Genomic DNA, 138,627 nt, shown 5'->3' on the forward strand with positions numbered 1-138,627 from the left:
TCTGCAGAGCCTGAAGCATGTGGGGGATTTGGGTTTTATGTTTTTTATATTTCTGACCTCAGCTCAGCGGGAAAGGTCCTCATGATCTCATCTTACAAAAATGGGCTGGACAGGCTTGGCTTCTCAAGATGCTGGAGTCCTGTCCATGAGCATCCATATTCCACAGTCAGAACACAGTAGCCATGAAATCCAGGCATGTGGTCACATCACATTCCCAGATTGCTTTCTCCTGGCTGATCTGAGGCTGTTTGCTATATTCATTACTTGCATTAAAGACAGCTACAGAGCACAGTCCTCTGCATGATGACACATATAAAAGTCTTCAGTCCATTCAGTGGAGATGGAAAGAATTAATTTACCAGCATGCAGCTTTCAAAAGCCAAGGGATGTTTTTGCAGAAGATTCCACAAGTATCTCTCAGTGCAGCATTTCATGCACAGCACAAGTTATCGGTAATAAATGTCCTCTCTTGCTATTTACTTTGCACTTTGCTATCTGAGAAAGATGCAGATGTGCTACAAAATCTCATTCATTTTGGAGAAACTCAGACTCCACACTGTCTGCACCTTGGCAGCCTCAGCCTGGATGCACCTCCTGTGACCCCCGGCAGGATTTAGAAGCAGCTTTTTGCACCTGGTTCTACCTCTCCCCCTTCCAATTTCTTACAGCCACACAGTGAAAGCCGGAGCCTGAAGCAATATCAAAGTGGTCACCAGAAACAAAATGAAAGAAATTCAGTTGCCATCGAGCAAGATAACCATCTCCCTCAGAGAAAATAATTAAAGTGGCTGTACCTTTGTTAAAAACTCAGAAAGATCCTCAAAAAGATTTTCCTTCTGGAGCTGTCACCATAACAACGAATGTTTGCAAAGGATGTGATGGGGAGGCAGGGGGAAGAGCTGTGCCCTCAGTGAGCACAGGGTGTCATGACCAACCACGCAGCTGATGGCCACAGGAGATGCCAAGCATGAGGGGCAGGCTAGCCCAGGAGGAGGAATGCAGGGCCACGAAGAAGGCTGCTGGTGACAGGGAGGAGTCCTTTAGCCCTGAGGAGGGCGAAGGATGGATGATCAAACCAGTATGGTCCTGGGAATACTGCACAAACTTTCTGAGATATTCCTGGTGTCTGTACTGGTTGTCTGTACTGGTGAGGTTGTGGCAGTGCTTGGTTGGACAGCTTGCTGCCATCCAAACCCTGTGCCTGAGCTGCCCTGAATAGCCCTGGGGCCAGGACTGCCATGGAAGGCAGCCAGGCTGAAACCAAGGCCAGGGGCACGTGGTGGCCTTCAGGAGGCTGCAGCTCCTACCTCCAGTTTTGAAAGTACAGTAAATGCTGAGAGTGATGATCTTACCACGGGGAGTAATTGATCTTTTTCAGAGCCCTGCCCTTTGCTCCCCATCCAAAGCTCACAAACTGATTTATTTGTAATAGGAGCCGGGAAGGCTCCTTCTCTCTACTTTTTCAGGGGGATAAGCCAGAGCATTGCCTTGCCCAGGATAGCTGTCAAAAGAGGGAATAACCCATCCTGGACACGCAGTGTCAGGGCCCCTGCCACCTTTCCCCATTCTCTGGCTACCTGGGCTGGCTCCTCTGCTCCACCCTGCAAAATGACAATGCACACCCTCTGGTCCTGGAATAAGAGTGTTGTGGAAAGCTGAACATCTTCTGCCCAGAGTGAATGTCACCCTGAAGGAATGTGGATTTCCCCATGGGAAGCTGAGCACCATAAGCTGCAGCATTCAGAAGCCCTGAGCCCTCCCAGAGGTAACAAAGCCATATTTCCCCTGGTACCTTAAATACTTTAAATACCTGGGGAGAAATAAGTCTCTTTTCCCTCCGGCACGAAATAGCTTTCAAAGTGGATTTGCAGGCTCCAGACTCACCTCCCTCATGTGTCTGGTCTGAGCTCTTCAGCGAAGGCAGAGAGGAAACTGCTCATCAAATAATAGATTGCAGGCACGCGCTCCCCTGAGCAGTTGTTTGGAAAGTGTCCCATACACCTTGTGCCAAATTTGCTGGCCAGGGAGGCTCAGTGGTATTAGCATGTTCCAGTTAATTAGGGCTGTGAGTCGTCCTTTTCATCGCCTGGAAGAGCTGAGAGAAGGACAAACCTGGAGCACTGCCTTTATAAGGCTTTGTGCTTTCCAGCACCGTCTCTGCTCAGCTTGTGCGTGCTCTGCTTGTACCCTGGGGGTGCTGCTCTCTCCCATGGGGCACTCGGCATCATACCTATCTCTTGGTGTCAGACAGAGGCTTGTGAGTCATGTCTCTAGGGAACACAGAGCCAAACAGATTCCCAGCCAAATCCCTGGATTTGTATCAGGAGTGTATCTGACCCTCCTGCTCTGGTGTGAAGAGCCACCAGCAGTGCTGGTGTGCTCGGACACTGCTGCTGGCCTGTCACCACAGAGCTGAGCGTGGCTAGGGCAAACTGCTCCCTGCTGACAGCTGATGGGGGTCCCCACAGGACTAGGAAATACGGAGTGAGGTAGTGAAGTAGCAAACACAATCCTGCTGCTGCTGAGGTGGTGCTGAGCACTGGATCTCAGCTCCTGGAAACCCGGTGCCTTTTGGCAGCACCAAGCCCACAGGAGACACATCATGCCCTGAATTTTCCAGTAAATTGCATCATCTTCAGTCATGACACTTTTAGGCTGGGGCTGCCATCAACCCATCCAGCTCTGCCTGTTCCCATCACACAATCCAGCATTTTATAGCACTGTTTGTCATCTTGTGAGTGACAGACTGGGCACAGATTTGTAACTTCATTGTGGGACTATGAAACAGGAGTATCCAGCCTGGGAGAGCAAGACCCTGATTGCAGAACACGCTGCCTAAATGAGATGGGCAACTTAGAAAGAAATCTCACGGGGCAAAATGGGAAAACAGCTGCCACTGCTGCACCAGGTCCCTCGTAGTGCATGTAGGCCACTGATCCAGGGGTGAGTTTGCCAGAGTTAAGCATTTTTATCACTTTTTTTATGTGCAGAGAATTGAGACACATCAAGTGATTTGCCCAAAGGTAGATAGGGAATCTGTGATAGATGGGGAAACAGGCCTGGACCCAAAAATTCATCCATGTTTCTAGTTTATCCAGACAACTGCTGGTCCACAACATATCGTATTTTTGCAATCCTGGCTCTGAAGCGCTTATCTGACTGCAATTATCCTCTTCTGCAGAAGCTGTTTTCTACCTGGCTCGGTACACAAACAACAAGCAACAACCCTCTAATAAATTAGCAAAGCTCTGAGTGCCGTGACTTGCAGAAACAGCAGCTAAATCCAGGGGCCAGTTCTGGGCTCAGTGGCACTGATGTCTGCCCAGAGGAACCCTGCTGAGCTGCCTGGAGTCCTTCTGCCCTGATGTGAGGATGATCAAGGGGATTTTGTGTGTCAGAGGAAGATCCAGGGGTGGGAGGGGGATGGAAGGAGTAAACCCTCCTCGGCATTAATCAACTTAATCAAATGAGCCCTGTGGGTTTGACCCCAGTGGGGCAGGAGCTGAAGTGCGGTGATGTGTGTCCTCTTTAGCAGGACACAAACCCTATTAGTCTTTTTCCATATGATCTCCTCCTTCCTGGCTCACTGACCCTCATCCTGCAGACACACTCAGCATCCCTGACTTCTTCCTACCCTGAAGGAGAGCAGAGCTGTGGCAGGCCCAGGACAACCCTGAAGAGTTCATCTCTCCTCCTGCTTCTGCAGTGCCTCTCATTGTGGTGACAGATCATTCAGGTATTTTAGCAAAACCTCGTCCCTGATGCTGTCTCTGCTCTTTCACTAATTCCAGAAATGTTCACGTGGGGACAAAAAGCTGTTGCGAAATGAGAACCTGCTTTTAAATTCAGAGAGGGTGAAGACAGCTTTCTATCCGCCCTCCCACCCCTGAGTTTCTTTGTGGCTAATTTAGTTCCAAAATGCATCAGACTCTCAAATCCACTGCATCCGTGAACTCCAGGGCTCAAATGGAAAAGGGGCTTTTGTGTTACCACAACTTGCTGATGCTTTGGAGGCTGCTCAGGAAAACACAGGCTTGACACCGCAGGAAGGAGAAGTGGAAATATTTTGGTTACATGCAGGTGGAATTAAACAGATGCTTAAAAAATGAAAAGCTGCTTTCTAAAGTATGTCAGTGTTGCTGCTCCAGATGAAGCAGGATGAACCAGAGCATCTGGAAGCCTTGGTAACAGTTTTCTTAGAGATTGCTCCCAGGGAGTGAACAGATAATCTGCCTTCCTTTTCTGAAAGAAGTTGAGCTACAGTGGATGGTTTACAGCTGCAAGGTGATCAGATTGAGGACCTGCCTGCTCACTGAGGCAGAGCAGATCATGGGCCTAAAGGCAGACATTTCCTCTGCCCCATTTCTCAGCCTTTTGACATAATTTTTGCTCCCTGGAGCACAACATTCATTGTTGTACTCTCAGAAGCACGGGTGAGCAGACTCGCTTTTGCCTAATCAAAGCCCAGCCACCGGGAAAGGCAAGGTCCTTTGAACAATCCCATGTTTGAAAGGACACGAGACTCCTGGGACACCCGTGCAGGCATTTGTGCATATCCAGCCTGTGTGTGCAAATGCCCCAGGGTCTGAGGTTACAACAGTGCATTCAGTGGGCCCTGGCACCTCTGCTCGGGGCTGCGCAGCCTTCCAAGCCCCAGGACAATGCAAGGCACCAGCTTTGTATTTCTCCATCCGCCTCCTTCGGGGTGTAGTTGCCATTTGAAGCTTAGAAAACCCTTCAGCTCCTTTGGGATCTGTCAGCTGTGGGGGGAGCTTGTTTTGCACTTTGGTGTTCAGGTTGCCACAGTTTGTGCCGTGGCTGCTCCTCTCGACCCACCAGCAGTGTGAGGGTTCTGGCACCACAGGCCCTGGGTGTCCCTTCCCTGGGGATAAGCCAAGGGCCAGGCAGCACCAGGGCTGTGCTGCTCTCATTGCTGGCAGTAATTATGTTGTAGCTGGGTGAGATTAGGCAGACTGGCAGGCAGCCCGTGTCTGCAGTGCCGTGAGAGGAGCCTGGCTCCGGGGAGAGGGATGGGGAGTGTGGAGGGAGTGGGGACAAACCCCAGCTTGGTGGCTGCCAGTTGGGGTGACAGCTGAGGGCTCAACTGTACCTCACTGCACTACTCTGGTAGAAAAGGTGAGCTGATGTTTTGAAGCACAGCAAGTTTTGGTGCTAATCCCTCCACTGGACCGCTGAGACTGTGGGAGAGGATGTCTTGGGGACTTGCACTGACTAATCCATGATTTAAGAGTTTGCATTTGCTGTCATCCAGCAAGCACCACGTGCCAAAAATGACTGGAATTCACCCCATGGTCCTGATGAAGATTCACAGCTTCACAAATTTCTCTCCTGTCAATCACTGCCTTCTCCTCAGGCATCTTATTCCAGCCCCGGGAAGAGAAGAGTAGGGAGCTGTAGCAAAGGAATCTGGGGAATGGGCAAAAAAAGTCTTACAAAGAAGAGAAGGAGGAAAAAAATCTCACTTGAGCAGAAATCAACCATCCACTGATGAGGATCCTGGGGAGGAGGAATATCCATTTACCAGGAATGGGGGGAATAGCATGTACCACTCACTTCCCATTAGCTGCTCTTTGCCTCTCTCTGCAGACCACTGGGAGACAACAATGGCTCCTTCCAAGCAGCTTTGTCTTGTCCTGCTTCCCTCCACTCTCAGCTTTCCTTAGCAGCTAAATCAACAGCCTCAGGGAAAACGAAGGGGCAGAAGACACAAAACTCCCACAAAAATCCAGATAGCACAGCTGGTGGATTTTATGCAGAGTTCTTTCCTCTCTGAAGGGGAAACGGTGAGAGCAGGGGGGAGGATGGGACTCATGAGGCCCCTTGTCCAAGTCTTGGGTTCAAGTGTCACTTTCTATGTGATTTCAGGAATGTTCTAATTCACCTTTTTCTGCTGAGCCATTGGAGTGTTTTCTTTTTCTTGGTGTATTGTGACTTCTGTGGCATAAAACATTGGTTGAAAAGCCTCCCTGCTTCCGTTCTCACAAAGACAAGGACACCAAAGTCCACTGTGGGGGTAAAGAGCAAAACTTCTCTGATAAAATTCTAACTGTAGGTACTTGAAGCCGAGGAGAGGTGTCCTTCTCCCCAGGCTTTGGGAACATTTCCTAGCCCAGGTGAGCTGCAAACTCACACGTTGCCTGAGGTGGAAATCCTATGCTAAGAACACACATGACTTCTCTTTGAAGGCAAAGCCTTTGGACAGGTAGGAAGCTGTGCTTGTCTGCATCCATGTGTTGATCTTAGGGTGCTTTCCTGGGCTCCAGTGAGTTTGTATTTTGCAGATTTGGACATGATGCTGCTGCTTTTGTGCCTCTCCCTCTTTCTTGCTCCAAGTGTGTGGACAGCACCCTAAAATTGGAATTCACTCAAGCTCCATGTTCATACTGAATCTGGCTCTGGAGCAGACTGAGCCATTGCCAAGTGGCTAAAACTTTTCAGCATTACTTTTGTTTGCATCTCAGGAGTACCTGAAGGCCTGTCCCGCAGCAGCAGATCTCTCTGTGCAGGGTATGCTCCAAACACTGAGGCAGAGGAGGATGGAGAGAGGTCTGTGAAGGCTCTGCTGAGCTGCAGGACCTGCAGACCTCCTGCTGCAGGGGAGATCCATCTCCGGACAGGACTATGCCAGTCCCAACAAAGTTAAAGTCTGAGGAGATGGGACAGCTACGGAGTGAGGGCGGATGAACACTTGCCCAGGTCAGTGGCGTGGACGAGGAGCCTGCAGATCTCCAGCTCCCACCACTTCTCCCTAGAGAGGAAACTGGATGTGGTGGAAAAGCTTCTCTCTGCTCGATGCAAGAAGCCCCTCAGTGGCTGAACACTGTATAAACAGCAGCAGCAGGCTCCCTCCCCCTTTCCATTCGTGTTTGTTAAACACACGCTCTCTGCCTTTCTCTCCTTCAGGAGCGAACACAGCATCCAGCTTTGTGAGACAGGGGCTGTCAGTCACCCTGCGAGAGGGGGCTCTCCAGATGCCCATGGTGGGGTTCCAAAGCAACCCCTGGCAATGAAGCACCCTCTGGCAACCCAGATCCTCTCCTGACTTCCACGCTTCTCCGAGGACAGTTGCAGAAAAGTGCCTTTCACCTCTTTGCCACAGGTTGACTTCCAGAGAGTGGAGAGGACCAAGTGCTCCGTCCTGGCCAGTGATGAGACAGTAACTGGTGGTGAGCAGCTCAGTTCCTGAAGGAGGAGGACACTCTGGCCTTTGCAGGTAGGTCGGGGAGGGTTTATCTGAGCAGCAGGGCTGAGATGGGGCCAGGACTTGGCCATGCCACATGGTTCAGGCAAAAAAAGCTCCGAGCATCTTTGGGAAAGTGGATTTGGGGACTGACAGCCCTGAGAGCTGGAATAGAGAAAGTGAACAAGAAATACTGGCAGGAGAGCTTCGAAAGGTCTGCGAGCAGAAGCAGGGAACCTGGGAAGCAGGATGCTGAGTGAGAACAGTCAGGAGAGCAGGTTGCTCCAGGGGGCTGCAGAACCCAGGCACGTACAGCTTCGGAGCAGTGCACTGCAGGTGTGGGGCTGAGTGTGTGGCTGTCTGAGAAATCCTGATCTCTCCCGCAATTTGCCTCCTCGTGGCTTGGTACAAACCTCCTGTAGCTGCTCTGTGCTGGGACTGCACACACTGCTGGCACTCAGTGCTGCCACAGATCAGTGCCCTCAGAGAGAGAGATGCAAAGGGAGATAGGGGGACTGCAGGAGGAAAATCGGTGCATGCTTTCTCTTCGCACTCATTGATGTTAATTGTTGAACAGAGAAATCCTCTTATAGTCCCATTGCAGCTGCATTTCACCTACAGAGTTTCTGGTCTGTCCCAAAGCAGGATACTGGGTTTTCTCTGTGTTAATGAGATGTTATTTCCCTCTGCTCCCTTGTCTCATCCAAATTTCAGGAGTTAACAGGCTCCCCAGGTTAACCAGGATCCATCCACCAAGGTGTCTCTGCCTTTCTGCATCCACAACAACCAGTGTGTCTCCATCACAGTGTCACCTGCTGAGCCTTGTTTCCCAGCCAGCCTTGTTCTGCTCCTGTGGCACGTCCCACAGGGCAGAGGGCCCTGCACTGTTCCCCCCTGCTTTCTGTAGGACAAATTCCCATGAGAAAGCATGCATCCCTGCCAAACAGATCTCTTCTCACCCCCTTCTTTTTCATCCTGTCCTGAGCTGGGTCTTTGCCTCGTCTCCTTCAGAGTCTTCCATGGCTCCAGCCTAGGCAGGGATGCGAAAATATTTAGTGTGAGGAACCACAAGAAATCCCTGGTGCTTCTCCTCCTCCTTGCACTTTGTCTCCCAGTGCCAGTTCTATGCAGGGACTCTCCGGGAGCAGTTCTGGGTGGCAATCAGTGTCTGATGCCATGAGGTTTCTGTGCCAGTGGGCCTGAGCTGGATAGATAATTTGCAAAGCTGGAAGAGAGGATGGGCAGATCAGAGGGTCTTGCCTTCTGCCATAGTGTCATAACAGGACAATCACCCCTTTACTGGAGATGGAAGGATCTGGGACGATTTCTCTTTGGCTACAGGAAATCATCCCAGAGCTGCTGTTTGTCCTGAAACCTGCCCACACAGAGAAGGCAAAACCCACTCCCCTTCCTCAGTCACATATTCCATTTTTACATAGTTCCTGAAATCTCTGCTCAGGTTTTATGCTGAGAGATGCAGAGTCTTCTCTGGTGGTAAATGCAGGAGGTTGGAGTTAGAAAACTTGGGCTCTGTTCCCAGCCCTATCGTGGATGTGCTGTGTGGTCTCTGGCAGGCTGGTTAACCTCCATATCTCAGTTTGTTGTGTTCTCTTCCCTTAAGTGCTGTGGGGTGCAGGGCTGAACTTTGCTGCCTCTCAAATGCTGGAGGGGAATGTGAAGGTGGTAGAAGGTGGCTTGTCCTAGGGTGACTACCAGGTTCTTGTGGTGAGGGATGGTCTCAGACCTCCTTGCCAGGGACACCTGTCTGAATATGGGTCTGGGGATGAGATGAGTCAGTGCTCCTGGCTGGGATGGTGGAGGTGAAGGGATTTCATGAAGTTGAGCCGCTTTGGAGGAAGGACACAGCATGGAAGAAACCAGTGAGCCAAGTGATAGAAGTATCCACCAGCCTCAGCCCTCACACACTCCAGCTCTGCTGTAGAAGAAGGTTGTAGCTGTCATTAGCCAGCGAGCAGAGGCTGGCCCAAGTCCCTCCACTACCTCCTTTCAAATCAAACCAATCAGTCTTGCTATTTGGACAAAAAGAGAAAGTCTAATTAACAAGCTGTGTTTTCTCCAGCCCTCTGCCCACCCCTCCAGCCCTGCTTTCTGAACCGTGCCAGGCTTTGAAAGTGGCTCTTCCAGGCCTGGATGTGCCCTGATGGACCTGCACCAGGCTGGCTGTGTGCCTGGGGCTGCAGCAGGGACATGGAGGGAGCTGGGGCATCCCAGGAAGCAGAAGTGCATGAGTCCCAGGGCACCTACTGTAGGCCCCCTGTAGGAATGGATTTTGGACCTGTCACACTGGTCACTGTCCCTCTCAGTCATTGACAGCAGAGTGCTGAGTGAATGGCTCCTCTGTGCTTCTCCCCTTCCCAAATGCTGAAGCCTGCTGGCACAGCCCCCTGCCTCATTGGGAGCCATCCTGGAGCCTCAGTCCTGTCTCAGGCTGAACCTCAGCTGGAGGACAGGGTGAGGATTATGGTTATCCTGATACAGGCAGCGCCCTGTTTCTGCATCCCTTCATGGCAGCTCAGCACAGAGGAAAGGGCTTAGGGTAGTATTTCTGCCTCCTCATGGTCTGTCCTGCTGCTTTGTTGTCCCAAAAGTAGTTGGCTCTCAGCTCCAAGGATTTTTCCATCTAGCCTGGCAGGCCTGTTAGGCAGGGGAGTGTGTGCCTGACAGCAGCCTACACATATGCCAGGACTTCCATTACTTGCTGGAACAGACCTCAGTCCAGTCCTAGCAGCATCCCAGCGACCTCCAGGCAGCCCCTGGAGTGGGAACGTTTATTATGACCATTTTGTCTCTTAATTAAAATGTCTTAATTGATTTGCAATAGTTCCCCTTTGGAAAAAAAAACAACAAACAAAACAAACCAAATCAAATAGTAACTCCATTAAGGCCATTTTGTTAGGAAGCAAAACAGCTCCAATAGTCATGATGTTCCTGGCTCCTCTCAGATGGTGTGTAGCTGCCAGTCTCCAGTGAAAGGAAATAGGCAGTGGTGGGTGAGATGGGAAAAAAAGGAAGGGAGTGCCCACTGTGTTGTGCCAGGACTTGGGTACTGAAGACAAATGGGATGGGCAAGCCACAGAAAAGGGGATAACAAGCGATAAAGTAATGCTGGGCAATCTGGAAGGTATAAAACCCAGACAGAGAGCAAGCAGGGAAAGCACAGCCACTGAAAGTGTGCCCAGCACTTGCTCTGTTTCCTTCCCCGATTTTGCTCTCCTGGCAGTAGGGTTTGCTCTGCTCAGCTGCAGCACAGGTGGCTGAGGGCTGCTGCTGCTGGGGGTTAGGCTCTGAGGAAAAGGCTGTGGCTGTGCCACCTTCCCAGCCTGTTCCCTGGCCCCCCTTTCCACTGCATCCACTGCATGGCATGGCTCTGAACTCCTCAGTCCCTTCTTAGAAGTCGGGACCTCTCTTTGGTCTTTAGGGTTCCCTTTCCAGGGTTGTTGCAGTGATGTTGTGGAGGTCTGAGGTCACCCTTTAAGCAAACCCTCACCCCAGAAGATCCACCCATTTCCCCCCCCAGCTTTCTACTTCCCTAGTGGTCTCCAGTCTTGTGGTATCTGAGCCCAACAACCTCATTTAGAGGAACCACTGACATAAATTGGTCTGCAGAGTGAGATGTTAGGTAAGCAATCAGACACTGAGGGGGGCAGGAGAAAGGGTGCAAGCAGGAGTGGTTTTACTGCAGGCAGCTCTTCTTCTGGGCCTCTGCAGGGTCTCAGCTTTGCAACTGGCTGGGCAGATTTCTGGAAGCAGGTCCTGAGGGGGAAGCACAACCCATGCTCTGAGGAGCAAAGACAGAACGAGCAGCCATTTATTTTTTATTGCAATGTAATTGCTGTCACCCCCAGTACCTCAACACCATTATTTTAAGCAATTTGTTTAAGTAACCAGCTGAAATGCAGGTGTTCTGCACGGAAAGTGTTCTCCCTTCCCAAGGACAGGCTGTCCTTAAAATTTTGGCTTGCAGGGCACAAGACTTGCGGGAAGGCCACCAGCACCCAGTCAGCAGTGCTCCTGCCCCTCCTGGTACAAACCCAGACCAGTTCTTCCTCAAGGAGGCTGAGAAGGTATCGAGCAGTCTGCCTCCAATTCCCACTTGATTTAAGCTCTTTGCCTTCCTCCCTTAGTGGAAGGGCATTTTCTTCCCTCTCTGCAAACACATGATGCTCTGCAAACCTCCCTGTTTTGGGCAGAGTGATGACTTTTGCTCACTTTTGTTCAAGTCTGCAGTGGGAACGGGGGCCCCACTCACAGTGCTAGGGACAAAGGATATGTGAGGGGCCATTTCCACCCCCTCCACATATCCCGGCAGCAGCTCTGAGCCACAGAGGCTGAGGAGGAGCCAGTAACAAAGCTGGCTTTTCTCCTGCTGTGTTTGGATTCGATGGAAACCCAGCCGTGACAACATTCTGCTGTTCCAATGGCACCGAACGCCAGCCAGGGGTTCCAGGCAGAGTCAGTTCTGGCTCTCAGGCTCCTGCTCCCAAAGCCATCTCATGCAGGCATTTGAGCACCAGGATGATGATGGATGTTGGGGCTCTGGGTCTCGGGCCTATCTGTGCCTGGATGCTCAGCACCAGCTCCACTGGAGGCTTGTTCACAGCTTCAGTGGTTTGTGCCCTGCACGTGCACGTCCTCGCAGAAGCTCCCTCCTCTTAAAAGCCAGCAGATGCCTGGGTGTGACCAACAACGAGGGGACAGAGAGGTTCTTTTAGGGATCTTTGGCACAGTGCTGATGGCACTAAATTGTGGTTACAACTAAAGCTTTATTTCCTTATCAGGCTATTAGGATTAGTATAGAATAGAATTCATGATTGGAGCAGCACAAGATTTCTACAAGCAGAATCAGCATAGTACAGTCTATAAGTAGCAAAATACAGAATTTATAAACAACTTAACTTATGATTTCTAATCGCCTAAGTAATACAGAATTTATAATACAACTTATTATTTATAATCACCTGGACCCTCTTCAGATTGGGCCAAATCCTAGTACATGGCCTGTTGTATCAATCTAGACTCAAAAATCCTATAAAAGAAATGAGTCACTCACTGAATCCTCGAAAGAAGCAGAGGACAGTGGAGGTGTCCTTGGCCACAGGGTTCATGGGTCTCACTGTCCAGTAGTTCCCTACTTAGGCCTTGTAACTGTGCTCTGTGTGCTCTCACACTTCCCTGTTCTGTGATGGGGACATCAACACCACCTGCCTGGCCGGGTGCCTGTGACCTTCAAGGTCAGCAAAGAAGGGAATAATTGCCTGGTGCTCAGGAACCTTGAGATTGGCAGGGGAAGGAAAAAGAAAACTGGTGTGTCTACTTGGTTCACAGGACCTTGAGAGCCTGATAATGAGGGTCAGAGAATGAGTATGTGACACCTTTGGTCGCAGAGGGAGGCTGATAAAATGGTGTTAGCTATGCTACCCATATTATCAGGAGAGCAGGCAGTACTGGGTTGATTGGGTGGCAGCATTACTATCAGGAGCAGTGGCAGAGACTCATGCAGAGACAGGGAAACAGATATTTTCACCTTGAGAGATGAGAAATAAGAGACTGAAAAAAACTGGTGCACAATCTGGAAACAAATTGTTATGGGGAGATGGAGAAGAACATCTTGAATTTGAGAGCATCTTGTTGTTTTTCTCCTTCCTTAGTTCTTAAGGAGTTAGAACTCAGGGCATTTTTTTTTGGCAAGTAAATCTCACCAAAGATGAGTGACACCATCATTAAGTTTTTCTATCAGCCCCAAGAGGTTCCAAATGTTTGGCCTGTTTTGCAAAGCCTGGCTTGAAGAACAGAAAAGGCAGTGTGCAAAGAGGCTCCACGCAGGCAATCCTCTCAGGACCTTCCAGTTTGGCTCTGGCTGGTTGAGGGTTTTTTCCCTGTCCAATTCAAACAAACAGAATCTCAGAAACTTGTGTGAAAAGTTGCATTTTTTGCTGACTTTTCCTTGGGGAACTGGCATTCAGCTGATCATAGACTCTAACAGGAGGTGTAAGAGAAGTGAGGGGCCCATTCAGTGTGAAGGGAGAAGGAGGGAGGATGCCACTGCTGCTGCTGTTTAGCCCAAAATGCCATGTGGGACACGCCCTTTGAGCCTCAGTTCTTGCAGATTCTCTCCTATCTCCCATGCTCTCAATTCTGCTGTGTTTGTGTTCCAGACCTCCTTCTCCTCCTGATGAAAAGTCTCAGGCCAGGCATGGGACCATTTGAGGGAGCCAACAGCACTTTCACCTTGGAGAAGACAGCATTAGATGAGAAGCTGCCAGAGGGCTGGCATGACAAGGACTTTGTCACTCCTACCCAGGATCTCTCTGGGTCCCGCAGTGTTATGATGGACAGCACCAAGATCCTGGGGGTCCAGGTTGTCCTGATTGCTGCCTACTCCCTCATCATTCTGCTGGGGTTCATCGGCAACTCCCTGGTCATCTACATCATAGTCAAGTACAAGACCATGAGGACTGTCACCAACTTCTTCATAGCTAACCTGGCCCTGGCAGACCTGATGGTGGACACACTCTGTCTGCCCTTCACCCTGGTGTACACCCTGCTGGACGAGTGGAAGTTTGGAGCTGTTCTTTGTCACCTGGTCCCTTATGCTCAAGCTCTGAGTGTCCACGTGTCCACTCTCACCCTAACTGTGATTGCCCTGGACAGGTATCGGTGTATCGTGTTCCACCTGGACAGCAGGATTTCCAAGAGGCTCAGCTTCACCATCATAGCTGTCATGTGGCTGGCAGCAGCTGTCCTGGCAGGCCCTCTGGCCATCTTCAGAGAGTACCGATATGAGGAAATCCCCTCCATCAACCTCAAGATGGCTGTCTGCTCAGAGAAATGGCCCTCTGGTAACAACAGAGATGCCACCATCTACAGTCTGTCCATGCTCCTCCTGCAGTATGTTCTTCCTCTTGCAATTATTTGTTATGCCTACACCAGGATCTGGTTCAAGCTGAAAAACCATGTCAGTCCCACTTCTAGGAATGAAAACCAGTGCCGGAGGAGGAAGACCACCAAAATGCTAGTGATGGTAGTTGTGGTATTTGCAGTCTGCTGGCTCCCCTTCCACATATTCCAGCTTGCCATTGATCTTGATCTGGTTCTTATCTTCCACGAGTACAAACTCCTGTACACTGTCTTCCATGTTGGGGCCATGTGCTCTACATTTGTCAACCCCCTGCTCTATGGATGGATGAACAAGAACTACCGGAATGGCTTCCTGATGTTCTTCCGTTGCCAGGACAAGCCAGAAAGCTTCCACACTGAAGGCTCAGTTAGAGGGAGGTCGTACATCTTCAGAGCCAATACCCTAAATGGGAGCATCAAACAGACTCCTGGCAATGGATCACTGCCCACAGAGGTTTAGGGATGGGTCATCCCCCTCCAGGACTGAGGCTCCGGGACTGAGCCCAGAGACATTCTTGGGTGAATGCCTTTTTTTTTGACAGAATATTGTGCTGCCAATTATACCTACCACAACCACATAGAAATACCCCCTGTACCTCTCAGAACAATAAATCTGGTGTACTTCTGCCTGAACAAACAAATGAATTTTTCCTTTCTGTGCGTTCAAGTTATGCACACCGACGCATGAAAAAAAATAACACGGAGAAAAGGCTTTCATTTAGCCAGAAAAATACGCCCTTTTCACTATTTCCTCTTGCCAAAGTGGGTTGCTCAACCTTTCACCCCCTGACACATTACACGTTATAAATGTGGAATTGTTATTGTGTGTGATTGTTCATCTGTACCTCTCCTACCCAAAAGCCTTAATGACCCATCTTTAGCTAATGCCTCCAGGGGGAGGGAGATCTGCAAACACAGATCACTCTGCTGGCCTGGGAAGGGGGGGGCTGGCACAGGTTGAAGCTGGGCAATCCATGATCTATCTCTTGCCCAGCATTGGCATGAATCTGCATTTGCAACTCACAGGATGAGCTCTAGTCCTCAGAAAGCCCAGGAGGTGGCAGTGGCACTACTTACCACTGTCTCCTTTACAAATGCTGAAGCAGGGCTTTGGGAATATCTCATTAGCCAGGGCTTGTGAGCCGGGGCCCTGGATTTAGCGAGGAGGAGAGCAGGCAGAGAAGCAGATAGGAAAGGAAAGAGATGGGGCAGCTGATCAAGAGGACTGAAACTGAACCTTAGGGATTGGCAAAGGCAATCTGTTCCAGGCCCTAAGATGTGGCTCCTTCCATGCAATAACTTGACAGGTGCCAACATGACCAGAGAGGCAAAACTGCCAACGACACCATTCTCCAAGGCACTCAGAGGGTTTACAGCTTTCCTCTTGCTGAGGCTGGAGGTTGTATGGGTCTGTATATGGGTGCTGCAGTTCAGAACACAGATGTAACCTGCTTGCATGGTGGCCACAGATGTGGTGTCCTCTGGCAGAAGAAGACATGGAGACGAAGATGTTTCCTTTCAAACCAAACTATATGTTCTCCTCCTGAAGGCTGTGTCAGCTGGGGAGCGTATTTTTAGCTCTGCCATCAAAGGAGCCTTGATTGCTACTGTGATCTCGGCAGCCAGTCATTGGTGTTGTCTCTAAAAGTCAGTGTTCATCAGATTGGAAAGTAACTCCCAGATGCAGGAAAGAAACTCAACAGACATGCTCATTAAAAATAAAAAGAAAAGAAAAACTTTGATTTGTGGGTCTTCACTGGAGCAAGGAGAAGAGGTAAGAGGACCTCCAGTACTGAGTACATCAGCCTGGATCAGGCTGCTGGGCTGTCACATCTGTATCCTCAAGAGATCAACTGCCAAAGGGTTTATTTGAAAATCTCTCTCCTGCCTCCTCCCAAGCTTGACCTGCCTCTGGCCCTTGTTCTCCAGCTCATCTTCCAACTGCCACACTAGATTTTAATCTCTCTGTTTATTTCTGCTCTCTGATCCTCTGCTCCATTTTCCCAAATAGGTACAAGAAAGTGGTTTCTGGTTCCTTCCTGAAAGACATCAATGCCAAGTGGAGGCTGCAGACCCCACTCCACACAGATTACTAATAACACAGTGGGTACACTGATTACTAATAACCTCCTCAGCATCTGATCCTGCAGATCACAGCCTGTCTTTCTTCTCAGGGAGCTTCAGGATCTACGAAGATCCTGTCAGGAAGTCATTGATGTTCCAGTAAAAGGGTGATCTGCTTCCTGATGGGAGAACCAAGACACAAGTTAACCTTTCTCGTGTGAGTGCTGTGGAGTGGAAGTGGGAGTTTACTGTTTCATCCTGGTGGAAGGAGGAGGATATTCTCCTCCACAGCACTGGTAAATTCTGTCCCTACTTAATGAGCTGGTCATTTCTACAATCCATCCTCCTGAAGAACTTTCCCCACCTTTCCATCAAACTCCAAGATACAAGGAAATGTTTGTGTTTCAAAAGCAGCTTAAATGGGTGGAAAGAATTCAACTATTACCAATAAACACTTCAGAAAATGATTTAACACTCAATAATGTCAGAGTAAAATAACAAATTTAGCAGTGCAAGCTTGGAAGCCAATCATGCTGCCAGCCAAGATGGATGAGGAGCTAAATTGCTCTTCTAGTGCCCTTGCCAAAGGTTTTGTCCTGTGACACCACACACAGTATCTGACTGCAGAACATGGCAGATAATGACATAATGAATGACTGTTTAATTTTGAGCCCAGACTTTTAAACTAAATATGGATAAGTAAATAAACAGATCCAAGCTCTTTACAAATAAATACTGGCAGTGGCATTTACAGGGCAGAGGGGTTTTTATCCTGGAGCAAACTGAGAAGGAGAAACTATTTACTTGAAGTATAGCAGCGAAGTTCTTGTTTGCTCTGTTTAATACACTTGTGCAGCTTCACTGATAGATGTGCCTGTGAGCTTGCTGTCTTTTCCTTGCCATTGGAAAAAGTTACAACCTTCCACAGCCACTTTGAGCAAGGAAACCAGCTCTCAGCTGTGTATACATGTCCCTGTGGAAAACCACGATGGTTATTGAGGGAGAGTGGCCATAGTGTCCAGTGCCAAACAGAATAAGAGAAGGTGGAGAGCAAGGAAGCAAAGCTTCATACCAAAGGATGATCAGAGCAAATAAATAGTATGATATGGATTTTTGTGACTGCATAGAGGACAGGAATGAATTTGTTGCCATGAAACAGAAATCTGTTGGAGATGATGGTTCCTTGAATATTTACACCCCACTAAAGATGGCCTTGCTGCCATGATCAGCCTCATGAAACCAAAGACCAGCAGCATTTTAAGTTTTTGAACTCTTTAGAGCTCAGGACAGGGTATGACCCTGGTCTATGGGTGTCAAAGGCAGATCCTTTAGTAGTTACAGATAATCTTGGAGTCATCTTCCCACTGCCTGCTCCTTGCCAGTGGTGCATCAGGGAATGCCCACCAGGCTGGGCTCTTCTCTGCAGAGATGAGCGACTTCTGTCACTGCCACAACAGCTGACAGGGATAGGTTATTTCATTACAGTTAGAAACACAGTGACAGAAATGAAAATGAACAAGTGTTTCATTAAAGCTGGTCTGACAGACAGTTTTTTTGTTCCTGGTGGCCAAATGAGTTTCTTCTAAGGGCTCTTCCTGATTCTTCCTGACATCCTTCTCAAAATGCTGCTTCTCTGAACTGACCTGATGATATTTCGCAGCATTTAGGAGAGAGATTCTGAGTTCCCTTTCTTATGCTAGGACACTCCTTCTGGTCATATCATACAAATCTTGTATTATGAAATGTACCACTGAACAGTTCTTAATTACCAAATGACCCCTAGTAAATTATTAACTTGGAGTAGACACCACAGGTGGTGATGCCTCTAGCTATTCCATGCAGCCATTCCTCACATGCCACTCAAATACAAGAACTGCTGAGATGTGGCAACTTTGTAGTTTAAAACCAGCAGCTTCAATAACTGTTGTTCCCTATGACAGGCTGCTCTGAGAGCTCTCAAGACTGAGAGTATCTTATCAAGCTTCCAGACTTGACAAAACACGTGGAAACTTGCAGGGCACAGCTGTGCTTTGGACACAGGAGCCTCTCTGAGCACTAGAAACGTTGCCTCAAAAACACTTAGTTTGCTCTGAAAAGCCCTCCCCATTTCATTTCCAAAGCATACTCGTCTGTAACAAGCTAATGCGTGCACAGAGAGCAAAGGTTTGGGCTTTTTAGTTTTGCTTGTCTTAAGGCAATAAATACAGCTGGCACTTAGATGAATGCGGGGTGAGCTGGGTCCTTCATTCAGGGCTCAGTCAGAAACAAAGACGTGACACATTCCTGTGTTTGCCTGTGCTGCATCCTGTTCCTAGGAAGGCTAGATCCAGCCCCTCGTGGCTCTCTGCCCTGCAGTAACAGGTGCCCTCTCCCATTATCCATGGTAGCCCAGGCAAACAATGTCAAATGGCACATGTTTTATTCAAAATACCCACAGACGTATTGGCAGAAACACTGCTCTGAGCTTTGCACAAAGGCTCTGCAGGGAAATACATACTAGACCAGGAAAGAAGCTGTTCCTCTAACATATGCTAATATGCCAGAGGGGCTGGAGTTCTATTCTGTTCTTCTGAAGGAGGTCACAGACAGCTCAGCCTTTCCCTTGGTATCAGGTGTTAATCTTATCATCGTTACAGCTAAATGGTCCGAAACCAAATCAGCCTTTGGGCAGGAGCTGGGGAGTTGGTGCTGTCTGTGCATGCCTTTGTCTTTCAGCTCTGTTATTGTGTGATTTCAGCAGGGTCTCTTAATGTGCTGGATTTTAAATAAGGCCCTGTAACCAGCTACTCTGGTGAACATCAGGAATTACTGCAATAATCCAGAAAAATAGAAAGGATTCTGGGTTCATATGGGCGAGCAGAATTTGGACTGTTGCATCTGAAAAAATCAGAGCTTTGTATTCCTTTCAGTTTTCCCTTATCTAGCTTGAGATTCTTTGAGTGCCAAAAATAATATTGCGTATTACTGCCAGAACATTTATCTTCTGTCTGAGCTCATTTCAGAGATGGGATTTGCTCAGGAGGGCCTGGGAGGGGATGAAGGCTAGGGTTCTAAAGCACATCCTTATCTCTAGCCTCAGTGTTTTGTAAGTTAAAAGACAAATCAGAAAAAGACAAAGTCACTCACGCCAAGGGAGGTACCAATTTATCTTCAGACAACACAACCTCTATTTAATTTTCCATTCAGACACCCCAGCACCCTTTGCCAAAGTGTTGTATGTATACAAGGCTGGATGAGGTCGGGGGAGGAAGGCATTTTTCTGCTGCTAATAGCAATACCTTAGTGTCACTCATGATTTATAGCCAGCAAAGAATGCTTTTTTCTGGTCTATGTTCTGCTCAGTGTAATGAGTGCAGAAGGAATAGTGCAGATGCCTCATGGAGCTCACAGGAGGAGATCTTCATTAGTCCAATCCTCTCCAGTGTGGTAGCAAAGACTGGGAACATTAGAACAGAATCCCTCTTGTTTATAACTAGCTTATTGAAGTGCACAAGCATGGAGTTGTCACTGTGTCACCTGCTGATGTGTCACCAACTTTCAGACACTGTTCATCTTCAAGATTCACAAGCAGTTCAGCTACAAGATGCTTCTTGCTGCTGCATGGAAGGAAGAAGGAAAGTAGGACACAGAATAAGATTTCAAGATATTCAGGAGAGGATGAGCCTCTAGATGAAATTTGAGGTTAATATAGTTCTTTATGGAACCTAGGGTAGTTTCTTGGCTCTACTGGGACCAGGATGAGTCACATCGAAAGGGGAATGAACTCTGCCATGGTGCAGGAAGAACAGATCCTCTATCAAACTAGAGACAAGTAAGAAATAACATCAAACCTGGATCTATCATGTCCAGTATTCTGTCGTAGATCCAGGCAATAAAAAATGCTATTTAGGGAAAGCACACTTGCTTGGTCACTTTAGTGGTCCATTCCCCTCATACTTCTCACAGCAGCCACGACTGTGGTATTAGAGATGTCAGAGGGGACATGCTTGCCCGGGACATTTAGTGTCCCTCTCTAGACTTTTTGCTTGTGATTTTGTCTAATTGTTCCCTGACTTTGACAATTCCGTCTGCTTCCTGTGGCAGCCAGTTCTAGAAGTTCACTCCCTACAGTGTAAAAAAGCACTTTCTTTTAACTGTTAAAACCAAACCCCTATTAGATTCAGCAAATGCCCACTGCTTCCAGTACTACGGGACTTCCTGAACAGCAGCTGAACCAGAGCTTACCAAGGGCCTTCTTCACATTGTAAATCTTGATGCTGTCCTCCTTTGCCAGCTTTCTCCTCTCCTGGTTCAAGTCACATCTCCAAAGGCAGCTTTGTCATCCCTCATCATCTTGTTTGTCCTTCTGTGGACCTCCTTTAGTTCCACATATAGCACAGTGAGCTGAATTTTGCTCATAATTCCTGTGAAGGAGTGGGATCTATCAGTTTTGTTCTGGCCTTGCTTGAGATCAACCATGAGGGGGAAGGACACCTCTTGAAAAAATGTCAGGCTGCCTCTCCCTGGCTGCAGCATCGCTGCATTCCTAATGAAATCTCATTACACTGGTCACTGAGTCAGTTCAGTGAATCATGAAATGCATCCCCAGTTTTGTTTTTGAAGACAGGAGACAAAAGGGCAGTCAGATCCCTTCCTCACCTTGAACTCTGTATCCAATAGATTTATCCAGGGGCAAGACAGGAATCTAAATGATCCTGATCCCGGAAAAGTGTCCTAAATCACAGCTTCATCTGTCCATTCCATGAAGCAGAAAAATGAGGAATTATGCATTTCAGGAAAAGAGTGATGAGGTTTTGTTACTTGGCAACTGTAGCTCCCACATATTTTGGAAAACTGTGAGAACATCCTGTACCTCGGAGAAATGAACCGGCTTAGGTGAGGAGGAAGAGAACTGGCAGCAGATAACCAAAACTTTGAGCTGGGAAGATTTCTTGTGGCTTATGGAAGCAAAAACTGCTTTATGTCTGCATGCTCCTCAGCTTGTCTCCTCAACGTGACTGTCTGCATCAGTTTCTGGGCTCTTCATGGTGAAATAATCCATTGTTCTGCCATTTCTGTCTCGCAGAGGCATTTCACAGCCATCTGAATGGCCTCTAATCCACCTGCCAGCTGCAATCAGCACACAGCATGGCTGCACTCCTGTCAGCCAAGATCTGAGCACCAGAAACGAAAATTCCTTCAAAAGAGGAATCAGCAAGAGATCTGCATGTGAAAACTGGGGAGGGGGCAGTCAAACCTGGGGGCTTGGTGGGTGTACTCACAGGGACAACAAACCCACATGATGAGGCCACAGTAAAGTCTGACTTGCCTTGTGCAGTGGCAGTTGACTTCAGACAAGAATTCAGACATGACTATTAAAATAATAACTTAGGGCTTCAGTTGCTGGGAGCCAGTCTCCAAGGCTGAACTCAGGAGATGGTTGTGTCAGTGGACCCCAGCTAATGCATTTATGCAGTGGTTCAGCATTTTTGCTCCAGTTTTGTTACTGACAACTTTGCTGTGTGAAATCCCATTTCTCTTTCCTTGGTTGGATATAAGAATCTAGTGGTTTCAAAGCGCAGATCTGAACTGTCCGAGACAACCCTGCAGTAACCAATTAAGTAGAACTAAGATAGCAAAACTAGCATGGCAAGAACTGATTGAAACTGTCTGTTGCTTCAAGGAGTGCAATAACACGAGATTGCTACAGAGGCAAAGATGTCTTATTAAAGCTCAGGGTTCATCAGTCTTTGTAAGGTCTGCCTGGCACTGCAGTCTGTTGTGTGAAATTCCAATTGGCTTCATGTAAAATCAGTGAGATTTGGGTTGTTAATGCCCAATAGTTTCTTTGGAATCCTGGTTTTTCTAACTATGTCATTAAAAGGACATCAGTTAATCTCCCCATGATATCCCCACCTCCCTCTGCAGCCCCCACAGCCCTTGGCAGCCCCCCAGGAGCGGCCCCACTGCCAAAGAAGAGGATGCTGGTGCTCAGGTACAGAAACTCGTGTGGCTTGAAATGAAGAGAAGCAGAAGCCTGATGCCCCCAGTGATGTGATGTGCTGCAGTGACCAAAATAACAACCTGGAAGTGAAGCCCCATTCCTACTTGGGAGCCATTTGGAGCGGACTGGAAGATCCAGTGGCTGGAAGTTCCTATGGTGATGGGGAGCAGCCGTGTCCGTATGCAGGAGCGTGGCTCTTTGGAGAGCACTGCCTGGACCTCCACAGGGACATGTGTGAGATATATGGGCTGCAAGTGCTTCAGTCTTTCAGCCAAGAACAGAGGAAGGCTCATGAGATGATGTGCACTTGAGCATGACATGAAGAAGGCCTTCACCTTCCAGGCCAGTCAGGACAAGGTGTGCAGCATCTGCATGGAAGTTGTGTAAGAGAAACCATCAGCCTCGGAGAGGAGGTTTGGGACATGTGCTCCTTGCCCTGCATTTGGTAATGGAGATGTGCCAAGCAGTTCAGGAAACCCATCATCAAGTCCTGCCCAGAGTGCCATGTTTGTCATTCAAATTATATCCAGCTTTGTAATTCCCAGTGTGTACTGGGTAGAAGAGGAGGAGAAATAAAACGAGCAGACTAACACATTTAAGCAGAGAGTGGGGAAAAAGCCCTGCAAGTACTTTGAACAAGGGAAAGGAAAGGAAGTGTCTTTGGAAGGAAGTTTTGCAGGGAACAAAAGGGCTGAAGGAGGTAACAAGGCTCTGCAGAAATGTTAGGTTCTCTGAGCAATCACTCTGTATACTGAAATGCATAATTGGAACTGCTCTTTTCCAAACACAGTGACTGACTCTACACTATGGCAGGAGACCAGGGTCTTTGTTTCACTGTCAGTGGAGCTATTTCCATGTTCTGACTCATCCAGGGCTGTTGCTGCATGGGTAAAAGCAGCAGCACTTTGCAGCATTGTTCAAGCCCTCACAGGTGAAAACAGTTATGAGGTAAAAGTTGCATCAGTCACATGGGGGTTTTCACCTTGTGGGTGTTGCCTCGTGTGTGCAGCTCTGGGTATGACCACAGTATGACCATGCCTGTCATTCTGTTCTCCAGGACAGAGGGACACAAGTGACAGGAGGCCACAATCATCATGTCCAAACTTGCCTTTCCCCAGGAATCTGGTGCCTCGCAAATTGTCTCTGAGTCAACCTCAGGACTATTTCTTTTGCTGCCCAGCACCTTTCTGCCCTCCTCATCCCTGTTGTGAGTGCAACAGTCACTTGCTTACCCCTTTTCATTTACAAACAAGCCCAAGAAACCTTCAGGCTGTGGCTGGACCTCTGCTCTTGGATCCAGTGGCACCGTTGGTCTCCAGAGGTCTCGGTCCACAGCCCCACTGAGGTGCCTGAGCAAACAGCTCTGCCAGCAGACCAGCAACACAGGGGCAGTGCTCACTTCTCACTGTCCCTCAGGAAAACTTTAATTGCTACTTCTTCCACTTTGCCTTGAAGAACAGCACTTATACCATATTTCCTTGTGGATAGAAAGTATAGCTCTTTTTAGCTAGTTCTTTGTTCCAGCTTTGTCAAATCCTGGTTGAGTTGATCTTAAACTGCTGAGCCTTGCTTTCCTCTTCTGTGACACAGAACAAGTGCAGCACCCAGAGGCTTGTAAAACATGTCCTCTGTGCCAGCTGAACAGTGCTGCTGCAGCAAAAAGCATTGTCATTGAACACATGTTACAGTAATTGTGTTGTCATCAGTTGTGTATTGAGGAGGCAGACTTTACTTGGAAAGTGCTGCTAAATACTCAGTGAAAAGCAAATTTTGAATTCTCACGGATAAATATTTATTCCAGACTCTCAAAATTTAAGTAATGATTTCTGAATCCAGGTGTGGGAGGGTTTTTAATGGTGACAGTGCCTGTAATTCTCTGGCTGCATCTACTGCTTTCAATGTGGAGTATGAGTATTGACTGCAGAACGACCACAGGCTTTGCTCCACTGCATTTCTGAGTTGTTTGGACAAGAATGATTCTAAAGAAATATCAACATGGTTGTTTTCTGTTCCAAGGAAGCTAATTAAAAATAAGCAGTATTTAGCTAGTTTTTATTGTTGTCTTGTGCTTCCCTCCCTGATGATCGCTAAGATGTGCAAGGAAGGAGCTTCCTCTGCTGAAACCACTTTGGAAGAGGACAAGCTCTGGGCTGCAGCATCTGTGAACAGCCTGGAGAGGAGGACGGTGCACTCTGGGTGCAGGGCAAATTTACATCGTTGTGCACATACCTGGCAAGCAGCAAGGTAGAAAAGTAAATTTAGGAGCAGAGCAGAGGTGACCTCCTAGGCAGAAGAGCCATCACAGCCAGATTAAGAAGCTAGAAAGCAACCTTTTGTCATGGCTTTTATGATCAGGTCATGTCTTCAGTAATTTGTGATCCACAAATATTAGTGGAGACATTTATTTTTCTTTTTTTAAACAAAATTCTTCCTCCACACACTTGTGACTCCTGTATTCAAGGGTCTCAAAGCGGCTCATGTTCCTCAGAGATTCGAGTTTTTCCTGGGAAGTGTTTGAACTGCTCCTTTTGGAAGGTGATCTGCAACCCATAGCAAATATATTTGCAAGTAGTTCAGTGGGCCACAGGATGAGGAAAGCCAGTTTTCCTCATGGCCTTATGCCTGCTGCCTGTCTCTCTGGTGTCTAACAATTTGGCAGCTCACACAACTCTCTACCTGCTGGGTTCTTGCACAAAACTTTTCAAACACAACATCATGGAGACCTTGACCCCTCTGATGAATTTTGTTGAGATTCATCAAGTGGTTTAAAAGCTCAGTGGGGCTTTCTACCCCCACTGGCACTTTGTGGATTTTGGAGCCAGGGGGCAAGAGGGTAATTGGTTTTCTAGGAAACTGTATCTTAAAGTTACCTTTCACCACAGGACAGCCCAAAAGATGTCCCCTTTTCCTTAGATGCCCCTATGCTCGTGTGTCCCCCCCCCCGAATTTTTAACCCACTTCTTCACTATTAAAGACAAATCACAAGTCTGAGCTCTTGTTGAGACTTATCATTAACAAGCAGTAACTCTCATGCCATCAGCCACACGGGTGTCCCGTCAAATGGAAGGGCTGGGGCAGAATCTCCTTGTTCCCACCAGTGCACTCGTTACTGTTTTGTCTCTTCAAGTTCTATTTCAAGTCACGGATTCCCCTTGGATCCTTATGGGGCCATTCCACACATGAATGAGCAGCTGCTCTCTGTTTCTTAGCACATATTTCCCCTTTGTTACAGTGTTCTCACAAGGTCTGGTCATGCCCCCATGTGTTCTGATATTTCTGGTATCCTGCACGGTTTTAGGAGAAATAAATGAATAATTTGATGTTTTCAATCCAGAGTTGCAAGGGTGTGCACTCTTTCATCAGTCTATTTTGATTTTAAAATCCTTATGTCTGCTGTACTGCAGGCATTGGGATAGCTCAACCTGCTGGGTTAATAAACTGGCTCTTGGGTGTCTGTAGTGCCCTTGTAACATCCAGGACTTCTTGGGTTTCATGGTTAGCACAATGCTATTTTGGGTCATTGTGCTAATAAATAGAAGTTAGATACTTTTGGCATTAACAAACAGGTGCAGCCCTACCATGTGCAAGGAAACAAATTGGGCTGGGACTTTCCAGCAGTATATTATCAGAGGGGACTGTAGAAACAAGTCAGCACTTGTTAGAAGGAAGCATAGGGATGTGACTTCATTTCTGGTTGTCATCCTACTTTACATTCCACAAAACCTCTCTAAGACAGTGGAGCTCTGAAGGCTGGAGGCAGCTTGACTGTGCATGCAAACTGTGCTGCTACAGGTCTGTTTCAGGGACCCTCCAGAGTGATGAATATGCCAAGTCACTCTGAGGTATTGTATGAAAAGAGACCCTGGCACCGAGTTCTGCTTGCCAGAGACATGCAGACATTTAGAAATGCTGTTGTACAAACTGAGACACAGCTCCAAGTCCTTTTAATTCTTGCAGTCAAGAGACAACTGCTGAATGTGATAAGGCAAGGATTTCAGCTCAAAATGGACTAGGGAACAGGGCGGAAGAGTAGAGAAACAGTAGATAGATACCAGGTAGGAGGTGCAAATGTTAAAGCTTTGATGTTTTCCCCTTCAGAGGAAAGAGCAGAGACGAGATTAGCAGCATTGTGCTCAGTAATGGCATTATGCTGCTCAAAACACAAGGAGATGCAGTTGTTCTGAATGTCACTGAAAAACAGGAACTGTCGGGGTACTTAATTCTCCACTCAGTTGCTCTGTTTGAAACGAGATTAACATCCGAGACCAGGATTGCACCTTTTATACTTGACAAGTGGAGCTGGATTTTGTTTTCAGGTAAAGTGCCTCCTTGCTGGGGTGGCATTTCACACTTATCCCAGAGCAGCAGTGTGGTGTAAGCCAGCAGCTCCCACTGCAAGGGAAGCTGGAGGATTTCAGCAGTCCAGCAGTGATGCAATGCTGTCAGCATCCCAGACATACTCAGGCATGACATGGGACAGCACACCTGAGCCTCCTTAGTTTTCACATACACTGCAGAGCAGGAGAATGAACAAAACTCTGGAGGGACTCGTGTATTCTATATATCCCAGGACAGCTATAGTGGTATCTGAGCTCTTTCCAATGTAGCACTGAGTGATTCACATTTCTCCTGTTGCTCATTGTATCTCCAGGGGAAGATGTGAGTGCAAGGAGTGGTTTGTTCTGGTGGCTATCTCCTAAAAAATATGTATTTAATTATCTTGTCGGAGACAAGATTGAAAAACCAGTCTCAGTGCTTTGGGACCAGAAATTAATGGAATTTATCATGGATCCCAGGTCCTGAGGGAGCTCATTTTGCATTCCCACCTCAGCTTTGAGAAGACTCTGCTGTTTCCCACCCATTTTATTAAGGTGACCAGCTGTGCTGGACCAGGAGAGAAGCTGTTGGCTCTTGCTCTCACTCCTGACACTGTGCTGCTCTTTGCTGCTTGTCCATGCTGGAGTGAAAAGTGCCTCCATAACTTCTGTCAGCCTTTCTGAGGAAGCTTTAATCAGGCAGGGGTGAGGACCAGCACTGCTGGGAGATGGTGAGGCTCAGTCTTCCTGAGGAATCTTACCCCCTCCCCAGCCCCAAGCTGACAGAGATGGGATCAGATTTCATCTGTGTAGAACAGTGACTCCACTGGGTTTGTGAGATATCCATCTTCAGGTATTCTTTTTAATCTCTTCACTTCAGTTTTTTCATCATTCAAACAGGGAGTGAGAAGCAGTGGTTTCAGAAAAATGTCATGAGTGTGCCATAGACAGACCATGCAGCATCTCAGGGCTCCACTGGGGTTTGTGCAAGCAAATAGTGAACACAGCTTACAGACACTGGGAGAAAACTCAGAATCTGTTTCTTGAGGCATTTTTCTGGCTCACTGGGGAGAGGTCCAGCTAAACTAGGGACAATGCCACATTATTCCTGATGTTCCTGGGGAAAGAAATGAGTAGGACAGAAATGTTTAGTTAAAGAAAATATATTCAGGACCCTATAAAATGTCAGACTTTGCCAAGGCTTCACGTTTAATGGCCACCAGCACTGTATTCAATCCTCTCTAATAGACTCTTACAGTGATATAGGGCCTCGGGGAACTTTTCCTACTCCTCTAGACAGTGGTGAGTTTATTCTTTAAACATAAGATATTTAGCTCCTTTTTTTTTTTTTTATCCTGACACAATTTTCTAGATGGGTGCATTATCCACTGGAAGTTCTAGTGGGTTTTGGATACTTGCTGACATCCTATGCTGCTCTGTGATCAACTGTCAGTAAAGCTGGAGGTATTTCTTCCTGTGAGCTTTGAATGGTTAAGTTTCCATTTCCAAATCTGAACGAAATTAGAATTTTCAGTTTCAAAAGCTCTCCCCTTTCCTTTATCAGCAGTAAAGAAGAAATGGGAACGCTTGCCTAGCCTGTTCTGTACTGTTCATTATTTTACACAAATGTATCACTAGGTTTCTCTTCTCCTTCGTGAAGTCTCTACAGATAGGCTTTTTAACTATGCCTCTTCTCATAGCTTTCATTATTTTCAGTACCTAACATATAATACTTTTATGACTCGTTTAGTAGAAAACTGCATAAAGACCAAATTTCAGCTTAAAATACGAAGGTCACCTCTAAGCCTTGTTAACAATTTTATTGAAATAACCAGAATAGAGAGGTAATATGAGTCATTGTTCCTCTTTTATTATTTAGGAAAAAAATGAATAAATGTCTAGAAAATGTTTTCTGTAACCTTTTAAAAAGAAATGTATTTCACTGGCTGTAAAAGACGTGCTTGTTTGACTGCTGTGGAACAGATTGCTTGGATAGCAGCTCAGGAGCCAAAGCAATTTCAAAGAGAGATGGGCTCTGTTTTATAAACACAGAAATCCCAAGTGCTGTGTATGGCTAGAACAGCCTCACAGAGAAATTGAAATTTTTATGCTCCTAGAAGATTAAATGAGAGGTTGGTGGAATAACTAACTATTGGTTTAACAATGCTTTGTTTTGGATAAAACAAGAAGAGACCCTTTGCTGCCCAAATTAAATGTATCACTTTTGGTCCCTTTTCTTATTGATTCTATGCTGTGAGTTACCTGCTCAATAAAGTCAGCCACATTTAAGAGCCCAAGTTTTGTTTTGTAACTCCCACCCCTCCAAAACCCGTGTATATAACTAGAAACACTAAAAATGTTAACATTTCTGAGATTCCTGATGTTTGTTCTTGCAAACAGTTCCCAAACAGACCAGAATTCATCAGAAATACAAGAAGTTCATTTTTGCTTTTCCCCTGGTGCCATTTTAAAAATAGTAACATCTTTATTCCAACATCTCTGAGGGAAAGGGGCTCCTTTACCCTTCGACAGACAGACAGACGCTCCTTCTCTGTCTCCAGCCCTCCAGCTGCTGCAGTTACTGTCAGCACCAAGCCCCCCCGGGCAGAGTGACCTGAAAGCTGGAGCTGATGGTGCAGAGCCACAGGGCTGTTCCCCAGCGTGGTTTTACTCTCAGAGGAAAGCAAGACCCCCTCGCTGTAGTGTCTGAGCAAATCTCTGGGAGGCCTAAATTGACTTGGAAGGACCAATGGAAACTGTCCCTGGTGACTATTTGTGACAGCAGGTCCACCTGCACACCTCCCTCACCAGAGTAGGTCCCATGGGGGTTTAAGCCCTCCACCTCCACGGTGAACATGACCCACCAAAACCCTTGGCAGTGTGTTCCTCCTTGCTGACTTAATCTCACGTGGCTTTTGTTTCAGAGGATGGGGTCATGAAACCTCCTGGAAGCTGATGCTGTTTGAGGGCTGACACGGAGAGGATGTCAAATTGCTCTCTGAAATGATGGCACAGCTCCATAGCACTCACACAGCAACATTGTGTTGATTGAATAGGAGCAGAGATGAAGCCTTGGAAGGCTTTGCAGATGAGGGAGTTGGAGCTGGATAAAACTAACAATAATCTGTTAGTTTCTCATCTATTTAAGCAGGCTCTGAAGTCAGCTCTTCAGAAGTAAAGGCTGGTACCTGCTGCAGTTCTGTGTGCCTGCCTTTTGAACTCCTTCAAAGAGGCTCTTGTACTTTATCAGGGAAATGAAGAGGGAGATCCCTGTGTAATCTCCATCATTACTTTTCATTTCCTGATGTAATGATGCATAAAGTGTCCTGTGGGGAGAGTACCTTTCTCCCCTGTCACAGCAGGGGCTCCTTTGTAACCCTCCTCAGGCTTACAATAGACACCCCTACGCAGCAGCTTCCCCTGATCCTCAAAGTGCTATTACAGCATAGTTAAAATAATTTACATGCTGTTAATATAATTTTTTTTTCTGAGATAAAGCCATATATATGTCCATGGAAGAGTCGAATTGCCCAATTTAGGAAAGAGTTTGAGTTTCTAATGCCACTGAGAGCATGCACGTCTTCATGAATGATGAGGGAAACATGACTGCTTTCCTTCAAGATTTTTTCTCTTATTATTTTCAGTTGCTCATTAGTCTTGCAAAGCCAATCAGCCATTTTGACCCAAATATTTGGCTATGTGTTAATTCCAACAAAATTCTAGTGGTTGTGTATTGATCTGAATAAAAGCATGGAGCTTCAGAAAAGTGCAGGAGTTGGATGGAGTTGTGCAGTGTTTGATGAAGAACAGACAGTTTGCCACCAATTATCACACATAAACACTAACAGAGCCCAGAAAAGGCTGCAGGACTTCAGCAGAATAAATAACCACTTGCAGATTTAATGCTGCCTGTCGTATCTCTGCTTTGTGGGGTTTATTAATGACTTACTCAGCAAGAGGAGCCCTTGTTCTGCTCCTCTGCCATCAGAGAAGGCACAGAATAGATGTGGTTTACATTTCTCTAAACTTAGAAGTCATGATGTAAAACTCAGAAATAGACATGAATACAGAAAAAAAAAAAGCCAAAATGTGTAATTTGAAAAACGTGTTCAAGCAAGAACTGCACAATATCCCACCTCCCGGAAGGTCCAAAGGAAGAGGGTTATGGGTAGAGAGCCCAGTGGGGCTGTTTGTTCCCTGGGGAGCAAAACACTTAAGTTTTAGTGTTCATGAAAACAGAAAACAATTACTTTGTTGCCTATGGAAACTTTATCAGCATTTCCCTCAGAGTTTTGAAGGCTAAAAGTCGCCATAGGCGACAGAGGGCCAACACAGCTGATGAAGAGTCTGGAGCACAAGTGTGATGAGGAGCAGCTGAGGGAGCTGAAGTTATTCAGCCTGGAGGAGGCTCAGGGGTGACCTTATCGCTCTTTGCAACTCCGTGACAGGAGGCTGTAGCCAGGTGGGGCTCTTCTCCCAGGCAACCAGCGACAGGACGAGAATGCCATGGTCTGGGTGACACAGTGGTGCTTGGTCACTGGTCGGACTCGATGACCTCAGAGGTGTTTCCCAACCTGTGACTCTGACTGTTGGGACATCACTGGAGCCTGGAGCAGAGCTTCGCCCCCCCCATGAGGGGAAGAGGCAGGCTGGCACGTGCTGTGAAGGAAGAAACGCTGCGAGAACTCGGTGTACACGCCCGCCAGGTACCACCGACAGACTTTCGCTAATTAAGCACTAACTGCGCTGCGCCCTCTCGGGAAACGGCGCAGGCGCAGGAATCATGACCCCTCCCGGACGCCGTCCCTGCCCGCCCTGCCACCGGACGCCGTCCCGGCAGCCACTTAATCCGAGCGGCCGGCCCCGGCGCGGAGTCCCCGGCGGTGCCGAGACTCCGCACGGGCCGGGCCGCAGCCGGCGCAGCAAACTGCCCGGGGCTGCCCGACCCGCCGCACACCCACAGCCGTCGCCCCCCCGCCCACACACGGCCTGCCCACGCGGCCCTGCCTTGGCCTCCTCCGCCGCCGTCCGCGCCCACCGGCGGCGGACAAAGTGAAGCGGCAGCACTCGCCCACGCCCGCGCGGCCCCGGGGCTGCCCGGTTGAGTGCGGGCAAGCTGAGGAGGGGGCCGGTTAATGCTTCGGGCAGGGCCGGAGGGGCTCCATTTGGCCGTGGGCCGCGAGGGGGGACCGGGCTCGGGTACTGGGCTGCGGCTCTGCCGGGGTCAGCGGGGCCGAGGTGCAGGTCACGCCAGGGCTTCGCCTGGCACGGTGCGTGGGGCCTTTATTCACAGAATCATAGAATTAGCCGGGTTGGAAAAGACCTCTGAGATCATCAAGTCCAACCCTTGAGCCACTAACACCGTGGTTACCAGACCGTGGCACTGAGTGCTACATCCAGTCTCACCTTAAAACCTACAGAGACGGAGAATCCACCACCTCCCTGGGCAGCCAGTTCCACTGTCTGATTACCCTCTCTGTAAAGAACTTCTTTTTAATATCCAACCTAAACCTCCCCTGGCAGAGCTTAAGACCATGCCCTGTTATTTACTGATAGTTGCCTGAGAGAAGAGACCAACCCCCACCTGGCTCCCCCCTCCTGTCAGGGAGCTGTAGAGAGTGAGGAGGTCTCCCCTGAGCCTCCTCTTCTCCAGGCTAAACAACCCCAGCTCCCTCAGCCTCTCCTCATAGGACTTGTGTTCAAGCCCCTTCCCCAGCCTCGTTGCTCTTCTCTGAACCTGCTCCACCACCTCAATGTCCTTTCTGAACTGAGGGGCCCAGAACTTCCCATGTCCTCCCCACGCCCCAGTGGCTGCAGCTACTGTTGCTGTCAAGGGAGGAGCCCCGGGGATGTGCCGGTGGGTGAGAGGGTTGTGAGGCTTCCTGCCTGTCCAGCCTCTGGCCCTGGTGTGACATTTGTAGCCAGGCAGGTGCTTGTTGCGTGCACGGCTTGTCCTGGGTCACCAAACTTACCCCAGAGTTCCCTGTGGAACTGCAGCTTTGGAAGTGCAGGTGCAGTGTGTTTGCACTGAGCTGATGGTGTTGAGGTTATAGAAAAGGAGGTGTTTTCTTCTAGAAGTAGGTAAATAGGTGACACACAGTTACCTTGGCTTAATTAAAGTCAAAATTAGGTGCCAGTGATGCTGCCAGTTTGCTAAGGTGATGAAAAAAGTCTGTGTTGGTAGAAATGTTGTGTAACTTGTCAAGAGCATAACACAGAGTGTGTTTTAGCCATGGAGGCTCCCTATGATGGCGCTGAAGTGACTGTGGTGATGGAGGAGATAGAGAGCACTTACACTTATGCATCACCAGTGCCATGCAAGAAGAAGAAGAAACATAAAAGTGCTGGTGATCATGGAGAAAAAGCCAAGAAGCCTCGGTAAGTCCTTTCTGCCTTCATTCAGCTCCCGAGTAGGGTATTGCACCAGTTTTCCTTGTTTCTGATATGAGTGAACTTTGCAGGGCACTTGGAACGCTTCACAGTGTAAAACATCATATGTGAAACATCAACTTGACACTTTGGGCCTGCTCTGATGTTCTTTACAGGTGCCACTGTTGCTCAGTCTAGAGTTTATGTACCCCAGAACATTTTGCCTGAGGCTCTCTCTCGGAGGTTCCTCTTTTTTCCTTCAGAGGTTCTCCCCAGAGTCTTACTTTTCATTTAGTTAAAAAATGGATTTACAAGTAGAATTGAATGAAAAATTACCTCAAGACAAACATAGACCTTGTGGATTTATTTTTTCCTAAGGAATTTATGTTTCAATTTCTGGTTGTGTTCCAGATCTGCTTACCTTCTCTACTATTATGACATTTACTTGAAAGTCCAGCAAGAGCTCCCGCACCTCCCTCAGTCTGAAATCAACAAAAAGATCAGTGAGAGCTGGAGGCTGCTCAGCGTGGCTGAAAAAAGCTATTACTTGGAGAAAGCCAAGCTAGAGAAAGAGGGATTGGACCCGGTAAGTCGTCTTTGTGGCAGCTGAAGACCTTCACTGCTTACACAGCACTGTGTGTCATTTAACTGCAGATCCCAGTTTGTATTCCTGCCTGTAAAGAGTCTGTGTGAGGCCACTGCCTCTTGCCTTTGCCTTCTGTTCAGTCAAGGGAGAATGTTTGGAAATTCAAGATGGATATGTCTAGTACCCGCTCATGGTAGTTATTTTTGTGTTGTATCATCAGAGTGAGTGATGGGAAAGTGGGTGATAAAACCAGGACTGAGAGGGATTCTGCAGGCTCTGTCGTGCGGAGAAATTCCCAGCAAACTGCTTCAGGAAAACATGTGAACTTTAGGCACTAAAATAGCAGGATTGAGAGCTGAATCTCTTCCTCTTCTCATATTCATTTATTCCATCCTCTGGTTTTCCCAACAGAACTCCAAGGCGTCCACACGAACAGCAGTAGTCCCAGACATTCCAGGCTTCCGCAAGATTCTCCCTCGCTCTGACTATATAATTATTCCCAAAACCACTCTTCAGGAGGACAGGAGCAGGCAGTCAGTGGAACTATGTGTGGCACAGAGCCCAGCAGCCCCCGAGGGGTTAACAGCTCCCAGGAACATCTCCGGTGTGTCCCGTGAGGCTGTGCAGAACATCCTCTCCGTGGACTCGGGCCAGGCCGGTGTCTCGGAGCAGTGCATTGCCATCGAGGGGCTGGCAGAGGAGGCTGCAGCCTTTGCCCAGCCCGAGCCTGCTGAGGAAGCCGTTGCCTCGGAGGTTCTCTCTCACTACGTTGGCCCTGTGACAGAAAAAGTGGCCGGAGATATCCTCTTGGATGAGGCTTCTTTGGAAATAGAAGGACAGCCGTATCAGACGGCCCGGGTGGTTATTGAGGAGACTCTTGTTAGCAGCTCCACGGACATCTCCAATGGGAGCATCGCTGTGGCCCGTCCCCAGGTGCCCGATGGGGTGTCTGTGGTGACCGTGGTGACAGGGAGGGTAAGTTTTTCTAGTGACACTCAGACTCCTGCCAGAGTCTCACCTGAAATGTCCGAGGCCTCTTTGTCTGTGCACATTGTCACATGTTACATTAAGATCCTTGGCGGGTGCAGGAGATCTTCTGTTGGCCAGCAGGGTGGGGATGCTCAGTGCTGAGGAAAACAGCAACTTTTGTAATCAGTGATACAAAAGTAACTTGGTGACCACAGTGTCTCTGCTTCCGGGTTGAATCAGCCATGTGCTGGTATCACTTGTGCCTCAAGATGACTCCTTGAGTTTTTTTTTATTGTTTCTTATAACAATAGTTGTGGTATTGCAGTGCCAGTAATTGAGTTCTGCAGTTGGACTACAAGATTTTGGGGAGAAAAAAATGGCTGTCTCTCTGGTCCTGATAGGTGTTTTCTTGGTTGCAGAGATGTAGAAGGGAGTCCTTTTAAGCAAAGGTGATAGGGATCAGTTATAGAAAACCTTAGTCAGTGAAAAGTTGGATTCACTGTTTTCAATTTCAAGGTGTGAAGAGTTTGGTAGTTTCCAGAATGAACCTGGCAAGGCCGTTGCTTTTGAAATGGTCACTGCTCTGTCCTGCCTTCTGGTCTCATCAGTCCTTAGGACTTGTGTTTATTGGTAATGTTAATGAGAGGGAGGGATATGGGTCACCATGTCTGTTTTTTTCTGCATGTATTTTCCCTTTTACTTCATTTTAGGATACTGAAGAGAATAGCTCCTCCACACCTGCAACACAGTTCATCATGTTACCTTTGCCAGCTCATTCTGTTGTGGAGAACCCAGCATCAATTAAATTGGTAAGAAGTTCAGAGTCTTGTGGTATTTTAAGGTTTGGATGTATTGCATAGGTTTGTCTTGAAGATGTTGGAATGGGAGGGCTTTGATCCTGAATCAGTTCTTAAAGATAATCCAGTTTGGAGTCATCATATCAGTTGATATATTCCTTTGTCCCTGGTTTTATGTCTTGCATAAGCTAATGGGGGTCTGTGACTTCCTAGAGTGTCTCATAGGGGCCTGGTTTTGCTGCCTTTTTCTTCAAGGAACTTCTTGGAAACAGGTGGAGTAGATAAAGCTGTCACAAAACATCTGGTCAACAGCAGTTTGTATGTAGCCATCTACATGCTCTACTTGAGTGCATATTTGTTTTCATCCCTTCATCCCAGCTGGTGTCCATCCCTTTAAGGGCAAGATTGTGCTCTTGTGACAGGAAAACATGAACTCCTCAGTCTCGTGGATGGCTGTCACTTGGGCCTTGTGACAGGAGAGGAGCAGTGACCTGAGGTTTTAAAGACATGTAAAAGACTGTGTGGCCTGAGGAAGAATAGTATTACTTCTCTAATCAAACCACTCCAGCCACTTGTGTTTCTGTAGTCATTTTGGGACTTCATTGTACAGTCAGCACTGCAGCTCCTTGTGTTGTATAAGCTAGCATCAAATGCTGTTTTCCAGTTTCTCTATGCTTCTCTATACTGCAGGTATTTATAGTGGTACATAGCATGATGCTCTTCCAGGTGTCTTGGGGAGAATGGAAGTACCTCAGGTTTTTGTTCCTGAGAAGTGTCAGGCTAAAATTGGCTCATTTCTTTGACAGCAACTCTTGCATTTCTAGAAAAATCCGTACCTAGTTAAGGAGTTACAGTACAACAGCTCGCTCGGGAGTGTTGAGAACAGGATATTGGGAAGTGCTGTGCTGACAAAAACTCCCACGTGTTGGTGCAGTTGTCCTGGCAAAGATGACAGGTTCTGCTTTGGTTGTTTTTATAAATACTGCCTGGTGGTGCTGCTGGTGTTTCAGTAGTTCATAGCAGGTTGGTGAAGCACCAGGGAGTACTCGACCACTGCATACAACAACCCCGTTGTCATGAGTACTAATCACATCTCGTCTCACTGTGGACTGCTGTTTGAATCATTTTTATATCATCTTATTATGACTTTTCCATGTTCAAAGAGAACTTGCATCACTGTAAATGCAAGAGTAGCTTCTCCAGAGGTTATGTGCATTGCTCATCTCTGCTCTGCAGGTTGATCTTAATTCTGGTTATACCAAAGGCTCTTGTGTAGACTGAGAGTTTAGACTTGGAGTAGTTATGGTGCTGACTCACCCTGATCCAGCTGTGTGGTGGTTGTTCAGTAAAAGGAATAATAGTGCAAAGCTGGTGTTTTGCTGAATAACGTTTGTAAAGTGCTTAGGAGGAAAAAGGGAGTGATGAGCACAGCTTTGTGTTTTTCAGATCTGTAGAGAAATTCTTTACAATTCTTGTTTCAGACAACCACCTATACTCGCAGGGGACATGGAAATTGCACCAATCCTGGCTGTTCCTTCACTTATGTCACCAGGCATAAGCCACCAAAATGCCCAACATGTGGGAACTTCCTGGGAGGGAAATGGATCCCAAAGGTAAATTTATCTTTCCTTTCCTAACTTTCAGACAAAAAGTGCTGATTTTGTGAGTGCCTGTGGTATTTCTAGACCTGTAGATCTAGCATAGGAGGTCAGATATACCAGAACTGATTCTTTAGGTTTCCTGGGGTTTTTCAGCATTGTTTTTTCAACAGAAAGGAAGAACAGCTCTCAGCTATAGTAGATGTATGACCCTTTGGGAGTTTGTTAATAAAGTTGATGTAGTGGAAGCTGAAGTGCTGTTGAGTATTGTTGTCTCATGGCAATGTGTCTGATCATTCACGATGTTCTGACCTTTGGCTGGAAGGAAATTCCCAGATGTACGTGGAGTTCGGAAGCTTGTCTGAGTGGACATGATACCTATTCTGCTTAAGTTTTTGGCATCTCTATTAACTATGCACAGCAAAACCCACTTGCTGCTTAAACCTTGGCACTGTCATGGTAATTAGTCAGCTCTGAAAAGATGTGTGTTCATTAAATAAATTTCTGTCTGAAACAAGGCTCCTCAGGCACAATTTAAAGGATGTTCTTAGTGTGAAAATTGGCATTGAAATTCAGTGGGTTTGTGTGGATTTGTTCTGGACCTCCTTTGTTTTGTGTCTGGATCCATTAAACATGGAGGTGCAAGAATTCTTTTAGGCAGCTTACAAACTCTGCGGTGTCTGAGCTGATGGCTGGGCTTCCTGTGTGGTAGGATACAAATAGTGATGGGGGTGTCTTCACTTTTGTTTGGTAAAGCTTTTGTTTGCTGAAGTAGAGAGATGGCTGACTGCAAAAAGTGTTTCTGGATTCTGCCTGAATGTAACATGTCTGCTCCTGTTCAATCCTACATTGATTAGAACTGAAACATTTCAGAGGGAGTTTTCTTTCTGTAGTTCAGGCTTACTCTGTTTTGCTGGGAACACGTTTGCATAAACAGGTCCACTGGTTTTTATGGTGTCATGCCTTTGGAAAAATATGCATTAGCAATTTCTTTTTAACTAATAATAGTATCAGTAGAACTGAAACTAAATATATACAAAGCTTCCTGTTCCTTAGAAAGGTTCTAAGATACCTTTTCTGAAAAAACTAGGTTATCCTTCTGAATATGAACTCTGTAGTGAGCTTAGAATTAATGTGTTTGTCATGCCAAAAACTCTGGATTCCATTTCTGATGTGTTTTTGCATATTAGCAATTCAGTGTTCATTGTACCTTCGTTGTCCCCAGTACAATGACTTCTGTAGCCTTAGTTGTGGAAGTAACATTTTTCTTAAAGTCAAAAAAACCTTCCTAAGTAGTCCTGTTTCCTGAGTTGCTTAAATGTTTGCTTTTCTGAATGCACATATCCAAAAGTTGCAAATTCTCTGTCCAACTTCCTCTTGTTTCTCAATAATATGGAAGAACAGACAGCATCAGAGAGCTGAAGCCATGAAAGAGGAGCGTAGGAGGTGGGGCCTTGGTAGGGAAGGTGGTGGGTGACTTTGTGATGTTGATGCTAATGGTGATATTTGAGGGAGTTTAAGGAAGATTGATTCTCTGAAGTAAACAGTGCCTAAAAATAATACATGAAGGGCCAAGAGGCCAGATAAAGTGTTACCAGGACCTATGCTGTTGTAGGAGGTGCTGTCTGTCTGCTCTGGTACAATTCACAGCTTAAACACTTGGGATTTTGCTGTTTTGATCCAGCATTAAATAGGCCATGGGAAACATGGCATATGTGCAGGGAACTTACTTATCTGCGAAAGCCTAAAGCTCTGAAATGCGACTTTCTCTTTGTTTCCAGGAAAAGCAACCAAAAACCAAATCTGAGCCAAATTCAGGCACCTCTCTTAAAACTCCAGCAACTAAAAGAGGTCAGCAGTCAGTCCTCACGGAGCCGACAGCCGTCAGCGAGAGTCCCTCCAAGTGTGCCTTGGAGAGCTCTGAAGCCGTCAGCCAGCTGCTGAACGCTGTGCCCACGGGAGGGCAGATGCCAGAGATGGAGTGGGAGGAAGTGATCATCTCTGAGGCTCACTTTCTTCCAAACAACGTGCTTGCTGAAGACAGGCAGGGTGCTGTTGGAGTGGTGCTGGGTCAGGAGAGCCAGCGGCAAGGAGATGCTTCCTCGGAGCAGGCGGAGAAAGAGAGCGTGGGGCTGGGGGTGCCACCATCCTCTGAGGTGCCAAGTGCAGGTGTGAAAAAGCCAGTGGGGTGAGTCAGTTTTTCATGTTATGGGTGTGTATGATGTCTATTGTGTGCTGATGGAATCAGTGCAAGAAATTGAAGGCAGTTGGCAGTGCTTCCTGTAAGACCTGTTCTGTTCTGTTTGCTGTGTGCTTTGTGCCAGTCCAGAGTTGTTCCTTTGAGACTTTGTCCGTGAGAGCTAATGTTTTTTAAAGTGACAACTAAATTATAGTCACAGGACAGATGTATCCTTAGCAGTCTCTCTCCTTTTATTGCAATAGCTGTGATCAGTGTGCTAATAAAGCACAATTCAGGGAAAAGAAGAAAACTGAAGCTGAGGAGGAATCGATAGAATTTTTTTCCACTTGTAGCTCTTGTCTTTCAGAATTGATGCACCAACTGCTACACACAAAGGACAAGAAGTAAAGAGTAAACCAAGACCCAAGCCCTCCTTGCTGGCTGCAGCCAGACCCATGAGAGCCATTCTGCCTGCACCAGCCAGCGTGGGGAGAGAGGCCAGCACTGAGCAGCCGAGCAGCAGGCAGGCCTTTGCCAGTACTGGTAAAAGCAGCATTCTCTGGTGTACTTTGGGAGCTGTTGTCTTTCCTCACCACACTGAACTCATCTCTGTCAAATAATAAGATAGGTCTGAAGGGAGGTGGTGACCTATACTAGAAAAAAAAACCCCCACTTTCATTCTGCCTGAGAGTGCAGTAAATGGGCCATGAAACACCTGCTTGGGTCATTTCAAGTTCAGAGGAAAGATCTCACATGACTATGGTGGCATTTACGAAATATGTCAGAATGAAACTGTGCCTTTTTTATCACATTTAACCTACTGCATCCCTTTCCTCCTTCTAGACAAGCATTCCCCTGTGAGAACATCAGGCTTGAAGCCCAGTACACTGAAACAGTTGGGCCAGTCAGTTCTGCAGCCACCAAGTGCTGACGAGCGAAAGGTACCTAATGGGTTGTTCTTCAAATGCAAATTATTTTCCTGGTTTTTTTGGGGGGAGGGTTTTGTCCATATTGGGTCTTTTTCTCTCCCAGGTGAGTGATACGACCTGAGTAAGAAATAGAGCATAAAAAGGTAGCAGCCTTATGATGATGAGATCTGTGACTTGCAGTTTTTATGGTACGGCTGAGAAGCAGCATAAATGCTTGGTGGGTGAGAGATGCTGTTGAACAGTCCTGCTGTTGGCTGCTTTAAGAACCTCCCAGCTACTTCCAGAAGATGTTTTCAGGATCTGCTGGTGCTTTGATAATCTGGCATGCAGTATTGAATACTGAGCTCTTCACCTGTAAAATATGACCGAGTATGCCAAGATGCTGGAATAAATCTGTGTGAATTTTGATGCCTTAACCTGCAAAACACAGTGTCTTACTTTGATGTTAAATGAACATTATTTAATTTCTTGTGAGCAGGAATGCTAATAGATATTGATTACAGGATGTATACATGTATTCAGCAGTAGGTGTCTCATGGGTGTTTTTTCTGCTTTCAATCTCTAGCTCCACAGTGCTGTGGCCAGCAGGGCATCTCAGGTTAAAGTAGTGGAGGTCAAACCAGACATATTCCCTTCCTGCAAGTACAGCTGCACCGTAACTTTGGTGAGAATTTTTCAAACAGTGTGACTTTGTGGGGAGTGTCCTCTCTGGGATGAGAACATTCCGTGACTTTTGTTTTACTAACTTGCAGAAATATATCTCATTTTTAACATGAAACAGTCCGTATTTTGTGTGTCATCTCTGGACCTAATCCCAGGTGACTGTGCTCTGTTTTGCAGTCATGTTTGGGACCTTGTTAAGAGCTAGGTTTTCATTCGTGTCCTAGCATAATACCCGTCCCCTCCTCGAGTTCCTCCAGGGAGGATCAGGGATTTCTGAATGAATTTAATGTGCTTGTGGTCTCTGGAACTGACCAAAAAATATTTAAGTACCAGTTGAAGTACTCTGTGCAAAGTGACAGGGCTTGCTGTTCGACCTTTGAACAAGATGCTATGAAGTGGGGAAAAAATGTATGATAATCTGTTTTAGACTTTGTCTAGAATCTTCTTGGCATAAAATCATAGAATCATTTAGGTTTAAGATCATCGAGTCCAACTGTTGAAAGTCAAGGTCAGCAAACATCTTTCTTGTGTCATTCAGGATTTGGGACTGGCGACATCACGTGGCAGAGGAAAATGCAAGAACCCCTCTTGCAGTTACGTGTATACAAACAGGCACAAGCCACGTATCTGTCCAAGCTGTGGATACAACCTTGCCAAAGACAGGACTGAGAAAACAGCAAAATCCCTGGTAAGGTTCAGGCTGGTTTGTTCTATCAAATGTCTCTCGTGGGCTGGGCAGGGAAGTACTTTAGTTTGCAAGTGCCCATGGGAACATGGTTTGGGTTTTTTTTCATTGTGGTAATCTTTTCTAACAGAATAATGTCCAATTTAAAATACTTGTGATAACATCTGAACTGTCAGATTCCTGTAGCAGTGGTGCTTCAGGCTGAGAATGAGTCTGAGCACACTCAATGCTACCACTGGGTGTCTCCTTAGCTTGTAAATGCTTCTGGTATGTTGGTACGTGCTGGGGAAATCACCCCTGAAGTCACACTTGTTGTGTCAGCTTTGTTGAACTTCAGACTTCATCAAAAAACTCCCAAGTATGCTGTGCTTTGTGATCAGTTTGGGGCTAGTGTCAGTTAAGTTAGTACATTTTGTATTAGAGCTTCCTATTTTTAAGGGTTTGTAGTGCAACTTTGCTTCCTGCCTGAATTTATTTCTGTATGTAGGTTGTGTTTCTCTCTGATGAAGAAATATGTTTGTCAGTTGTCTGTTTTTCTGCATGGGTGTAAATAATTAATTCCGAGTTTATTTTATTTTCCTTTGAAGTTTCAGGGGTTAGCTTTTCTCATACAGAATTGTCACGTTTTAAGAAAATAAATGAAAAAAAGGAGCTGTCCTGTTCTAAGCTGAAATGCCCACTCAGCATAGAGACAGAATTTTAGTCTATATGGTAATATGACTCTTCCACTTGCCTTTTTTATTCTGAAGAACATAATTTTGTTTAGTGGTTTTGGTTTTTCTTTAAAAACACAAACAAACTGAGATGGCCTGTGTGAGCACAGAACAGCTGTGTAAGGAACAGCAGTGTGCTTAGCTCAGCTTGCATTTTGAGAGGCATGTGGCTTGTCTCTTCCTCATTTAGTTTTTTTCTTATTTTCTGGTTCTAGATGTGTTCAGCATTCCTGTCACACATGTTGTTGTTGTCTCTGGGCTTTGGACTGATCATTTACCTCATTGTTAGACTAGTCAGAAAACCAGGTTGAAATGCTGGCAGGAGAGTTTCAGTGATTAAACAGGTCAGCCTGTTTGTGTTCTCACTGTTCTCCTGGGACACCTGGAATTTGGTTCTCCTGTGCTCGTGTATTTTGTCTTGATAGCGTTTGTGTGTTGGAGAGGAAAGTGTTGAAGGACTGTAGGTGATCAATTGTAATTGATAAGTGTGTTCTGTATATCACAGCCCTCAGTTCTCATTTAATACTTGTCTTCCAGCTTTTAAAGAGGTGTGCAGGCTGCCATGGCTGGCTGAGCCTGTTATACAGGACACTGTGCCTGATAACCTATGGAGAATGGCAGTGATGATTGCCAGGATTGTTAAAGTGTTTATATACCTGTTGGTGGTTATCCTCACCCTATCCCCAATCCCTGCACTAACACTCCAATTTGATGGCAAATCTGTGATGGTCTAGCAGAGTAGGAGTTCCCAAAAGGCTGGGGTGTAATAATGTGTTTTTGGTGAAGTATCTTGGCTTGAAGCTCTTGTCTAGAGTCAGTGATTGAGCAGTAGAGTGCAAAGGTTACTGTGTTTTTACTACCTTTTGTGACTTCTTTGGTCTTCTTAGTATTTCATCCCTGTGCTTGCTGAGTTGAATATCTGTTTTGCTTGCTTTCTAGGAGGTCAGCCCAGGTCAGAATGACGTGCTGAACACCAGCAAGCCCCTAACTCCATCCCAAAAAGAGATCCAGCGTCAGTCCACCCTGCAGCTGCTGCGCAAGGTGATGCAGATCCCCGAGAACGAGTCGGAGCTGGCCGAGATCTTCACGCTCATCCACGAGCTCAACAGCTCACGGCTCATCCTGTCCAACGTGAGCGAGGAGACAGTCACCATTGAGCAGACATCCTGGTCAAACTACTACGAGTCTCCATCTGCACAGTGCCTCCTCTGTAACAGCCCCTTGTTCAAAGGGGGACAGAAGTAAGATTCTGTTTTTCTCTTGTGACTCTTTCCACCTCGTGCTGATTTTCTGTGTTACAAGTGTGCCTGAAATATTTGCTTTAGCCCCTGCACTGAGGATGGTGAAGGTAACACTGACTGACCTACACGTGCATGGAAAGGGTTTAGCAGGTTCAAAGAGTGGCTGCTAAGTCTAGGTGTAACTTTTTTTTTTTAAATTGAAACAGAGTATTTTCGTTAGTCATCCCCTCTTTGTTTTCCATTCTGATGTTTTGAGACTGACAGAGGAAAACGTGTGGGTTTACAGGTTATTACAGTGCATTATGTAATTTCCCTTTTCTCTCTTCCTGATCTGAATATTTCCTGTGTGGATCTTTTTGCTTATGATGTTTTCATTCTTTTCATGACTTAGTGTGTGCTTGAGTGAATCCTTTTTTGTAACAAGTATCCAAATGGAAACCTGAAGGATTTTCAGAAACTCCCAGTGCATTGGCTAGATTACCTTAACTAGGTTTTTATAAAAGCCTGTAGGGTATCTCCTCTCTGAGTCTGCCAGACATCCTCCTGTTCCCACTGCAAAATGTTGGGGAGTTTAAGGTGGTTTCTTTCTTCCATAAAAAATACTTTCCTGATACAAATGATGGATGTTTGCTTTGGTCAGGCTAGAACTAATTGAGATATTTCCAGCAGAGATAGTTTTTACGCTCAGTAATTTTTTCAGAACAGAGCTGTCTTGCACCCTGTCCTTCACCTTGTGACTTACCAGCCTGTGCATTGTAAATCCTTGTCTATGCTGGGCTGCTTTGCAGTGCTCTTGCATGTGGGACTCTCACATGTGCCTGCTCAGGCTCTAATTGAACCTCTGCCAGTGGGAGGGAGGTGGATATGATTTCGATTCCTGTTTCCTCAGGTGGACAGGTGTATTTCTGCCACTGGCATTCTCCTGTCTGAACTTCCCCCTCAGCAGCTGCACTGCAGAGGAGCAGACCTTTCAGAAGCTCTGTGTGTGCAGGGACAGGCTGTCGGGTGGAATGTGTTAGTGATCACCATTTGTTGTCCCACAGCAATGGGACAGACACTTCTCCCAGGGCAGCTGAGATTTTCTCCACCTCTCAAATACTGTGTGCCCAGCATATGGAGCTGGAGGGATGCTGTAGTGCTCTTAAAAGAATTTGAGCAGTGACCCAACTTTGCCAGGGGAATCTGTTTTAAAATATAACTTTTTTTTTTCTGGTGTAAATGATGTGAACTGGCTTAGACTGACATACTAATGAACTCATCTCAACAAGAATTCTTTAAGTTACTGCAGGGCTGGACTGAAAAACCCATTGACTTGACTCAGAGTGGTCTTCTGTTGTCTGTTACAGTTCCCTTGCTGGTCCTCAGGAGTGCTGGCTGCTGACAGCTAACCGCTTGCAGGTGGTTACAGCTCAGGTCAAAGTGTGCTTGAACCTGCAGTGTCTGGCCCTCCACAGCTTCACTGATATTTACACAGGTAGGAAAGATGTGAGCCTGCCAACCTACAGCATGACTACAGTCTGAAGCCTTGAGACTGTATCAGGGCACTGTCTTTGCACAGAAGGGCTTGTTCCCATCCCCAGTGTACTGAACTCGAATTATTTTTTACTTGCACTATTCTTCCATTTCTTCTGCAAGTAAATCTGTATTTGTGAGGAAAAACACATATGAATGCTCTGATGAGGAAGATGGTGCCTTGGTTCACTTGTCTCCTCCGTGTGCATGGTGAATGTCGAGTTCTGCAAGGCAATCCCTGAGGTCATAGTCAGAGATATCCTTGGAGAGTGCTGTTTCTCAGCATTGGCTAGTGAGGAGATGGATTGGCTGCTGTTCCTTGTAGCTTTTTAAATTCAAAGGCAAGTCCATGAAAGGAGTTAATCTTTTAGCAGGAAATTCTGCACTTCAGAAGTACAGAAGTACTATCTGTGTTTCCGTTATCCTCTGAACAGTACTTGTATGAGTCTTTTGTGTATCAGTAAGGAATGTATTTCTTTGTGAGAAAGATCTGGAACCCTACAGACAATAACTGTCTTGTTTTAACTGCAGGCCTTTTTAATGTGGGCAACAAGTTGCTAGTGAGTTTGGATCTTCTGTTTGCAATCCGAAACCACATTAAACTTGGAGAGGATCCCAGAGTGGCCATTTCCAATATTCTCGACTCTGTTCAGGAGCAAACTGGTGGGTTTTCCTTCTGTTTTTTTTACCATAAGACACCAAATTATGACCTGCTGATGATTGTTAGGTTATAAAAAGGCAAACCTCACCTATTCTATTGTGGTATGTTTCTATGAAATCACTTCCTAAATCCAGCAGTACCTCCATGACCAGTTCTTTGTAACAATTCTCTGGAGGACAGATTTGGTTTTATTCTGCACAGGAGTCCTACTACCTCTCCACTGACTTTAGGAAGTGAAAGCAGTAACAGTGGCATGTTTCCTTTTCAGAAAAAAAACTGAGCCCTGATGAGCAGGTTCAGCTCCAGGAACTGCTGTGCAATGGCTACTGGGCCTTTGAATGCCTTACAGTCCGGGATTACAATGATATGATCTGTGGAATCTGTGGCATAACCCCTAAGGTGGAAATAGCCCAGAGGAATGTGGAAAATGTCCTGGCACTGAAAAACATAGAGGTAGGCTTTTCCCACACTTCACATCCTGTTTGTGTTCAAAGCTGATCATGACTTTTGCTGACTCTGGTCTTCGTGGTGCACGATAAGTACATGAGACCTTTGTGAGTGGTTTTCTGCTGATGCCTGACAAGAGGATGTGGCTGGAGTGTGATGCCTGAGCTTCTTTTTGTAGGTGTTGATGTATAGCTTGGGGAAAAGGAGATCCTCTCTCCCTGGGCCACAGCTTTTGTCCAGCAGCCTCAGACAGTAGGGACCTTGGATTAAAGTGGTTGAACTTGGCCTTCTTCCTTTGACATGAAGGCATTCTTTTTTTTCCCCAATAACAGTTGCCTTGAGGTGCTGTCTTCTCTAATGGGGAAAAAAGCCCTAGTAGGAGTATGCAGCATGTCTGGCTTTTCCAACAAAAAGTGATTGTAGGGAACTTTAGGAGACTGAAATCATCTTGTTACATTTGGGCTGAGCACTCTCCTGAGTTGTCTTCATGCCTTGAATTGAGGCTGACACAGAACTGTCAAATGAACTGTGGTTATTTGTATTTGACCACTGTATTCCTTGCTCTTTCTAGTTTACTTGGCCAGAATACTTGCCATCAAGTGAAGTGAATGTAGAAGACTTCTGGTCCACGATGGAGACGGAGGTGATTGAGCAGGTGGCTTTTCCTTCTAGCATCCCCATCACAAAGTTTGATGCCTCTATTGTTGCTCCTTTCTTCCCTCCACTAATGAGAGGAGCAGTGGTGATCAATACAGAGAAGGACAAGAACCTGGATGCACAGCCAGTGCCAGGTAACAGCTCGGGTTGTGCTTGTTAAAGGAGTGCTTCATGTGTTGGTGACTTCAGTCTTTTGGTCATGTTGAATTGAGAATTGATGATTGCATGTCTCTTTAAAAGTTATGGCTGCTGAGAAAAGGCAAGAATGCTGGGGTGGTTTTGGCTGTTCTCAGGCTACTTTGCTGCTTGAGCTTTGGCTTGTCCTGTGAAGCTTGAATTCACTGATGTGATTTGATGCATTTGAGACATGGGGGACATCAGAACACTGTACCCTAAATGAGATAGGGTCTGACTGCACAGGGATATGTGCACGTCTTGAATGCCAGTCAGGATTTGTTTCATGTTGTTTCATGATACTCACATGTGAAAATTACAGGTAGTGCTTGGTATCTCAATGTCACAATCTCAGTAAAGGCTAAATAAGTTTTTACAGAACTTGAGAAAAGAGTAGGAGAGGGATGTGCTAGTCCTTGTCAGTGTTGTCAACATTCAGTATATCTGCTGCATATTGACTGCATATAACCAGAAACCATGAAAGGAACAAGCTCAGATGTATGAGAGCTAAGTTTAGTTCCCTTAAAAATTTAGGTATGAGGTATAAGAAGGAAAACAGGCTTTGCAAGCTTAACAAGTGTATGAGTTGGTTTTGCAGGCAGGGCTGCAGCTGTTCTAGAGAGTTTAGCTGCAGAAGGGCTACATGAGCTTTCGTGGAAGTGAAGCTCCAGAGAAGGAACCAGGGAGGAAATGTGAAGGGTAAGCCTGGAGCTGCTCAGTCCGAAGGCTGAAGTCACATTTCTCTGTGCTCTTCTGTGAGTCACCTAAAGGTTACAAAGTACAAGATAGGCAAGTGCTTGTGGAGTCTGCAGCTCTACTGGGCTCAGTCTGCTGGCCTCAGCAATGAAGGGCTCGAGACAAGTGTGGGCTGTGATGTGCTTTGGAAGTAGGATTGTTCACAGCTTTCTCATGCTGGCAGTGGCTTGTACAATCTCTGCTTCTGTAGTCTTCATAAGAAATTATTTTGGTGACTTCCCTTCCTGAGAATGAGTGCTGAGACTTGTTTCCTGCCTTTGCAGGTAATGGGAGTGCCTTGGTGAGGCTCCTTCAGGACGAAGTCTTCAGGCCTGAGCTGATAAACTCTTACAGTGAGGAAGAGCTGCAGAGCTTTCTGACACAGTGTGGCATCCCCTGGGAGGCTTCAAATACAAAGGTAATGGTTTGTTTGCCCACACACAAGCCTGCAGGAGTGGAGCTGTTCTTCACTGTCTTTCCCTCATCCACTCTTGCCATCTTAGGTAATTAACTTCTCATCTGACTGCACTAAGGGCAGGGGTGGGTGCCAGCAAATTATAGGATAATTTACACATGGTGAAGTAAATTGAACCTTTGTGGGCTAGAAGAAAGGAAGGCTGTAATTACCTTGTCACTGGCTCAGTGTTGTGTAATTGCTTGTCATCCTCATGGTGCTCAGTGTGGGATTAGGAAGTTATTGGGTGAAGTGCAATTAGGATTTGGGAGACCTTGCCTGCAGCCTTCTCCCTCTCTGGAGGAGTCCATTAATGTTAGGCACATACAGACTTTTTCTGGGGCCTGTCTTTTCTAGGACCAACTCTGCTACTCCCTCCTTGCTCTCTATGAGTTTGTACAGAATGGGACAAGCATCACACCACCCTCTGCTCATCACACAGGAGGGAAAATCTACAAAATGTGTCCACATCAGGTAAGGAAGGCTGGAGTCAGCAATGTTATTTTCTTACCTTGCTGTTCACTATTTGACTTGCCAGCATGGAACTTCCTCATTAAATAGAAGCAATGGAATTGGCTTCTCTGAGCCTCAGGAATGAAACACACTGCCTTGTGGCTTGGAGTATGAGCAGTCCTGCAGGAGATCTCACGATCTGAAGCCTGGTCTTTATGTTGCTACTGAAGTGGAATTTAAAACCATCTCTTCCTGAACAAGATAAAGTGAATGTATATGAGGAAGAAACAGAATATCTTTAGAGAAAGTGACTGTCTGGTTACTGTGTAGTCTGGAATATCTGAAAGGAAGCCTAGTTTTTTTAAGTCTAAATTTTTTTCTGTAAATTTTCAGTTTTATTGGGCTGATGCTATTAATCCTTTTCTTTCCAGGTTGTGTGTGGCTCAAAGTACATAGTAAGAGGAGAAAGTGCCCGGGATCATGTGGACTTGCTGGTTTCCTCACGTCACTGGCCTCCAGTGTATGTTGTTGATACAGCCTCTTCAGTGGCACTGTGTGCAGACCTCTGCTGGCCTGGCCTGACTTCCCAGATGTGGGGGAAAAACCAGGGCTGCTTCTCTGACCCCATGGATCCTCCAACGGTTAGTTATGTCTTACCCTTGCTCTCTGCTATGCCAGTCCAGTATGGAAAAGTTTGAAGCGAGATTTAAAAAATTTAAAAAAAAAAGCATATATAACCTGCATGTTGCCTCAAGATCATTTCATAGAGTCACAGAATGGTTTGGGTTGGAAGGGCCTTTAAAAATCATCCAGTTCCACCCCCCTGCCATGGACACCTTCCACTAGACCTGATTGCTCAGAGCCCTGTCCAACCTGGCCTTGAACACTGCCAGGGATGAATTTGACTTGATAAGTGTCTCCTGACTTAAGCTTTGCCAGTGCATCACTTTTGAGCATAGCAGAACACGTTACCTGTTGCTTGGGGCGCTGTGTTAAGTTAATGGTCCTTAACAGGAAGAGCTGTGCTGGGAGTGCATTTTAATAGTTCAGGTCATGAACTGTGGAGCACATCACTTATTTTGACACAGCAACTCACTTCTCTCAAACTACTGCTATTTCTTGAGAAATGGGAGAGGAAGAGGGTTGCTAGTGCCTTGGGATTGTCTCTGAGGGCGTACAAGTGAGGAGGGAGTGTACAGACCACCTTTGTGGCACTTAGGGTCAGCCTGGATTGTTTAGCCATGCCTCTGTCCTGAATCATAGTGCTGGTTGAATTCAGCCAACCAGTATTGTCCTCTTAGCTGTGAGCAAATTGCTTCTTGTTCTACCTGGAGCGTGTCTCTCCCGCAGTACGTGTCCTGCCCTGAGCTGCTAGACCAGCACTACAGTGTGGACATGACGGTGGCTGAGCACTCCGTTCAGCACCCCATCACCAAGTCGTCGGCGCGTCGCATCGTGCACACGGGGTCGGAGCAGAACAGTTCCCGGGATCCCACGGCGCGGCATCACTGCATCTCCCTGTGCCGGGAGCTGGAGCCTTACGGCACCGTCATCGCCGCCATCAGCGACAGCAAAACGAGCAACATCCGCCAAAGGCCCATCACCTTTGAGAACCCCACGCACTATTACCTCTACAACCGCCTCATGGACTTCCTGACCAGCAGGGAAATCGTGAACCGGCAGATCCAGGAGGTGGTGCAGAGCTGCCAGCCGGGGGAGGTGGTGATCCGCGACGCGCTCTACCGGCTTGGGGTGGCCCAGATCAAAACTGAGACGGAAGAGGATGAAGAGGGGAAGCAGGAGGATGATAGAGGTTGCTGAGTAACAAAACGGCCTGTTGGTTTCTCTCTCTGGTCGCGTGGATGGGTGGGCTGAGCCAGCTTCTGCAGCTGTCTGGCTTGAGAGTTTATTTTTACAGGTTGGAGATGTGACGCCGGTGGCTTTGACTGCTGTTACTGACCAAAGAGCTCTGTGCTTCCGTAGTGTTGTGGTGGCTGCTGTGAGTGTGGGTCTGTCACCCCCCTTGCTGAAGGCTGCAACTGCCTCTGAGGCGTGGGATGGACCTGCTGTTCAGGGGTGTGGGATGCTGCCCTCCCTGCAGCTGGAGGAGGGAGAGGTGTTGCTGGTAGCAGGGAGTGTGTGTGGTCAAGCACACAGGATTTTTTAGTTCTGAATCTTGCTTGCTGACTTCTTTGTGCATATTGGTGGCAGGGCTGGGGGTGTGGGAGCAGGCATGAAAAGCAGATGGCTGCAAAGATTTTTTTCCCCCCAAAACATTCTGAACAGATGAATTTAGGACACTGACTCCTGCTTGGAAATCTTGCATAGCTCTCATATGCATTGGCTGCCAGGAGTCTTGAGGTGAGGAGGAGAAGGAGCCGTGCTGCTTTAACACGCTGTGTCTGGGGAGCCTCCCTGGAGGCTGCTCTCTTGGGTCCCAGACTGTGGGTGTTTCAGCTGCAGAAAGTTTTGAGAATTGTTTGTCCCTTCCCATGAGCACTGATAATTTAGAAGCCAAAACATACAATGAATGAAGTGTGTTCTGCATGGTAAGGTAAGAACTGACCAGGTGAGCCCCAGGGGAGCTGTGCTGGTTGGGGGACAGTATGAGTGCTGTGCCAAAGGGATGGCTGTGGAAGGGGAAGGACACTCGAAGACTCTCTTTAGGATCAAGGAGGAACAATGAAAGCAGTATCACCAGAGCAAGCAGGGTTCCATATTCCACCCTCATGGATGCACTGGGAGAGCTGCACACACGTGTGCAATCTTGGCACTGTCAGGTGTCAAACCTGCCCTGCCCATGTCCTCCCAGCACTCTGAGGGTTAGAGGAGTCTCCTGCTGCCCAGGTTGCCTTGTCAGCTCCTTGAGAGGAGTCAGGCTGAGACCTCTGCTGCTGTAGCACAAACCTGAAGAACACCTTGGCCTGCAGTTACAAATCTGTGCATGTCACCTGCTGCAGCTCCCTTTGGCCGTTGCTGGTGGTGAAGGCTGGTGGATGTTTGCTGTGACCCTCAGAGGAGAGAAGCAGGATGCCAGACTGCTGAGTTGCCATCTTGGGAGTTTGTTTTGCCTGAGTGAGCAGTGGGGAAGATTCCAAGGCTTGCGGTGTAGATGAAAACTCCCTTCTGTGAAGGGGAACCAATCGAGTACCGTACTGTTAAAGTAAATGTTAAAGTCTGAGCAAATGCAGTAATCACGGCTTGGGGTTTTTCTGTTAAGAACATTAACTTATTATAAGAGACGTTAGTGACTTTTTTCAGTCAGTGATAAAGTTTAATAAATTATCTCCAATTTTTGGGGTGAAACTGTGGCTAAGTGACTTGTTGTTTTTGTGTACAGGACCTCTAGAGGGCTGCAGTGGGAATGGGCACAAACACTGTCAGAGTTTCTGCTGCATTTACCCTGCCCTCTGTGTTGCACTTTCCCACAGTGACCATTGTCAGATGTCTCGTCATCACAATTGAAATTACATCCATGCACAGGGACTACTTCAGAGCAAAGTGCTTTAAAACCTTGCTTTTAATAAGTTTTTTCATTACACAAGAATGAGTGATTTTGAAAACTGGTAATGAGGAGCTGGAGCAGAATTGCAGGGTGAGTGGGTAGGTCAGTGCATCACCCATGCCCTGAGCCATTCCCCTCTGAGAACAGTCCTTAGAGCCCTGGAAGGGACTCATTTTGTTAAGTATTTTATTTTTTTTATAATGCTGACAGATAGAGTTACATTAGCTTTTCATTTAGTAAGGAGGAATGAATCACTTGGTGTTAGCATAAAACCAGGTTTAATATAATCAGAAATGGTCCACAGTATAATTGCTCACAGTGTGACAAAGGCCACCTGCAATGCAGTTGTTGTAGTTTGCCTGAGCCCTGTCAGTGCTTGTACCTGGAATACGGATCCTTTACCCACCGAGCAGGTGAAGCTGAGAAGGTTCTTTAGCTACTTCTGGTAGCTACACCAGACTGGGTGGATGGGGCCGTAGTAACCCTGAGCAAGAGCTAGCTGAGAAGTAAGTTGAAGGGCATTAGGCCCTAGCTTATGAAGAAAAATCACCTCAGCTGTTCTATTAAAAATACATTTAGGAAATTACATACAAGAGTGTGTCTGTAATCGTAACAAAGGCAGTGATTGCTACATGTTCAGTAACTCAGAAGTTCTGTAGGATATGTGTTATGTTGATAATTTTCAGACCTGTTTCAGCTGCCATTCTTTCCTGGATTGGGATTGTGTTCAGTGCTCACATGAAAGAGCACTGGTTTCTTGCTGTATTTTACCTGAGAAAGAGCTGCCCCTCTGTCCTGTTACTGGGGCACAAGTTCACATAACCCTGGGATTGGCTCCATGGTTCACTTCACCCAAACACTCCCTGCAGAAGCATCAGCTGTAGAGAGGTCGATTTCATGAGGAAGTGTGGGGGTTAATGCATATTTAATGCTATGTAAAAGCTTCACCTATATCTAAACACTCACTCTGCATCATCCAGGGTCAGACGGACAAAAGGAAGAGAGCAGGACCACCAAGAAAGAGGGTTTGTGGAGCAGTTCCAGTGTCAGGACTTACTTCAAGATGTGCTTATAAAACACAAGGGGTCAGTGATTTACTTGGCTGCAACTGGTATTTAAAAAAACCCTACACAACCCAAACTCCCACAGCCTCCTCTGGGGAGGGGTGAGGCATGTGATGGGGACCTCTGTGTACCTTGTAGAGCCTGTTACCATCCTACCTATGCTATGGGTAGGGTAAGATAAGACCTTAGGGACCCCATGGTGAGTTGTGGTTTTTAGTCACTTCTTCACTCTCCTTTTGGTGAGGGAGTCGATAACACTCACACTTCAGAAAGCACAGAGAGGGCCAAAGCAGAAGGCATCTGGGTCCTAGGGCAGAGCAGAACCATGAGCTCTGCAGAGCCAGGACAAGGATCAACCCCAGGGTCATGGTCCCAGCTAACAGAACTGGTAGTTGTTGCTCTTGAGGAGGGGCTGCCCACTCTCCTCTTGCTCGCAGGACTCCTCGCAGCAGCCAGAGGTATCGCAGCCACTGTCTTCCTCAGCAGTGGAGGGGAGGTTGGTGTAGTCCTTGAAAGAAAAGAAAAAAACACATCACTCCAAGTTGTTCTGGTCCCTTTGATGGTGTTTCCATGCGGGTGACCAGCTGGGGATGCTCACTCCACACTGCCCCTCTCTGCAGTGCCCACAGGGCAGGGCAGGCGTGTGCCTGTGCTTTTATGGACAGCCAGTCCCGAGGGAGTGCACAGCAAAGCCAGGGGAGTGGGGCAGGGTGCTGTGCTGGCAGTGTATCACTGCCCTGGTGAGGTTTCTGCCAAGCAGCCGCATTTCTTTGTCTAGCTCTCTTTGATCATGGTGGGGAGTGACTTAGCAAGGGGAAATCTGGACGATTCTTTGCACTTCCCACCAGCACTACACTGCTCCCATCAGCTAACAGTAAGAGACATCACAAAAGTTGTCCAGGAGCTGTGTTCATGTAGAGGGAAGGCACATCTTCCCCCTTCTCTTCTCCAAAGGTCCTCACCTGCTCCTTATGCTCCTCCAGTTCTTTCTGGATGAAGCAACTGATCTGGTCGAAGGTTGGTCTCCGTGTGGGCTCCAGGCTCCAGCAGGCCTGCATGATGCTGTACCTGCAGGGCCAGACAGGGATAGAGCAGGTTCATGGTGCTGCTGGAGAGCCTGATCCCCAGGCTCTTCCCTGCAGCCCTCTATGTGTCAGGGCCCAGTAGTGAGCAGGCCCTTGTCCACTCACATTTCCAAGGGAGCGAAGTCAGGCCTGGCCATCTGGTATCCCTGCTTCACCATGCTGTAGAACTTGCTGTTCACCACCATGCCAGGATATGGGCTTTTCCCTGTGGCAGTAACACAAGCAGAGGTGGCTCTCAGACACAGGCTTTAACACTCCAGGCTTGAGGGGTGGGAAGAGGAAGCCTGGAGCATCACTTGAGCAGGTGCTACTTGGTTATAAGTTAGAGCAGATGATCCAGAATCCATTGTTTCTAATGGTCCCTCTGGAAGCATAACACAGTGTTTTATAGCCCTGATAAACCTAGATTTTTGTCAACCTTCCTCCTTTTTTTGGAAATTTTTTTGCAGAGACATTAGGGCAGTAGTGAGCCGTGGAAAACAAAATAGGTTTGCAAGCTTGCTTCTTTCTTACCAAGGGAGAAGATCTCCCAGAGCAGGATGCCGTAAGACCACACATCGCTCTGCACTGTGTAAATGCAGTCAAAGATGCTCTCTGGGGCCATCCATTTCACGGGCAGGCGGGCCTGGAAGAGCAGAGAGTCCTGCAGGCTAGGACAAGCTGGCAGCTTATGCTATACCCTGTCTTTCATGTTCCAGCCCCACCCTGCCATTGTACCTTCTCTTGTGCCCGTTTCAATCACTTACATTGCCTTTTACAACGTAATTCGAGTCATTCATGATGTCCCGGGCCAGGCCGAAGTCGCAGATCTTGGCTACCCGTCCATCTGATATGAGCACGTTCCTGGCTGCTAAGTCACGGTGGATGCACTGGGGAGAAAAAACCACAACTGAGACCCAGGCAGCAGCCACCAGCCATCCCAAATAACTCCCTGCAGTCCAGGCCTGTCACCAAAACTTGTAGGAGCAAGGAGAACACTTGGCAGTACTGCTTGAAAAGCCCCTGTCAGAGGCACCGTGTCACGTACAGAATATATGGGCTCTCTTGCAAGCACTTCATTTGCAATGTTAAGACACTGACATTTCATGCCATGTCCTTTAATCACTCATGGGGCTGTTGAGGAGGCTCAGAACCAGGGGCTGCTGACACTGTGTCCTCATCTCTGAAACAGTCACACAGTGACTCTCTGAGCCAGCTCTGGCAGACAGCTCAACGGCCACTTTCAGTTCCTTGTCCCTGGGGCAGCAGGGACGCTGCCAAAGCAAGAAAGCTTCACAACAAAATTCCTGACCTCATGTAAAAGCAGGGGAGAAAATGTTGAGATTAGCATGATGCACAGCCCTGGGTTCCCCCTGTAACACCGCCCTTCTGTGATGGCTGGGGGAGACAAAGGCTCTGGAGGGAACACCAGTCACCATGGCCCAGGCTGTTTGAACCCAACAAACAGAGCAGAGAGGCCCATTTCCAGCAGCAGCTTGCTTGAGCTTGGCCACCCCATCCAAAGACATCCCAAGCTTTCTGCAGACAGGGTGGCTGGCTCCTGCTTGGCTGGACTGGTGTTTCCCAGTTGGGGCATTGAGGCAGTTGTCCTCTTGGCACTCACGTTCTTTGATGCAAGGAATGCCATGCCCTGGGCCACCTGGCTGGAGAACTGTAGCAGGTCAGAGAGATTGAGGGGACGGAGATCCTCCCTGGCTTCATCTTCCTCCTCCAAGCTTCTCCCTGAAATTCAAAGCAGAGATTTAGACTTGCTGCAAACCTGGCAAGCAACACAAGCTGTGGTGTGTTGTGGTTCCCAGAGCTAAACCAAACAGGATGGCCAAAAGCAAGGAACCATGAAATCTCAGGAATGAGGCTTTGACTCACCCCTGACTTGCGCAGAATCTGATGCTACTGAAGATGATGATGACGACACAGGCCTCATTTCAACATATGTTTCCAAACCCTGGCTGGAAAAGCCACTGTCGCTGAATGAGAAACAACAGAGATGGGGGCAGGCTGTTAGCACCCTCCAGCAGTACCTTCTGCCTGCTCCACATCCAGTGAGAGGAAAAACCACATCCCTGATTGCAGCAGGTGACTTAGCCAGAGGATCAAGGGCAAAGGGAAAGTTTTGGAGCTGATTCAGAAAGGGGAGAAAAACCTGGCCCTGGTGCCCTGTGTTATGGGGCTCCAAGTACTGCTCCTCATTTTTAAGCTCTTGGCTGATGGGGAGCATCATCCTACAAAACCCATGTGCCCAACAGTGCAGGAAGCCCAAAAGTTTTGGTTCTAGATTGTGAGAGGACAGACTGGACAAAAACCTGGATTTATTGTGGGATGTTCAATGACTGCTGTCAAAATCTTTGAAAAATTCAGAACTATAACCAGGTCTAAACACATGCAACCCCAGTGACTTTTACATCCTGGTATCCTGCCAGTCCCCAGACCTTGATCTGTCCCCAGCACAGTGCTCTGCACACTTCTACCCAGGCCCTGTGTTGCTCAGCCCTGTGGCCCCCCGAGCTCTGCTCTTACCTGCGGATGTATTTTTTCTCTAGGTCAATGTTTTTGTAATCAGCAGCGCTGTCTAAAGAGGTATCCAGGGCAGAATCCTGGATAATTATGGATTCAGCCTTCTTCCTCAGGAAATTCAGCAGATCTCCATAGCGACAGTACTCGGTGATGACAAGGATGGGGCCTGGGAGAGCAGCAGAAAGGGTTCATTAAGAAATGGTGTTACTGTGACCTATCCTGAGGATTTCTGTCCCTGGGTGGGCAGCAGAACCCAGAGAGCTCATCAGCTTGCTCTGTGGTGTGACAGGTGAGGACAGGTAAGAGCCTCAGAGGAGCAGGCCATGGTAGGGGGCCATGGGGGAAGCAGGGCTGTCGGATCCTACCTCCATAGGTACATGCTCCCAGCAGGTTAACAATGTTCTTGTGGTGTCCCAAGTGACTCATGATCTTCAGCTCAGACATGAGAGCCTCCTGCTCATCTGTGTCTGCTGATGCTGCAAGGGGAGAGAAGGTCTTTGTGAAGGAGTGAGGGAGGGACAAGCAAGACATAACGGGGAAGGATGGAAAAAGGTGTAGACAGATATTTGGAATAAAAGGAGGAGACACTCAGAGAGGAAACTTTGTCTTCTGTTCCTCTGACCTCTCATGTCCACAAAAATGACAGTAATGTGATTCCAGCACCTGGTACTTGTCACAGAAACATCTTTAAAAAGTAGATGTTGCAGACTGGGGGCACCAACACATGGTGAACACACAATACATCCTGTCCAAAGGGGCTTGGGGGATTTCAACCTTCACAAATTGCTCTGTGCTTACACTTCAGCATCTTCACAGCCACTTTGAGGACCGAATCTTCTTTGCCCAGCCCAATAGCAGTGGCTTCTACCACTTTTCCAAAGGCTCCTGCTCCAAGAGTTTTTCCTGTAGAGAGAAAAAAAGGTACCTTTAAGATGCTTTATAGAAAAAGATTGAGCAGTTGTCCTGCACACAGCCTTGAGAAGGATGCCTGGTGGGTGGGGATTCCTGCTGGGCCCAGAGAAGATGACACATCCCTTAGTCAGGAGCTGGCTAACATCCATGGGGAACTCTGCTGTGAACAAAAATGGTGGGAAAAAGGCCATTTCCAAACATGCCTCACCAGATCTATGCCTTGGGAATGACCCCATATGCAAAAGAAGGGATAGGACCCTGACAACCTTCCTTGGAGCAATGGAAGATGGAAGGAGGTTGGACCCTACCATTTGCCACCCTGTGGGGAAGAAGGCAGCCAGGCCTGATTAAGGATGTTGCTCTAATGCCTGCATGCAGCTCTGGGTATTGCCCAGAGCTTTGGCTCTGACCCTTGGAGCATTTCAGCTCTGTGATGAGCTTCACACCCCCAGGCAAGCAGCACAGAAGGTTTCTTACCAAACTGGAGGTTATTCCTGGGAAACTCCCATTTTTCATTGTATGGCAGCTGAGTGGGATCAATAAATATGTAGTTATTCCCTTCACAGGCCTCAATGATCTTCCACCGCACCTGGTACTTGGGTTTCTGTAAGGAAGAGGCTCCAGTTACTCAGTGTTCCTCGAGTTCTGAGGGTTCCCCAGCCCCAGCACCCCCTCTAGCTCTCACTCTGCAGGCACAGAGGGAAGATAGATTTCAGCCCAGCAAATAGTTCTTGCTTTGAACCTGGACTGAATGAGAGAGCCTTCGTCTGGACAGGCTGGTCCCTTTGCTGTTACAAAGTTCCCCCAGGTCATCACTCACAACTGGGGGAGGTTCTCTTGCCTCTTTCACTGAAAGCATTCCATTTGGAATGGCAGAGCTGGGAGAGCCAGCACATCCCACCAGAGCAGTGGCTGCCAGTGCCCAGCTGGTGCTGGGAGGAGATGTCCCCACTGTGTCTCCTTCCTTGGTACCCTGGTTGCTGAGCACAGCAGAACAGTGGAGCTGGCCCAGCCCCACTTCCCTTCCAGGGGAAAAAAAAAAAGAAATGGAGAAAGAGAAGTAAAAATTTCTTCTCTTTTCTAAGAATCTCGTGGCAGAAGTAAGCAGGCAAGGCAGTGCTGGAGCAGAGAAGCTTCTTGAGCCCATGGCTGAGATAGGTAACCATGTTATTTATAACCCTGTCCTGCTTCTCTTGGGCTTGCAAGCCCTTCCTAAAAGCTATTTTTTTCAGATATGTGCTTATACACTGATTGACTGTTCTCCCTCTGTCTCTGGACCACTGGCCAAAGGCAGCTCTCCCTGCAAAGCTGCAGATGCTTGTCTGAGAGAGGGATCTGATGGATTGTCTGACAACCAGCACCAGAACTTTGCTGCAAAATTTGCAGCCTTGTTAGGCTGTCAAAGGAAGGGTGCCAAAAGGGAGAGCTGAAAACCAGGTGACTTTCACCCACTGATGAAGCAGAGGTGGCTACTGATTGGTTCAGTTTATGGAAACAACAGAGAAGGAATCCAAATTCTGAAAATGAGTCTTGCAGAGAAAATGGGCCAAGTTCTTATATAAAAATAGTGACCAAGTCTTCCTGGAGACAAACTCCTCCTAACATCATCCTGTTTCCCCATAAAGACAGTTTTTATAAAGCAGTGAGGAGAATAAAAAGTGAATGCAAACTGCAAACCACTTTTTTTACTTCCTTAGTTCACTCCATGGATTTATGGTGACCAAAGCAAAACCAGCTGCAACTGACAGCACAGAATGAGCACCTTCGTCTGACACCAAACAATAACCACACTGACCTCTGGGCTACAGGACTGAGGGACCAGGGCAGGAGAGGTGTTAACACACTGGTTTTGGTGCATGAGCTTTGTCCTGCAGCCCGAAACTCCTGGGGGAAGCTGGGAGGCAGTGGAGGTGTGGGAGGTAGCTTGCCTGGTACCTCCAAGCTGAATGATTCCTGCCAGTGCAGGCTGTGTGGCCTCTGAGGCTGGACAGCCCTTGCAGCCCTTGCTATGCAACAGGGAATCTGACCTGGTTGTACTTGTAGAGGAGGAAGAGGAGTAGGAGGAGCAGCAGCACCAGTGCACCTATGCAGGTGGAGAGAATGGGGCTGAAGAGCTTGTTTGGAGGGGCCATGATGCTTCCTGGAAGAGGGAGAAAAGAAGAATGAGTAAAACAGTCCCATTTCAATCCCATCTCTGGGAACATCTTGCCCACTAATCACTTCAGCTTCCCCTGTATGCAACACACCCCAGCACTGGCTTCAGAGACACCCTTTTGGGAGCTACTGGGAACTGAGGGAAGTTCTTGATGCCAAACTCAAGGCCGCAATTGTTCCCCCAATGCACCCCAATTTCCACACAAACAGCACCAGGTGCAGGTCAGATGGTCTGGGGGCCAAGATTTGTGCAATAAGAACAGTCCTATCAAAAGATGCAACCCCAACACTGGCAGGCTGAGCAACTGCTGGCTGCACCGTGCCCTGGAGCCGAGCCCTGCAGTAATAAGATGTTCATGGCATGGCTGAGCCTTTGGTCCCAGGCTACAGCCCAGCCAGAAATTCCCACTTGGCTCCTAAGACTGGCAAACGCCAAAGCCTCCCACAACTTGTGAGGGTACAGGGCTTGTGGAATCTATTCCACCTCTCTTGCAAGACAGTGGGGATATATGTATAGGATGACGGGCCCTCAAAGCCCCCACATTCTCCCCCACTGTGCCAAGTTACCAGTTTGTATCTTACTGGTGATGGTGAGTGAGTGAAACATGTCAGAAGTGTTGCCTTCTCCGTTAATGGCCACACAGCAGAAGGTGAAATTGGCATCCAGCTCCTGGAAGGGGATGCTGCTCTCCACCTCCAACTCTTGGAAGGGCAGCATGCTCACCACCTGGGGTCTGGAGTCATTCCGTAGCAATCTATAGTCCTCATTGTATCTGCAGAGACAGTGAGCAGGAGAGAATGAGTGCTCCCCTGCAGCACAGCAGCTCACAGACACTGCCTGTGGCAGATCAGAGAGGAGACATGGGCAATTAGGGTTGCCAGCTCTAAGATACATTGCTCTCTCCCCAGCTAAATTCCTCTCCCTGAACACCACAGCCCTGTACAGACAGAGCCTTAGCTGCGTTCTGCCAGCAGTCCCTTCAGTGGGGCTGGTACTGAGACACGACAGCTGTGTCCAGGCAGCTTCCCATGATGCTGTAGCTCAGTGAACCTGTGCTCTGCAGAGCCTCAGAGCTCTGGAGGTCCCAGAAAGATGACTGGACCAGTCAGGATGTAGCTCTACGGCAACGTACGCCAGGGCACTTCTCTAAGGAATCCACATGTTCCTCAGAAAACCATGGGAAGAACACGAATCACTGGTGACCAATCTCTTCAAGCTCAAGACATTCAGGAGTGGAATGTGCCCCCTCTACTCAGGCAGTCCCTGAGAACCTCTTCTTTTAGCAGAGCAACATCCCTACTGCTGTTACACGTGGTGGTGCTCAGCAAATACCAGCATGGCAAGGGCAAGTGCCCACCTTGGAGCTGCTCAGTCTCCTGGGCATTTCTTACCTGTCAGAGTGCACGGGGCACTGGTACCACTCAATGCGTGGGGCAGGGTAGCCAAGGGCCAAGCACTGAAGGATGCTGGAGTCATTGGCTGGCACCTTGATTTTGCAGACCGATGGAGAAGCTGTTGGGGAAGTCACATAAGCAGTGAATGCTGTGACCAGAGGAAGAGCACATCCCCCATGCTCTGGTTCACTTTCCACGTGTGCAACAATAAAACAGCAGCAACCCCTGTGCTACTCATTGTCAGGTTTGGGCTGGGGCTGTGTGTCCCGTGGGTGCTGAGCTGGAAGCACCCTGGTACCTCGCTCAATTTGCTTCCAGCTGGGAAGCAGCCCCGGGGGAGAGCAGGGTAAAAGAATGGGCAAGCACTTACATTTCAGAGAGATACTGAAGGTAACTGACGCACTGGTCTCATTGTTGAGGGCATGAAATGTGTAGAGCCCTCCCTCTCCCTCCTGCAGGCGGTTCAGGAAGAGTGTGTTGTTGTACCTGCTCACCAAAAGAGAGCAAAAACAGTGAAGAATACACAGGCTGTGCTCACTGAGATGCTGCTGCTTCCTGTGTTCTGGAGCAGTGAACACTTCCAGCACTAACCCCAGCCCATGAGGGAGCCTGCTGTTTCCTTCTTCAGGGGAAGCAGGGAGGGACTGACCTTCCTTAGAGGAAATTTTTTTTGCCATCGAGTGCACTTCAGCACTTCTGAAAGGCTACAGGTGGGTGAATGCTCAGAAATAATTTGACATCCAAATCATTGCTTTTGAAGGGGCAGGGGACGCCTGTCCTCCTGCCTTTGGCAGAATGAGTTATTCCATGAAGTCGTGCTCCCTTAGTGCCCGCTCCCCTCTGCTCTCAGCCCATTTCTCAGCCCCCCATGCGAGTGTTCACCCTAAAGCTATCACCCTTGCTAAGTGGCACACTTCCTCTTGTGGATTATTTTTGGTTTCTAAGAAAATGAAAGGGGAATTGCCCAAACGCCCCAACAAATGGAATGATTTTCTCTCAGTCTCCTTTTGGTCTCAGTTGGCTGTAGGCTTTGAAAAAGCCAGGCCTGTGCCCTCTGTTAGATCACATCCACATAGTGATGCTTCTGGCTTCTCTAGACATGGGCATACAGTGTCACTCAGTACACACTCTCCAGACCCCAGAGCATGGGACAGGTCCAAGGAGCAGTGAGGGAATTAAAGTTTTCTGTACTGATCATCCACCTCTGCAATTTCTTCCTGCAAGGAGAGTGCAGACTTGAACAACCGGATCACAAATGTGATACTGAATTCCACAAGGTTTTCTAAAGAGAAGGCTGCCAAGTTAGAGAAGGGTGGTGTCCTCCTTGACCTGATCATACCTCCTCAGTGTGGTTTGCTAATGATACTGAAAAGAGAAGACAGAAATGTAGAACAGTTCCCCTCTTCAAAACTTGATAGTTTTCTGTAGAATGGGGCCTGCCTGTCTCAAGGAAAGCACTGTTAGAAACATGCCATAGCCAGTGTAGAAGACAAGGAGCACATACCAGTTGTTTCCAGAGATCATTTGGCCCTTGAATATGGTGCTCCCAGAGTTCTTCAGGGGGTTTGTGTGTTCCCAGCCCCAGTGGAGAAGTTTTGGATAAGCTTTAATGTGGACCTGCAGATTCAGACTCTCTCCCAAAGCAACCTCCTGGCTGGTGGTGTCCCCTGGGGTCAGGAACACATAACCTCTCTCTGCAGGGTGGAGAAGAGCATGAACATCAGCAGGCACATCCAGAGACCTGGAACAAGCTTATACCAGCTTCATAAACAGATCTCTATTGGAAAGGGCAGCCTCAGCTAAGAGACTGCAGGAGGGAATGAGACACTACACAGGTTATGTTGCCAATGGAGTACTTTTAAACTGCTTCTTTGTCATGGCAGCCTAGTTTACACTGCCTGAGGAGAGCTAGAAAACCTTAGTGAACTCTCATGGGGAAAGAGGTTTTACATGCTGTATCCTAAGAAGTGATGAGGCTAAAACGGTATCTCCTAATTGTTCATAAAAGACAGGCCCTTTTAGCTAAAATCCTGGCTTCCCACTTGGAAACTACTCATTCCAAGCCCTCTTTCTGAGCCATGGTATGCAGCAGCTTTGGATCAGCAAACCCCAGCCTGCAAACTGTGAGGATGAATTTTCCGTCTTGAGATACAAACAAGTGTATAACAGACCTGAATCCTCTTATGTGGATCTGTGACTGGAAGTGACAAAGATCCATACTTTGCTCATATGGTTTGCCCTTCCTTCTAAGCCTTTCCTGGTCTTCAGCACAACCTTGCCTCATTCTCTGTTTATTGTTTTAAAGCTTTTTATAAACTCACAGAGACTGAAAAGAGCACTTTAATTTTTCATCCAGAACCCAAAATATGTCCTCCTGCTCCTCAAGATGTGAAAGGAGCACCATTTCCTTTCCTAGCAATTCCATGCTTGTCACATGAGCCTTCAGGCACAAGTGAGAATTATGTTTCCAACAACAAAACTAGGAACAGGATGGAGGCAGAAGCAGCAAATACTCAAGGCTAGGTGTGATTCAGTGTCCCTGGTCTTTTGGGGAAACACTCACCTACCACCTGAAGCACTGCTGAGGCATTCCTGAATCCTACTGAATTGTTAGCTATACAGATGTATTTCCCAGCATCTTCCATGGTCACGGCTGGAACAGACAGGGTGTCGTTGATGAAGTAGTTACCATTTCCAAAGTCAAGGTTTTTACTCCTCACAACCTGTCAGGCAGAGAGGGAACATCAGACATTGGAAGGGCAGAGGACGAACTGAACATTTAAGACAAGCATGCACACCCACTCTTGTTCTGGGCTAGAGAGTACATCACTCAGAGCAAACTCTGTGGAGATCCAGAGGTATATTAAACCTAAGTATCCAGGGCAGATATTCCACAGCAGTTAGGCTATAGCTATTGTCAGCCCTCTGACTGCAACTTGGCCTTACACTCTGTGATCCAAACAGTCCTTGCGTGTTATTTCAACTCCTTAATAAAGACATCAGACACAATAAGGACTTCTGGCAAACCTTATCTAACCATCTAGCAGTTAAAAGTCAGCAGAGATTTTGAAATGCATTCCCTTTTTTCACCCGTGTCTTTTCTCTGGAGAATTGTGTGTCCTGAACACGTTTGCTGGTTTATAAGCCCTGGCAAGGCTAGGTGGGGAAATGTTGCCTTAAAAGGTACTGTGGCTCCTGTCCAATGAACTCAGCTGAAACAACATATTCTCCTCCTCTCTTGCAGCAAGATCCTGACAATGTCATCCCAAGGAAAGGATATTCAGATTTCTACAGCTTGGGTAGTTCATGGCTTTGCTGCAGGTGACATGGATCTGGGCAGTTCTTACCACCCTATGTCCCCCAGTTTCCAGAAAAGCCCCACACCCCATTGAAGCTGCCCAACTTACCCTCTTTGCTGCTGTCACCCATCTGATGTTATACTTGTAGGAAGGAGCAGTTACTCTGCAAGTGACCTGGAAAGGTTCGCCCACGATTCGCACATGGTCTGTAGGGTCCATCACCACCAACACAGGCTTCTTCAGTGCTACAGAAAGGCAAGCAGGGAAAGATTCAACATCAGCTGGTCCAGTGATTCCACGTACTTTGGACACTCCCCAGGACCTGGCTACCTTGGATGGTGAGGCACTGGTACAGGTTGCCCAGAGAAATTGTGGATGTCCCACCCCTGGAAGTGTTCAAGGCCAGGTTGGATGGGGCCCTGAGCAACCTGATCTACTGTGTGGCATCACTGCCCATGGCAGTGAGTTTGGGATGAGATGATTTTTAAGGTCTCTTCCCACCCAAACTATTCTATTATTCTACTTTATGATTCTACCTTCTCCTTTCCATTCTCTTTAATCTCTTTACCCCCAACCTTCTCCCTCCCCAGTGATCCCCTTTGTGCTTGTGTCTGTGGGGAGCAGTACAGGTGGGGGGGAACACAGCAGTCAGCACTGTGGGTTGGAAGGGAAGGGGAAGCTTCTGCCGTGGTTACAGATGGAACATCAAGGCCTGAGGACTTGCAGAACACCGGAGAGATTGGTGGACATTTTTCTCTGGTCTGTGATAGTGCCTGCAAAGATTTGAAGACTGCTGAACCCATGGAAACTCAACTGAAGGAAACAATTTGCCAGAGGCTGATGGAATTTGGCCTCCATTAAACACTTTAAAAACTGCAGGTTCAGAAGGTCTTTCCTGCCACCAGTAAGGAGCTTTTCTTTAACTATCTACTGTGGCCAGCTTAGCTATTGGTGGCCCTGAGGACAGCAACAACCCCAATCCTTTACCTTCTTCCATAACCAGTCTTATTCTTGGTGATTTCTTTATTTTTCCATTTATCTCTGCTTGGCATCGGTAATAACCTTTATGCTTGTTTTGTACATTATATAGTCTTATTCCTCTCTCAGCACTGAAAGAGTAGTTGGTCCCAGGTGGGAGATGAGAGGCATCATCCATTATCAGAGTCACATTGGATCCATACTCAGGGGCCGTGATGAGACAGGGGAGATCGACATCGCCGCCTTCAGCCCCAAGGACCCGGAATTCCGGGGTGTACCACACATTATCAGGATCTGCAGGGGAGACAAGATAGGCTTGAGAACAGGATCAGAAAATGCATTGAAGCTCAGAAACACATTCCAGACAAGGCAGGTCTCCAGCATTGCTTCCCAGTGGGAGTTTGATGCTGGGGCAGCCCTGTTCAACGCCTGCCTGACTCAGCCTCCAAACACTCACACGACAAGCCCAATTCCAGCTAAGCCATTTGAGGAGGTCACAGCAATCAGCTCACAAATGTACATAGACAGGAGAGGCTGAGAAGTATGCTTACCTCTAATTAAACTTTTCACCATGGTGTTAGTTTTATTTATCAGACCTCCAGCTTCCCTGCCCAGGACAGAACCTCTGGTACAAGGGAAGGGATGAAGTCAAGTGGTGGAGCCACCACAGCATAAAATTCTTCTGGGATAAAATAATATTTTCAGTTTGGGTCATGTTGTGAGGATGTGATCCATGTGACTCTCTCCCTGAGAGTCTGGCTCTGAGGTGCTGGCTACATAGTTCTCTGATTTGCAGATCTCACAGCTCATTACAACACTGAACAGACTTTTATCCCTGTTTTTTCAGGAAGGGAAGCCACAGTAGATAGAGGGAGAGACCCAGGACATTCCCAAATATGAATGAGATGCAGCTCAACCCAGTGCTTCAGCCATGGGCCCCATTTTGTGTGGACTTACATGGTTGTGGGTGAGCCACTGCCCCACCAGGAGCCTGCACTGCTCCCCAAACACACACACAGTCAGAAGCTGTGGAAAGGACCTATGTAATGGCTGTGCTCCCTGGAAGGAGGCTGTTCTGGATGTGGGAAGAGAGAAGCATGGTTACCTCTCACAAACAGGTGGACAGTTGCAATGCCCTTGTCACTGCTGTTGACATGAGCACAACTATAGGTGCCAGTGTTCTTGTAAGTGGCCTTGGGAATACTGAGTGTGCTGATGGTGTGGTTACTGAATGCATTCCTTTGGTTAATCCATTCAACTTCAGACTCTCCTGAGCAGAGCAGGATGACTGGATCACCCGTGTTGACAACCAGAGCAGAGAGGTCAGGGTTGATCACTGGGGATGCTGAGCCTGCAAGGGAAAGAGAGAGTGAGGATGCAAAAATGATCCCTAAAGAGGAGTTTACACTGCTGAGCACAGAGTATCTCAGCATGAGGAAAAGGCTAAGCTTGGCATTCAGACTGGCTTTTTGGCTCACATCACTCCACCCATTCTCTCTCCCACCTGACCAGTATGGCCTGATACTCCAAGGAACGAATTTCAGGGAAGAAACGCCACCCCTCTGCCCTTCCCCCTTTCCCGCCATGTGAACATTTAGAGCTCTGGGACAGGAAAAATAATCATCTGGAGCTGATTAGGGCAGATGTTAGCTTGGAAATTGTTCTTGTTGGGGTTTGCCTCTTCTTGCAACAGTTTTCCTTTTGTGGTAGAGCTGGAGCTGCCCTATGAACTGGCTTAGCCCATAGCACCATTTGCTGGAGTTTAAGTCAAGTTTGGTGGATGGGGGTCTCTGTTGCAGTGGTGTTGTGATGAGCCAGAGCAGATCTGCAGAGTGGGAGATCAGTGCATGTCCTTTGGGAAGACTGGCTTTTTGTCACCAAGTGCTGGATTTTGAAGGTCGTCTCCTTATGTGTGTCATGGAGTCACACACAGCATTCTCCTCACAGATACCATCAAAACATTATGAAGTGAGTCAGCATTATTATTCATATTGGGGAGAGGAAACTGAGGCACAGGAAAGCTAAACAGTTGAGGAAAGCCCATGGCTGCAGTTGTTCATGGAGCACACCAGTCCTGCGGACACCAGCGTCACAACCAGCTGGATTTCTGATGCCAACTCCACTTTGAAGATGGTTTCTCTGCTGGCTGAATAAAGCGGAACCAGAGTCCTAATCCAGCCCTCAGTGTCAGAAGGAAATATTTTTCCTTGTTTTGCCATGTCAGCGAGTTCTTTGAGTCACCACCTATATTTAGGGTGGGGGGAAGCACGAAATGAATCAGTGTCGTGGGGCCAGGGAAGAAGTGGTGCTGCCACCCCCACGCCAGGCCTTCAGGGAGGACAGGAAACACATTGCAAATGGCTATCTGTGCTCAGGGGGCTCTGCACCCTCCTCCAGCCCCTATCCAGGGCTATTCTCCCACTTCTGCTTTCCTTCCCAGTTGCTAACCCGTCCTCACATCTTAAAGGGACATACACTCTGGTTCAAATTACACTAAGCATAAAGGTAGCTGTGGAATTTATCAACTCATTGCTCTTTGTAGAGGTCACTGCAGGCAATGATCCTCCTGCCATGGACACTGCCCCTGTAACAGCCAGCAGAAGCACACCCCTATCCTCCTCCATCCCTGCTCACAGCTCATTTGGTGAGGAAGACTATGATAGCCAAGGTACAAAAGTGTGTCCTGTGCTACCAGCTGTGTTCAGGGCTGTAACACCCAGAGCTCACACATCAGAGCTCCAAAAACATCATTTAAGCTGCCTGGGGCTGATGCCTCTCTCCACGCAACAAAGGGTTGGAAATATAAGACTTAAGGCCCTGGAGAGCATTGCTGGTGTGTGACAGTGACACAGCTGTCACGGGGAAACTCAGACAAGGTCTGGATCAAACTCACTGGCCCTCTGGGAAGAAGTAGAGGACAAGGATCTTCAGAGGATGGAATATTTGACATTTTATCTCCCTCCCCCTCCTTTTTTTTTTTTTTATGTTTTTATCTACCTGTGGAAAGAGGAAAAGCCTCATTTATTCCCAGAGTGGAGGAAAACATATCCCAGAATCATTTGCAAAGCCACATTTTCCACATATCTGCGGCACAACATTCCTCCCCTTTTTGCTAAGCTGTGATTTCTACTGGGACTCGACATTTCTGTTGCTTTGATTCTCTGTCAGTGGATCCTTTTCCCTCACCTACTCTCCACTTTGGCTATCCCTCCGCATCCAGGGCTTCAGCACCATTTAATGGGGAGCCAAGCTCTTTGACTCACGGCTGCTTTCAAAGTAGTTCAGGGAAAGACTATGTTGTAACTGATCCTTGGTTTGCCCACAGCAGGAAAACCCAAAACAAACAAGAGTCATATCACTCTGCATCCTTGTTGTCATCAACTTACACTTACTACTGAGATGCTGTGGCCAGAAGAGGCTCTGGGTAGGTGCTCTCCTGAATACTGAGGATGAAACCTTCAGGCTGTCACTGGAGACTCCCATCAAAAACACGACCACCAGCACAGGTGGAGTGAGGACAGACAAAGCAGAGACAGAAATGCAGGACAAGGTGAGGTGAACATCATCCAAGCACCCACTCCTTTGTGTGTGCTGGGGGATGAGTCAGACCAGCAGGACCTTTTCCAGAATGGGGAAGCAGGGCTGCTGGGGAGGCTCTCTCCCTGCTGACCAGTGTGCAATCTTGCACGAAGCCCAGGGATGTCTCTCTGCTGCTCTCCAGCAGCTTCCGCAGCACTGCCAGTAACTGCTGGCCAGAGGTTTTGCCACACTCGGGTTGTGTAACCCTGACCTCTCCTTACAGCCACAGGCTCTGTCCCTGCCTCTCCCATGTCAGCCAAAACATTGCTTCCCTCTGCTGAGGGTTTGGTGAGGAAGGAGAAGTGAAGGCTGGTAAGACAGAAATGCTCAAGATCTTTACCAAGAAATCCAGTCATCAGGATCTTGAGTTGGTCCTGAGGAATCACTGGCCTAAGGTCTGGCCCTGAGAGGGACCCATACGAGAGCTGAGCTCCCCCTGTCCCACCCTCAAAGATGGCGAGGAAAAGTTTGGTTTTTAAGGACCCCTTCGCCAGACTGAGCTACAGTATCTGGGGGGCCAGGGGAGAAGGAAAGTGTGCTCATCACAGCTCTGCTTGGGTTTTCTACCTCAGAGGTTTAGATCATCAAAGAAAACAAAAAGAAACCAAAAACCACGGGAAGACCTCTCGAGATGACCAATAACACAGATGTGAGATGATCAGGTGCAAAATCTTTTCTCTGCTTGATCTGAATCCAGGATTTCAGCCCCTTACACTTGCTCAGCAAGAGCCCAGATCACAATAGTCACACCACATCAGCCCTGGGTACTTTCAGAAGATGCATTTGCAATCCAAGGGGTAGGAGAAGGAAGTCAGGCTCTGACTCCAGCTTGAGGCTATTACCGTGGAGAACCTTGGAATGATGCAGCTTTGTGCTGCAGATGGCCAGCAGTGCTGGTACTCACAGAGATGTGTGTCCAACAGCCTGACATGGCACACAGTTCCTGATGAAGATGTCACAGCTGGTGACCTGCATTTCCCACTGTCTCAAGAAACCTTTGGAGAGATCCTGACAGCTTATTGTTATGATTTCTCACAAATGTGTATCAGACCTGTCTAGTTCCTATAACCTTAAAAAAACACTTCAGAAATTAAAAAAATTAAAAACCCTGCAGCCTTCACAACTCAGTTCTCAGCACGGCAGACCTGGAAAAAGCCTGCTCAGCATGTTGAAGACAGGACTTGAACTGCAACAACGTGCAGTGCAACAGTGAGAGGGATGCAAATTTCATGGGCTGAAAATATGGGCACTGCAGTGACTCAAGAGGGATACACTGCCTCCCTGCTACATGCTGAATTCTTTCCCTCCAGGTTGCCCATTCCAGGGAGGACCTCACACCACGGTCTCCTTGTCTCCCCAAGCAAGCTCAAAAGGAAAATGAAGGACAGTGGACCTGAGAGGCTGCCAGCACTTCAAAATGCAAGATTAGTAATACTGGTTTCCATCTGATTGGTCGTAAACCTCAAAACAGGCTTAAGTGACTTTTGAGGTTGATGGGTTATTACCTCTTGGCCACACCTCCACAGCCCCAAAAAACAGACGTGTTCACCTTTCCCTTCTCAGCTGCCTGACTTTCTGTTTCCATCACATCCTGGCCCTGCACCCCTGCTGTGCATGCCAGCACCACCAGAAATCAGCAGTCCTCAGACACTCCAGCTGGGCATGAGGTACTTTGGGAGGTGCCAATGCAGCTGATTTTTCTGACTCTTTCACCTGCAGACCAAGCACCTCCAGCTCTTGCCCTGTTTAAGCAAAGGGTTATTTCAGAGACAGCTTCCCTCGGGCCACACTTTCTGCTGAACCGTTCCTTCATCCTATACCCTTTCCAGACCCAAAGAGAGAGAGTTTCCCTTTCCCATCTCCCCACTGCCAAGGCTCTTCCTATGCTACGTGCACCTTTTCATCCTCCTTGGCCTTACCCTGGCAGTGCTGCAGGCAGCCAAGGGCAAGCCCTCAGCACAGCTGGGCTCCAGAGGCAACACAGACCAGCAACACACCCTCTTTCCACCACTGCCTTCCCTCTGTAATTGCAGCCAGCCCTGGATGGCCTTCAGAAAGCTGCTGCAGCCAAGTCTGCACTAAGTACCACACTCTGTGCCACAGAGCAGACACATTCTCCCTACCTGTGCTGAGGCTCCTTGAACCTGCCCACAGCAGTGGCTGCTTCATGCAGCAGCCTCCGGAAACAGGGACTGTCCCAGCCCACAGCAGCCTCCTGGGAGACACCACTGGGAGCCCAACTTCACCCCCCACCTCCAGGAGCTGGGAACCTGTTACTCCAGCCTCAGCACTGCTCCATCCCCACCAAGGTTGTCACAACTCCTCACCTGAGGAGGGATGGAGCACTCGCACCAGACACCCGGGAAATCCTCACCACACCCCAAAACACCCCTGGAGTGACATGGAGGCACTGGGGGGCTTTGTGAGTCAGGGTACCTACCATGCCAGAAGCCAGCTGTGCTGAGCAGCAGGAGGAGAGCAGGACACATGTCCCCAGGGACCGTGGTGTCCCCAGCGTGGAGGGGGACGCAGCTGAAGAATCCTCTCGAGCAGTGGGTGCCTCTCCTTGCGGGCACCGTCCCCAGCACTCCCTTGGCAGGAGCTTCTCCTTTCTGAGTTGACCACAAGTTAACAAATTCCCTATTTTGTTTGTTTTTGAAACAGGAGGGGAAAAAAAAAAAAAAGCAGGCAATGCTTTGATAGGTCACTGGTGTCACACCCCCGTGGCAGAGGTGGGGCCATGCATGCACCCCACTGCAGGGACCCCCTGCTGTTTGGGGTCACCTCCAGCCTCAGGAAAGGGTCCAACCCCACTCCAGTCCCCAGGGCTGGCAGGGACCACTGCACTATGCTGGGGTTTGGGACAATCCCAATGTGCTCTGGCTACTGCCACCCCAAAACACAGGGACTGCTACACCCTTTCCACTTGCATGGGGACACAAAGCGCCTGACTGGGACCTGCCTTGAGGGCAGTGGACTCCATTTTACCTCAACAGGACACATTTTACCTCAGGCCCAGTGGCTCTTGCTGGCTTTGGGACCTGAGGACCCCCATGGAACATGGCAGACTCCCTCACAACAGGCACACAAATGCAATTCAGCCTAGAGCAGCTCCCAGGTGAGAAAAGCCCTGTGAAGACGCCAAATTATTTTGTGTTGACCAAGAGTGTGATTCCCAGTGCAGACAGGGGTCCTGTGGCCACACAGGATCATCCCCAATGCCCATGCTAACTCCAGTACCCTCCCCAACAGGATCACATGCTGGAGTCCAGCCTGCAGACCCCTCCCTTTTGGGCTGGGGGACACATGGGCACCCCATCAGGAGAGCTGGGAACCTCTCAGTACCTCCAACCCTGGAGCTCACAGCAACCCTGTCACCACCAGGCAGTCCCAGGGCTAAAGCAAAGATCCTTCCTTCCCCCAGAGCCCATCCCACCCAGCCTTCCTGCTTCACTAGTGAGGAGGTTGCTTGAAGCTGTTTTATAACTGAGATCCTGGCAGGCACTTTCAATCAGTAATTAGGTAGTTAGTAAGCTAATTAGCAGTGTTAGTAATTAGTAAATTAGACACCTCGTTAACCCTCCACTAGACCGTGGCCCTTCCAAGACAGGGGTGAAGGCAGCCTTGAGGCCAACCAGTTCTCCCAGGGACACTCAAGTCAACAGGATCAGCAGGTCCAGTCAGGCACGGGTGCCCCTTGCACTCTGCTCTGTCTCTGGATAACCTCATGCTGCAGCAGAAGTTCAAGGCTGTTCACAGCAGCTTTGGGGTGGGAAGTGACAGCCACCACCTGACAGTGCTGGGAAGGAAGCACAGGGGAGGAAGGTCCAGCCAGGGGGGCTCTCCCAACTGCTCCCAGCTGCAGCCCCGGCAGCGGGGAGGTGACCGGGACACCGGCGTGGGCAGAAAGAGAAATGCTGCTCCAAAATGCACAGAGGTGGCTGTTGAATCTGCACTTGCAGTGCCAAGGTGCCAGGCAGCAGGGACGCCCTGCACACTCCCACACCACAAACGGCAGGGAACGGGCTTCTCCAAAGAGGGCAGTTAGAGAGGCACCAGCAAGACAAGGTCTTGGGGCCAGGAGATGAGAGCACGGCTGACGGTGCTGGAGATGACTAAGAGTCATGGGGATGTGGAGAGAGCTCTTGGTTTTGGCCAGAGAATGGCTGGAGAGTGTGAGGGAGTCCAGGGAGAAGGAAAGACAGCTTTTGGCCATAGAACGTTTCCTCTCAGCAGTTTTTCCTGGCAGGATGCAAGGAAGAAGAACACCAATTGGAGGCAGAGTGGTGCTCTGGGGGGCTCCTGTGCAGAGCTGGGAGCTGTGGAGCAGCTGGGCCACAGGAGACATCTGCCTGATTAGTCTTTCCTCCTTTTAAGCCAAAGGGGTTTTTTAAAGGATGTTTGTTTCCCTTTTTCTTCTTTTCAAGTCATTCTTTTATTTTTGTTTTTTTCCAGGAACAAATGCCAGCTCAGACATAACTGACTCACCAGTGTGAACAAGTATTAAACCAGACAGGTTTAATACAGAGAAGGGAAACAATCTCTCAGCCTCCCTTCTCTCTGAGTGGGCCCCTTGCAGAGCATCTCTGATGGCAGTGGTCCCAAGGTGACAGCCTGGACTCATGGTTCCCCAAGCTGGACTGAGCATGGGGATTCTGACTGGGACAAGCTGTCTGCTGGGTGTCCCTCTCTTTTTCGTGGCTTTCTCTTCCTGCATGCAGGCTGCACTCCAAATCCTATGGGTGCAAGCAGCAGCTCAGCCACAGGAGTGCTGATGGGGCTTATGTGCCCAGGCAGCTCTGAGCATGAGGCAGGGATGTTCTCAGAGGAGCTGCAGCCTTATTTTGAGCCACTTGAAGCCCAGGGATGTCTGTGGAGGCCCTGATGGCCAGGACAGACTTGATCAGTGCCTGGTTAGCCACAGCCTGGCTGTGGAAAGGGGAGTGGAGGCTGCTGTGAGCCCTGGCTGGGAGCACTCAAAGCTCAGGCTTGTTTCCCCAGGTTGAGAGTGGGGCTGGGCTATTCCCCTGCAATGAGCACAGCCTGCCTGAACTGCCCTGCAGCAGTCTGGGGACATCCAGTGTGGAACATCCATGTCCTGTTAGTACTGAACTGTCAGTGCCCAAACAGCTACAAACCCTGGTTACAGCAGGCCAGGGTTTGACACTGCAGTCTGAGGTTCTCTGCTTCCCTGAGCTCTTCCATGGGATGCCTGTCTCATCACTGGAGAGGAGACTTCTTTTGGGGTGGGGAAAATGCCCTGCTGGGGGTCCCCATGTCTGCCTAATGCTTTCCAACCCTATAACCCCCTCCTCAGTGCATTCCAACATGCTAAAGGCCTGCCAGGTAGGGATTGGGCAGTGGGAGCCCACTGGGTTCAGGGCTGAGGTCTATCAATTCCCCCTCTCTGCTTCACCCTAAGCCTTTGCTGCAGCTTCTCTGAAGATGAGGTGATTTTTTTCCCCTGCTGATTCAGCTCCTGGAGAAAAATGCCCTGACCGAGCTGTGCCAGGTGACTCAGAGCATATCTGTGGAGAATCAGCCTGAGCTGGTCAGGGAGCCTGCAGACCTCCTCTCTGGCAAAATGAACAAAGGCAGGAACGCAGGACAGGCTGTGCTGGAAAGGGGAGCCTTGCTGGGACTGGGATCAGACTCCTGCAGTGCATGCCTTGGGCCCTTGGGGTACCCAAAGGGTTTCCAGGAGCTGAAGGAGGCACAGCTTCTGCCAGTGGGAGCTGCATCATGCAGCCTGAAAACAGTCAACATCAATATGTTTGAACATCAGGTCAAAATCCCTCTTCACAGCAACCCTGTGCTTTTCAAGCACATGGCTCAGAGCAGCTGCAAACAGCTCTGCTCTGCAACCTGGGGTCGTTTTTGGAGGAGCAGTTTAATTGGAGAGGAGAGAGGAGAAAACTGGACTCAGGAGGTGCCTGTCTGTCATGGGGCTGGGGCACCTCAGTGTCTCTGGAGGGGTGACTGGGGAAAGGTGAGGGCAGAGGGGGGACCTGTGGGAGTGGTGATGTGGGAGCCAGTACTTTGGAGTTGCATCTTTTAAGGATATCAGCAAGTCCTAGAGGGAGGGGAGGAGAGTTGGACTTGGGGAGCCCTGTGCACTGCCATGTCCTGCTTGTGCCCTGCCCCACTGCTACCTCCAGTCTCTCCCATTGCCCTGAGATATTAAACTCTGAGGAAAAATCAACAGTGCTGTGGTGTCTCCCATCTCCTTCAGCCCTGCCACTGTTCAGCCTGGCATCTCCTGCATCTCTACCCTGATCTGAGCACAGACCCAAGGAGCATGTCAAGTCCTTAGTTTGGGGCCCAAACCCCTGGCATTGGGGATACACAGAGGAACAGCTCCCAGTATCCCTCCCTCTATGCACCTGCAACACGACCCACTGGCTGATCAGCCAGCTACCAGAGAGGTGGGGCAGATCCTGCCCTGTTTGTAGCCCCTTTTCCTTACCATGTCTCTGGGCTCAGCTGTTCCTTGCTGTGCTTCTCTCTGCCTGGCTCCCAGCTTGGCTTTCACTAAGCACTGGGGTCATGCACAGCGTATTAACATGCTTAGCCTTCACCCACGACATGGTTAAGCTGTATTCCCAGCCCTGCCTGAGTGGGAGCAACCAAAACGGGGCAAATAAAAGGAAGAGATGGAACTTTGCAAAATGAAAAACAACTTTATTTTTAAAACTCTTTTTTTTTTTTTTTAAACCGTATTTGTAAAAGTTTACAGCATAAAAATAATATCTCACGGCTATAGATGTGACATAGTACAAATCCTAAAAATACATCTGTAAACCTAGAAAAATGTTAACTCTTTGGTACCTTAGTCTGTGCTCTGCTTTTTCCCTTTGCCCTCTGGATGGTTTCTGACAGAGTGTGGAGGCAGGTGCTGCAGCTGTTCAGAGATGCTGCAGAGTAACAGCAAGTCAGCTCAGAAAAAGTGGGAAAGGGCACTCTTTGGGCAAGATTTGCAGTTCTGGTGCAATCAATCAATGAAGGAGGAAAAGACAGGAATGCTGGGATGCTGCACGCCTCCTAGCACAAGCTGGCTTCTCTCCTACCCCTGCAAGAGTCATCTCTCCAAAGTGCTGCTGGAGCTGCACTGGAGTAGTTCCCCTGCCTTTGCCAAAGCCAACTAGATCCATCTTGGCATCTCCCAGAGACTTCAGATCTCTGAGAGTAACATGGGATCATCTATGCTGGGACCGCAGGAACCCATGTGCTGGCCCAGGAAATCTGGTTCTTAGCAATATCTGACCCACTTTGGGCAGGTCTGCAAACACGGTGTCTCACTGTTACAGGCAGTGCTGGCCACTCAGCATCTGGGCAGGGCTGGGATCTGCTGCAGGGAGGACCTGTGTGTGGTCCAGGAGCTGCCCAATGCTTAGGGAGGACCTGCAGCTGCCCTGGCTGCTCCCTGCTTGGACAACCACCCGAGGCAAAGGACGCCAAAAGGTTACTGATGGCCACCAAAGGGCAACCTTTGTGTTCTCCAAGTGGGAGCACAGCCAGGCTACATCCAGGCTCCCCAGGTCTGGCTTAGCAGCCCACTGCTCTCCTGCCCGTGTGGGAGATGCTGTGGTTTGGATTGTGAGCTGGTCATATCGGTCCTGGGACCCGAGCTAAGCACTGAGCCCGACCAGAGCTCTCCTTTGTGCCTGTGTGTTGGAGCAGGGGGTTTTGCCTCCTTAGCACTCTGTGAAATCCCCTTCTCCAGATCTGCCAACTTTGCAGACCCAAGGCAGACCCTGGGCTTCCCCACAGGCCAAACCTACCTGCCCAGTGCCCTGTATTTGAGGTGCTGCCTCTCCCCCAGCCCAGAGCCCTGACTGGAAAGAAGGGGAAGAGCCGTTTCTCACTTCTGGCTGACTTCCTTCTGGCTGCACATCTGCACTGCACTTCTGCCTCCCATCCCCATGGGACTCCACCACAGTCTCCTTGGCAGGTGAACAGAGACAATTTAGTTACAAGTAAAGTCCGCTGTGCTATAGATTTCTTAACACGACACAAACAAACACTAAACGTGACACTCTTGCTTAAAAAAATAACACGCTCAAACCGAGAAGGACAAAAGGATTAAAACCTGTGCACACATCAGTCTGAGAAACAACTTAAATGTGGAAAGAGACACCAGAGTAACACATTAGTTTCTGGGATACACTTAGGTATGTATGAAATAGTGACTGGCAGTAGGATTATGCATATACTGGTGCTGATAACAATGTAACAGCTGTAGAGTAAAATATAATCTACAAATAAAAAGATATTGCACAAGAGATGGGCCCAAGCTGTGGCGTGTGTTCCTTTATGGGGGGCTCAGTTTGGGACCACCTCTGAACACAAAGACACGCCCCAACGAAAATGCTGATCATCAAAACTGAAAACCCAGAGGGACCAGTTCCCTTCAGAGTCTCACTGGAAAAAGTAGGGCTACAAAACTGATGGGCCCAGAACAGCCAACCATTTCTCCTGGCCCTCACTCTCCAGGCCATGCAGAGACTGGAATGTTGGCAGCAGAGACAGAGGGAGCGTGGGGCTGGAGCTGGCTCCCCACGTGGAGAGAGCTTGTCTGGGGGGATGCTCTAAGTCCCAGCCCTGCCAAGCCCTCTCTTTGATGGATGCTTAGCAAAACATGTTGGCTTTGCCCAGCTGCCAGCCTGTGCTGGGCTGAGAAGGTCTGCTCCCTGCAGCTTGCTAAATGGTGATGGGAATAGCTGGAATGACGCAGGAATAGAGTAAGGATAGGAAAGTACCACAAAGTGCAAGCCTTGGCTCTTAAAATTGCAGGGCCAAGGACAAACATTTGGTCATATCTTTCTAGAGGGGAGAATGGTACCATTTTGCAAGGAGTCTGGCGTACCTACTTTAAGAAGGAAGAGGAGGGTGGGGTTATCATCCCATCAGCAGCCAGAACAGGCTTTGATCCAAAGAATAATTGCAATAAATCTTCAAATGTGACAAAATGCCATAGGCATCCAAGTGTAGCTAATGCCCAGCTAATAGGACAGGATACTTGAGTTCCCCCAGAAGGAATAAGATCTCCTCTTTCAGGACTGTAGAAATTATTTGATAGTGGGAAATTAGTAATTTAATTAGCAATTAAATTACAAGATAGAGTTTAGAAAAGGATTTGCAAAGTAAATAAGCAAATGGCCAAAGGCAAGGTGAGAAGGGGTTAATTGATGGCGAAATTTTTGGGCTGGATGGAGGTAGTAAAAGTAGCTCTCTCAGATTGCTCTTGATGCTAGGAGTATTTCATATTTTTATTAGTCAGTCCAGCCCAAAAATAACACTTTTTAAACAATATTTGCTGATGACCCAATGTCTGGAACAGCAGGGAGTATCTTGGTTAGAAATGCTGGAAGTGTAGAAAGACGAAGGTGCTTAGATTGGTCAGAGGATGACTCCAAACTGTCAGTATGTCGTGGCTGGGAAAAGGCCAGCATTACCCAAAGCTACACCAGGCAAGTCAAGACCAGCACAAACCAGAACTATTAATGCCCTGTGAGGTCTAGATTTGACCTCCTCTGGAGTACTGGATACTTCTGGTCACCTTTGATAGAGAAGGACAAATTAAAAATGGAGCTGGTGCAGACAGGGGCTATTAGGATGATCTGATGTGCCATCCTATGGGCTCAAGTTGCAGTGACACAGATTCTGCCAAGCACCTTATATGTTAGAAAAATAAAGTGGTCTGACCCAAAGGATCTCATAAATTACTGCTTCTTCTCAGTGAGGATTATCTACTGAACTGTGGCCACAAAAGATGGCTCCTTCATTACAAGCAGGAGGAACAGAGCATGGAAAAACAGTTGTCATTCACAGTGTGTTTCCTATGGATGGTGGGGAATCTGACCACATAAGCTGAAAATATACTCTGGTGGCTGCCAATAAAAGTGCTATTTCTTATGTTCACATTTTACCAAGGACATCAGCCCACAAAACACCTACTTCTCTTTTAGCCACATAAATGGCAGCACTGGAATGGTAGACAACATAAAACAGAAGCTGTTTGGCTGGGGATTTCTGGCAGAAGTTTCATATTTTGAAAAAAAAAAAAAATTCGCAGTGGCTCTGAGGTGGCAGAAGCCCAGCAAGATGCTGCTTGAATTTCTGATTTTGTAAACCTGCCTGTGCAGTTTCTGTAGGGTGCACAGAAATATGTGCATGAATAGGGCAAAGAAGGGGTTAATGGGAGCAGGGGACATGCAGCGAACAGAGCTCTGGGCACAGTCAAAAACTGTGAGAAAAACAGAGAAAAACCTGCTAGTGTAAATGGTGTCAGACCTCTGGTTTTGAGGGTCCAGCTTTCATCTCTGCAGAGGTGGGGTTCACAACTGATTTCAAAAGCCTGGTGTTCCTCCTGCTTTGAGTTTCCTTGTTCAAGTGCAGCTGAGAGCACAAGAAGCCCCAGGCCTGCCTGAGAAGTGAGGAAGCAGATGAGAAGCAGGAGGAAGGTCTCTGCCCGTTTAGTCTTCAAAACTCTTTCCAAGAGAGTGGAATCCTCCCCAGTTTGTTTTGCTCTGCCTGGCTCCCTATGACACTTCACAGCCCTGGGTATGCCTGACCCCCAGAAGGTGGCAGGGCACGAGACAGTTCAGCTCTGACCAAAGAGCTTCCCAGCCTCTCTCCCTCTCTTTCTTTGGAGATGTCCCTGGGTTGGCGTTCTGGCATCCTGATAGTCTTGCTGTGAGTCAGGAAGGAACAGTGAGACCTTCCATCCTGAGAAAGGGTGTTCAGGTGAACAGTTTATCAAAGGTGAGCCCTTGCTTCCCAAAGATAAGGCACAAAGATTCTGCAGCTGGCGTGGTTATATGATTTCCCAGCAGATGAGCTGGGCTTAGTGGCAGTAGATTAATGAATAGCCATATTGCTTCCTTATACTGGCCCTGGCTAGTGGATTAATATAGTTGTTCCCTTTAAATCTTCAATGGAGAATAATTAGCTTAGTGTCCACACAGACAACACAAACAACATCAACTGCCCTCTTTGCTTCTGTAACCAAGTCTTGTGAGAGCATTTGGAGTTCCTGGCATCCCATTGGAATCCTGGTGCCGTGCTGGGCACAAAAGGGTTCCACAAAAGGGTGTGACAGCCTGTAGGTGGGTGCAGAGCTGTTCCCCAGAGCCGTGGGTACCTGTAGTGCTTGTGATGCTCTATCCCAAAGTCAAGAAAGCTCTGTCAAGAAAGGAAAATGGTAATTCAGTACCTCCAAGACACTGGCTGGCCTCTTCAGGACTTGGCTGTGCTTGGAGGAGAATCCAATGTACTCTTGACCTCCAGCAGTTGAAGGTTGGTGTTGCAGGTTCTCTACACCCCAGTATTGGGCTCCAGGCAAATCATCTGTCCAAGTGGCATTTCACAGAACCACGGCGTGGCTGGTGCTGAGACCATCAGAGAAGTGCTGGTGCAGAGGAGATGAAACTCATTGCCATGGAGGGGGAAGAGGCTGGAGTATCATCTTAGCAATGCAGAAAGTAGCGTCTCTTGTGGAGATCAAACCCCCATCTTCCACTTGAAAAGATGTTGGTCTGTGAGATGTTTCCCTCCTGCAGTGGTTTGATCACTAAGGAGGATTTGGCAGTGATCTGCAAGGTTTCTAGCACTGAGCCACCTCTTTATGAGAGGTAAGGGGATGGCAATGGGGAAAAGTCTTTAATTCCCCACCCAACACTGGGAGATGGGAGGGAAGGAGGAATGCTGGGACAGGAGGGGATGTCCTCATGTAGGAGTGTAAAGCATGGCTCTCTGTGGCATGTGGGTCAGCCCCTCAGCTGGCCTCTCCGTAAGGAGATGCAGAGTCAGCCCAGCTCTGACTACAGGAAACTCTCCTCCACTTCTTGGTGTCCTGTGGTTGGCTCCTGGCAGCCTGGCTGTGGGTCAGATTCCTGCTCCTCGTCCTGCCGGAGGCCCAGAGGGCTGTCACAGGATATTGTAGATGATGTGTTGGCCTCGTTCAGCATAGAGCTGAAGGGAGACAAGAGGGAGAGAAAAGTGAGTGTCTTGTCCCAGGTCTCCTGGTGGGAGAGGATTCCCAGAGCTCCCAGCAGCCCCACTCTATCTGAGTAGCTTTCCACAGGGGAATAGGCCGTACCAGCTGGATCTGTTCAGCCCTCAAACACAGCATAGAGCTGGTTAGATTCTGCAGAACATGGTCCTCTGTGTGCCTTCCTCCTTGTGGATGGGGTCACTTGTCCCAGCTGTGCTGGCTGATGTATAGGGATGTGACATGGTGCCCTATCTTAGCTCATGTTCCAGCTCCTCTGGTTCATCTCCATCCCTGTGGGCTCATGTAGGTCACAGCCCCTCAGATGGGGTGACACTGCCCTCCTCCTCTCCCACCAGTCTATCCCTCAGCAGAGCATCCCTCTCCTCTTGAGGCCCCCATTTCAGATTTGGGTAGTCAGGGGAAAGGATGACATTCAGAAGCAACGTTTTTACCTGGCCCGGCTGACGGAGGCCTCTTGAGGGAGCTCACAGATTGCCTCGGGTTTGGGGTCGGGAAGAGGGATGATATAGTCGTTCTCGCCCCCGTTCTGGTGCACGGCCGTGTAGAGGATGCTGCTGGGGGGGGAGCTGGCAGCCAGCCGGGCGTTGTTCAGCCCAGGAATTGTGGGTCTTGTGCGGACAACAGCGGGATGGTCACTCTTCATGAACTCTTCATCCACCTGCTGGTACCTCTGCTCTCGCAGGGAAGGTTGACAGAGAAAGAGGGAAGGTCTTGTGAGTGTGGAAAATGCACTTGTGTTGTGTTTGCCTTCCCTGCCTGCCAGAGTGTTCTGAGAGGGGCTGGGTTCAGCTACTCTGATGCCACCAAAGATAGGTCCTGGACATTTCCTAAGGAGAGCTCGGTGGCACTACTTCACAGCTCCAAAATACCAAACATTTGGAGGCAGTTGATCTCCTGCCAGTTCTGATTTCCGCGGTTGCTGAGACACCAGCTGCCTGTTTGGTGGTGCTGGTTGTCTCAGCAATGTCCCCAGGATGCCCAAACCACCTTCACTGGCTGTTCCAACTAGTCACAGCACAATTCTCTGGCACTGCAGCACTGAACACTGGTCTCCAAAGCCTGAGTGAGGGCCCTCACCAAGGCAGCACTCTTCTCAGAGCACTGACCCTCTTCTGTGCCTCCAGCACAGGGTCCTTTGGACATACCTTTCTGTAGCAATCCACCAAGAGGTTTCCCATAAGCACCACGAGCTGTGAGAAGGATGGTCTGATCTCAAACTTCTCCTCCCAGCACTTCTGCATGATATCGTAGCTGATAAGAGGGAAAGGAGAGCACTGGTGAATTGGCAGGTGGGGAAAGCAGAGGCAGAAATGCTTCTGTAGTTTGTGCAGGGCAGGTCCAGGACAAACAAATTATGGCACTTACATTTCATCAGAGGCATGGGTGGGTTTGGACATCCTATAGCCACGTTTGATGGCGTTGTAGAACTGTTCATTCATAGGCAGTTCAGGGTATGGAGTCCCTCCTGGGTGTAAAGGGAGAGCAGAAAATCAGACTGGTGGATTGCCTGCCACCCTCATGCCAACATGCATTTTACACAAAAATTTCCTTCTTAATTTACCTTTTCTGTTTCATTGCACTTCCAAATGGCAATGTCAGCATGGGAAAGAAGGAGACAGGGAATGAAGTGCTACTCTGGCTAGTAAGGTTGGGACTTGGGGATTAGAAATTAGAAATTTTATTGTCTCTGTGAAGGGATCCTGCTAGCATGTTATCAGACCTACAGACACCGCCATGGTCTCCAGGGCACTTACCAAGAGTGAATATCTCCCAAAGGAGAATCCCAAAAGACCACACGTCACTCAGGGTGGTGTAGAGGTTGTTGAAGATGCTTTCTGGAGCCATCCACTTAAGGGGTAAGAAGGTCTGAGAGAGAATAAAAAATGAAATAAGAAGAGAGTCAGCCACATCTACAGCACTTATTTAAACAGGTAAGAGCCTGATAGCCAATTACAAGGAAAGAAGACCCTTCAGAGCTGCCTGTCAGCCCAACACATTTGTTGACATCTGCTGCCAGCAAGTTCTCGGAGGGACCAGTTGCCTCTTTCTTTGTGCAGAATGGACCCAGCAGGCAGGAGGAAAGGGTGGGTGTGTTACATCCATTTCCATCACGACCTGCCATGATTAATGCACACACGTCACCGTGTGCATTCCCAGCTCTTGAGGAGGCCACTGACTTGCACAACATGACCAAAGACTCCTGAAGAAAGTCCAGGCCTATCTGGATTTTGGAAACCTGAGACCATGCTGGAGAGGACTAAGGGATAACTAGAAAAGAGTCAAAGGATATATCCAGCTTTTTTCTGTTTTTACTTACTCAAAGTGATACATAAAAAGAGACTTCACTTGACCAGCTTGTATGCAGCACTGGCTGTGCTGTTCCTGGGATTCGCTTGCACAATGAATACCAAAATAATCTCCAGGAAGGATTGCAAAGGGGCTCAGTTTCATTTCCCATTTTGGACAGTAAAGAAGCTGTGCTCAGGCTGGACCAAAAACCTCAGACCCTCTACAGGAGGGACTCCTTGCCCAGGCCCTGAGTGCCCGTCTGACAGCACATGCAAATGGGAGAAAGCACGAGAGAAGTTAAGTAGTTCACAGATTAGATAGAGACTGGAGTTTAAGGGGCCTGGCTCTGCTCTCCACTCCCCCAGCCTCAGTTTCTCTGGGAATTACGTGGCCTGCTTTGCTTGGGGTTGCAGATTCCCAAATGCCTCAGGGCTGGAGTGGATGTGCTGTTGTTGAAGTCACAGGGGAGGTTCTGGAGAAGCTCAATTACAGCCCCATCTTCTCCTGCCTCGAAAGATTGGAGACAACTCTCTGGAAAGTAGCTGTTTGCAGGAAGACGCTTCCTCCTACCCTGTGGTCTAGCGGTTAGAGCAGAATCCTGTGAACCTCTTCCCAGAGTGGCCACTGACTCACTGCAGCCCTGAGACACTGTCTAACCTTGCTCTCCTCCTGCCTGCATCTCAGGACCACACTCAGTACCAGCAGGGAAGGGATGCAGCACTGCTGCCAGTGATGGGGACAGTGTACAGGGGACAATCCCTGTTTTTGCTGCTGCTGCTGCTCAGGTTCTTCTGTAAAGAGCCAGGAGATGTGGGCATGCACCTCTGCTATTCCACAGTGTGGAGAGCATGTGAGGTGCAGGATGGCTGGCTGTTGACACCATCTCCCAGGAGTCCTGCTCTGTCACCACCTCTGGGCAAAAGGATGGACAGGGGGACAGCTCACAGGGGGACCATGTAGCAGGTGACAGGCCCAGAGCTCAGGGAAGAAGGGGTTTGCATGGCTCCTGGTACTCACACTGCCTTTGGAGATATAGTTGGAATCCCTCATGATGTCCCTTGCCAGACCAAAGTCACAGATCTTCACCAGCTTCCCCTCACAGATGAGGACATTCCTGGCAGCCAGGTCCCGGTGCACACACTGCAGGGAGAGAGAGGGCACTGTCACTGTGAGGGGTCCCCAGACAGCTTGAGGAAGCAGCCCAGCTCCAGCATGAGCCCATTCCTGAGGCTGTGGGCACAGGAGTCACCTCACGTAATTTCAAGCATCTCCTCCACCTCTAGGGACAATCATGGTTCAACCACTAGCAGAGCTACCACATTTTCACTGCTTGCCTGGACTGCTGCCCCCGTGACAGCAACAGACACACAGATCTGGCAAGGGGAATCTGAACAAGCCAGCAGAGAGGGAATTGCCAGGGACTGACCAAGCAAGGGGGCTTGGTTGGCTGGCAAGGAGGGGATGTCTTCATGTCTGTTTGGATAATCCAACCCAGCAGTCTGAAGACATCAGAGTTACACCAGCCTAGCTTGTGCCTCCTGGTATGTTGGAGGTTTCTGTATGAACAGTCCCGAGGTATGCTCCATGGGGGAGCACTGACTATGCTCTTTTAGGGATCAAACTGTCTGGCTGGAGGCAGAGCCAGGAATTTCTCTCCACATGTCATTGATGGCATTGATGCCTTCTCTTAGCCCTGCCCTGTGTGATGCTTCACCTGATCCAGCTATATTACTGCCTGCCCTGGGCTAAGCCAGACCTTAGAGCTTAGTCCTCTATGGTGGCTTAATTTCCACTAAACAAGCACTTCTGATGAGTTCTGGGGTGCTCAGAGCATGTGGTGCAATAGGGTTGTCCAGTAAGAGTAGACAGTCTGCTGCAGAGTGCCTTGTACTGCAGCACAGGGAGATTATCACTGTTTGGTCATCCCAGTAAATAGGGATGATATAATGCCACAGCTGTGCTGAACATGGCTCGGGAGGAGCAGAGAGTCAGGGAATTTGAGGTCTGAAGCTCGATGTGAGCCAGGGCAAGCTGTCACGTGCAAATACAGTCATGCTGATCCCCAGGGCTGTGTTTCCAAAGGAAGTGGTCAGCAGCTCTTCAATTGCATGGCCAGTTCTCCCAGGAGGAGTTTGGCATGGACAGAGGGACAGCAAGCAGAGCTGACCACAGCAGGCACCACAGACCAGCCAGCATACATACATTTTTGGAAGCCAGGAACTCCATCCCATTGGCCACCTGGAAGCTGAAGCCCACCAAGTCCATGTAGCTGAGGAGCGGAGACTCGTTTATCAGTGTCACCCGGTCTGTCCTTTCAGGAGCTGGAGAGCAAGCAGAGATGGATGTTGTTGTTACCCAGCACACTGGTGGGTGTCCTGCCAGTGTAAGGACACACTGGGGATTGCTTTGCCTCCAGCAACAAAGCCAGGAGCTCTCATTTGTGAGGGTGTCTGCCACCACTACTGGACTAATCCCAGAGGTATCCAGCACCCAAAGCACCTCTCCCTCCGGCTGTGGCCAAGCTGTTACCTGAGGGGGAATAGCTGTCCAGCTCATACGGGGTGCCATAGTTAGAGGACTCGATGTCAGCATACTTGACTTCACCCTTCATGTCAGACATGGGCACATAGTCCAGGGAGTCATCCTTGCTCATGTCCATGTAGCCGCCATCACTCTCGACAGACATGGAGAGGTGACTGTGTGGGGAAGCAAAGAGGCTGTTTAGAAGAGACACAAGGGATGGGGGCAATGATTTGTGAGCCCTCAACCCCAGCACCCAAATGCCCCACACAGGAGGGAAAGAAGTATGGATGCAAAGATGTTGCAAATGGCACTGGAGAACTCCTACCACCTAACACATAGTCTCCTCAGTGCTGGCTTTAAACAGCCCTGCAGTATTCCCCTGAGGGTCTCCAGATGTCCTTGCCCACAGGCTGAACCTTCTCATGCTCACCTTCCCTGATGGACCATAGCCTTGGCTCAGCACAAGAGTTTGGCACTGGGTAGGGCAGGAAAGTGAACCAGGGCCACACAGGTCCACAGGTGCCCTCAGGGCAGGAGGGTGGGCAGGCAAAACCCTCCACCTTGTCCGTGCACATTCCCAGGCTGGCCAGGACTGCATGGAGAAGGCTGACCTGAGTCAGCAGGATATAACCCTCTGTCCTCATCTAAATCTTCTCAGTTTGGATCAGCACCTCTCCCACGGCTGAGCAACAACTGCATCTGGGAAGCAGCACTTTGAGGCCTTCCAGATGCAGGGGCTGGATAAGGGAAACCTGCAGCATGGCCAGAGCTGTGGGGCACATCCCCACAGGCGGGGGGGACTGTGCTTAGTGCTCAGGAGGATCTCAACTGCCTTCAAGCAGGAAAGGCAGGGGGGAGCTGTAACACTGCTCTGTTTTACTATTGTTTTGGCGTGTTGGAAGAAAATGCTGCTTTCTAACTTCCCATGGGACTATTTCTCTGTGCTGTTTGTGCCTGCACCCCTTACAGCTGGCAACCAGATGAAGGACCCTTTCTTTGTGGCTCCTCTTGTGCAACTGCCCTCCTTCTAACACTTCTCTCTTGGGCTCGGTAGCAGCACAAACTGCCCTGAAAATGCAGAGTAGAGGTCTTCAATGATTAAGACATGCTGGAAAACCCTGTGTCTCTGTACTCAATGCGTAGCTATAGCTATGCCAATAAAGTTAATGGTGCGAGGGAATATTCCCAACTGGCATGGAGCAGGCAGCATGTGTGCTAGAAAACTCAGACTCCAGGACACACAGTTTGCCTCTGCTAACTGCCCTCTGCCAGGAGCTGCTTGGAGGTGGCTGGTTAGCACGTGAGCTGGTCTGACAAGGCAACAGAGCAGCTAGCTGTGTCCCAGTGCTGGCACAGTGTGGATTTCACTGGTCTGGAGGAAATGTAGGTATCCTTCCTGGTAGTGGTAGCCTCCCTCATTTATGGGATCAAGGTAGGGTAGGCACCAGGGCAGAGGAGGTTGCTGCTTTGCAGGTACCTGTGCACGTGGTCCTCCTTGGGGGTGTTCCCATACAGCTCTGCCTCTCGCCGTGCCTTGTCTCCATAGGACTGCAGGAAGGTGTGCTTGTTGCGGTGCAGGTAGTCCACCAGGTCCCCATAGCGGCAGTACTCGGTGATGATATAGATGGGTCCTGGAGGGAGGGAGAAAGCACCAGTGTCAGCCCTGCTTTGGCCACCACAGCAGTGAATTTCATCCCACAGGGACATTACCAGAGTGCAGAATGCCTAGGCAGGGCCAGGGGGAAATGCCACCTTTCTGGTACTGAGTATTTTTGGCCTTTGAAGTTTGTGTATGTGGAGGGAGGTGGGGGTTAACTGACACATACCTTCTCAGTTTCAATCAGGTTGGAAGAAAGGCATTTGGAGCCCCACAAGGCTTTCTTAGGGGAAGGGTGAATCATTATGAACCAGAAAACAGGAATTATTCTGTCTGAGGGCAGTTCTCCTCAGCACAGCCCAGGACAACAGGAAAAGGAGACAGGGTGCTCAGGGTTCATCTACCTCCTTTGGTGCAGGCCCCCAGCAAGTTGACAATGTTGAGGTGAGGTCCCAGGTGGCTCATGATCTTCAGCTCAGACATGAGGGCTTGTTTCTCGCTGCTCCGGGCTGTGGCTGTTGGGGAGAGCTGGTGTGAGCGGCAGGGCGAGGAGGGAAGTGCACGGCACGGTTTGGCCTTGTGGCTTTTGGATGGGGGAAAGGGATGGTGAGGGGACAACTCACACTTGAGCATTTTGACTGCCACCTTCATGGTGGACTGTGAATGGCTCAGGCCATGGGCTGTTGCCTCCACCACACGACCGAAGGCACCAGAGCCGAGAGTACGTCCTGCAAGGAAACAGCATGGAGATGAAGGTGGCAGTGGTTCTCGAGGAGAGGTGAAGAGAGGAGCTTGGAAAAGACAAGGCCCCTCTCTGAAACCACACCAGTTTTGCTGCAGTTTGTCCTGGTGGGCATGGACATGGCCATGAGCTGTGATGGGGCTGTTTTCCATAACTACCAGCTGCAAGAAAGGGTAGCCAGTGTTGCAAGCCTAAGTGGGCAGCTGGCCTCCCACAATGGTCCCAGATGGTCCCCCTGTTCAAAGATCACATCATATCTCCAGGGATCTCTGTGTCTATTCTGGGTTGGTCTGTTTTGGAGATCACAAATCAAAACTTATCACCCCCAGACAGTCAGGGCCCCAGGGGTCCATCAGTGGGACCTGCAGAGCCTTTACCTAACACCAACTTGTCCCTGGGCACCTCCCAGGTGGAGTCGTAAGGGAGCTGCATGGGATCCACATAGATGTACTCGTGCCCATCGGAGCTGACTGACTCAATCACCTTCCAGCGGATTTCATAACGAGGTTTCTGGAAAAGGGAGCAAAGGGAAAAGAGACACCTGAGAGGCTGAGGGTCAGAGAAGCCATGGGGGATGTCGGTGGGCTTTGTTAGGGAATGTTTGATCCCTGCAGCCATTGCCTCATTTCCCATGTAGTCTGGAGATGCCAGGGGCATGCAGGCACTGATGGAAGCCCATGGCCTCTGGCATGGCTGGGACATCATCAAGGCCAACCACCCTAACATGGGGGTACCACTGTGTCAGCCTGGGAACACTCTCTTCTTTTACCTTCTGCCACAGGACAATCAGGATGATGAGGGAGATGACAGTGAGGACCAGCAAGGCCAGGATGACAGAGATGATGACCACCTTGAATGGCAAGGCTACAATGGAAACAGGGACAGCAGTCAGACTCCTCTATTCCTGCATGTTCTGGGGAAAGGAGGGGACAGCAACACAGAGGTGTCCCCACACCCTTCGCCTTCCTTCCCTCTGGTCACTGCCCCCCTTCTGCTACATTCTTTCCCCCAAGGTCTTGACCCTGAGCTCTCCTCTGTGTGGGGACTGTCTCTGTCCTCTCCTCCTGGGCAGACTTGCCCAGCATTTCCAGGTCCAGCCCCCCAGGGATGATGGAGCCATAGGTTGTTACCACCTGTTGAAGGGCCTGCTGCAGGAGGGGTTTGGCCATGGGAGGGTGTAAGGAGCTAGAGGGGCTGGTTTGCCTGGGAGAGAGCTGGCAGCCCTGGGACCGGGCTTAGACCATCCTTCCTCATATTTGGGATGTTCAGCATACAGATGTTCAAGTCCCTGGCACCATCTAGTGACTTGTGGGCTAATAACAAGACACCTAGGACCTGCTCAGGTCTGTTGTCTTGCCTCCCTGGAGAGATGACCCTGCCAATGGTGGGAAGAGGATGTCCATGGCCAGTGGACATAAGGGCTCCAGACTTCCCCTGGAACAACCTTTTCTGGTCAACCCAAAGGAGGCTTCATTTTGGTCAGAAACACCCAGGTTTTCTGCCTCTGAGGGCTCCAGTCCTGGCTCCCAGCACCTCCAGGTTGGAGCCACAGAGACAAAAGCCCACCTCCCTCAGCCCTCACCGTGTGGGACCAGAGTGATGTCCTGGGAGTTGGTGCCCAGGAAGTTCTGCACGGTGCACCTCAGGAGCATGGGCTCGTCCACCCTGTGCAGCTGCAGGGTGCTGTTCACGCGGAAGACCTGCCGCTCCGCGTGGTACGTGGCGTTGGTCTGCAGCCCGATCTCGGCAGACTCGTTCCCCAGCAGCCGGGTGGGCTGGCCCTTGGTGCTGCACCTGGTCCAGGGGAGGATAAAAGGCACCTGAGAGGCAGCTGGGACCACGCCCAGGTGTGAGGCCAGCAGGATACAAGTAAGTAATAGTCTGTTATTCTAATAAATGCAAGAATCCAGCTGTTCCCTTGGGATCCGTCGCTCCACTCACCATTTGATGTCGCTGCAAGCAGACCAGCTGATCTCTGGCTGGGGCATGCCTTCAGCAGAGCATGTCACAGTCTGCTCCCCACTGCTGGCACTGCTGTTCTCCTTGAGATCCACCACTTTGGCTGGTACTGAAACCAAAAGACAGTGGTGGGAATTAATCCTCCTTTCTGACTGCAGGATGAAAGGGCAAAGTGATTCTACTAGGGAATGCATCCCTACCATAGCCTAGGGATGAGGCAGGACTCATCACATCAATTGTGGTTTATTTTTGAAAGCTAACAGCAAAAAGAGAAAGTTTTGAGGGGGTTGTGGAGGAGATCTGCCCCATCTAGCTTGCTTGGAAAGCATAGGTGAGTGTGAGGAAAGTCCTGGACATCAGAGCTGTGCAATCATCTCTGCATCTACTGCCTTGGGCCAGGGCATGAAGGTCAAGCTGTTGATGTCTATGCTATCTCCCTGTCCTCCTTGCCCTGAGACAAAGTGTGAGATATTTCAAATGAGCATGTTTCTTGCTGGAATGCTCTTACTTTAACCAAAACCACTTTGGAGCTGTAGCCAGAGGAATAAGGGCTTCAGCCTGAGGGTTCTGCAGCAAAGGACAGTGCCACCACCTGAGACTGCTCCCACACTCCTCAGCCCGGCATCTCCATGCCAGTCCTCACCATTTATCTGCAGATGGAAGGACAGCTCCTGCTCATCATCCTCATTGAAAGCCCGGATGGTGTAAAATCCTCCTTCTTCCTGCTTCACCCGCACCAGCACCAGAGCCGTCTGGTACCTGGGGGAGACACAGTCCCGGAGTGATGGGTGTGGGAAGGTACCTGGGGACTGATAATGCTTGGAGGCAACCAGTTCCCACCCACCTGAGGCGTGCTCGAAATCCACCCATGGAAAAGCATTCAACCACTGTGTCCAACCAGCAGTTTGGAGGTTACTTTGTGAAATATCCCCTCCCTGCACCCTGGTGAGAAATTATGGGCTCTAACCTGGTTTCTGAGAGGTTCCTGCTGGTGATGGTGAACTCACTGCTGCTCTCCATGGTCAATGTCTTGTTGTTCTTCAGCCACACAATGCTGGGTTGGGGATAGGCCTCCACCTCCACCTGGATGGTATGGCTCTTGTGGACCTCGGCGTACACCATGCTGGGCAGGTGGGTGTGGAAACGCACAAAGCCACGCTCTGAGAGGGGGCAAAAGGGATAAGGGGGATCAGATCGAGAAATAAACCCCTCTCCATTCTTTTGGACAAACATGGATCTGGAACAAAACTCTCTGAACATCCAGAAGTGGTGGGGCAGCTCCAGATCCATCCCTCGAGGCTTCAGGCTTGTGTCTGAGGGGAGTGTGGTTGCAGAGCCACACTGGAGCAGAGGTGCTCACAGGGCAGCAGCATGTGGGTGTTGCCTTGGGAGATAAAAGGGATGGGGCAGGTTCCCTCAAATTACACAAAAGAGGACAGATGCAGATGGGAGGTGACAATATGTCTTCACATTACCTTGGCACTGTGCAGTGCAGAAGACTCTTACCCATACCCTCAAGTGCCTTAAAGGGTCACAAAAGCCATGATGGGAGATTTGGGATGTTCTGAAGCCAAGAAGTGGGCAGGGGTGACATGGGGTGAGGATTTGCTCTTTGCCATGGTTACTTAGAGCAGAGGTGGGGAGGGAAGAGTGTGCAGAGAGGAGAGGGGGTCACTGGGGCACCCTGCCTGGACGCCCACATGGTTTCCTGGCTTTGGGTGCCTGGGCAGCAACGCACCGATCACTTGGACTGTGATGTCTTTCCGGTCTGTTTTCTCATGGTAGCCCTCAGAGACATTGCAGACATAGGTCCCGCTGTCCTCCAGCTCTGCATTCTGGATGATGAGGATGGAGCGGATCTCGTGGGTGGATCCGGGCAGGAAGTCGGTCACCGGCTCCACAGCCTTCCCTGCCTGCACAATGGGACAGGAGACATGGTCTGAGGAGTGAAGAGCATGTTCTGCCACTGGAGCTATAAAGCTGGGCTGACAGGGAGGGATCAGGAAGGGGTAGAGTACCCCAGTCTGGCTGCCACAGGGACAGCGAACATGCACAGATGAGAGGCCATTGAGACAGCCTCAATCCAAGGATATCCCCATCAAACCTCCCTACGCAGCAGTAGCATCATCCCACATGGGGATTCTGCCATGAGATATTGATGGGTGATTGCCATGGGACATCTGGGCAAAGGCTGGAGCTGCTGCCTGGATCCTGTGGGTCTGGAGCACTCACTTGCTTGCGGGGATAGTCCCAGTTGAAGTTGACCAGCTCGTTGCCGCTCACGGTGCACAGCACGGTGACGTTTTCTCCCTGACGCACTATGGTCTGCACTGCGCTGATGGAGACGTTCACAGACGACACTGTGGGAAAGGTGGAAGAAAGACAGGACTAAATCCAGCCTCCAAACTGATCAGGGCCATCACTGAGGAGGCAGAGGGAGAGTTTTGGTGTCCCCTGCCATCGGGCTGAAGGAACAGCCACAGCAGGCACACAGCTGTGCTAAGACAATGGCAGCCCACCCTGGATCCTGTAGACGTAGAAGGTGTCTGAATCCACCTCCTGGTCATCCACAAATGTCCGGCAGAAATAGGTCTTATCCTCAAAGAAGCCTTTAAATCCTTGTTGTGGATCATAAGCAGCTGGGATGGGGTTCTCCACCTTCTTCTCATAGAGGGTCACCTGCATCCGTGGGTTGGTCACACGGCATGGGATGACAGCCTCTGTGTAGCCCGTGATGAAGATGAAAACCTCTTCAGAGGTGACTGCGGGGAGGAAGACTAGGGAGGGATCTGTGGGAGAGAGGGAATACTGGTTACAGAAACCTGCTTGAAGCTTAACCAGGACTGCTCTCTGCTCCTCCTGGAATGTTCCAAAACAGGGCCTTGTCTCCACACTAGTGGGATGCTTCTTCCCATACACCCCATGGCAAAGTACACCTGTATGCTGTGGTCTTGTCAAACCTCTCCTGAAAGGGTGAGAGAGACCCAGAACCACCTTTGTCCCCCACCACTTGTCCCAGCACACCACACATGGGTCTCTCCAAGAGCTGGCATACCAGAGACATGCCACAGCTAGAAAGACCTGCCATAAGGGCTCTCCTGCAACTGGAGGAGGGATTTTGGAGGCCAGGTGCTTGGACACAGAACAAGACAATAATTCAAAACCCTCTTTCTCCCGGTTGCTAAACCCTGTGGAAATGCAGAGACACGGGTGTGCTGTTCCCCACCTGGAACATAGATGTACAGGGACTTCCTCTCCGCCGGCTCTGGAGCCTGCTCAGGGCTGTAGGTGCACGTGTACTCCCCGGTGTGATGGCCTGTCACGTTCGTGAGGGTGAGGTTGCTGACAAAGACACCATCCCTATGCTCCAGTGAGGCAGAGAGGGGCTGACCCTCCCGTTCCCAGACCAGCGCTCCGTCCCCGTAGCACAAGAGGGAGAAGGTGCTGTGGAGGCCGAGTTCAAGCTGAGTGTCTGTGGGTTCAATGTGCAGCCTGCTGCCCCCAGACGTCACCTCCAGCAGACCTGAGAGAGGAGGGAGATGAGACCAAATTGGATTCCTCTGAAATCCAAGCAGAAGGAAGCTGGAGCACCACCTCATGCCAATGTAATTGCTTTGTTGTGTCGGCCTTTACACTGAAAAATAACCTTCCTGGATTTGTCCTCCTTGGCATTGTCATCACTGACAAACCCATGCCCTCCTCAGAAATGTCCAACCAGCCTAGACCTTGGAGGTTCACCCTTCATTCCTTGTACCTCCTGCAACACTTATCAGAGAACAAATAATACGTGACAAGGTTTAGCAGTCTTCAAAGTAGCCCATATTGCCTGTGGCAATGCTGGGTGGAGGACCTCCCATTTTATGCTTTAACTAGTCTGCCTTCATCCAACCTTTCTGCAAGGTAACTGCACCCTCAGTGCCACCCAGTGCTGCTGTCCAGTGTCATCAGGATGGCTCAGGAGGGACTTGGGGCAGTGTTAAGCTGGGGCGTTGAACAGAGTCAGGGAGGCAGCCATGCTCTGATGCTGGGTGTTGGACCAGCCCAAGGAGCATCCTTGATGAGGACAAAACTGGAAATGGGTGGGACCTGGGCCTCCCACACATATTTCTCACATTTTTGGCTTTTATACATCTTATGATCTGGTCTACATGGCCCAGGGAGATGACAGTCTATACGATCATATTGCTGACCCCAAAATGAGCCTGTCTCTGTAAAAGCAGAGATATGCACTTCTCAGATGCACCCTCAAAGGTTTGGGAAGGCCATGCATTTAGTAGGCAAGGATGAGAGGAGGAGAGGAGGCAATTCCCTGCACTGATAGCTGCCTCTCCACAGGGACAGTGTCAGACAGGACACAGAGCAGGCTGAAACAATGTCAGTTTACAAGAGAGTGAAAAAGGAATGAAAGCAAAACCTTGCAGGAAATCCTTTGGAAGCAATAGAGCAGGCAAGGTCTTCCTGAATGGCTCCCTGTGTCTCTCCCAGCTTCCTTGCTTCACCCTTTGTCTAGATGTCCCAGTGGGGCTGGGACATGTGCTCCTCCCTGGTGTCCCCATGGGTGGGTAGAACAGCTGCCAGGGGACAGCCCCAGGGATCCCCTGATCCTGCACACCCTCCCCAGCCACAGCACTCACCAGTGAGGATGAGGAGCCAGAGACCTGTGTTTGGAGCAGGGCACAGCATGGTGGGGTCCAGGCTTGGTGGCTGAATCCTGTCAAGAACAAAGTGGGATGAGCACAGCACTCAGCAGAGGAGGGGTCCCTCAGCCATCCCTGAGCCCACACCCAAGCCCTGGGCTCCCTTCTCCACCTCAGAAACCTCCCATCTCTTTCCAGTTTTCAGCCTTTCCCTCCTGTCAGGGTGGTTGGTTGGTTGGTTCCCCCTCACACTGGATCTCCACAAGGAGCAGTTTCTAAAGCATCTCCCTCTGGTAAACAGGGATTTTGCTGGAGGCTCCAGCAGTTGTGTCAATTTTTGCTCATCTCTGCTGGAAATGCCGCTCTCCCCCCTTCCTCCCTCCCTCTGCTCTATCACTTGCCTTTTTTTCCCTTAGTTTTTCTTCCTTCAGTCCCACTGAGATAAAACTTGCTAGAAAACAGATCCCACTCCAACCCTCCCACATTGTTTGCTCCTTCCAATGAAATAAAGGAAGCCTTGTTAAAACATGACAAGCCTGGAGAAACCCCACAAAAAATTAGTTTATTGTATTTAACTTTTAAATTTATACATTTAAGAGAATATTTAAGAGGGGTTTTTTGTTAAAAATCCTTTAAATCACAATTTCTCAAGGAATCTTTTCCACAGAGATTTTTTCAGCCCTTCCTGGTGCAAACCAAGAGCCCAGAAGAGACGAGGCCAGATTTCCCTAAAAGCAGGAGTCTGTCCCCTGTGTACTGGGGTGTTGGGTAACCCTCCTTTTCATGCCTGCAGGGGTGGCGATGAGTATTTCTGAAAAGCAAAATGAACACACCAACAAGGGGAAGACCGAGGGAAAAGGCTTCCTCTGTGCCTGGGCAAAGCTGGGGGGAAAATGAGTTCAGTGGTCCTGAACTTGGGGACGCTCCTGCACGGAGCTGAACTTCACGGCTCAGCCGCGCTGCAACTCAGGGCTGAGCTCCTGCCCTGCCCCTGGGAGGACACACCCCGAGGAGAAGCCCCCTGCGGTGCCAGCACTGCTCTGGGGAGCCGCTCACCAGGCTCGAGGATGGTTCAGTGGCAACCTGAACTCGCTGACCTGGCCCCAGGCACCGTCTCTTACTGAGCTCTCTGCAGCCTCTTGGCCCTGGAGTGGCCTCCCGGTCTGCTTGATGTTAAGGAGGAAATGGTTTTTAAATGACGTGCGTTTGTCAGATGTTTTTATTATTCTCTTGCTTTGGCTCAACAAAAGTCTGATCTTACCAGCAAATCCTTCCAGGTCTCCAGCTTATTCAGCAACTTCCCTCTCTCCCCCCCCGCCCCGCCAGAAAACCCCTCCATGACTCTCTCTCTCTGCATTTGCCAGAGGGGATAAGAGCACTTAGGGGAAGAGCTGGGGGTGGGTAGGATGAAAGGACCGAGGTGAAATTTAGGCTGTAAATGAATGTGACCTCCCTGCACCCACCCTCAGAGAGCACCAAGCTGCAGTAGAGAGAAGAATAGACAACCTAATCTCTGCCCCCAAGGCACTGAAGAACAATTACCTTCGTTTTCCAATTCTCCCTTACAGAGGTGTGTGATTCATCCATTATTCAACGTTCAAGGTTGTAAGGACAACTGTGATCCTCTCCTTTCACCCCTCCCTGCCTGCATGCACAATCCAGGTGGTGTATTCACCTCCCCAACCTCCAAATACCTTCCTGTAAGCAGCTAAGATCTTCCCAAGCCCGTGCCCAGCGTTTAGCTGCCTGTCCAGCTTCATGGCTGCCACTTACTCCTGTTGCAGGCGAGATCTTGTCTTCCTCTTCCCACAAAGACAGGTCCCTCACTCCACCAGTGATCTCTGCAGGATCACTGATGGGGTAAACCCTTGCCCTGCTGGCGCTGGCGAGCCGGGCACGGGTGTGCGCTGGTCCTGGGCTGGCAGGGGTGTTGCTCCAGCGAGCAGTGAGAGCCCCACAGCCTCCGCCTGCCGCCTCTGGCCGCCTCCGCTGTGTTCATAGCTGGTTTTAATAAAGCTGCAGCTTTTGCAGAAAGGCATTTCTCTTGGAGATGCTTCCCAAGCAGAGTGGGAGGGTGGCAACGTCTCGCAGAGAGTGGTGACCTCTCCCTTGTTTTTCTGCTCCGGCCAGGGCTAGAGGCAGACTCGGAGACTCCGAGCTCTGCCAGCCCTGCAGGACGCGCGGGGAGACTGCCTTGCAGAAGGGAGAAGCCTTTCTCACCCTGTTACGGGGACACATGTGCTTGCACTTGTGAGTGCACGCAGGCATTTCACAAGGGATGCAAATGCACCCAAACTCACTGCCAGCCTGGAGAGCACTTGTTTCTCTCCTCAATCCCAGCTTTTGTTCTCAGCAGGAACTGTAAGTGCCACGATGAGTGCCAGACAAGGAGGGGCAACCCCACTCAGTGATCCAAAAGCAGACATTATCCCACCCAGGGACCCAAACACAAGTACCTACACAATGCTCAGCTGCCTTGAATGGTCTCCTCCCACCCCAATAGGTTAGCAGGGTGCCATGGACCCCTCAGACTCCTACATGCTTCCCACAGGCCAGGACCTGAGTATTTTCAAGCCCTGGGACCATTTGCCTCCACCCATCCTGGCACAGTCCTGGAGGCCGGGGAGCTCCCACAGCAATGCCGTATCCAGTACCCTTCACTCCGCCCTGCAGCTCTGCAGCAGCCTCCCCCCTTGCTGCCACCGAGGTGATGTCCCACCTCTCCATCCCCACCTTATACCCCTCACCATCCTCCCGTCCCTTGCCAGCACAGGTACAGACCTTCTCTCCGCCCCTCTCTGTCTCTGTGATTTGAGGTTAAGCCGGTCCTGGTCAGGCAGGGGAGGGAGCTTTTCTCTTGAGCTGCACTGTTTATTATTCTAAAGGAGGAATTTGGCTGGGAGAGGAGACAGGAGGTCGGCTGGCTCGCAGGGCAGCCGGGCTGGCTGGGTGACACAGCCCCACACCACGTCCAGCCCCACATGCCTGTGGGGTGGCTGTGCTCCCCTGGGGACTCAGGTCCCAGGGGCCAGGCTGGGGCTCGGCCGGGGGCTGTGGGGAGCGCCAGCTCCCCCACAACCAGCACAGCGTGTCCCTGCTTGCACCCACACTGCTGCCCAGTGAGGCCAGAGCTGGGCACCGCCGGGAGGGTTTGGAGACACAGATACAGGCAATTGTCCCTGCTCGGTGATACAGACACTGTCCTTATCTCCCCTCTGTAATCACACCAGCCTGGTCGCACGTGTGGTCACAGGAATGCACCCAGCGGCCGCTCCTCCCCCGGACATCCAGAGCGGAGAGTGGAGTTTGCAGCCGAGAGGAAGAGATCAGAGACAACCCCGGGGCCGCCGGCTTTCCCAGCCCACCGCTGCGCTGGCAAAGGAAAGTGTCCCATGGCTGGCTGGGGCCAGACACTGTTGGAAGCGTGTTCGAGCATCTCTAGCCTCGTACTCCAGCAGTGGTTTCATGGGGCAGTGGAATAAGTGGGGTCACCCTGACATCCCTGAGCAGCAGCAGCAGAAAGCACCCTGGGCTCTGATGGCCTGGGATCCCACAGACAGGACACAGGCAAGAGGGCCAGAGCAGAGGTCAAACAGCACGGCCAGAGCCACGGCTGCACCAGGACTGGGATTCAAGTCTCATGATTCCCCATCTCATGACTTCACAGCTTCTCCAGAGCAGCCCGCTCCCATTTCTCCTGCATCCCAAATCTGATGACAGCTGAGCTTTCTCCTCTGCCTCCTCTCCCACTCCCTCGCTCGTGTGGATGGGGGCTGATGCCTCTGTGGCTGATGAACTTGGACAGGAATTTCTGCAGCAGGAGCAGGGCTACGCCCAGGGCTTTTGATACAAGGAAGAGCAGTATCCAGCCTCTGCTGGGGATGGTACCACCTTTGTCTGAGGAGGACCTTTCCCTCAGTCACCTCTGCTACTCCTTGCACCTCACAGTGCATCACCAAACCTTATTGATTTATTAATGTTCCCCCATGCCAAACCTCTCTCTTTAAGGATTCTAGTAAGCCAAAGATGCCTTTGCTAATGCCCAAAATATGTTATGTGGGCTCAGTCTTGACTATTCTTGGGTAACAAGGCAAGAATTTCCTCTGACTTTGCTTTGCATGCCGTGCCACACCTCCGAGCCCTCTTCCCTCTGTGCTTGCTCCCAGCATGTGTACAGCACAGGGCTCCTGGCAGATCATTTCAGCACACGTGGCAGCCATTGCTGGCATGGGCATCGCATGGCACTGCCTGTCCCCAAGCATGGATCGTGTGGGACAGGGCCATTTCCAGCCCTGCAAATACCTTAAACCACAGGAGATCTACACAGAGGAACATCCACACCAAGGATGCCCTCTCAGTCCTCTGCCATCCTCCCCAGCATGCCTAGACCAGGTTTCTTGCCTCTCCACAACCAGTGTCCTGTGCAGAACCACTGGGAAGGTTCCACAAGCACCTCTAGAGCTGTGGGAGCTGGGAACCAACCTGCAGAGCTGGTGGACAAGGAAGAGATAGCTCAGCATGCTGGGGACCAGGAAAGCAGCCACAGCTGCTGTGACAGCCACCTTGCAAGGAGCTCTGGTCCCTACAGACCATCGATCACCAGAAAGGGGGTGTGCTGTCAGCTGGAAATCAGGGTGCACAGCCCCCTGTCAGAAAATCCTATTTGCATTTCCAGGGGCAATTCCCGCACATATTGTCCCACATTGCTCTTCTTCCTATCTATGCTCTCCTTGCTCTCCTCCCCACTCCTGCGACACTGGGCAGAGGTGCTGGATGCCGGCCCTGCCCATGAGGGCATCTCATCTGGCAGCAGCACGACCACGAAGCAGTGGAGAGGCAAAGTCAGGCCTCTCACACAGCCGCCAATCCTTTCTCTTCCTCTGGATTTCTATTTGTAGCCCCTTTTCTTGCAGGGCTGTGCTTCCAGGCGCTCCCACAATGCTCAATGGTCCCACCATCCTGCCAAACAGGCAAGGGACATCTGGTGCAAATTAGCGGGAAGTCAAATACACTTTATTTCTTCTTTGTCTCAGCGCATCTGAGTCATTAAGTGAGATCATGGGTGCCCGTATGTAATGAAAAATTCCCCCTATGGATCCCGTGATCAATGCCCCTCAAAGCAAGGGAGCAAAGGCTTCTCCTGGCAGGGGGAAGGGGACATCACCCCCTGCTTTTGAAGGCAAAAACCTCCCCAAGCAAAGGCTGGTGACCCCTGAAACCCAAGCCTTGCTTGTCCAGCAGTGAAACTCCTTGGCTTGTCCTGTTTTCCTCTGCCACCCTCCCTCCAGCCTCTGTGACTGCTTCTTTCCCACCCTTTAATCTAAATAAAACCGAGTGGTTGTTTTTTTTTTTCCCCTTGGCTGGAGTTGTCTGGAGTTGCAACATCTCTCCTCTGGGGTCCCTCGGCTCCCATGACACCGTGTTTACTCACAGGCCAGATTATCATCACAGAGCCCTTTTTCTTTTTCCCAGCAAATGCCTAGAATTAGGCAGGGCACACACATGGGGAGCCTGTCATCCCAAGGCCCATAAAGGGCTGCTGATAAAACGCAGAAGTAGGAAATCTGAAACCAGACTGAGGAGCAGCTGGGCTGGGGAGTCCCCATGTCCCACATACCATCCCTGCCCTGGGGGCAAAATCCTCCTCACCTGGTCACGTGCCAGTGCCAAGGGAGACCTGAGGCTTTACCCAAACACTGGGGGAACCAAGGGATGCTGGGAGCCCTGGGTACCTGTTTGCAGTGTGCTGGATCTGTGGGTCTGTTTCAGTCAGGGAAAGCTGAGGTTCTGCAGGCACTCACAGGCAGGGTCACTAATGCCAGAACACTCCGAGTGGTTTTGTGAGACTCTGAAGATGTGACTGAAGCCACAGCCCTGGTATGAACCAAGCTCTCTAGAGGACGGGCAAAGCAGGGGCAGAAGCCACCTCTGGGGCAATACAAGCCCAGGGACACTGTGACCACAGTTGGGGATGGCTCTTCTGCCTGCCTCTGCAGCAGGGAGTGGGGCTGGCACAACCAAAGGCCCTGCCCAGGACTCCAGGTACTGGTCCCCAGCCTTGGTACCACCTGGAGGAGGTGGTTGTGTGGTTGTGAGGGTCCTGCAGCAGATGGCAGGGCCTGAGCTGGCACAGCAGCTTCCTCCAGGCCAGCCTGCCATGGGCTATCACAGGCTTTGACAGCATCTGACAGAAAGCTGAAAATGAGGTCCATGACCCCAAAGCACAGGGGGAGGCTGCTGGGGAGGATGACAAGTCCACCCTGAGCCTCAGCAGGGTGACTTAGCAGCCCGGGGGTCAACCATGTGAGGAATGGGGTGGGGTGGCGAGCCCCACGCAGCCCTGTTTGACCATGGCCATCCTCCCTCTCCAAATGATGGGGGACCAAAATGTCCACATACACAATTCAGCAAATCTCCAGCCGTGGGCTCTCCACAACACGTCGTCGCTGTGAGGAGCCGGCACAGGGGGACGTGGGACCAGGGCAAGCCCTGCACTCTCAACCCAATCCCCTCTGCTTTCCCCCTCTGCTTTAAGCCCATGGGAGACAGAGGAAATGAGTGACCCATTTAGTGCAAGTTCAGAATAAAAAGAAACATCTGTTTGGAGAGGTGCCAGTGTTATAAATAATCCCCCAGCCCCGAGTGATGGTATTCGTGGCCCTTTCGGCTGCGCATGCTCCCCCGCTTCCGCTGCCGGAGGAAAGGCCAGACCCCAGGGGCTGCTCCCTGGAGCCTGCAAGCTTGGCCTGGACTGTGGGAAAACCCTGGGTGAGGACCAGGGCTCACCTGGGACTGGGGAAGGAGGGATGGGGGTGCTGGGAGGAACGGCTGCCACGTGCCAGGCAATGCCTGCCTGTCCCTTGCTGCACGCTCCGCTTCTCGCCCTGGTCAAATCCTGCCCGCCTTGCTCTCCCTAGGGCAGGCAGTGGGTGCCAGGGCCATGGTGGTGCTGGGACTGGCTCATGGTGGTACTGGGAGTGGTCTGTGGTGGTGCTGGGGGCTGGCCAGCATTTTGGAGCACAGCCCTAAGTCTGTCATTGCACACGGCTGGGGGTGCTCATGCCGGGTGTGGGGAGCAGGGCTTTGTGCAGCCTCAGGGCTCACCCCTTGCAGTGTGATGACCCACTGGGGGAGGCACAGATGTGCCCCTTGGGAGCATTTAAGCCCTTCCCAATGCTCTTCTCCAGCAGGATGTTCAACAGAGCCCAGACAGGGCTGTCTATGACCATCCCCTAACTTTGCCATTGCCCCTGACAGCAAAGACATTTTTGGGAGAACACACCATGCTGCTTCATGAGCATGTGAGCAATGTGAATTATGAACGTGGCTGCAGGGTACCCAAACTGCAGGCCAGAACCCACACAGCTCCTGCATCACTTCACTGCTGGCCCCTCCAAGCCTGGGAGCTGGCTGGCAGCAGTGACTCAAAGAGTTCTCTGATCCCTCCACCCCCAGACTGGCATATTCAGGGGTCCCAGCTCCTGGGCGTGTGGGATTGGATGGGAGTTGCCTATCTGAGCAGAGCCCATCTGCTCACCTGCTGCTTTTCCCCACCGAAGTGGAGAATGGGAGAAGCAGGGAATATGGGACCAAGGTCAGGTACCATCTTGGCTGCTAATCCCATGTCCTGGCACCCACAGGGCCTTCCTCACTCTTGTTCCATGGCTGCCAGAAAGCTGTGTTTGCCTTCCTGTAGAGATTCAAGGGAAGCACTCTCCTAAGGTACGAACAGGGAGAAAAACAGTCTTCAGCAGTTGGCATCTCTGTCATTTGCTCATGGCTGCTGGTCAAGGGTGGCTGCTATGGTGGGGTCAGGGCTGGAGCCAAAGGTCCCAGATGGCTCTAATTAACGACTAATCAGCTGGGATGGGAGGCAGGATGAGAAAAGGAGCCATCCCGAGTCTTAGTAGGATGTAAGGGCTTTGCCAAGCCCCAGGAGCGGGGAGGGTGTTGTGGTCTTACCAGCCCCACATACCAGCAAAGAACAAGCAACCTGATCCTCTTGTGAACACTTCCCTGAGACTTGGATCTGTGGAGGAGGGGGAGGAGGAGATAATCTCCGTGGATGCATTGGCTCTTCTCAGCTTCCTGTGAGGGACCCGAGCTTAATTGCTTGGTTATGGGGTTTTAGGCTCTCGTGGCTGGGATTAGGCATTCGCCAGCTCTGTGGTCAGGGCACTTTTTGCCTATCTGCTGGATTCAGAGAGGAGCCTGGCACTGTGGCCAGGGTGGGAGAGGATGGGGGCTGCTAGATCTGGGCATGAAGGGCAAAGGCCGCTTTCAGAGAGGGGGCTGTTTATTTGGCCCTGTTACTTCTGGGTTTCTAGGAGGGAACAAAATGCAACTTCTGGTGCAGCTCTTGGTGCTATGGGCTGATCCTGCCCCCTCCTCCATAGGCTTACATGTGGGGCAGGAAGACCTGGATGGTGACACTTGGCACCAGGACTGCAGAAATGGATCACCTCTTCCTACATTCTCTGGCCAGGCAGCATGAGCCATGCTTGCTAACCTGCTTGCAGGGTCCTTTATAACCTCTCCTATCAGTCACGGAGCAGAAATCAGTTCCCATCTGCACCCATGCTCTGCAATCAGCCCCTACTATGCCCAAAGCCCGACAGAACCTCCAGAGGAGAAGCAGAGGCAGGACTTGGCATCAGCAGCTGCCAGCACCCCCTGCCTTCCCCTGAGCCCAGCTTTAAAATGGGCACCAACTCCTGCTCCTGAATCAGACCATATTCTCTCAAACAGCTCCCAGGCTGGAGAAGGAAACTTGGCAGCTGCCTGCAGGGAGAGAGGAGGGGACCCCTCTCACGGTGCTGGCAGCCCTTGGCCCCAAGGAAAGCAGTGTTTCTATTCTGCCACCATTGCTTGGCAAAGGCTGAAACCGAGGTGACTTCCAGTTTGGGAGTGAGAATGAGCTTGCAGAGCGCAGGGCTCGAAATGGTGCATTTTCTGCTGGCAGCAGTTCAGAGAAACCCACAAGCAAACATATTTTTTTGTATAAATAAGACAGTGTGTCTCGCCAGTTAAAGCAATTCAAACATGAATGTAGCAATTTAATTGGTGCCAATTGCTGTGTCTCAGTAGCATTAAGATTTCAGTCACAGACTCTTTCACATGGTAGATGGGCCGGATGGGGGAAGGCAGAGGGACCAGCAGGATGGGGCTGAGGGGAAGACTGGCCCACCTCCTACTGCTTCAGGAGCCTTGTCCCCCTGAGCAGCCCTGTGCTGCCCATGGGGACCATTCCATAGCAGGGAGAGGGTGCCTCCTTCTCTATCTGTCTCATGGTTTGCAGCCCAGCGTTTGACAGCCCGCACAGCACCCTGATACATCCCTGCACTCTCCAACCCTTCCCTGCTCCAGCTCCTGCACACCATAGCCTCCTGCCAGCCCCATCACACATTGGCTCTTGCTGAGCCCGGGGATGGGTGTTAGTGGAGCTCTGGATGTGCCCCTGCAGGCATGACCTGCAGAGGATGAATCCATCCATGGGTGCAGGACAGACACCACACACTACACCACCCTGGCTGTGCTGGCACCAGCCTTTCTGTGGGAGTTTTGTGAGCTCCTGCTCCCTGAAAAGGCTCTGCACACCACTGTCCTCTGGCTCCGCATGTAAGTGGTTGCAAGGCAAGAGTACAAGCACAGATCAGGGCATGCCACAGCCTGTTGTGCACCCAGGGATGATGGAAAAGCAGGGTGTGAGGGGCAGCACGTCACTGTATGGCTTGTGTTGCCAGGCTAGGGGATGATGGACCCATGGGACCCCCTTGCTCAGCACATGACCCATCCCAGCACCTCTCTGTACATCCCCAGCACGTGTCCCTGTCCCTGTCACAGCTGGGTCTGCTCTGTGTCCCCTGTGGTGCCAGGAACATGCTGCCCTTCCAGGAGGAGGTGTCCCAGTGGGAGAGGAACAGGACAGAGGTGTGCTTGGCTTGGGCACCCTAATTAGGCAACAGGGAAAAGGAGGAGGGGAAACAACCACCCCTAAAACAAGCCTCGTTATGTCCAATTTGTGTGGTGAAGCGGAAGGAGCTCCCTGGAGCTGCTCCAGCCCCTCAGGAAACAATACCCAGTCTATACCCTCCCCTTGAAGCTCCTCTCCAGGGGATTTCTTTCCTTTGGTTAAAGTACAAACAAACAAACTCCAAGAAGTGTTCAGTTCCAATCCTCCCTCGCAGGGATAGGATACATCCAGCCAACCCCAAGCCCTCATGGTCCCCAGCTCCTTCCAGCTCTGGGCCAAAGGCAGCCCCAGCTGCCAGCGCCAGTGGCTGTGTTCCCATGGGGTTTGGCCACCACACAGCTCCTCTGCTCCCTGCCCTTTGCCACTCCAACCCGGGAAGATGCTTTGCTGGAGCCTGTCCCTATGGACACCGTTGCAATCCCATCCCACTTCAGCACGGCATCAAACACTGGGACCAGAGGAACCTTGGGGACCAGGCACAGAAGTCCCTGACCCTCAGGCAGGGTCCCTGACCAGCAGTCAGTCATTCAGGCAATGCCACAGCCAGCCATCGTGGCCTCTTCTTGCACAGCATCACTCCTGCAGCTAGGGAGCATTTCTTAACCTCAGCTTTCCTCTGGTGCTCACTAAGACATCCCTGTCTTGCCCTAGTCCTCAGTGCTCTCCTCTCCCTACCAGTGTTGTTCTGAACTCCTTGGAAATCCTGTCACAGACCCATCAAAAATGAGGCTGAAAGACATCATGGGGTCATTGTCCTGTTACAGTGCCCACATCTTCCCACCCAGAGCTTTGCCTGACATGTCCTTTGAGATCTGTCAGGCTGAAGGAAGCCAGCCTCGTGTCTTTAAGCCTACAGACATTTCCCCTAAAATCTCTTTTCTCTCTGTGGTGACCTTTCCTGTGCATGAAGACTATGTGTTACCTCCCCACAACACCCAGTGAGCAACAGGCCCCATCAACCCATCTCCCGGTCCTCTGCAGCCTCTTCTGAGCTTCTCATCACCCTCCTTGCTCTCCCCGAGCTTTTCCACTCCACATCCATCCCTGCTGAAGTGCTCAGCGTCACTTGCTGGGGAGGACCTGCCCCTCCACCCTGCCTGTTTGAGCTGCCTCTAGCCATGCACCTTTCCACACATCCCTTGGGAAGAGCTGTGGGATTCCTGCCACAATGCTGCAATCTGGTTTGTGTCCACTATAGACTTCCTGATTGGTGCCAGACTCCACCGGGAGCTCTTGGAATGCCCCTGTGCTCCAGTGCACACTGGCTGCCCACTCAGCTTGGTTCCAGCCCATGGTTCAGAGCCCTGCAGGACCCCACAGGATATGCCCAGGACTTTGGACAATAAGCCATGGCTAACTTCTCCCTGACTGCAGTGTTGCAGCTGTCTGTGCCTGTGTTCACACTCCATTCATGGGCACCCCAAACCCCCAGTCCTGTGTAGGGATGTGGGAGACGAGCTGAGAGTCCTTCAGCAAGGACTCTCCATGCTCTTGAGCTGGCTTAAGGGAGAGAGAAAAGTCCTTTGCATGCTGCAAGTGGGTTGCTGTGACTTTGTGATTCTTTAAAACACTGACCTCTCTTGATGCATCGACTGATTCGAGGGTGTTTCCTGGGTTCAGGGACACTGCTTGGGGTTGGTGACTGCTATAAAAGCCATAACACACCCGAGCCTGGGTGACATCCATGTCAAAGAATGACTTCAGACCCTGCCCAGGGCTGGCTGCCAGCTGGGGTGGCTGCCTGGTGGCTCCCCATCCAAGCTAACCTGGCACTTGCACTCTGCCAGGCAGAGCTGTGTCTTTGGCACTGGCACCAGCTGCCCAAATGAAACTTGCCTCTTTTCTGAGAGCATGGAGTGCACAGGCACCTTGTCCTGCAGGGTGCTGAGGGGGAAATGACCCTCCAACCCGCTTCTTGATGGCCCCTGGGGACACTGGGTCTCAACATTGCTAGTCCTCCTTCAGACGGGAGACCCTCTGAAAAGATTTGGGGATGTAAAGCTTCTGCACAAGGGTTTGCACAGCAGACCAACTACTTCAAGCTATTTGCCCAATGCTTTAGTGTAAACTGCAGTCATTCTGAGGCAAGGATAGAGGAACACAGCACCCCTTTCCACCACAAATTCTACTTTGAATGACTCCCAGTTGGCAAGTGAGTTCAGGAGGCAGAAGCTCTGAGCCCACAGTGATCCCAGTGTGAGCATCAAAGCCTTACAGGTCATGCAAACCCCTGTTCCCAGGCTGTCAGAGCTGCATAGTTCAGCACAGCTTCAATCCAGACCAGCTCCATCCTGTTGGAGGTCCTCAGCTCCAGTGCTTTCAGGACAGCAGAGCTGTTGCCCACATCCATGCCTAGAAGGGTTTTACCAGGCTCTACCCCTCCAGTACCTGGCACACCAGGGCACAGACTCTCGGCAGGGCTTGCAGATGTCCCTCTCCACCTTGGCCTGGCCCTCAGGCACACAAGTCCTGCCATGGGAACAGACCAAGGTGGTGTGGTCCTTGGAGCACCCTGAATTCAGAGATGACCATGGGTGTGCTCTGACGAGCTGACACAGGGTGACACTGCTCTGCAGTGGGGCACACTCATGCCTCCAAAGGATGCCTTGCTGGAAGAGTCTGAGCAGCCTCTTCCCCACGCACACCCCAGCCCTCCCACAGTCACTGAGCAGGGAGAGCCAGGACAACCCCCTGATCCAGGGAGAAGCAGAGATCACCTGGGCCCCACTCCCGCTGCAGTGGAGTCTTCCTTTCCTGCCCTACAGCCGCAGCATCCCCTTGACTCCCCTCAGCCATCCCAGTCCAGGACATGGTGAGAGCTGATGGGATGGCTTTTGCAGTGGGATGCTGCAGAGCTCATCAGCTCTCTACCAAACACCACCATCCCAGGGCTTGGCAGGGCCTTTTGGGGTGTCAGCCCCTTGCAGGAGAGCAAAGCCCCTTCCAGAGCAACCGTGCTGGGTCAGGGAGAGGGCCCATGGGGACTGTACCAGCTCCCATGCAAGGTTTCCCATCCGGAGGGCCGGAGCTGAGCGGGAAGGCGAGATGGCACCCGGGTGGGCGACACGGGAGCTTACCTTGGGCAGGGTCCCACGGGTCAAGTGCCTGTGCCGTATGTCCCACGGGCACTGGCTGCCCCGAAATTCCTTGGTCTCCTCCTCTGCACTCTCTATCTGCTGCCTGCTGAGGTTCTCCCTGCCCTCCCAGCCTTCCCCAGCTGGCAAGGCTTTTCCACTTAAAGGCGAAAGAGAGGGAAAGAAAGAAATGAAGTGGAGGGGAGGAGGGGAAAAAAAAAAAAGAAAATAAAATCAAAAGGAGAGGCGAGGCTGTGCCAGGGCTGGGCTGCAGCCAAGCCCCTGCTCTGCTCCTCTAGTGCATTTCAGCAGTGCCCTGGGCAGCCCCAGCCCAGCTGGGAGGGGGTCCATCCGCCTCGGACCTGAGTGTGGAGCAAATCCCTGGGCCGAGGGATGTGCACGCGTGTGTGTGTGCGTGTATAAATAAAAGAGACCTCGGGAGGAGGAGAAGGGGGGAGGCTGCCTCACCAATGAGGAGCGGAGCTCCTCCGACTTCCTCCCTCCACCCTCTGTGGGGACCCTTTGCAGAGCAGAACTCGAGATTAACGCCCGGCGGACGAGTGTGATGGGTGAAAAAAAAAAGCTTTTAAAGGGAGGAGAAGCCAAAGTGACTGCAAGGAGAGGGGAGTTTTGCTGCGGGCTGCGATGGGGGCGAGCGGTGAGGGCTCGACTAACGGGAAACAAAAGGAGCTCGGACCAACTCGACTATCGCCTCCTTAAACTGGAGGGAAGGAGCTGCTCTCTCCCTGTGTCTGCTTTCAATTCTGGCCTTTTTCCCTGTTTTCTTTTTCTTTTCTTTTCTTTCTTATTTTTCCCTCAAATCCCCCTCCATCCCCCCGCCGTTTTTTTTTTTTTCCCCCTTTCTCAGGATATGAGGGGATGTTTAGAAAATCCGCTGCCCACGCCAGCAGCTGACTCATGTTTTTATTAAAGAAGGCCTGTACTGAACCGGCTCCGCGTATTCCCCCTGGATCCCTCCCAGTGCTCTGCTGCGCCGGCACTGCACCTCCCGCCCCGCTGACCACCAGTGCACCCTCACAACTCTTCTTCTTTTTGGAAGAGGGGATAAAAGGTCTTATACAACTGGGATGCTGTGGCGGTGGGTGGGTTTATTTGGGGATTCTGGGCTGTTGGGGCTGACAAGAGGCACAGAGCTGGGAGAGGTGGCGGGAGTTTTCACCTTGGCCATGCCATCATCTCAGATGTCCCACGTGCCTCCTGTCCTTGAGGGGAGATGAACCAGCTTTAAATCCTCCCCACACCTTGATGAGTTCAAATCAAGTTTCTGAGACTCCCTCAATAGGCAAAACATCTTTTGTCCAAAAGAGGATTTTTTTTTCCAGTTTGTTTCAGCACTGTAACAAGGGGCAGATGATCTTTGGATCAGAACTGCCTTTTGACCCATCAGTTCTTGCCACTGTTTTCTTCTTGGTGATGCTTAAGAGTGGTCAGGCATTGGAACAGGCTGCCCAGGGAAGTGGTGGAATCACCCTCCCTGAAATTGTTCAAAAATGTCTAGATGTGGCACATGGGGACAGAGTTTAGCGGTGAGGATGGCAGTGGTGGGTTGAACTCAATGATCTTAAAGGTCTTTTCTAAACTTAACAATTCTGTGATTCTCCCTGATCCAAACATGGAAAACTGCAAAAGTGCACTGGCTATCCTGAAAAACGAGACTCCCTTAAAAAGATACCTGTCCATCTTTCCTTGGTTTTCCTTTCTAAGAATTAAAAAGCCCTCCCCATAAAGACAACACCGCTGAAATCCATGTTCCTGCCTTGTTTGCAAGGCAGACTCATCCCCTCCTGCCTCTCAAATGAATGCCTGCACAATGGCCACAGCTCATGATTCCCCAGCTGGACCAGCCCGATATTTGCTGCTTATCACCCATTATCTCCGTGTTTCCTTTACACCAATGGAAAACCAAAGGGGAAGGTCTTTATTCTGTGCAGCTGTGGAGGGTGAGGAGGGCTGGGCTGCAGCACTCTGGTTATCTGTGCATGATGAGCAGCCCTCAGCATGGGGCTGGTGTGCTGGCTCCATGCCTGGCAGCGCCTGGAACCGGGGCAGGTACTGCCACGGGCAGGGCAGGGGGGATGCAGCCCTGGGCAGATGGATTCCTCCACTCCAGTCAAGGTGGTGGCCATGTGTCAGGGGGTCCTGTCAGCTGCCCCTGAGCCAAGACAATCTGTTGTGCAGAAATGGAGCCAGTGAGCGTGAGAGCAGCTCATATGGGGGGCAGGCGGCAGAGAGGACGTGCTGCACACACGGCTCTTCCCAACACTTTTCCCAAGGGATAAAGACTTGTCTGACTGGTCCTTCTGTGAGGACATACGGGCTGCTTGGAATTGCTCAGCAGAGCTATTTCCGGGCACTGTCCCCCCTCCAAGGACAACATTACTGCTCCCAACAGAGCGGGAGAGGGAGAAACCTGCTGTACAATCCTGCTGGGCCCCTCGGTCCAGGGACAGGCTGCCTGGGGTGAGCAGGGGGTGGAAAAGCTAGCACAGACTGTGTTTGAGAGCAAAGCATCTGTAGTCTGAGGTGGGACATATTTCCCCCTCTGCCCTCTGCAAACAGATGGCACCACAGAATCACCAAATATTCTGAGTTGGAAGGGACGGACCCACAAGGATCATCGAGTCCAGCTCTTAAGTGAATGGCCCATATGAGGATCAAACACATGACCTTGGTGTTATTAGCACCATACTCTAACCAACTGAGCTAACATACTCCAGGCTGGGAGCAGGAAGAACCAGGGTAAACAAAACCCTCTCTCAGGAGAAGTCTGCAAAGGCCAGGATTCATTGTTTTGGGATGATGAGAAAGCCCTGGAGAGCCCACAGCATCCCGGCAAGCACACAGTTGTACATCCCCAGCCTGCGTTGTACATCCCCAGGGAGCATCTGGGACTGCATGCTTTGTTTAGGAACAGCACGTTGGGGTTACGGCAGCTCCTGGGAAAGGCCAGTTTGGAGGAAGCACGGAAGCCAGAGGGACTTGCTTGTGCAAGTGTGTGGGTGGAGGGCAGCAGCTCTGCTACTTCGGCCTCATCACCCCTTCATTGCTCACCTCTATTTCTGGCGCCTGCACCCCCCATCAGTGGTGCTGCAGGACTCAGTGGTCCCCCTGGGGCCAGGACAGCTGCAGTGTGAGATGCCAGACCGCTCTCAGCTGGGATTTCCAGCCTCAATAATCATCATTAAGTGCTAACGGGGGCTTGGGGTCATGTAGTGCCACATCTCTGGTGGGGAAATCAGTGACTGAGACAGGGACACTCCAGGTTGTTTGGTCTGCTTTGGTATCATCTGGATCAAAGCAGCACTCCGACCTCCTGCCCCATCCCAGGCAGAACTGGGACCCCAGCAAAAAGCCCCTTTTCCACACCTGACAAGGAGGAGAGAGACCAGAGTCAGGGTGACCCAACACAGTGGTGGAAACAGCCATGCTGGAGTCAGCAACAGGTCCCATGTGCCAGCAGGTGACAGGTAGGTAGGAAAGAAGCAGCAGATGTTGGCCTTTCCCACTTCTCCAAAGGCTTAACGAGGGCCAGATTTGCCCTGGCTTTGGTTTCTCCAAGTTCCTATCAACTCCAAGACAGCCCAGGAATTTCAGCATCGCTCTGATGTGGTGTCAAGCCGCAGACCACAAGAGAGGAGCAGTGGGTGCCAGGGAGCACAGCACCACATCTGGGCAGCCCATCTGGTGTGGCAGCTGCCAACACTTGCTCCTGGCTGAATCCAGCCCTCGAGCCCTGGGGGAGCTGCACCAAGGCTTCATCCAGCCTCTCCAGAGCTCTGCCCTGGCCTCCGGAGGAACAGCTACACTGTGCGTGGTCCTGCTTTGCCAGGGTGGGTGACAGCACTGCCCAGGAGGAAGGGGAGGCAAAAAGTGCTGGACTTCTTCCAAAGTGACCATATGTCTGAGCACAATGCACTGGGGAGCATCCTGGTCTGGGGAGTGTCCTACAGCACCAGGAATACCAGCCATGGACCCTTCAGGGTGACAACAGTGTCAGAAGGTAGCACTGAGCCATACACCATGTGGTGCTGTGTCCCTACAGATGCTGACCCATTCCCTACATCCCCTGGGTTTGGGCAGGGGAGGAGGCAGTGGCAGAGGATTCTAACCCGCTGCCTTTCCCCACCTCGGGGCCTTTCCGCCCCCGTCCCACGCACTCTTCCTAACCCCCACAACGAACCTTGGTATTAAATGTGCTCGGCAGAGCCCCCGGGAGGCAGAGACAGGCTCCTGGGTGAATACTAATAGCGATGCCGTCCGGCCGCCCCAGACTTTCCCACACATCTGCAGCCACTTAATGTGGGAATTGGGAATCGTTAACCCTCTGCTTACACAGTGCCTGAAACACGGTGAAGGAGTGAAGCACAGCCAGGACACTCCCCACCAGCGCAGGGGGAATCCCATCCCAACACAGTGAGAGCAGGGACCCCACTGTGCTGGAAAGCAATGAGGGATGCCAGCATGTGTCCAATGCCCCCTTGAGGATAGTCCCAAAGTTTGTGGCATTTGCATTTGCCAGGAAAGCTGCTCCAGATCCCCAAGAGGAACACAGCCCTGGATGGGGAGAGGGGAGTTCTATGGCAGTGCTGGCAGCACACCCATTCAGGCTATCCCAGCGCTCATCCCCTCCAGGGACAAGCTCTGCAGAGTTTACTTGGCACCGGGCCACAAGTACCAGCACAGATGTGGTTCAGGCACCTGGGAAGAGCCAAAGGGTTCACAGGAGTTTACATGGAGCTGATGGAGATGAGTCTGGGGCTTGTCCTTTGCAAGCAGGTTGCACTGATGTCTCCATTGCCAGGGAAGAGGAGTTGTTCTCAGGTAATTCAGTGGGGCATCTGTGATTGCCCCATCCCTCCCTTGCCCTCTGGGATGCTGCACCAAAGATGTGTGACAGGAATGATGCATGGGAGATATGTTCTGCTCTCCCTTTCCTCCTGCTCTGGGAGGGCAGCAGGAGAAGCTAGGGAATGACAGAAAGGTGATGGCTGGGCTGGGGTGTGTGTGGGGCCATGCAGCTCTGGGATGTGCTGGTCTGAAGCCACAGATTTGGCTGTGGGGGCAATAGGAGCTGGAGGGAGAGGGGAAGTGGTGGGGCAGGAGGCTGGGAGGGGGAAAGGGTAGTGAGGAGAGGCACCTACTTGACTCTGCAGGCATCTCCCTTTCCTGCTGAAAACATGGTGGGGTTCAGAGCAAGCTGGGTGACAAGACAGGACTTGGTTTCCCAGATTGAATGCCTCCTCCATGGGAGGAGGAGGTGAAGGAATGGTCTCCCTGCTCCATCTGTGATAGCTGCTTGTAGCCTGGCCCTGGGGACCTTCCAGCCCTCCTGCTTCCAGGAGATGGCATCACTCGATCACGGATAGGAGCACCGAGCCCCAGGGAGCATTGGGGAACCCTGACTGCTCTCCCTCTACACTGTGTCTGCCTAGTTACCATCAGGAATATCAGATATGGACAACTAGCAGGAGGTCCCCTGGCTGGATTTGCTGCTGGGGGTCTCTAGGGTGGATGGAGGGGATACTGCTACCTCTTGTCATCCAGCTGGGGACTTACAGGCGCCCTGGCAGTCCCTGACCTGCTCAGCCATGGGCCCCCAGTGCAGGCAGTATCCTGGGGCTCTGAGGATCCCTGTCCTTCAGCCCCAGTTGAGCAGCAGAGATGCTCCTCAGGGAGCCCATGGAGGGCTCCTCACCTGGCTCTTCCTTGGCGTAAACTTTGCCAGCTGTAATCCCCACCAGTAATAAATGGGTCAAAGAAAAGGAAAAGAGGGAAATTATCATCAGTGGATCTTTATGGCCTCATTGTCTTCCCTGGCCCCCTTCACCCCCACCAAGGGAGCTCGTGGCTCGGCTGTTGGCAGGCACATGGTGATCCTGTACCCCACTGAGCCTGTCACCTGCTGTCACTTGGGCAGGATGCAGGTGTGGGGTCCTGGCCCAGACCCCTGAACCTCACCTCCCAGTCCCCAGCAGCTTCCTGAGCCCTTGGCCTTGGCCCCACAGGATGGGAAAAGCAAAAGGGGGTCTGGGCTGCCTATCACTGCCTGCAGGAATAATCCCAGTCCCTGAATTGCAGCCACCCCTGGGGTGACACCCAGCAGCCACCTGCATCCCTCAGTACCTCCCACCATCCACTCAGGGGGGATTTTCTTCTTTTCTTCTCTTTTTTCACACTTCCTGAGCCAGTGCCTCTTTGCTGGTTGGAGGAAGAGGAGGAGTAAGGTGGCCTTGGCTCTCTTGTTTACACAAAGCTGAGACCTTGGGAAAAATCCAGGATAGATGGAGCTATATGGCACATCAAGCAATCTGAGCTGCGTAGTGAGCTGAGATCATCACGGGGTGGGACTGTGATGACAGTCACCTTTGTCACAAGGGAGGGAGCCAGCACAAAGCTGAGCAAGGGGCTGGGAACCCCGGGGGCACAGAGAGGGTGCTGCAAAGTGCTCAGCTCTTGTGGTGTTCTGGCCATGAGAGGTCTCAGGATGCAGAACCCCAGCAGTGTCAGCTCTGGGGGTGATTTACCATTGCCGGGGTTTTACTCTTCTCCTTTCTTGCAAACCAGATCCCTTACCTCTTACCCATCGCCCTTCCATCTCATCCTGGCTCCCACCTCCTTGCAGGGAGTGGATGTGGCACAGCAGTCAGTTTCTGTGTGTTATTTTGACACAGTCTTAGCTGGAATTGGGGCTGGAGCAATGGGATGAGGTGCCCAGGACTGATGCAGAGCTGCTGAAGGTCCACAACCCTGTGCTAGAGGTTTTATTCCCTCTTCTCAACTTCATCCTTAATTTCTTTTTTTTCCTGCATTTCTCGCTCTCTCTTCCCCCCCCCCCCCCCTACTTCCTACTGTCAAATTCCAGGCTGTTTTAGCCCCAGGAGGGTGAGAATGGATCAGTCCTTGTCCTGCTTGTGTTTCTAGCAGGTGAAGGGGCTCGTGCAGAGAAAAGGACAGAGGTGACCTTGGGGAGGGGTGATAAAACACCCTTCTGGACCCTCTGTGGGCTGTGTTTGTGACTGAGGAGAGAAAACCATGCTGCAAATGATGACTGTGGCTGTGGTGGTGTCTGGCATAGCTGGGAGCATGACACCGGTGGGGGAAAATGGTGCGGAGGAGGCTCCTGGATGCCAGTTTCTGCAGTTTCTGGCAGCATGACACAACGCTGGTCCTTGGTCCCTTGTCCCCTCTGGAGTGGAGGAGTGTCTGGCCTCACAGTCGATGAGTGGGCAATCTTTGCTGGGGTGTTTATGGCTGGTGGCCACCTCCCACCTATGGCAGACACGGCTCCATGAGAGTCCCCTTTCTGCTTGGTTTTCCCAATCACCAAACATATGGGGATGTTTTTGCTTCCTTAAGGCTGAAAACAGGTGAGAAACTCCTCTTGCCGCAGAGTTGTGAGCCCCCTGGAGATGTGTCAGAGCCCAGGGACTTCTCGTTGTGTCCATGGTGAGAGCATTCCCCCTGCACTCAGACTCTGTCTGTCCATCTGTCCTGCTCTCTGATACTGGGGTGAGCTTTGCTGTCAGGGTTCAAGGGGTGGGTTTGCCCCTGGATGGAGGGAACAAATAGGAATCCAGAACCTTCGCTTCCCACCAGCCCCCCTTTTCCAAATAGGCCAAACGCTGCCGCTGGGCACAGAAAAGCCCCGTTCAGAGCAAGAGTTTAGTGTTCCCCAGCGTGGAGACAGGGCAGGTGGCAGGCACAGCCCAGCCTGTCCCCTGCCCACAGCCAGGTTTTAATGCTGGGTCTCAGCCCAAGGCATCCTGCTCCTGGGGTACAGATGGTGGTGGGCTCCTTGGGGCATCCTTATAGGTGACACCTGTGTTACCCCAGTGTCCCCAAAGCTGGCTTCTACAAAGGGACCACATCTGGTGGCATGGGCATAGTTGTGGGGTGGTGACAACAGAGGGAACGTGGGGTCCTCGGTGTTCCCCAGGGTTACCCACCGCCTCGTCCTCCTTGCAGCCGGGGTGGGAGGTTTGAACTCAGTCCCCCTCACCCGCTGGGGTTCCTGCACTTTGAAATGCAAACCTGCCTTTCAATGCAAATGCTGCGAGAGGTTGGGCCCAATAAAAGCCTGTGGGCAGGGAGGTGCCTGGCCCCAGGACAGGCTCCCCAAGGCGCCCAGGTGAGTGGCGGGGAAGGAGGGGCGGCCGCCTCCCCGCCAAACCCAACCGGCCGCAGTCGCGGCTCAGCGGCACAGCATGTGCGTGGGGTCGGCCGGGGAAGATGTATGTGGGTTATCTTGTGGATAAGGACACCAACATGTATCCCAGCCCGGTCCGGCATCCCAGCCTCAACCTCAACCCCCAGAATTACGTGCCGGGGCCGCCCCAGTACTCGGACTTCGCCAGCTACCACCATGTGCCGGGGATTAACAACGACCTGCACCACGGGCAGCCGGCGGCCGCCTGGGGGTCTCCCTACACCCCTGCCAAGGAGGACTGGCATTCCTACGGGACCACGGCGACGCCTTCCACTGCCAGCCCAGGGCAGTTTGGATTCAGCCCCCCAGATTTTAACCCCATCCAGCCCCCAGGCTCTGGACTCCTGCCTCCACCCATTAGCAGCTCTGTCCCCCAGCTCTCTCCTAATGCCCAGAGACGCACCCCGTATGAGTGGATGAGGCGCAGCATTCCCAGCACCAGCAACAATGGTAAGGAAATCCCCAACCCTGCACACTTGCGCCGTCCTCAGTGCAGAGGATCTCTAGGCTAGAAGTCCTGTGGGGCTGGATCCTGCTCTGTGGCTCTCCCTGCATGGGGACTACCAGAGGGACAGCAAGCTTGGCCTGCCCTTGGTGTGGTACCCAGTCCCCAAAGAGCAGAGGACCCCACCACCGAAGTGGCAGGAGCTGAGGATGGGCAGGGAAGGTGCTGTCCTTCCGCATTGGCGGCAGCTGGGATTATATGGTTGGAAAGTCCTTTTCCCCATCCTGGCACCCCTGTCTGTACTTGCGGCCACAGGGTAGGGATGGGCAGAGTCAGAGACACCCAGGACCCTGAAGGGGTGTTGGTGGGGGTTCTCATGCAAGGGTGAGTGTGTGGGGCTGTGTCTGTATGTGAGAGTGTGAGTTGGCTGTGTGAGAGCCTGTGCATGGTGGGTGTGCACATGCTGTGTGTGTGTATTTGTGTGTCTGTATGTGTGAAGGGAAGGTACTGTACATAAATACAGGCCATGTGTGTGTGTGTACAGAAGGTGGATTTAGTGAGGTGCTACAGCCTCTGTGTGTGTGTGCAAGGTACCCTGAGCAGTACATGTGTACAGACAGTGTTACTGGGTGTGTATGGGGAGTTTTATGGGCTCAGTGTGTGCATGCAGGGTGTTGTGTGTGGAGGATGGTGCTGTGCTCAGTGTGTGTGTGACAGGCAGTGTGTGCGTGTGCAAAGTGTTGGGGACAGTGCCACGTGGAGGGTGGACATGGGTGCCACAGGTGCAGCACACCATGGGTGGGTGCTTGGCACTGCAGAAGAGGGTGCCCTGGTTCCTGTAGTCACCTCTGGTGTGGGCACCAAGTGGTCGTGCTGTCCCCAGGGTCCTGTCCCCATGTCCCTGGGGTCCTGTCCCCGCTGAACTCCTGACCTGGGGAAAGCGTCTGGGCGACCCCAGTGCCCTGCCCACCCTGCTGCCCACTTCAAAGGCAGTGGGCAGATCCCCCTTGGGGCCAGCCCAAATTGACAAAGGCTTCTCTTTGTCATGGAGATGGTGGCTGGCTCCTTTGGCAGTGAGGTGAGGTGCAGGGGCCCTTTGTCCTGACCTACCCTCACCCTTTCATCTTCCCAGCCTGGTCCTGTCCTGCCACAGCGGGACCCTCTGCCCACAGGGCTTGCCTGGACCTGCCACCCCTCTTCCTCTCCTGTGCTGGCCATGAGCTCCTCAGAGCTCTGCTGAGGCCAAACTCACTGCAGGAGTGGCTGTGTTTTCAGTTACTGCTGCCCCACATCCTTGGAATCAGGGCTAGGGCTCCCTGTTCGCAAAGTGTCTCCAGTTTTTGGCTTGTTTTTGGCTCCACGCTATTCCCACTGGCCAAGGCCCATGTAAGGGCCTTGTGCAGAGGTGCCTGGGGTCTTCCAGCATGGAAAATAGCTACTTGTGCTCCTAGGATCCATGTGGCAGGAATGGGGACCAGTGACTGCAGCGGAGCAGGCAGAACATCCCGATAAATGGAAAAAAACAGCCCCAGTCTGGAAAGAGGAGGGGAGAGGCAGGCTGGTATTTCCTGTCCCATTTTAAGCACTGAATATAACTATTTAGGAAAAATGCCTCTCCCCACACCCAGTGATGGAGACCCACAGGCATGCCAGAGCTGAGGGCTGCCCTCTGCCTGGGGTGGAAGGGGGATGTGATCTGCAGCCCTCCCCTGCAGCTGGGACCCCGCCACTTCTGCAGGTTTTGTAGGTTTGAACATCTCGGTTTCTTTTGAGGAGAGAGGTGGGAGGGGAAATTAATGAGAGGGGACAGCCATCAGCACACCTCTCCTGTGGATCAAGGGCATGGGTTTACACCCAGCAGTGGGGCTGAGATAAAACAGGGGCTTGAAAGTGCCTCTGATTGAGTCAGACAACAATTGAGTTGATTGAATTCTGGAAAAATATCATTAGTTGCTTAGTTTGTATCTCTTAGATCAAATACAAAGGAACAAATAAATCGGCCTTGTTCCTCTCACACACAGAGGAGCTGCCCCAGCCTCACCACAGCGATGTGGGGCTGGATGCTGGGGTGAAAGGCCCTTTCTTGTGGGGGTTTCCTTAGGATGGATGACACAGTCCCTTTCTAAGGCACTCACAGATTAAGGACCTGTCCTTGCACCTCTGCTGGGTCCAAGCCCAGCGCTGCTGGTGCCAAGTGACTGCAGGATTTGGCCATTGTGGAACCATGTGCTGGGAGATGGTGGGATGCAGCTGGTGTTTTCCAGTGCTACCCTTTAAATAAAAGTCTCCATTAAGCTTGAAAGAGTGCAGGGCAGAGATAGGTTTGACATAGATAAGGGTGAAGCTCTTAGATGAATCATTTTATTGGAATCAATAAGCTGGACTTTAATCAATCTGGATTGATAAACTACCCATCTCACCACAGTGGGAATGGGAAATGAATACACAGACTTCTTCACTATAAATATCAACACCTTCATTGTGAGTGCTATAAATCATGATACTTCAGAGAGTTGTAAATTAAAGTTCCCTCTCTGTCTTGATTTGTATAAACAGCCCTTGGCCCTAGTTTGAAAGCTTTTGGGGAAGAGCTGCGTGGTGGTAAGAGGGAATGTTTTGCAGGGAATATGAGTGTGTTGGGGACTTCTGCAAAAGTGATCCAGAGCCTGAGGAAAATCAGTGAGAAACCTCCCAGTGACTCACTGGGAGAGTCAGGCTTTGCAGGGGGATGATTTTATGTACCTGTTGCTACATACATGCGTGCTTCACCCGGCTGAGCCGAGATAACTCAGCAGCACAAGGGATTGCAGCGCCGGTTGCTGGGAATGGGGAGTTAAAGGGAACTGAGCTGGAAGATGTCCCCGAGCCTCATTTTTCTCTCCAGTGTCACCTCTTTTTCTGCTCATAAAATCTTCATGAGCAGCGTGTCAGAGCCTCATGCTTCCTCCTTGTTCACAATTATTTGCAAACTTCCCTGTGAATTGCACCCTGGGTTTATAAAAAGCTCAGGAAGGTGGCTGGAAAGGGGGTTGGCTGAACTTTGAAATTCACCCACTGCTCATTAGTCATGCAAATCCTTAGATACTGCCTTGGGTCTGGCTTTTAGGTCACTAATCCAGCCAAGGCAGCAGTGCTAAATATTGCAAGTGAAAGTGCAATTGGGGCATCCCTTGGGGAGGCAAATGTGCTCAGGGCTTCACATGGCACCAATGCCTGCGGTGCCTGGGCAGGTTTTGGGGTAATGGAGAGCAAAGAGTAGTGCTCTGAACATGGGTGAATGGCGATTTGCTGGGTGTGCAGTTTTCCATCGCAGTTTTCACTCTTTCTAAGTCAGTTTTCCGGCTCTGTTTATTTTCCTAGTGAGGCCCATGTGTAAAATTCCCAGTAATGAGACAGAAACATTTCCCCTGGACTGCTGGGGTTCATGCTGTGCTTGGTATATTTTGGGATGATGGTGGTGGCTGGAGGACAGTGGATTTCCCTGGTCAGCCCCTGTATGGGGGACCCCTCTTTAGGACATGGTCACTCCCTGTGAGACCCTTTGCTCTCCCAGGACTCTCAGTGTCCGTGTGTTGGGCCCCATCAGTCTTCTCCCCTTGAATTATTAACCCACAACCTGCTCCTGGCCCCATCTGGGGTTTGTTGTCTACTTAGCCTGCTGGCCAAGGTACAGGCCTCTTAAACTTCCCTAGAATTGACTTTCCTTGAACAAAAAGGGCTTCCCTGGAGCACTGGCAGTACCTACGTGATGGGCTTGGCTACCTAATACCCCAGGATTAGCAGAGGGACACTTTAAACCTCTGGCCAATGACAGATGTTTCCTATAGGGGACCCTTCAAGGACACCCACTCCAGTGCTGTTAGCTTTGTGATCACTTGGATAAGGGGCTGGATCCTTCCCCCTGTGCTGCCCCACGGTAAGGATGGGCCAAGCCCTGTGGGGCTGCAAAGGGGGAGAGGAATCCTGGTGCCCAGATGGGACCCCCACTGCCTTGCTGTCCTCCTCCTGCTGCAGATGGGCCAGATCCATCCAGGAGGTAGGTCAGGATGAGCTGGGTTGGGGCTGGTGTGAAGGCAGTGCTCTGAATCAGGCTGTTCCCATCCCACAGGCACTGGCTGTCGCCCTGGCGCTCCTCACCCTCCCGCCCTGGTGTGGTCTTTGACCCATCACAGGAGCCAGGCTGGCAGCACTCAGCTTGGCACCCATAAAACATGGGAACAACTGAAGGAATCTGCCAGTTGCCAAAATAAAGGATTGAATCACAGCAGGGCCGGTAAAGACTTGTCCCAAAATCCAGCTTCGGGCTGCTGCCTCTGGGGTTGAAGCATCTCCAGTTGTGCTGTCCGTGCCCAAGAACATGAGGTTGTGATGGGGAACTGCCAGCTCGTTGCAAACACCAGAAACCATCTCTTCATTCCCTTGGTGTTTGCACCTCCTGGGAGGAACATGAGGCTTGCAAGAGAGGTGCCTTTTCCCATGTATCAGGGTGTGGGTGCAGTTTTGGCCCGGTCACAGTGCCAGCAGTGCAGAGCCCAGCCAGGACCAGCCTGTGCTCCGGTGCACTGGTCTGTGCTCTCCAAATCCAGCTCTTTGACCAGGTGTGTCTGTGTGTCTGTCCTTTCCCAGCAGCCTGGCTGCCCTGAGCAGCTGTGCCATGCACCAAGCCTGGGCTCTGCCTCACAGCTCTGCCAGTCCCACAACCCCCGGGTGCACAACCCCCAGCCACAGCTTTGCACTTAGAGCTAAGGTGTTTGGGGAGGACAGAGTTTGATCCTCTGTGAGCAGGAGACTAGAAAGCCATTGGGTCAAGTGGGGCAGTTTGGCAAGTGAAACATTTCCAGTGCACGCTGCACAGAGCCAAACCAGGTTTTATTGCTAGTGGGTGCCCACAGGAGCATTGCTGTTTGCTCTGAAGTCTTTGGAACCAGGTTGTGTCAATGTTAGCAGACAGCCTGGAAGGAACTACCCTGGGGATAGGAGGGTTGCTGGGGTCCTTGAAGGGGCCTGCAGCACTCTGTGGCACAGGTGAGTCTTGCCTCAACCCTGATGTCTGTAATGGCCATTTTCCCAACCCAGAGTAGAGACTGGGGAGCTTTGGCAGGGTCCATTGGGTGAGGATTCATCCAGCATCTCCTCCCTCTGCAGTACAGAGACATTAAATATGTGTGTGGGGGGATGTGTGGTTCCTCTCACCCAGTTTTTGACACCCAGCAGTTGTCAAAATCTGATGCATTCTGGCAGAGGAATGATCCCAGGGATCTTGGGAAGGACTGCCCTCCGGAGGGGGTCGTTTCTACTTGGCCGAGATGAAGCAAACCACATGGCTCCGCTCCTTCGCCCCGTGTTGGTCGTCCCATCCATCACTCCTCTGCTTCCTGCGGCAGAGGAAAAATAGCTGAGGATATTGAAGTATGCACGGGAAGGGGAAGGCTTGTGAAAAGCTTGAGCTGCTGGTTCCCAGCACTCGGGGAGGGTGGGGGGCTCGGGTTTATCCCCCCTTCCCAGGCCACAGAGGAGTGTGGGTGTTTTGGAGCGGCTGCTGGAGCTGGAGGGGAAAGGAGGGGAGCAAACAAGTGTGGGGCAGGGGGTGCTCAGGGAGGGCATCAGAGGCTCAGCCCCTACCACTGTTGGTGCAGACTTTGGGGTTCCCAATTCCAGTCAGTTTAGGGATGGTGAAATGAGCTGGGCTGTCTGTCCTGAGGCTCAGTATCACCACTGTGCAGTGAGGCTCCCGTCACCGCTGCTCGGCAGAGGGAGCATCGACCCCTCCACACAGAGGCAGCTGGAGCACAGCTGGCTGCCAGATGAGGATGGCTCCAGCCAGCCTGGAGTCTCCTGGGCTTCAGGAGCTGATCCCAGCCCTCTTCTGGGCTTGGGGTCTCTGTCATGGGGCATCACTCTGCTGGCTGTCCCTGTCTTTGTGGAGGTGTGGGTTAGGGTTAGCTCCATTTCCACCCATGGACCTGCAGAAGGATTGGGGGTTAAGCTGTCCAGGGGGTCCCACCAGCAAGCAGAGCTGTGGCTCTGATCCTGGGACTTCACTCTGCTCTGGAACTGCTTCTGTGCCTCAGTTTCTCCATCTGTAGCATTGCCTAAGCTCTGCCGGGGGTAGGAGAAATTTTCCTTGATCCTTTCCCTGGGGAGAAATGCCAAATCCTGATAGAGCACTGATTCCTTTGGGATGGAAGGACTGCTCATTCAGAATAAAGCTGCTTTTTCATGGAGAAGAAGCACCCACACGGAGGGGACAGCCTCGAGCCCTGTCTTTGTGCATTTAACCCCAGTGCAGACCAGTTCTTTCCTAGGTGCTCACTGCTAATGGGACTTACACACCCCTGATGTTTTTCAGCATTACAGTTTTGTAATGCCCTCAGATAGTGTGGGACTGTGCACCCAGTACAGACAGACAGGCAGACAAGGCTGTACAGAGGGAGCCAGTGCATGGCCAGAGCATCACCAGGAAGGTGAGACCAGGTAGACTGGAGAAAAGACAAGTTCTGTATAGCACATGCCAGCTTTTGCTCCTTCACTGTTTTCCAGCTCCACCCAGGGTGCCCCTGCCACCATGCAGTCTCTTTGCTCCCTGGTTTGAATGAGCTCCTTTCCAACTGTTTTTAGAGCTGCTCAGCACCAGTCTCACAATGTCCCATATTGCTGATGTCTCAGGGATTTTGGGGCACAGTTTCTTAATTAAAGCCATCCTTTGGACAGGCCAAGGTCAGAGAGAGGGTGAACTACCACCTCCCTGGCAGCTGTGGCCGTGGATGGTGGGCACAGGGATCCAGTTTGATTTTTCTTTACCCTGCCAGCTCCTGATACAGCCCAGGGCAGGAGCTCCAGCATCCCTGTTCTGGGGCAGGGCTGCTGTGGAGAGCAGATCCAGGCTGGGATCAAGACTCCATCCCCCTGTGCAAGTGTGTGTGTGTGTGTGTGTGTGTGCACACACTTGGGAGCGCGTCCCTTGGGGTTTGCACAGCACATTAAAGCTATTCCCTTATCTAATCATGACTCAGGTGAGTGCTATTAGGGTTATACATTAACAGTAGTAACGATCCCTTCTCCCCACACAGCCATTGGCCCTGCCTTGATCCCAAAGCCGAAACCATTCCCACTGGCCCCATGAATGGCTCCATTTGGCTGCCTGAGCAGTTCCTTTGCCTGGCCTTTTGGGGACAAGCAGGAGGAGCTGTAAATGCATAGCGGGGCTGGAAGTGGCCAGCAACTGTGTTAGGAGACATCACCCACACCCCCTGTGCACCCCATGCACCCCAGTCACACTCCCTCCTGGGACAGCAGCCTCAGCTCCAAACTTTCCCAGCCATGGGACTGCCTGATACACCTTTGCCAGGCTTGGCTGTAAACGTGGGAGCAGCTCCATCACTCTGCTCAGCCTTGCTCCCTTCTGCAGCATCAGGGTCTCCTCATAGGCATGAGGGCTCCCCATAAGGAACCAGGCTGGCTCATCCCGAATTTCCTCTTTCTTTTTCACAAAGCCATAAAAACTCTCCAGGAGAGAGTTAAGTGTAACCCAGCATTCATATTCAAGGCAGTTGAATTATTCATTGTCAACAGTATTTCTTTCGAATCCTTTTCTTTTCCTTGTGAATCACTCACAGCACATCCCAGAGTTCAGCAAACATCCGAAACCAACAGTTAGTCAAGGTGAATAACTTTCCATCTCTGGCTTGGTAGTGAGCCCTCTGTTTTGAGTCTTTTCTACCTGACACTGGGCAGCAAGAGCCCGGTGTCCAGCTCCCCCAGTGATGGCTCTGCCAGCCCTGAGGCAAAGCACAGCCCTCCATCCAGGATGAACGATGAAGAGGGAATAACAAAGAACAAGCTGTGATGGATCTATTTACAGCTGCAGCAGGAAATAATAATTCCTACTGAAATTCATGGCATATGTAGTATTCGCAAACTGCCTTTATTCTTTATCCTTTAATTTTTTTTTACTGTATCTGTCAATTCCTTCACTTTCCAGGTGGTTTTAGGTAGGGTATTCAAACAGCAATGTTTCCAATAAGATCATTTTTAAGTTATTATCTTTTTAGAAAAGTGTTTGCTTTCAAATGAAAAAAGAAAGATAAATGTATGAGAAAGAAAAAAAACTTGTAGGAGCCCCTGAGCCTGGAGCAGCCAAAGGGAGCCCAGTTTCTCACAGAGCTGCTAAACCTCACATAAATCTCCACCAGCGCATCTGGTTTATTCTGTAACTTCCCAGGATCGCTGTGTTTGCAAATTCAGCACAGGTCCCTGCTGGGTTGGGGTGAAGAAATTCTTTTCATGCTGGTGAACTCCTCCCCTGTGGGGTGGTGAGAGGGGGCAGCAACCCCTGGAAAGGACAAGGGTCCTGTGAGAGAGCAAGGGGAGAGTGTGGGTCCTACATGGGCTGGGTGCCTCCAACATCACTCCAGCCCAGCAGTATCTTCTGTGGGCAGTTTTGCTTTGAGCTGTCACAGCTGATGTGCCAAATAAGAGACAAGCACCCAGCACACTGACTTGCTGCGTTTCAGCCGTGTCTCTGCAGACATTCCACACACATCTTGCTCAAACAAATTACCTTTTTTACCCTGTTTTGACCTGCAGAGTCACCCTCTGTGTCCAGAGGCAGGTTTGACCTGGCAGTGGTGAGGAGGGATTAGGTGTTCACTTCTGACCAGCCCTGGGATGAGCTGGGCTCCCCACTCTCTGAAGTGGTCACTGAATTCATTACATCCCTCAAAAACAAGTTAGTGGCAGAAGTCCAGCCCTGGACTCTCTGGTTCTATTCCTGGTCACGTTGCAGCCTTGATGGGTTCACTCCCTCTTCCTAGTGTCACTGGAGAACTCTGGTGCTTCTTGAGGACTGTGCTGGGACCCTCGTCCATCACTCCGTTCATGCTGTGCTGAGCCCCAGCCAGCACCTCCAGGAGCAATGGCAGGACAAAGGGTGGCACACTCATGGAAATCAGGTGCTAACTTGAATTGGGTGACTGCTGCTTGTGTGCCTTGGAGTGCCAATGTCAAGTCCCAGCAGGGCAAGATGCCTTCTGTGCCAGCCCACTTGCTCCCACTCATGTGCTTCCACGCCTGGTTTGCTCAGTGGTCAATGATATGAGCTGGGTTTGTGGCTCTTGCTTATTTAGTAGAAAAACAGCTGTCTTTGTACATCCCATGGGATGCTGCAAGGGAAATGACCCTGAGGGTGCCCCTCTCGGACCTGGAATATACAGTGGCTGTGGGTTGTTCTGCCTCCAACACTCTTTTACATTTATGTTTCAGTGTAAGAAGTGGCTTAGGAAAGTCCCCATCTCCTTGCAATGGGAAAGCAAGAGAGAGACACTGTCAAAAGTAAAACTGAGTTGGTCGAGAAACAGATTTCCAGCCTGAGGGTTGGGGTTTTTCTCTGTGGAGATTCTCTGATGTCCTATTAGTGTCTCTAGAGCCCAGTTTTGCTCTGTGCCACCCAAACTCCTGCTTCCACTGGGAGGCTCAGAATTTAATTGTATTGCTGAGACTGTCCAATGTCTATCTGATTTGGCCCAAACTGGCTGAGGTGCCAAAGACTTTTTAGGGGGAATGGATGAACAGGATGGCAGGCACACAAAGATCCCCCTTCCTGGCATAATCAGGCTGTAAGTGAGGTCATATAGGTCCTTGGGTCACTAGAAATCCCTCTCTGCACATCTGCAGCAGTGATGGGCAGTATCTTGTCCATGCTGGTACACCCAGGGCAGCCCCAGGGAAATCCATGGAGCTGTTCTGCACTTGCTCCTACTCCTCCCCGTGGCAGCACTGCTCTCAGCAGCAGAAATTCAGGAGAAGATGGGCAAACGTGTCTGCCAGGCAAACAAATGATCAAGCACCATCCCTCTTGACTCCCTGGAACAGGATTTTGTAATTTTGGGTGGAGAAGCAAATATTCACAGCTGTGTTTATTCCCTGCCCATGGGCATTTCTGCAGAGGAAAGCACCAGGATCTTGTCAGCAAACTTCCAGGCATGGGTGTTCTTCCTTGGAGTGCCACCTGCACCCCTCGGCCCCCACCCCAGGCAGAGTTCCACAAATACTGTGTGTTGGTGGGTTAGCAAAGGAACTAACAGAGGAGACAGCAGGGCTATCTTTTGACTATCTTCTTCTGCTACAAAGCAGCAGGTGCTGTTTGCAGACCTGTGGGATGTGCATCTCTGTGCACAGAAATGTGAGTCTTGATGGCCCCAACCTTTGTTCATATCTGGGGGTGCCAAGGAGAGATTCAGATTGGCATTGGCCAAAAGTCCCTGGCTGGCCCGTGGAGTCACTCCCCAGGACTGCTTAGGCATCATGTGGGCTTTCTCCAATGGATCTTTGAAAATGCATGGGAAGCCCTCTGTCTTAGATCAGTACAGGGAAAAGGAAAATAACCCTCTCAGTGGCAGAGAAATGCTGTCATTCTAGGGTTTTCTGTCTTTCCTGTGTCCTGATCAATGTGCCTTCAAGTGATGACAACTTGGTTTTGGGCTTCCTGGCAAAGAGATGGGCTTTCCCCAGCAATCCCAGGTAGCTTGTCCTCAGTCCACCACAGGACTTGCAGCTCTGCTCCTCTCAGGGACCATGTGTCATAACACATGGGATTTATGGTCCATCTTCTTGAGGTGCCTCTGAATCCCTCCTGCTCTCTCCACCAAGCAATTCCACCAAAGCCCAGGTACTTTCCAACAGGGAGAAACACCTTGGTGCTAACCAGGATGGACATTAAATCCAGTAGGAGCCTCACGACTGTCTTTCCCACTGGTCCCCAGGGCATTGCCACATTTCTCCTGAGCTCTCCGCAGGTGGTTGTGTATCTCCTCCATGCCCTTGGGGATGTTCCCTCCCTTCCATTGCTCCCCCTCTCCACAGCTCACCTCCCACTCTGCTCTCTCTGCCAGGCAAGACCAGGACAAAAGACAAGTACCGGGTGGTGTACACGGACCACCAGCGCCTGGAGCTGGAGAAGGAGTTTCACTACAGCCGCTACATCACCATCCGCCGCAAGGCCGAGCTGGCCGCTGCCCTGGGGCTGACTGAGAGGCGGCAGGTCAGTGCTACAGAGTCCCGGGAAAACCACGTCCCAGGGGGAGAGGGAGATGGGAATGGGTTAGGGGAGGGCTGTGGCCCAAGCAGTTAGCAGAGGCCCCACCTTGCTCCACAGAAATCCCTTCCTTTCCAAACCTGGGGATGCCCTCCCTGCCCCAGGGGCACCATGAGGGTGGTCATCTTTGGTTGCATCCGTCCTCAGCTCTGCATATCCATCTTTTCCTTTCTGCAGGTGAAAATCTGGTTTCAGAATCGGAGGGCAAAGGAGAGGAAGGTGAACAAGAAGAAGCTGCAGCAGCAAAGCCAGCCCACCAGCACCACCACGCCGACCCCGCCGGCCGTCAGCACGCTCGGACCCATCGGGGGCCTCTGCAACAGCAGTGCCCCCAACCTCGTCTCCTCATCTCCGCTGACGATCAAGGAAGAATTCATGCCTTAACCCCCTTCACCAGCTACAGACACCAAGAGATAAGCACTATGCACAGAGCCCAGCCGGTCCGTGTGCTCAGAAGAGTGACAGCCCCTTCCCAAAGACACGATGGTCCCCGACTGAACCGACGGGGCAGACAGAGAGGGGGCAAGGTGGCACTGGGACCTTCCCAAGGGACTGGTGGGCTGTGTAAAAAAAAATGGGTTAGGTAGTACTGCTCTCCCGTGGGAAACACACACTGCTCTGGTCTCTGTAGCCCAAGGCAAGGTCCTTATGTCAGCAGAAGAGAGGGGGTGGTGGTGGAGGAGGGCTCTCTTGTGGTGCTCCAGGTGGAACTGGAAGGATGCTTCCTTTGGTCCTCCTGGCTTTGCAGCTGCCTGGTGCTTTTGAGCAGTTCGAACCAGACTGAAGTAGAAAAAAGACCTGGCTGGACTCAAGGCAAAATGGGTTTCTGCTGAGCTGGTCTCCTGGGAAGTGGGGTGAGGAGGGCAGAGCGAGCTGGGCTGCAGGAACCAGGCAAGACACTTGGCTGTAGGACATGATGGGGGAGTCCTTCAAACCACAGTGATGGTGGCAAGCTGGAGCACATCCTTGGCAAGAGTTCCTGAACAGCCCTGTCCATGTCCTCAGCCACCCTGGCAATGCCCACTGTCCCATCACCAGCTCTGCCCCTGCAGACACAAAGAGCCACATGGAGATGTGTCCAGCAGTGCCAGTGCCCCCAGCTGTGCCATGGCAAGACAGCACTGCAGCCATCCTCCACCTGGAGCACAGGGAGAGGAGACAAGGGAGCCTGGCACAGGCACACTGGAGGCAGACCATCCTGCTGAGCCCTGAGACCACCTTCCTGTGGGGAAGTGGAGGAGAACAGAAGGTTTGCCATTGGAATAGGGTGCAAGAACCAGCCCCATGCTGTCCAGAAGGGCTGACACCAGGAAAGGGCTGTGTGTTAGTCCAAGGGATCACAGGCACCACAGGCACCGGGAGCTGCTGCCAGGTGGGCAAGAGCCACCTTAGGCATGTGAGAAATGGGGCTGGCATGCACTCTGCAGTTAGGGGATGGAGAATTGGTTTTCAGAAAGACAAAGAAGCTTTTTTTTTTCCTATTTTCTTTAAAACTACAGATTACAGGACTACAGATTTTGTCCTCCCTGTCTCCCCTCTCCTCCATGCACTGTACCTCCTTTTACCCTCTCTGTGCCCTAGGCCAGTAACTAACCCCTGTCTATTCCTGCTGGTGAGCTGCAGCTGAGCAGTCCCTTCATCCCACACCCCTGACCACTGTATTGGCCCAGGTTAACGGGCAGCCCAGTTTCAGCAGACCCAAAGGCCAGTGGGGCACAGTTGGGGCACAGCTGTGTCTGCATCTCCTGCTCAGGGCTGAGCCAGCTGCTCCTGAGCTGTGGCTTCCGAAGTCCAAGACAGGGATTAGGGAGCATGAGCCTTGCATGGTGGCTTGTGTGATCTTTCCCAGCATCATCTCTCCAAGCTCCATGAACATGGAGCAGCAGACATGTCCCTGCTACCTGCAAAGTACCCAGTCAAGCCCTCATATCCCACCCAACAGTGTCCTGTGCCTCACATCCCTTGGCTGCCCTGTCCACTGCCAGCCCCACACTGCTCACAGACCTCAGAACACAAGATGTCCAGGTGTGCTGTGGCTTTTACAAGTGGGTCCATTATCCCACTGCACCCACTGCTCTGCTCCAGCCCTCAAAGGCTTTGGGTGTCCCTCCTGCAGGAGGTGGTGACACCTCCCACAGCCACTGCTGCCAGGTGCACACAGTGATGAGGACAAATGTTTGCATCAGCTTGGGACTTTGGCTCAGTTTTTGTGTATATAAGGCAGAACTGGTTTTCCTTTTTATTTTTAGGCATCAGTGAAAATAAAAATGAGCAGGAATCCTGTGTGACACAGGTCTGTTGCTGTCCCTCCTGGCCCATGGTGTTGTGGCAGGGGAGGGTGCTGTCTCAGGAGTCACACTGGCGCCAATGCCGCTGAGCGCAGCCAGGGTTGGGAAGGGTGCCTTGGGACAGCAGCCTTGCCCACGTAGCACACACTGTGCCCATCCCACAAGGGCATTCCTGGCGGTGTCATGGCTCATATCGTGGCTTGGCGCTGCCACGTCTCATTCCTTTGGCACCAAGAGGGATGGCAATGCTGGGTGACCCAGCGGCTGCAGACTCTGGAGACAGCAGGGAAAGGGTGAGGCCATGCTTGGGCTGGCAGAGGCCAAAGAACAAGGCCAGCTCCCATTGGCGCCTCCTGGTCTCTAATCTCATTTTATGGCTGTCAATGGGCTGAATATCCTCCTTGTCCAAGATGAACAAACAGAGAACGAGGATGTGAGATAGTGCCTGGGACAGCTGGCATTGGTGCCCAACACTCTCCCCTCTCCATCCCAGGAGTGTCCCCCCAGTCCAGAAGACCACTGAGTAAGGAGTTGCCCTCAAATCCCTACCCAATATGGCTTGTCCAGCTCCAAAACTCCTCCCAGTGCCAAGCACTGCCTGAGAAGAGGTGGAGATGTGTGTGCCGAGGTGCCAGGGCAGGGCAGGTAGCTGTGGAGGGACACCTGAAGCAGGATAAAGGGTGGAGGAGATGGAGGAGTGGGAACAGGATGAGGTGGCATTGCAGACAGAGGGACAGAGCAAATGGTTTGTTCCTGCAATTGCAATAGCAGCTGCACCTACCGCTGACCCTGGTGACCCTGCACTCACTGGCATGGTGCCAGGCTGCCCATGGCATGGGACCACCACTGCTCCACACCCTTGCAAGGGGACATGGGGAATCAGGAGTTAAAACAGGTGGGGGGGAGGCAAAGACAATGGAGCTGGTGCCACATAGGAAAGGGATAAGACTCGATGGGCCACCTGCCTGAAGAGCTGGACTGGGGAAAGTGGGACCATTTCTGTGTGCAGACTCCAGCATGGTCACCATGCCAGGGGCTGGCTGCTCCACACTCATCATCCTCCCTTAGTGGGTTATGGCTGCCTTTGACATCCAATTTTGTCATTGCCACATGGAGACCAGCAGTGGGATCCTGCTCTGGCAGGGGACTGGGTGATGGCAACCCAGCATGGGTATCACTACTGTCTGCAAGGGGCGAGCCTGGGGAGGAACAGAGTCCTGGGGAGATGAAATGTGCATCTCCCAAATTCATCTGCAGTGTTGGGTTGCCTGCAGGTAGACAAGGGGCCAGGACAGAGGGAAGATGCTTTGCCGCCCGCCCAGAGAGGCTGCGGGTGCCATTGACAGGATGAAATTCCAACTGATACCCTAATCTGGCGCCTGCCTGTTTGCACAGCAGGGTAAAAGTCCAGGGAGCCGTGGGCTGTGCCCTTGGGTCCCTGCCACCCGTGTGTGCACAGGGAGCCGGCGCTGGCGGGAAGAGGCAATAAATGCGCCCACACACCCAGTCACCCCTTCCCCCTACACACACACACGCCCCTTGACCGGGTGACGAAATGCATCTGCTGTGTCCCCACTCCCATGTCCTCCCCTGCCGCCCTGCATCTGCCGTTTGGGCAGGGATGGGCAAACCCTGCAGAGTCCCCCCTGTGCCAGGAAAGGGGCCGGTGGACACCATGTGCCCATCAGCTTTGAAACCTTTGATTCAAACCTCCTGGATATGTGTCGCCCTGACGGTTGCACCCCTGGCAGGTGACTGACACCTGGTTTCAGCACCTGCAGCAGCTGCCTCCTGAGTCATACGTCCCACATGGAGCCTGGTCCTTATGGGGACAGCCTGCCCTCATGGCCAGAGGATCCTGGGGGATGTCCCCAGCAAGCCCCCGCAGTTTCTTCCTCTTCCTTCCTCTGTGCTTTTCGTCAGCTCCTGCTGCCCAGCTTCCCTCCTCCTTAGAGGAATCTTGAAATCATCATCAAAATAAGGCCACACGCAGCAGGTGGCCGAGCACACCACCGTCCTACAGCATGGCACACTTCCCAGCAGTGACTAACCAGAGCACCACTGCCGCTGTCGCCTTCCTCGTGTCTGCACCGTGGATCTGGGCACAGTCCCATCTTGCTGTCACCCACCTTCTCGCCTCTTCCCAGGTGGCTGCCACTCAGATGTGGGTGGGCTGCCCAGGCAGGGTGGGCAAGGGTGTTTCCCCAGCCTGTGTTCCACCCTCTCCTTGCCCACCAGACAGTGCCAGTGTCTGTCAGTTCTGCATCATGATGGAGAGACAAGTCTTTGCTTTGCCTGCTGTGTCTGTGCTTCGGCCCAGGGGAAGGGAAAGGTTTACTTGACGTCCCAGGGGTGGCTCAGAGGTGGGGTGGGAGGAAGCAATACTTGCTAGAATATGCTTGCAAGCCCCGTTTGTGCTCCCTAGTGCCAGCTTCTTGAAGATCAGGGCATGGGAACAGCTGTGCAATACCCTTGTACTCCTCTTGAGCTCTCCTGGGGTTTTTGGGGTCCCTGGACTGCACTGCTCTTTCTGGTTCCTACTGCCTCTGGGGGGTGCTGTTCCATGAAGTGGGCTTCTTGCCAGCTCCAGGGCAATGCAAGACTTGAGCCAGCCATGCAATGAGGCCCTGGAGCATCCCAGGTGCCAGAGGTGGGACCTCTACCCTGGTGGTCCCAGGCAATGGAGAGCTGATGGTGCTCTCAGAGCAGCACCAGACAAAACAGGAAAGGGAGCTCCAGATACAGAGCATCCCAGCAGCAGCAGTATCAACATGGGCATTTCAGGGCAGCATCAGCCCTGGATGTCTCTGCTGACAAATACTGCCCTGGACACAAGAAGGCAAGGGCTTGAAGTCCACCCAGGAATGCTGGGCTGTTTGTACAGAGTTCAGTCCATGCTGGTGACACAGGGCTGAGACAGTTGCAATAAGGTGACATTAGTCTCTCCTCTCCCACGTCATAGAGATGGCCATGGGACGCTTCTCTTTAGGTGGATCCCACGGGAAAAAGTCAAAGAGCTGATTCAGATTGCACTGGCACGAAAGGCAAACAAAGCATCCCTGCCCTGCATGAAGGGTGAGGCAAGGACAGTGCCTGATGCAGCCCCTGGATGTCAGCCTGGCCAGCTCCAGGCTCAGCATTCCCAGTCAGTATCCCGGGAGAGGGAGAATTGATGGGTGAGTCCAAGGCAGGTAAAACCTGCCTGGGTGAATTCCCAAAAATCTTTTTATTTTTGAGGAAGCTGTGAGTGTGTAAAAAGAGGTGTTTGTTAGGTTATGTAGTTTGTTCTTTCCTCCTTTCCCAATGGGAAATATCGGTAAATATTAGCTCAGAAAGACCCACTGTGCAGGAAGATGCTGTGAGCTTCTGGCATCTGCACTCGTGCTGCTGCCACCGCTGCTTGGGGCACGTGGGGTGCTCAGTGGCAGAGTGTCTGCAAAGTCAGGTCCATCCCTAGGGACACCCGATGCATTCGTGGCATGAGTGAGGCAGCAGCCGTTCCCCCTTGCTGCCTAGGTCGGGGGCTGAGGTCCCAGAGCCCCCCTTAGCCCGCCAGGAGTGCGTTTGACAGACAGACCTCCCTCCTCCCTCCCTGCTCCGCACGCAGCCATCCTCCACTCGAGGCAAACCTTTCCTCCAGCCTCGCTCCTGCCGTTCCCCAGCTCCCCCCCGGTAGCAGAGGGACACCCTCCCTGCCGGCCGTCGCTTCCCCTCTCCCCCTCGGCCCTCCCCAGCGCCGGAGAGAGCGAGACGAAAAGTGTCGGAGCGGGGAGCGCATAGCAACAGGGTCTGGCATGAAGAAGGTTCGGCAGCAGCATCTCCGGAAGGTGAGAGCCGGGAGCGGGGGTGCCCCGGGGATAGGAGCCGGGGAGCAGGGGTTACCCCCGGGAGGTGAGAGCCAGGAGCGAGGGTACCCTCGGGCTGGGAGCGGGGAGCAAGGATACCCCCGGGCTCGGAGCAGGGAGAGGGGGAGGCACGTCTATCGCCCTGCATCCTGTCCTCGGGAGCATTCGTGGGCAGCCGACAGGGATTAGTCGGATATTAGGGGATAGTGTCCGTGCGCGGGGCCAAAGTGGGACTGTGAGCAGAGGGATGGGGCGTTTCGTGCCCACCGCTCCTGCCTCGCTGCCCTGAGCGGGAGGCACCGCTGCCCGCATCCCCGACCCTCCTGTGCCAGCAGTGCTGCCGGCGGTGGGTGACTCACGTTGTGTCTGGACAGATGCCGGGGGTGGCACCGGGAGCAGAGCTGGCTCCCCGCAGCCTGGCACCCCGGGGACACTGCTGCCACCAGCCCCCGGGCTCGGAGCGGGGGTGAGGGGTAAGGGATGAGGAGTCCCACACAGGGAGCTGGGCAGTGACTTTCCCACCTGCAGCTTGGATTGCCTCCTCATCCTCCCCCGCAGGATTTAAAGGGGTCTGGGTGGTGGGGGGCCAGCTGAACACTGAACTCTGGGTTCAGGGCAGAGCTGACAGAGCTACAAATCCTTTTTCCATCCTGCTGGAAACCCTTTCTAAATCCAGCTGTCAGGCTTTCCCATCCCAGGTTTCCCTCTGCTGCCACTTTGCTCTTACAGCCTCTCTGAGTTCCCATTTCCCCCCACTTTGGGGACTTTTTCATGCCTGTCCCCCTTGGAGACATGGTGGAGCAGGGTGACAGAGGCTGTCAGCCACAGCTCCATCATAGGAATGTACTGATGCTGCCAGTGGGTCAGCACTTCCTGGAGCATCCCAGGCAGACACCCAGGGCTGGGAGCCACTTTGGCTCTCCTCTCTGCCAATCCATGCCCATTAACCACAGGGCAGGGTGACTCCAACCTGTGCCAGCATCCTGATGAATGAAAACCCAGGAGAGTTTCATCACTGCCAGGAAATTCCTAGGATATTGAAACATGACGTAAAAAAGCCAGCAGTGGCCTGGTGACAGCCAGCAGCTCTCTGCTGTTTCTCCATTGTTTGGAGTCATTGTCTGGCCTCTTCTCTCTCCTCCTCTTTCCTAAAAATTGCTTTTTCAGATGTCTTTGTGATTGCAAGATCCACTAAAAGTTGTCTTTGTCCCTTCCAATGGTTTTCTGAGTTACTTGATGCTGGTGATCCTGTTTAGCATTTATTCAGGAATTCATTTAGTCCCATGGCAATCAGCTGGTATGGAAAGCAGATGTCTCTGGAGTTATTTTCTCCATTCCCAGTGCTGCTCAGAGCCCTCCCTCCTCCATTACCCAAAACCACTTGCTGAACTCAGAGGGAAAACCCTGTGCTCGCAGCCACCTTGGGACCCCTGTGTCCAATGCTGGCATTGGGCTTGCCTGGAGCTGGTGGTGGCTGATGGAGAGATGTGCCCAGCCCAACTGCAGCACCCACCCAGGACCCTGAGAGCCTCCTCTCCCTCTCATTATGATCCACTTCCCATTGGCGAGTCAGGAGTTTTAAGCCTTCTCACCGGACATGTTTTAGATATATGAAAATGCCTCTTTAATGGAGAAGATCTTTCCCAGGCTCTAAGGACTTCAGGTTGACTTTTGCATAACAGTATTTGTGAGTGGATGTTTTAATTTGATTATTTGCTTTGGAGGGTTATTTGGTAGAAAAGGGCTAAAGCCCACGGGAGCCAGTGGTGGGAACCATGGTTTGGGCTGTCCCTCCCCATACCTGCAGAGCATCCTCCTCCTGCCTGAGCCACTGCCCTCCTCTACCTGCCACAAACTGCCTCAAAACTTCCCCAGGGTTTTTGGATGAAAGGCAATAAGCATTTGTGTCCATGTGTACTCCCTGAACTTTGGACATCACTGTCATGAGTTTGCTTCAGCCTCAGCCATCTCCAGCCCCCAAAGCCCCCTGTGCTGACTCCACCACCTCTTGCTCCCTCTCATGGCGTCGGCTGGGGGCACCTGGGGTCAGTGCAGCCCTTCGAGGGGCTCTCCCACACCACAGCAATGCTTTATTTACTTCACTTTCTAAGCAATATTAAATTTGAACTAATTTTTATGCCATTCTGTTGTTTTTTTCTCTCGGAGATTAACAAGCAATTCGAGGTAATCTGAAGTGACTCACACTTCAGAGACTTGCTGTGCTCAGATCCGCAGGGGAGAAATCTGGCGCCGGGTGGCATTTCCCCCTATCAAAGGTTGTGATCCATGCACGAAACACTGGCAAAATAACCCCACAATGCCAGCTTGAGTGGAGACAAAATATGATGAAAAAGTAACTTTGATCTGGCTGTTTTTTTCGTGGATGCAGCTGAGTTTTGGACTGGTTTAAGTAAATTGGTTTACAGAAAATAATTAGCACAGGGCGATTTTCTTACGGACGTGGGCTCTTATCTTGGCAGAGATTAAAGTGCTTTTTTTTTTTTTCTTGGTGACCTTTGATTTGCTGACTTCTTTGGGAACATCTTTTGGTGAATAATGAAAAGTGATGCCGTGTTCAAAGAGGCCGTGGTTGCCAAGGGAGCTGCTGGTCCCCGTCTGTTTATAACCGCGAGACGGGAGCCGGTTTGAAGGATGGCAGTTGACGGTGGAAAGCACTAGAGCAATATTGTAGCACTGGAGCACTTCAGCTGCTGCTGAAAAAGAAAATTCCTGTTATGACAGAGGCTGAAAGGGAGCAATAATCTTTAAAAAAGGATCTGGAATCGAGCCGGTGTGTGAGATTTCCAGCAGTCTGAAGTAGGGAGGTGTGCTTTTCTCTGCTATTTGGGACAAAGATGGGCTAGAATCCTTAAATACTGTGCTTTGCAATTCATTTTAAGCCAGGCAAGTAGGCCAGTTTTTCTGTGATTTCTATGGAAAGGCTGGGATTTGGGGCGTTTTTGAGCCTTCTAGTCATGGAGCAGCCTTTTTGTGTGTTTTCCAGCAGCATTCCTGACCTGGGCCTCCCAAACATCCCCAGTGGGGACCACACTTTCATTGTCCTCAGGGTCTACCTGACGCTTGAGCAGTCTCTGCATTCCGCTGTGGGGTATCAAATTTAAACTGCAGAGCTCCAGCTAAAGATATTTATAAGGGGGACAATCATCACGGAGACACAGGTGACAGATTACATCCTACGGCCCTTGAAAAGAGGGCTGAGATGGGGACTGGGCCATTTACAGATTGGAAGGGGTCCAGTTGGTTCCTTTCTCTTCCTGTTGTTGCTTCTGTGTTGATTTCTGTTCTATATCTGACGGATGGGCACAGCATGTAATCAGCTCTTGCAGCTCTACCTGTGCCCTCTCGTAGGTGTTTAGGATTCAGACAGAGATGCAGGAGTCAGGCAGAGGATTTAATGATCTCCCAGCATCCCTGCTTGCTGGTTTTCTGTGATGCAAACCTGGAAATCAAAAGCTCCCCTGAGGCAGTGGGATGGACGGGAAAGCATTTTGGGGGGAAAGACCCAACTGTGATGGTCCCCACTGAGCAGGGATATTTGAATACAGGTTTTATCTGCTGAAACTTTTGGGAAGGTGTTGTGGAGCAGCCTGTCCATCCCCTGCAAGCAGAGGCAGCTGCAGGTCACACCTGCTGTGCGTGCTGGGCTAATTAGCAGGGATGGCCACGGCTTGGAGATGTTGCAAAGCCAGAGAGCTGTGTTGAACCACTGCAGGAGGGCTGCCAGGTAGCAACAGTTTTATAGCAACAGTATTATATTTGGGTCATATTTTGACTTTTCAGCCTGTGTTTCTGAAACTTTTTTCTTCTGGTCCTTGCCTTGTGATGGTGGCATCCAGTGGGGATGGGCTTTGCATAGAGGGGTTATTATAACAGCTTTGCTGGGGCTGTGGCTTTGGGAAGAGTTTGCCCTGGCTTGTCCTGTCCCTCAGGGGGTTTTCACACCACGTGGGGACGGGGGTGAGTTCACATCTGTGTTTGGTGCCTTTGGGCTGCAAGCAGCATGTCTGCAGTGCCGGTGGCTGGGGGTTTGGGGTGCACCCTGTGAAGGGTGGGAGCTGGAAGCCCTCACCATCGACAACACGGCTCAGTGTCTCCATGGGAACCGGCAGCAAGAGCATCTCCCAGTCCAGTCCAGCCAGAAAGGAGGAGGAGAGCAGAGAAGGTGGCTGCCACCTTCCTGGAGGCTGTGGCAGGGCAGCGCTGAGCTCTGCTCAGCAGCCAGCTCTGGTCTCCAGGGGAATTGGGGTCTGCTGCAGGCTTTGAGCATATGTGCACACTGGTGCAGAGAACCCACAACTCCTTCTGACTGATCCCTCCAAATCCAGACTCCTCAACCACATCCATAGACTTGTTCCCTAGGACTGTGAAGAGGGACATGGAGAGAGCTGCTTTTTTCTTTGGAGAGCCAGAGAAGAAGAGAAGGTTCCCAAATGGGTTTTTCCTGCCCTGGTCCTGGTGCCTTATCATCAGGGACCCCAGAATCTCCCTGTGCTTCAATATGAATGTGATATACTCCCATGCCAGGGCACAGCAACATGTGGTGCCACAGGGACAGGATCCTCATCCCACCCCTTTTTTGCTGCCTGGTCTTGCTGAGGGGATATCTGTGATGGGATCTCACCCAGCAGCTGCTGGCTTAGGCTTTCAGCTCTGGAGGGATGAGAGTCAGTAGGAATGCCTTCCCCCTTCTCCCAAGATTAGGAGACTGGGGAAATTCAGACCAAACATCTCACTGCAGGCCTGATATACACCCACACACAAACAGCAAGGAGTCCTCATAGTGCATCACCCCAGCCTAAATGGATTGCAGGACCCACACCTCCCTCTTGCAGAGCTGAGACAGTGGGAAGGAAGGGAATGGGTTAATCCCCTGCCTGTGCTGCATTGATCCAGGGCACATTAGGAAAGCTGGAAGGAGGTGTCTTAGCAGGGACAAGTGGGAGCCTCACAAAATCCCCACAGTGTTTTGCCAGTTGGAAAAGTGTGAAAAATATGTGCAGCATTTAATAGCAGCCAGCTGAATGCCTGGCATGGCAGTGGCACATGGGGATGGGGTGTCACACTCTCTGGGACACCACAGTGTTCTCCTACTGTCCTCATGCCCATGTTC

At 50.7% G+C, this 138,627-nt stretch overlaps 6 protein-coding genes and 1 pseudogene across 7 annotated transcripts in view; 5 read left to right on the forward strand and 2 right to left on the reverse strand.

Annotated features, from left to right (window-relative positions):
* The first annotated feature begins 7,170 nt into the window (after positions 1–7,170).
* On the forward strand, positions 7,171–14,703 carry LOC103755112 (neuropeptide Y receptor type 2). 2 transcript variants are annotated; one of them, XM_008921019.3, is made up of 2 exons: positions 7,171–7,234; positions 13,378–14,703. In XM_008921019.3, exon 2 carries the CDS (start codon positions 13,395–13,397, stop codon positions 14,577–14,579), a length of 1,185 nt encoding a protein of 394 aa, XP_008919267.2. In that variant the 5' UTR covers positions 7,171–7,234; positions 13,378–13,394; the 3' UTR covers positions 14,580–14,703. The 2 variants fall into 2 exon arrangements, with proteins under 2 accessions (XP_008919267.2, XP_017936542.1); XM_018081053.2 differs by lacking the exon at positions 7,171–7,234 and adding an exon at positions 11,666–11,830.
* Positions 14,704–22,065: 7,362 nt separating this feature from the next.
* On the forward strand, positions 22,066–22,892 carry LOC103755153 (annotated as a pseudogene).
* Positions 22,893–31,557: 8,665 nt separating this feature from the next.
* Positions 31,558–51,620, forward strand: HMGXB3 (HMG-box containing 3). Its single transcript, XM_029962953.1, has 20 exons — positions 31,558–31,582; positions 32,713–32,860; positions 33,263–33,437; positions 33,849–34,412; positions 35,117–35,215; positions 36,685–36,816; positions 38,583–38,989; positions 39,348–39,523; positions 39,824–39,921; positions 40,475–40,573; positions 41,111–41,260; positions 42,910–43,211; positions 44,558–44,685; positions 45,255–45,386; positions 45,653–45,837; positions 46,403–46,622; positions 47,682–47,815; positions 48,209–48,325; positions 48,736–48,945; positions 49,655–51,620. Exons 2-20 carry the CDS (start codon positions 32,715–32,717, stop codon positions 50,123–50,125), a joined length of 3,945 nt encoding a protein of 1,314 aa, XP_029818813.1. The 5' UTR covers positions 31,558–31,582; positions 32,713–32,714; the 3' UTR covers positions 50,126–51,620.
* A 361-nt stretch (positions 51,621–51,981) lies between these two features.
* CSF1R (colony stimulating factor 1 receptor) lies at positions 51,982–71,348 on the reverse strand. The gene is made up of 21 exons (XM_008921017.4): positions 71,230–71,348; positions 66,316–66,561; positions 65,220–65,504; positions 64,341–64,477; positions 63,497–63,656; positions 62,438–62,627; positions 61,304–61,419; positions 60,931–61,051; positions 60,121–60,311; positions 59,412–59,524; positions 57,862–57,988; positions 57,271–57,375; positions 56,838–56,948; positions 56,476–56,638; positions 55,825–55,925; positions 55,562–55,680; positions 54,705–54,827; positions 54,472–54,583; positions 54,064–54,163; positions 53,836–53,941; positions 51,982–53,381 (listed from the first exon to the last, which is right to left on the reverse strand). Exons 1-21 carry the CDS (start codon positions 71,276–71,278, stop codon positions 53,250–53,252), a joined length of 2,907 nt encoding a protein of 968 aa, XP_008919265.4. The 5' UTR covers positions 71,279–71,348; the 3' UTR covers positions 51,982–53,249.
* Positions 71,349–75,499: 4,151 nt separating this feature from the next.
* On the reverse strand, positions 75,500–107,760 carry PDGFRB (platelet derived growth factor receptor beta). Its single transcript, XM_008921016.4, has 23 exons — positions 107,603–107,760; positions 94,550–94,626; positions 93,142–93,438; positions 92,435–92,704; positions 92,148–92,275; positions 91,654–91,828; positions 90,883–91,075; positions 90,559–90,674; positions 89,898–90,024; positions 89,539–89,750; positions 88,726–88,820; positions 88,334–88,466; positions 87,838–87,942; positions 87,619–87,729; positions 87,095–87,248; positions 85,624–85,790; positions 85,297–85,415; positions 84,112–84,234; positions 82,560–82,671; positions 82,171–82,270; positions 81,951–82,056; positions 81,237–81,475; positions 75,500–80,762 (listed from the first exon to the last, which is right to left on the reverse strand). Exons 2-23 carry the CDS (start codon positions 94,596–94,598, stop codon positions 80,612–80,614), a joined length of 3,282 nt encoding a protein of 1,093 aa, XP_008919264.4. The 5' UTR covers positions 94,599–94,626; positions 107,603–107,760; the 3' UTR covers positions 75,500–80,611.
* An 8,045-nt stretch (positions 107,761–115,805) lies between these two features.
* On the forward strand, positions 115,806–127,786 carry CDX1 (caudal type homeobox 1). Its single transcript, XM_008921068.3, has 3 exons — positions 115,806–116,276; positions 127,161–127,309; positions 127,541–127,786. Exons 1-3 carry the CDS (start codon positions 115,850–115,852, stop codon positions 127,745–127,747), a joined length of 783 nt encoding a protein of 260 aa, XP_008919316.3. The 5' UTR covers positions 115,806–115,849; the 3' UTR covers positions 127,748–127,786.
* A 5,482-nt stretch (positions 127,787–133,268) lies between these two features.
* The window catches only part of SLC6A7 (solute carrier family 6 member 7), a 13,661-nt gene continuing 8,302 nt past the window's right edge, over positions 133,269–138,627 (forward strand). Inside the window, exon 1 of the mRNA XM_008921012.3 lies at positions 133,269–133,478. Within this exon, the coding sequence (XP_008919260.2) occupies positions 133,446–133,478 (33 nt within the window). The 5' untranslated portion in view covers positions 133,269–133,445. The remainder of the gene's footprint in view (positions 133,479–138,627) is intronic.

The sequence above is a fragment of the Manacus vitellinus genome, unplaced genomic scaffold (genome assembly GCF_001715985.3).
Source record: "Manacus vitellinus isolate BGI_N305 unplaced genomic scaffold, ASM171598v3 scaffold_51_pilon, whole genome shotgun sequence".
Lineage (NCBI taxonomy): Eukaryota > Metazoa > Chordata > Aves > Passeriformes > Pipridae > Manacus > Manacus vitellinus.

Bases quoted from the DNA above. Each gene is read 5' to 3' on its own strand.
- LOC103755112 (XM_018081053.2), top strand. From the start codon at position 11,716: ATGCAGGCATTTGAGCACCAGGATGATGATGGATGTTGGGGCTCTGGG. The intron at 11,831-13,377 runs GTTTGTGCCCTG...TTTGTGTTCCAG, and splicing joins GCTTGTTCACAGCTTCAGTG to ACCTCCTTCTCCTCCTGATG.
- HMGXB3 (XM_029962953.1), top strand. From the start codon at position 32,715: ATGGAGGCTCCCTATGATGGCGCTGAAGTGACTGTGGTGATGGAGGAG. The intron at 45,838-46,402 runs GTAGGCTTTTCC...TGCTCTTTCTAG, and splicing joins TGGCACTGAAAAACATAGAG to TTTACTTGGCCAGAATACTT. The intron at 47,816-48,208 runs GTAATGGTTTGT...TGTCTTTTCTAG, and splicing joins GGGAGGCTTCAAATACAAAG to GACCAACTCTGCTACTCCCT.
- CSF1R (XM_008921017.4), bottom strand. From the start codon at position 71,278: ATGTGTCCTGCTCTCCTCCTGCTGCTCAGCACAGCTGGCTTCTGGCAT. The intron at 57,989-59,411 runs GTCAGATTCCCT...TCTTCCTTACAG, and splicing joins TCCTCTACAAGTACAACCAG to AAACCCAAGTACCAGGTGCG. The intron at 54,828-55,561 runs GTGAGTGCCAAG...TTTTCTCCCCAG, and splicing joins CATTCCTTGCATCAAAGAAC to TGCATCCACCGTGACTTAGC.
- PDGFRB (XM_008921016.4), bottom strand. From the start codon at position 94,598: ATGCTGTGCCCTGCTCCAAACACAGGTCTCTGGCTCCTCATCCTCACT. The intron at 87,730-87,837 runs GTGAGTTGTCCC...TCTCCCCAACAG, and splicing joins GGCAGTCAAAATGCTCAAGT to CCACAGCCCGGAGCAGCGAG. The intron at 82,271-82,559 runs GTAAGTGCCCTG...CTTTACACCCAG, and splicing joins TTGGGAGATATTCACTCTTG to GAGGGACTCCATACCCTGAA.
- CDX1 (XM_008921068.3), top strand. From the start codon at position 115,850: ATGTATGTGGGTTATCTTGTGGATAAGGACACCAACATGTATCCCAGC. The intron at 116,277-127,160 runs GTAAGGAAATCC...TCTCTCTGCCAG, and splicing joins TCCCAGCACCAGCAACAATG to GCAAGACCAGGACAAAAGAC. The intron at 127,310-127,540 runs GTCAGTGCTACA...TCCTTTCTGCAG, and splicing joins GGCTGACTGAGAGGCGGCAG to GTGAAAATCTGGTTTCAGAA.